This window comes from Desmodus rotundus, chromosome 10 (assembly GCF_022682495.2).
Source record: "Desmodus rotundus isolate HL8 chromosome 10, HLdesRot8A.1, whole genome shotgun sequence".
Classification (NCBI taxonomy): Eukaryota; Metazoa; Chordata; class Mammalia; order Chiroptera; family Phyllostomidae; genus Desmodus; species Desmodus rotundus.
The window spans coordinates 99,695,062-99,816,957 of NC_071396.1; the positions used below are offsets into that span (position 1 = coordinate 99,695,062).

The 121,896-nt window shown below is 39.9% G+C and overlaps 1 protein-coding gene across 1 annotated transcript; it reads left to right on the forward strand.

The window, feature by feature from the left end:
- Positions 1-63,154: 63,154 nt before the first annotated feature.
- RAB27B (RAB27B, member RAS oncogene family) lies at positions 63,155-121,648 on the forward strand. The gene is made up of 6 exons (XM_024580222.4): positions 63,155-63,415; positions 105,779-105,950; positions 107,582-107,667; positions 112,062-112,165; positions 114,798-114,921; positions 115,941-121,648. Exons 2-6 carry the CDS (start codon positions 105,798-105,800, stop codon positions 116,128-116,130), a joined length of 657 nt encoding a protein of 218 aa, XP_024435990.1. The 5' UTR covers positions 63,155-63,415; positions 105,779-105,797; the 3' UTR covers positions 116,131-121,648.
- Positions 121,649-121,896: the final 248 nt, after the last annotated feature.

Consider the following 121,896-nt stretch of genomic DNA (forward strand, 5'->3'; position numbering starts at 1 on the left):
GATTACAGGCAGCTGGAGAATTTCTTTGAAATCTAATTATGATTTTTCTCGTATTAAAGAGAATACTTAAAAGGAAGGGAAAGAGCTTGTGTTAGTGGCATGTCATGTCCACATCAGTTATAGTTGTGTGGACCAAGCGGAGTAAGTTGTGACTTTTTTTAAAGGTTGGCAAAAAGGGTAAGCTATTATTCATATAGTTTTGGGAAGAAGGTTTTTTCAAAAGCAAAGTTCTTGTTTCCAGAAATTTCATTTCAGGTATAAAGAAATAAGTTTGTAGGTAAAGCAGAAGGCTTTTAAATGTATGAGATCCAGCCATTGAGTAGAAAGGACCAATGAACGATATAAAATGTGTGCCATGCATTATCAATCAGTAGGTTTACCCGAAATGTTGTTTTCATCACCCTGCCTGGCTCACACAATTACAACTGATGTGGACACCCAAACCACGGCTATGCTTCCATTTCTTTTCACTTATGCCTTTTATTTAAGACGGAAGAAGTTAAAAACTCGAAGGAAACTGCTGATAAATATTAATCATGATTCCATAGATGTTTAACTTGCAAACAAGCTTTGCTTTGCCCCCAAATATAATGCGATCATTGGAGTTTGTACTTTGGAATCCATGTCAATTTTATGAACATAGCATTGAATATTTTGGATTATCTTTTTTAATGGGTATTAACTGATTCTTAATTGTGTGCAGGTACGGAAGTTAGACAGGAAACAAGGTACGTCCCACCCCTCATGGTCATCATCATTTGGAAGGGAACTAGACGACAAACAACTATTATAAACCAAACATGTTATTATTAAAATCCTTTTAAAGTTATTAGTTAACTTACTATAAATTAAACCAGCCAGAATGTAGTCAATAAATACTAACTTGAAAATTAGAAGAGAGTGCTATGATAAAGAATGACTTGGTGGCTTTTTTGTGATTTTCTTTTTTTTGTGTGTGAAAAAAAATAAAATGACACGCCAGGACCCCAGTCCAAGCAGCAGCTACCTGGTGAGTGGCCGTGTGCTCTGGTGGAAAGGGGAGAGACCCTGTCCTACCCGCTGCATACCAAACCCACTCGATGCCATTCCCAAACCTGGAAATCTGGAGCACTTTCTTCCCTTCACAGAGTTTTGAGAATAATGAGCTTTACAAAGTTTTGAGAAAAATAATAAATTGAGCATCCATGATGACTTATAAAGTGCTGTTGGAATTTATGACTTCGCTCCTTTGAACACTTCATCAAAGAAATGACTATTAACCCATTTTGTCATTCCTGTGCCTTTTTCCTTAATTTTTTTTTTTTTTGATGATTCCATATCATGCAGTTGGGAAAGAGAAGACAGCCACTCCCACAGACAGTCAAAAGAGAGAGAGCATTGTCCCAGAATCTTCTAAAGACCAGGTGTCCAGTAGGAGCTTTGTTCGATGTCCTCTTGGTAGATTTTTGATCACCTCCTGAGAAACCACCCACACCGTGGTTGGTGGGGGTTAGTTAAGATGCTGTTCCTCCCGGGGAATGCTGGACTGAGATGACCACCTCCAAAGGGGTTAGTTGGACCCATGTTCCCTGGCAGGACTGTGCTAACTGGGCATGGCCTGTCAAACACAGCGTCTTGAGAAGTTGGGTGAGATGAACATGCGCCTTTATGGTGTATAGCACAGGGTTTAGGCTGAGGTTGAAGCAGCAAGTTCATTGATGAAGAAGGTAGTTGAATGAGTCACATCTAAGCACTTTTCAACCCCAAAATATATACCTGCACACAAACAACAATGTGTACTCTATATATTTAAAAAACTTTTTAAGTGGAAAATTGCTAATTTTCTTCTAAGTATTTCCCCCCTATAGCTCTTGACAATACAGCTAAGTAGAATGGCAAAGTTGTTCAACAATATGTTTTCTTAGTCATTTTAAAGGAAAACATTAATCCTGGATTATCAACTAGATGCACTTGAAGCTCCTATCAGACAGAATCCAAAATAGGAAACTAAACTAAAATCAAACCATGCAAGGCACTGGCCTTGAAAAAGGGCCTGGCTATGGGAAACAACTCCCTGATCTGGCCAAGTTCCTGATTTTGTAGGAGAAGATGGAATCCTCCAGAGCGGCAGCCACAGACAAATTGGCTGACTCAGACTATAACCTGTTGTTGTGCAGGACCAGGAAACAGCAAAGGTCCTCGCTGAGGGTAAAAATCGCAGAGGAGAGGGCCAGGCTAGGAAGTAACCTTCTAGTTCGTGAGACTTTGAGTTACTAGCATTTAGATCTGTCTGCAGCTCTGTCTTGTCCATCTGTGTACTTGGAAATGTAACTTGATCTATTTAGGTCTTCGCTTCCTTATTGCAATATACTGAATTTTTGTAATAAATTAGTATCATTAAGTGAGGAATAAGTGTAATACATGAATATCTAACAGGCAGATAATTACTAAATGAAAGTTGGAGTAGCAACAATCTAGTCAGAAAATACATTTTAAAGCAGAAAGCACAGTTAGGATTTAAAAGGGTTATTAAATAATGATTAAATATATAATTCACCAGAAAGGTATATCCATCCTAAACCTGTAAGTACCTATAACATGACCTAAAATACTAAAACATATATAAAATGAAGGGAAATTGACAAGTTCACAATCATAGCAAGAAATTTTACCAAAATTCTCTTAGAAACTGGGCAAAAATGGAAAAGGATAGACAATTTGAACAATGCAATTTACAATCTCAATCTAATGGATTTATATAATAATTACAACCAATAAAATTATTCTTTTAAAGCATATATAAACATTCCTTTTATGCATAAAAGTTGACAAACACAAAATACAAAGCAAGTCTCAACAAATGATGAAAATCAATATCATAGTTAATATTATTTAATCAGAAATAGTATGTATGTAGTTCATACAGTTAATCAGTTCATGTAGTTAATCAGTATGTAGTTCAAATTAGCCATATACAGTATCAAAGGTAATATAGTCCAGGCTTGAAAATTTAGAATATAGCCTTAAAAATACTTATCAAATCTCATTTGATCCCATTAAAAAACTTTACTTTTATTCATACATCTCATGGGATTATTTCTAACCAGGCCCCTTTTCACCTTTTACCCCAGGGTACTGTGTAAGGGTTTAGATAAAACAATCAGATTTCTGAAATGGAATTTTCTCATTCAACCACATATCTGCATGACAACCAAATAAATACATTAATGGTTTATAATGAATCTCTGATTCTGATTCCGAGACCAAATTTCTACTGGGCCTACTTGGATAACTACTATGACCTGAGGGTAAAGCTTATTTTCAAGATTTGAGCGACCTCATAACTGGATTTAAGATGGTCTATATTGCAATATCCTAGATTTTCTTAATACATAAAGTATTTCAATCACTGCATAAAAGAAATAGCAACCAATTTCATTATTGCTGGAATCTCAAAATATGTATCACGAATATTATAGGTGTTATATTTTTACCTATGTTCTTTTAATTATCTTGCTTTTCACTTATTTTATTTAAAGATTTCATTTATTTATTTTTACAGAGAGGGGAAGGGAGGGAGAAAGGGGGAGAAATGTCAATGTGTGGTTGCCTTTCGTGTGCCCCCCTGCCGGGCACCTGGCCCGCAACCCAGGCATTTGCCCTGACTGGGAATTGAACTGGCAACCCTTTGGTTCCCAGGCCAGCTGGCACTCAAGCCGCTGAGCCATACCAGCCAGGGCTCACTTATTTTATAAACTATTTTTAAAACCCATAGGATAAAGAACTCTTCGTGACTCTTAACAGACCATTTCAAGGCCCTTCTTTATAAAAACCTTAAGTATTTACAATTTTCCATTTGTCTAAATTCAAAATAGGTCGGAATTCCATTTCCAATCTGTATCAACTTTGCTCTCAGTCTGGGAAGGGAGGAGAGACTTACCATCTGAGTATTGTAGAAGCACTCTGATGAAGAACGACCCCCTTTTATGCCTTGACAAGACCAAAACTCTAGGAGAGATTCGAATCATATCGTTCTGCGTGTGTGTCGAAAGTTATCTCTGAAAAGAACGAATGGCTCTGTGCAGGAGCCGTTGCTCCTGGCGAAGTGATGGCTCGGGGTTATCTGTTCCATCAGACAAAAATTATTTGCATATCTACGGGACAAAAGCCTGTAAGTAACTTCACTAAATCTAGGACTTCTAATAAACGGTCAATGGTAAGGTGAATGAGTTCTTCCCCTTAGACAATCTTTGGGTGGCCTCTGTCCCATATGCTACGGGAAGTACTTTCTTATTACCTCATTTCCATGGATTAGATCAGGGGTTGACAACTTAGTCTGTGTACCAAGTCCAGCTCATCACCTGTTTTGGGACACAGGTGTGATCTGATTATTTCCACAGGTTCCCCCAACGTGTTAATTAACCAAGGCCTCCTGGAATTTGCCTACATGCAGCATGGAGTGACCTCTAAGGCCACAAAATTTACTGTCTGAAAATTTTCATAAAGAATCTGGAGTTGGTCTTTTAAAATTCTCTTTTAATATTTCTCCTCTCCTAAGGCTCAGAAACCAACCCTCCCCAATACTCTCTCCACTAGAGCTCCCTCTTCTCTTCTAGAGCTCCCTCAAATTTGCTAAGATCCCCAGCCTGCTGGAAGTAACCTCTTTACTCCCTGAAAGAATGGGACTTTGAAGTAGGTACCAAGCAGCTTCCTAGAAAAACTCCGTGGGTGTCCACCCAACCTCCGTTCCTCAATGATGAGCTGCCATACTTGATTAAATAAGAATCCATCTGAAATATGACACTCCAGGCACAGACTTTTTTACAACATTGATTTGTGCATTTATATCCTAGTAAATATAGGGGCAGTTCCTTATTGCTTCTATGCAAGTCACCTATTGCCATGGGGTGTAAAAAGACTCCGTAAAAATATTTTCTTCAGAATTCCAAGTGGGTCCGTGAGACTCACGCACAATTTAGAACATGTAATTCAGTTTACAGAGAAGCATAGCCTTCTGAGGTTAGAATTAGATACAGATTAAGAAGAAAGAGAAAGGTTTTTCTTCTGTATTTATTAAACAGTGGAGAGTTAAAATAATACTAACCATACTTCAGGCAAATAACCACAGTGAAATATTCCTCGTGAACTCATTTAGCCCTGGTAAACATTCCTCGTGGCCTTGAAGTTAGGGCCAGCAGTCCGCTTACACGCAGACTGGCTCTGGACTGGAAGCGCCAGGCAATCCTGACTCTTTCCAGCAGCACAGGCTGAAAGCTGTCGTAGCCATGGGGGTGGAGGGCAGAGGTCTGTTCTTTGAAGAGTTCATGGCACCATTCTTTCTATGAGGTTCTGGGACTGTCCTTTGTTGAGTTCACCAAGTCTAGCCTGTAGTCTGTAGCAGAGCATCAAAAACGGAGAGAGGTTTGATGACAGAATGGTGTGGTCAGTTTATGATGATGACCGGGGATGTCAGGAGAGAGTAAAATTCTCTAATTCATTCCCTTAATTGCTTGGCCAGCATTTTTTTCTGAGGGTGAGAGCATAGAACGGAAAGCAGTAAAAATCTCCAGGGCCTTCCAAAGAAAGTGTGTATCTAACTGGCCACCGTGAAGCTGCTAAACAAGCCCAGTTATTTCTAGCATCTTCTTTCTTTTTTATCACTTTTAACCCAAAATAAGAATACTTTATGATTTCTCAGATGCTATCTGTGAAATCTCAAAAGTAGTTTTATGAGTGAATTTTAGGAGCTTTTGGGGGGTGACCTCCCAGACTGCCAAAGTCTAATTTTAAAATCATGACTCTCTGGCTGATATAAAATGATCATATGTAAACAATTTCATGTAACTTAGTAATTAATAAGGGAGCCAGATGTTATGATTGCTTCAGGGAAAATATGAGAAATTATATGTATATAGGTAATTCAATGATATGCTAGAATAACATTACTGAGTTAAATTTTAAAACTCACTTATATCAAACAGACAATTTTTGGAGTCACTTGCTCACTGAGCAAAAAGTACTTGCATATCTAATGTACAAAATTCTACAGATTAACAAGCAACGTAATAAGTCTCAGATCTCTAATAACAAAACAGAGACAAACTAAGTAGTACATCCCTCTGGACCTGTGTTCTCCAATAAGGTAGCCATTAAATATGGCTACTCAAATTAACTAAAATTCAATATAATAAAGCATTTAGTCCCTCAGTCACACTCTTCACAAGCTCAGCGTCCACACTGGCCTAGTGGCGACCATACTGGGCAGCGTTTTTAGCCTCACAGGAAGTGCTCTGGGTCAGTGCTGGGCCTACCTGCACCATCCTCAGGGGGCCACAGACCCTGCACAACATTAAAAGGGTATGTTGCCCACCTTCCTGCCTTATTTCCAAGTTCCAGAGAATTTTTCTGACAGTTTTAATCGTGATATAATTTATAACCACCCCAAAGTAAAATTAGGTAGTGAATCCTGGTATCTGAACAGATTAATATGCATCACGATTATGCCAAAGCAGGATAGGTCTACCAGAAAACCCAATGACGCATGATATGTGTTGATAGTGGTATATGAATGACTTTAGAACGATGCACACTGTAAAAGAACATAATACTGCCAAAATACATAATTGTATTATTAGGTTTACTCAAGATACTTCAATCAACCCTCTCCCCAAATCAAAGAGGTGAGGCATTGGGAAGGGCTCTGGTAAGCCGGAGTGGGTCAAACAGAGCAGATGCGAGTCAGGGCAACCAGAGTATCTGAGGAAACTTGTATAACCTCTTGCTTAACATAGAATTTTATTTTTCTGAGCTCAACTATGCTAAACTGGAATTACACTTATTGCCACAAATGTAACTTTTAGATTTTGTAATAACATTCGATAATGCAGGAAGGAAATAGAACATTATAATAGACAACTACCTTACCTTGGATTTCTCATGAACAAAATAAAAGCATTATTTCTCTGAGTTTCATTGCTCTTTATAAATTTCTATCATTTATTAAACAAATAGCTATTAAATGCCTATAATACAAACAAGATAGAAACAGCGTCTACCCATATGGGGGGGTACAGACTGGTAAGAAAGACAAAAATAAACAAATAACTACTTAATAACAAATGTCACTGTTATGACAAAGTACTACAAGAGAGCATATGAGAGGAATGCTTTCCCACTGTGTCGGGATGGGGGCTAGGTGCGCATTTGGAAGGATATAGTGCAGAAAAGCAGCTCCAAGGAAGTGACATTTAAATTAGGGCTGGAGGGCAATGAGGGCTTCCTAGGCAAAGGAGAGCTGTGGAGAGTGTGAGGTAGGGAAGGTCCTTGGCTGGGAAGGGCCATGAGCACCTCGGTTTTTGACTGGATGGTGCCTTAATGACTCCGAAGAACTGTTTTTAATTGTTACCTTATTTTTCGGACTATAAGACGCACCCCCCAAATTTGGGAGGAAAATGGGGGTGCACCTTATAGTCCTAATGTAGCTTACCTGGCTCACTGAGGTGGAAGGCGGAGGTAGAGTGGGGTTTTTCCCCCCTATTTTCCTCCTCTAAAACCTAGATGCTGTCTTATGGTCCGAAAAAAATAAGGTACTTGTTTTTGGGGGAAAAGAAAGGGTAGATCGGTGCAGAATACTTTCTTACATCAAATTGCAATTAAGGAAATATATAAGTAGACAAAGCCCTGGTGACCATATTTTCATTCAAAATGCCAAAAATGTTTACCTCTGTGGAAGATACCTGCCATCTTGAAGTCACCTTGACCTTCCAATAAAGTCAGGTCTGAGTTGGAAAGTTTGGCTCTGAATCTTATCCTAATTTACCAGTTCCCTGTTAACTTTCTGGGCTGTCAAAGTTTCTTTCTTGTAAGTAAGAGTCAAACCTTGGCTGGAGGCCTAGCTGCAGGTGCCTAAGTAATCAGAGAAAGAGAGTTACTACTCTCCTTGCCTGAAAAAATAACCACACTTTTAGTGCTTGAATAATTCAACCTTTATTTATAGTATCAATTATAGATAATCTACATTCAGATATCTAAATGATAAGTTTGATTGCAGGATTTTAGATTGGCTAATGAATAGATTGAAATTTTATATTTGAACCTTACCTGAAACATTATCTTGGTGTTATCTTTCTCCCTCTCCACACGTACCTCTCATGATATATTTATCCCACTATTACAAATTTGTTGCTGTGTTTGACAAGCTTTTTAGAGGGTGAGCACATCATCCTCTCTTTATTTCCAGCATTGAACACGCTGCCTGGCAAAAAGAGATGTTCGATATATGTTTATTGAGAGACTATACAAGTGAATGTGCAGGATTCTAGATTTATGAGGATATTAAGGGAAAGAAAAAAACCTTAAATTACCTGGCTAAATCTCTTAAATAAAAATTTTCATTTTCTATGAAAGTGACAATAATATCTGTTATTTGACTACATACTATTGACGAGGCAAGAGATTTTCAAAAATGAGAATAGAAATATCGTCAATAATATGTTCAACTTTTATTGAATGCCTGAAAGAGAGGCATTACACATAGTTCTTGCCTTCTAGAAATTATGACAAGGTTAAAAAACAAGCATGTGCTTAAAACTGTGATGACTAATACAGGAAATTTATACTAATGCCAACTGAGTACAATAAAAAGAGAGGCACCAGAATTAGGAAGATTAACAGTAAGGACATTCTAAAGCGCAGATCATTTCATAAATCACGAAGAAGGAAAGAGCTTTCATATAATCCAGACTCCTTTACTTATTCTCAGATGACTAACCATTGATTCATAATCTTGTCCTTTTGCATATAGTTTCCATTAATTTATAGCTGACTGCCTTTGATGATATTAACTAATATTTTCCACATAAGAACAACTGGAAAGAAAAAAAATGAAATTAAAATGTGTTGACCCCTTATCCTATCTCAGACATTGTAAGCAAATTTTTACATAATGTATCTCTACCTTAAGCCACCTTTTAGAACACAAACATATTCATAGGAATTTTAGAATATGATGTATGTCTTTTGCCAACTGTAGGGCAGAACCTGACTTGGACGAGAACACTTTTTTTTTCATAAAACAACTTTATTGTGTTGTACTTTACATTAAATAAACTACACCTTTTTTAAGCATACAACTGAATGCATCTTGAAAAGTGTATCTTTCTCTATAACCATGAGCACAATCAAGACGGAGAATGTTATCATCACCGCAAAGTCCCCTGATGTGCCTTTGCGGTCAACCCCAGACATGGGCTGTCTCCTGACGTGCTATTTGTCACTATAAACTCATTTGTCTTATCTGGAATTATATATAAATGGAATCATGCAGTATGTACACCTCTATGTACAGCTTCTTTCACTCAGTGGAATGTTTTTGAAATTCACTGATGTCCTTGCATATGTCAGTAGTTTAAGATTTAAAAAATTCTGAATAGCATTTAATCTTACGGTTATACTGCAATTTGTTTATCCATTCTCCTATTAATGGACATTTAGGTAGTTGCCACTTTTTGGTTACTATGAATAAAGTTGCTATGAACCTTCATTTTCAAGTCTTCGTGTAGAAATAAGTTTTTGTTTTTACTGGTGGTACCTAAGAGCGGAATTGCTGAGCCGTATGATAAGTGTACATTTACCTTTGTAAGAAGCTGCCAAATTCTTTCCAAAGTATTTGTTGCATTTTACTTTTCCAGCAAAAATGATGAGAATTCTATTTTTCTCCACATCCTCACCAGCACTTGGTGTTCATGCTTTTGTGTTTAGGCCTTCTAGTGGGCGTGTAGTGGTATCTCGTTGTGACTTTACTGTACACTTCTCTGGTAGACAAATGATGTTGATCATCTTTAGTTAGCTTTATTATACATTTTTGTCTTCTTTTGAGAAGTATCTCTTCAGATCTTTTAACCACTTTGTATTGAGTTGTTTATCAGAGAGTTGTAAGATTGTGTTGTGTATTCTGGATACAAATTTTTAGTAAGATATTATGTTTTGCAAATACATTCTTTCAATCTGCGGCCTGTCTCTTTAAAAAGATTTTATTTGCTTTTTGAACAGTTTAAAGTGTACAGTAAAATTGGAAGGAAGGTGCACAGATTTCCATATAGCGCTTGTCCCCACGGGTGCATGGATTCCTCAATTATCAACATTCCTTGACCAAAAGAATCCTTTCCAAGTGATGAACCTATGCGGACACGTCATAGTCACTCAAGTCCACAGTTCACTTTCAGGCTCTCTCTTGGTGTTGCATGTTCTATGGATTTGTCCAAATGTCCATAATGACGTGTATCCACCATTAGAGTATCATACGCAGTATTTTCACTGCCTTAAAAATCCTCTGTGCTCAGCCTACTTATCCCTCCCCTGGGAACCATTGGTCTTTTTAGTGTTTCCATAGCTTTGTCTTTTCGAGAATGTCAGTTAGTTGGAAACAGACAGTACAGAGGCCTTCCCAATTAGCTGCTTTCATCTGGTAATTTAGGATTTCTTTGTGTTTTTTCTGGGTTGATAGCTCATTTGTTTTAGCACTGAATAATATTCCATCGTCTGGATGTGTTAGAGTTTATTCATTCATTTACTTAGGAAAGGACATCTCGGTGGCTTCTGGGTGTGGGCAGTTGTGACTAGAGCTGCGTAAACATCCTGGTGCAGGTTTGCACGGCACGTACATTTTCAGTCCACGTGGGTAAATACCCAAAAGCCTGAGAGCGGGATTGTGCGGTAACAGCGTGATGAGTTTTGTTTGCCTTTTCACTTTTTTAAAAAACAGTTTTCTTTACTAAGAGCAATAAGTTTTAAATTGGATATAGCTCATTTACCTTTTTTTTTTTTGTCTTTTATGGATTATGCATGGCCTGGTGATAAGTTCACAGGACTAGAGAAGGAATTCATCCAGTGGCTATTATGAAACTTTAATTACTTAATGGACTCTATGTGAGGCAGTAATATTAAGGATCTCTGTACAAGGGTGATTTTATCTTATACTTTTTATTAACTAGTCCCCTGGAGAATTCAACGATTCATAAACATTTTCCTTCTAACTCCTTTGATGTCTAAATAGAAAGAATTATAGAGCTTCAGGGTTTGGAAGGAAATGATAAGTCATTTTTCCATTCATTGGGTAAACACTTTAGCAGTCAGACCATTTTTCTAACCCACATTTCCGGAACATGTTTTCATTATGGGCAGCAAGGTAGCATCACTCATTGGAATGTTTGGACAGGGAAGGAAATAAGGAATTGTCTCTCCAATGTTTCATGTATAGGAGGCCTGCCCCAGTTCCACAGCTTAGAAATGTAACATCTCCAATCAATGTACTGCTTTCAAGAAGCGTCCTGCCTTGGGAATTGCTAGACTCCCTTGGTCCTATGAGCAGAACGAGAGCTTTCTAATCAGGCAGAGCTAGTCACGTGTGCTGTGTTAGCAACATCAACAAGTCCCTTAAATGGCCTGCGTCACAATTTCTGCCATCTGTAAAATGTAAAGAGTAGGATTTATGAGGAGACCCCAGAATAAAGTAGGCTCTTACTAGATGGTCATTTTTTATTGATTGGTGATATAAATAATGCAATGGAGAGAGAAAAATTTTACGTCTCATGCATTTTTATTAATAGAAGATAAAGAGCTGAGAAATTCATTAGGAAAACAGATGACAAGATTAAAAATTTGGTCTATATTGTCAGTAAATCTCACCTGGGTTTTTGGCCATGATAACAATGTGATTGTGGTCTACTTTCACAAGAAGCTTTTTGTAGAGGTAATGGATATTGAATAATATCCTTGGCATACAACACCAAAGAGCCAAGGGTATCACAATTATTTTCAAAGATAAGACAAAATTAAATGTTATTATTAAGGGAGGCCATATCTCTCTATGGGACCTTTACAATTTTTGAATAAGTAATAAATTGTCATAGTTCAAAACTCAAACAGTAAGCCTACACCAACAAGACTCACCTTCATGGCTCTCCCCACCCATCAAGTCCCCACCTCTGGTCCCTAAAGCTCATTGTTTTGTTACGTCTTCACTCTTTCTTTATGCCAATGCAGAGAAATATGAATATATAGCCTTACTTGCCTTTTTGTTCCACAGAAGTTAGTATACTACTTACACCTATTACAAGATTGTACATCTAGCTTATAAAAAATAAATAGCTGTAGGGGAAGCGTTACGAATTAGCATGTCACCCTACAGAGTGACCAGGTGAAAGCTTCTATGTCGCATTCCAACCTTATTGACTTTGCGGCAGAAACAGAAACCGTGTGAGTCCTTTTGCTAAATAAAGAATCTCAGCCTTGATGGCTGGGCTCCCCTCCTGCCTAGAGGCAGGAAGTGGCAGTAGGTAGGAACACAATGGCGGTGTAATTTTTGAAGACCTCTTTTAGAGTTTAACTACCCACCCAAACAGGCTCTGGGCATTCTGACATTCTTCATTCTGGCAAAATTAGTCTTAAGGGGTTTGTTTCAGCCCGAAGGCTCATGCTACAAATAAAAGTGTGTTGCAGCATCAAAGTTAATGCAGCTTTTCATTGTAGAGTGAATGTTTTCACATGTAAAGCTGGAAAAGGAATCCAAAATTGCCTTATTGTCTGATTGGGGCAAATAGCTGGGAGGAGAGTTTTTAAGGCAATTGCTTTGTGAAGGTGACTTAATTCTAGTGCCGGCAGAAGCTGTAAGCCTCTTGGAAGACACTGTCTCCCAAGAATGTACGCGAGAGGCCCTTCTCTGAGTCGCAGTAGGAGGTAGAGCATAGTGTTGGAGTTCCCGTCATTAATGCAGTTTATTTTGTAGCTAAGATTTCTGGATGCATTTCATCTTTCTGAGTTTATAAGCATCCTAGCTTGTTCAAAAACCAAAAACTAAAAACACATGTATACAGTTCCCTGAATTTATATATAATAATGGAAGGCAGGAAGCAGTTAGGATCAAAAAAACAAACATTAAAAAATATGTTTGCTTACATCATTCATAATTTATTTACTAAGAATTCATTAGCTATTTCTGCAATAGATTTACATTCATTTCTGTATTTTGCTTCTGCTAATAATCAAGCTTGTTTGCATTTTCTGAGAACAAAGCAGGTAATTATAAGAGCAGGTGCCCTGAGGATAACTAAGTGCTAAGTGTAAGACAACGTGGCTTCCACAGATTCCGGGTTTCTCTGTTGTAAGAGAGAACACAGCCAATCTTTGGAGTCAAGTCATAAGCAGAAGACTGCCAACTTGAATTCAAGACCCAAGGCTCCCAGCTGTATCACAGTCTGGCTTCCTCTGGTGGCCATATCCCAGGACATCAGTGCTAGGTCTCATCTCCTCAAAAGTTTGTAAGACAATCCTGTGAAGTTTGCATCCCTGACAACTCCTGAACTTCTGGCTGGATGCTCAGACCTGTACTACTTCTGGAAGCCTGACTATCCTCAAAAGTGTGTCTTCCCATTCGGGACGGGATTTTTAGTCACCTAAGTAGAAACAGAATCATTCTTTCCTAGACCTGTACCACATAATCTCAAACATGCAAGGACATCAAATTTATTGTCTATGCCAATTCTGGCATATCTGGCCATTTCATTCAGGTATCCTGCTATTTAGCTTTTCTGTGCTGCTGTTTATGATTTTTTATGTCCTCTTAACGTAACTGAGTTGTAAGCTTTATTAGAATAAGTAGAAGGAGAGAAGCAGAAAGACCAGTCCCAAGGTTGTCAAAATAGGACAGATGAAAGATAATAATGGCAAAAACCAATGGCTAGAGGAGTAATTGATATCTAGTATACATTTCTTGAGAGAATTTGTGCCAAGCCATGTGACTGAATCTGTCCTCTTAACCATCGCACTACCTCTTTTAAAATACAATAGTGGATAAATGTTATACTAATAAAATAAATTGATTTCATTCATTTGACAGTCTTTGAGCCGTGGCTGCATGTACATCTCTTAGGCAGCTCATGTTGGACCCAGAGAAGATTAGCAGACAGAGATCTTTAATATTCCTTTTACCTGTCCTACCTGACTTTAGGACAAGGCTTTTAGTTAGTTATTTTATTTCAAAAGTGTGATAAAAACATCTTCAAAGAGAAGATTAAAACCCTTTTTCCTTTACGATTTGGACTATATTGACAACACTAGAATTGTGAGACCCAGATCAGAGGTGGCCCTGTATCTCCTCACCCACTTCCTAGACCCATTAGCTTGTTTCTCTTTATAGGAGGAATAAAGAATGTCGGGACCCATGCCATCTGAGGAGAAGGAGTCATTGGAAGCTCATTCAGTCAGTCAGTTTATAAATATTTATGGAGACATGGCACTGAGCTGGCCACCATGCAGGCCCTCGTAGACACAAAGATGGATATTGCAGTTTGGTTGGTGAAATGGTGCGTAAGCCACAGCTGTATAGAAGCGTGATGCACCAGCCACAAGAAGTCTGTGCAGAAGGCACTGGAGTAGATAGAGGGACGCATCTCGTTGTGTGTGGGAGAGGAGTGTCAGATGTTGGTGCGTGAGATCCATCTAGAAAAAGACTGCCAGGCGGACATGGAAGCCCATTAACTAGGTTTTGTCCTCATCTGAGAAGAGTGAGATTTGTCAGCTCCCCTTGTAAGAAAAGAAGTTGTCTCCAACCAGGGAAAAATTTGAAGAAAGATTATACCAGTGTTATTAGATGGCAAGAATATATCCTGTGCTTAAGTCCCAGGTTTGAGGTAAGACTCTTAGTTGGCAATTAGGTGGGATAAAAACCAGGGGTTGACTTTGGTTTCTAAATGGCAAAAAGATTATTGGGTTTGCTAAAAACCGTGTTTAGCCTTTTCCGTAAAATAAAAGACACATTTTTTTCATTTTCACAATAACTTTATTGATTTGGATATTTTGAGTATGTTGGTTTTCTCCTGTGTGGTGTAACACTGATTCCCCTCAATCAATGTCTCAATTCGATCGCCATCAACTTCAACTGGTCTATCCACCCACGGAGCATCGTCCAGTGAGAAATCTCCAGCGTGAAACTTCACAAACCACTATTGACACATTCAGTCAGTCACAGCACCTTCTCCATAACATTGGACAAATCTTTTTTTGCGTTTCAGTTGCATTTTTACCTTTCTTGAAATAATAAAGCATAATATGCCCAAAATGTCACTTATTTTCTTCTATCTTCAATATTAAAATTGCTGCACAAAAATTCACCAATTTTGATGTTTTTTTAAATGCATGCTGATACTACAGCTGTCGCAATACAGTCTAACACAAGTGTTTCAAATGAAGTTAAAGACAACTAAGTGCTACAAGCACCATCTTATGGAAGAAAAATAAATGAACTTTTTGGCCAACTCAATATTCGATATAGCTGCTATTGGGAAGATCCCTGATAGGTAGAAACCCTTTGTGATGTGCATTTTTAAAGATCTGTCTTGCAGCTTTTCCACATGGGACATATATTAATCTATGAAAGCATTCCTGATTTGTGAGGAGGTTTAAAAATAAATTTGACCTTATTTTATAGAGATCACAGGAGTACATAGGTAAAGGCATGTTACATGTAATGCTTTTTATGCAGTGACACGTGTTTAGTTTTTGGAGGTATCAAGCTTGCAGTGAAGACAGAGGGTGCTGAGACTGTGCTGCCTGTGAGGGATGAGAGCTTGAGCTAGGGCAGGGGCAGGAGTGTGGGAGAAAATGGTAGGAAAACCATGGAGGAAGTCAAGTCAGCCATGCCTAGTGATGGATTGATAGGGGAAGGGAGGATGAAGGGAACAATCAGGAATGGCACCCAGAGGTCTAGCTGGGCTGACTGGATGGATGGGGACACTTCTGATAGAGAATTCAGGGGAGAAATAGGAGTGAAGAGGAAGATAATCAGTTTGGCTCTGGAAGCAGTGAGCTGGAGGTGTCTGGTCATTCTTGCGGGGGGTGGGCATCACAGGTAATTAGATATTTGAATGTGAAAGTCAATTTAAGCAGCTCCTGGCCAGGTAGCTCAGTTGGTTAGAGCATCGTCCCGACACACCAAGGTTGCGGGTTCGAACCCTCTCTCTCTATTTCTCTTTCCCCCTCTGTAAAAAAATCAGTAAATAAAAAAGAAAGTTGACCTAAGCAGACATGTTGATTTGGGCCTCAAAAGATTATGGGATAGTTGAAAAAATCGGAGCTCAGCCTTGGGCACGATGAAGGCTAAGACCCATCAGAATGTGGCGATGCAGGTCTGAACACGCAGAAATGAGGTTGAATGAGACACAGCTTCAGCTTCGAGTGTGTGGATTCTATTTCTCTCGATGACACAAACTATTATTAATGAGGTGGTTAAATATGCCCAGGTGCTGGAGGGGAGACGTAAAAGATGAAGGGAAATTAACAAAACAGAATAAAAAAGACCCATAAAAACTGAGTATTACACGTATTTAGGTTGTAAGAAAGCAGCTGGGGAAGTGAAACAGTAATTAGAGAAAGGGCTGAGCTGGGAAAATAGTTCCTGAGATTAAAATTTCTCTGATTGTTACTTTTCTGGGGCTGCTGAAGTAACAGTTCATACTAGTCAGGGGTTCTTTGTCCCCATTGGCCTCATCTGGTTCACATCCTGGGACCCAAATTGTGAGGTTAGGATGAGAACACGGTTCTTTAAAGAAGTTATTATGGCTTGAAACGATTCAATTTAACACTTCATAACACACCGGGGTATATTTTTCAGTGCTTCATTCACTTGTAAATTGAGGCCAGGGAACATTGTGGGTGGCTGGCCCACTTCTGACACCATCAGCTTAAGCCACCAGCCTCTGTTTATTCAGGTTGAAGGGCAGCGGCTCAGCCCTGGCTGCCCACTGGAATCGTCTGGGGAGCTTTTATAAAGTACAGGCATTGACCTGCTCCCCCCGAGAGGATGACTTAATTGCTGTGGGGTGGAGCTCAGGCACTCACGTGTTCTCCGAGTCCCCCGGGTGACGGTGATGAGCACACAGGACGGAGAGCACAGGCAGCACACACTGCATTAGCGTGTACCAGACAGTGAGCCGCACACGAGTGTTTACGTCCTGAGTAAACACTCAGGAAGCGAAATGGCTTCTCAAATTTCCCGTCCACTCTTCAGATCCTATATTTGGAAGACCACCCCCGAATGTCAGCACTGGGAGTAAACTCGGAGATATTCTTGTAGACTCATTTCCTCTTAGTAGACAAAGGAGTTGAGACTCATAGAGAGGCTGAGTAACTTCCTGAAACCCACGCAGGCAGTAGGAAGAAGCACTAAGGCTTCCAGCATCCAATACACTCTTTTTCCTTGCAACATAAAGCATCTTAAAAAAAAATTACTATGGAAGAGATCAGCAAAGAAAGGAAAAAAGATGTGTAGACAACTAATGCCTCTTAAGCTGTCCCAATTCCTAATTAGGAATAATCATAATAACAATAAATAAACGAAAGGAAACCCTGGTGACATTTATTGATAACCCTGCTCGTTTGTGGTTATGAGTCCATTTTGAGGAAAGTTGTCAGCAGGAAAAATGTTGAATAAGGTGTAGTTGTCATGTGTCATTTTCAAATCTGGTGATTATTACGAAGAACTGTACATGTTACCAATTATTGAAATGTCTAATTAAGGGCGATTATTTCGACTATTCATATGAGTGCACCGTCATCAAAAGAAGAAGAGGTTGAGAATCACCGCTGTCAAATAACAAAACACCTGCTTTGTCAACTCAGAGTAGCGGGGAAGAAATCAAACAAGATAAACACTGTGTGTGCAAATATAAGCAAATGGTAAGAGGATCGTGGAAGAGGCATGGAATAGCAAGGTCCAAAGAAAGCAGCAAGAAAGAGGTCTTTGTTTGGTTTTTCTGTTTGTTGTTTTTAATCTGAAAATGCACCTATGCCGGGGTAGACACCTGACTCGGGCTGTGGGCTGAAGTCCCTGAGCTTTTCCCAGCGGCCAGCGGTCTATAACAGCCCTCCTGTGACTCGCACCAAAGGAGCAGCTGTGCCAGCTATCCATTCATAATTGCTGCCTATCATTGTGCCTTTTTGCTGTTTGCTAAGCTATCCACTTGCCTCTCCACTTTATCTATCTCCAGGCAGCAAGCACCTTCCTAGACTTGCATTCTAATGTGGAGGCTTTGGCTACTTAATAACTGTTTGACCTTGAGCGAACTATTTCAATTGCTGTAGCCTCCATCTCTTTGTTTGTACCCAAGTTGGCTGTGAAATTTAAAGCAGGGAATACATCTAAGGAGCTTGGCCTGGTGCTAGACAGATTGTAAGCCACAAGGCACCGTAGCTCTATCCATTATTTGTAATTTATTTTACTGTTTATTTATCTTTTCTTCCACTTAGATCTGTCCCTAAAACAAAAACAGTTTATAAGCTTTCACAGGTGTTTTTGATGTAAAGAGCAACAAAGGAATAAGACAGGTGATATACCTGTGTGAGTTAATTGACAATTTGTACATAATTGATTTCACTGCATAATTTATTTCAGTTATTCACATCCAAAGTTTGGCTATTTTATAAAGAAATAAGTTAATTCCCAAACTTCCAACCTCTTATAGGCTCCCACACTTGGTGTTCAGAAGAAATATTTGTAACAGCAGGCCCTACTGTTTTTGTAGATTCTCTACTGCTACTTACAGAGGTTAGAGAAAAAAAAATAGTGCGTGTTTACAGAGTGATGGCTGAATGAGACATTTTGTTACCAGTGAGTTTGGGTTCTCATGTCCTGACATAAAAGAACTTAGACCAGGGACACTGATAAGGCGCTGGCAGATTTAATTGAGGCTCTGCAGGGGGTGAGACATGGAGGCAGGGCCTCAGGTTCTGCGCCTGGGGGTGTGGGACTTGGGGGTTTTTATTCATTGGGAACATGGAAGTTGCTGGGGTTAACCAGTCAGGGGGAAGGTTGGCTGGCTTTTTCCTTCTTGGGAACACTGGGGTCCTGCTGACGTGTGGGTACGCACCAGAAAAGTGAGGCGTTCTGGGATCGAGCAAGACTTATGGCGGGATGCAGGGAGGGACTTTCCCAACCAGGGACTGAGCTGGTCTCTGTGGTTGGTGGCTGGGCTGTAGACCTGAAAAAACAAACTTAAAAGAAGTCGGCGTAGTTCCTGGACCCTTGTTTGAGGAGGACGGAGTGATAACGGCTGCAGTCCTTGCAGGCTTCACTCCCTTCACTCGATGGAGCAATTTGTTCTCTTGGGGCTTGCCTTGACGGAGCAATTTTAGAGAGCATTTTATTCTACCTGTTTCAATTCCTCTTTGGATGTGGACCCTTGTTTCACAACTGCTGCGTAAACTGCATTTGCTCCGTGAATATCGGTTATTGTTATTGCCGTGTTATTGTGAGGTATTGACTGCTGTGAAAAAGAAATGTTGGAAATGGAACATTTGCTGAACAGGGCCTATTGCTCTGTTGACGCTTTGGAAATGCTTGTTTCCTTGCTTTGAAAATAACCGCTTGAAAGCTTTCATCGAAAAGAGGGGTTTTGGATCCACTAATAGTTTCTCTGTGGCCTCATGTATGGTTGGCTCATGAGAGTCGCTAGGGCGCTTCCCCATGTGACAGTGCAATCCCTACAACTGCAGACCACGTTCGGTGACAAGCGGGTGGCTTCTCCTTAGAGACACTGTGGCGTTTAACCCTCTGCAGATCTCAGAAGAGCCCAAATAAACCAGGCCGACAGTGTGGACCACCACCCAGCAGCAGTGGTACCCTGCCAAGGCCTGCTCTGACCTCAGACCCCATCTTTATTAACAGGAACGTTCCTGGGAGGGAGAGTCGGTAACCGCAAATGACCCTGTTCTAGCACAGCCATCAGGGCCCCATCAGCCCGACTGATCTGTCAGAAGGCAGTAATCTCGATATCCGTGGGCAGTGATCGTGAAAAAACATTTCACCAAAAGCAGATAACTGTCACCGCAGTCTGTTTTTGTTCCAAGCCCGGCATGACATAAAACATAATTAACCCGTGGAGGCCTCAGTCCGTCAATAGTAACTCTGCTTGGATAGGTCGTTTCATGAGGGATCTGAGTGGTATGTTCTGTCTGCAGATTATTTGTGTCTCTATCCAAAACTGGAAACACCTTCCACTGAGTAACACAAAATGATAACCGAGTAGTGTCATCATCTATTGAAAAAAGTATAGGAAGATGATTGACCTGTCAGCCAGGTAATTCTATTAAACAGAACCCACACTAAATGGAAATCAACAGGAACGACTGAGGAATCACCCGAAACCTTGGCTATTCGCCCCCAGTGATACTTGCCTTATGTGACAGAATGACGACGTGAAGGCACCACTTCACATTTTCTTGGGACAATTATCACCATTTCTGCCTTTCCTTGATGCCTACAACCTGCTTCTCTTTCGCCTGGAAGCCTTTCCTTTCGATTCAGTAGTGCGCCTAACTAATACATTCATTCCGAACCCTAAATGTTGGTTCAATTTTTCCAGACCCTAAAATACTGCATTTCTAGCATATGGTTTGTCTCAGCCTCCTCCTCCAGCCCCTGGGAACCAGCCATACTTTTTAAAAATTGGTTTTGAGAGAGAGAGAGAGATTTATTTATTGATGCATTCATTGGTTGATCCTTACATGTGCCCTGACTAGGGATCGAACCCACAATCTTGGAGTATCAGGGAGATGCTCTAACCAACTGAGCTACCTGGCCAGGGAACCAACCACACTTTTATTGAGAAACTTCCTGTTCAATGTAGTGAATAAGGGAATACTAAAACTAAGGCTGTTCACCCCAGGAATATTGTTGAACGGAAACATACTCGGCTGCACGGTGGGCGGAGTGTATCTATGAGTCTGGAAAAGCCTCGCCCCAGGCCAAACTGTGGTGTAAATTGTCTAGCTTCCCTTAGCAGTTTGCCAGATATTCATGTTAAATGAATGGATGACTGAATGAAGAATGAAGGTGATAGACACAGGAATAAATTACTAAGGTCAGCAGAAAAACTTCATTTTGCTTAAAACATGATTATTTCCTGTATCTATCACCTTAATTTTCAGCAAGGTCTTTATTTCTTACTGAAGTTTCATATTTAATCTAAGTGGATCCTTTTTAGGGCAATCCTCAATGAGACTGTTCAACCCACAGGGCCCACAAGTGGTAAGGACTTCAGATAGGGTGATCCCTAAAGTAGCCGCTAGAGGTCAGGATAGAGCCAAGAACCTGGTGGGCAGAGGGCTCGTAGGCTCAAAGCAACAAGTTGTGGAGAGGTGATTCTGGGGCAATCTTGGTTTAAGAGCAGAAAAGGCAAAATCTCATCTAGGAGCCATTTGCAAACATCGATACATGAAGCATGCGCAGAATAGTAAAGTGGACAGGTCACAAGTGTTAAAAGGACTCCATAGTCAGAACAGAACAGGGGACCTGGATACCCTTGGATACACAAGCCAACATCAGGGAAAGTCAGAACCAGCATTTGAAGGTAGAATTAGAACTTTTGGTGGGGCAGGAAAGGAGCTCTAGCAACATCTGCGGAGGTTCCAAACACTACTGCTTATCTATTGGATTTCAATGTAAAATCTGTTTACTTGCAATGGGTTATATCGTTGACTGTAAACTTTTTCATCTTAATTTGAGAGACAATGAGGGATGGCACAGTAATCAAAAAGATGGTAGGAAATCTTTCCTGAGAAAGCTGTCGAGTATCTGATTTTATCACTTACCATATCTTATGTTGTATATACAACAAAGCCTTATGTATCCACTAAAAACCAAAGATGAACAGATTGTATAAATTGTAGCAAGGACAATATAATTTATCTGTAAGGAGGAATGCTTTGACAGAATACAGACCAAAAACAGTTACTGATTTTTCTTTGTAAATATTTAAGAACAAGATCGTTCTTGTTGAAATCATGCTATTAAAAAAGGAAAATAATAGATTTTTAAGGGGCTCACAGCTTATAGTATTTGGAGGAGCCTCTTTGATTTGATTATACATCAACTAATTATGAATACGAATGAGGTATGGCAGTAAATAATTGTTTGAAATGAGCAAAACAATCACAAGAAATTAAATTCTTCTTAAAATTGGAAAATATAAGAAACACGACATCTGGAAAAATTTTTATTGATGAATTGTTTGTCACACTTCTATAACATCTTGTTTTATGTTACTTTTGCCTACATGTTACTTACATAATAGAGAGTACGATCATCTTTTAGAGATAGACCAGAAGGGTAATTCGGTCTCTCTGTTAGCATAACTGATCAGCAGCTGTGTGTGCGGGCTCATGTGTATTTATGTGTTTAATTTGTTGATTGAGTAGAAAAGATTATTTAATTTTATACCTTTCTTTAATAGTATCACACGTGTTCACAGAATTGTAGACAAATTTGGTACATTTTATCAGATTTCTCCCCTATATGAGCGGTAGGTTTTAAAGACACTTCAGGCTTCCTCACGCAGTGTCTAATTGTAAGAGCTGTTTAAATTGGTGACACATATCTATCAGTTTGCCATCGGTGGCCTGTTGTAATAGCATATTTTGAATTTTGTGTTATGCTTACTAGAATCCATATTTTGTGTGAAATCCAAAAGAAATTTCAATCTTTTTCCACTCAGTATAGACTTGCTCCCCTTCATTAATTACATTTTAAACTATAAGAGAGGGTCAATCATTACATCTCTTTAAAATGTATTTCCTTCTGTTAGTCAATTATTGCTTTTGGCAGATATTTTTTTTTATCTGATGGTTTTGTTCCAATCCTCTTCGTGACATTAGGCTGATTTCATCACTGATCATTTACCACTCTTGTTTAATTTTCAGTTAAGTTTTAAAAAGATTTTACTTATGTGTTTTTAGAGAGAGGGGAAGGAAGGGAGAAAGCCAGGGAGAGAAACATCAGTGTGAGAGAGAAACATGGATTAGCTGCCTCTTGTACATGCTCCTACATCCGGGGACTGAACTCACAACCCAGACATGTGCCCTGACTGGAAACGGAACCAGTGACCTTTTGCTTTGCAGGACAACACCCAACCAACTGAACCACATTAGTCACGGCTTAGTTAATTTTTTATTTGAATTTTCTTTCAATCCTTTATTGAATGCCGTTAAAGATATAAAAGAAGCTACTTTTCATGTATATTCAATCAGGAGTTTGTAAATTCTGACACTGTTTAATTTGCAATTAAAATGGTTGATTTTCAACTAAACATTCCCTTAGCCACATGCCCAAGATACTAGTGGCCACTTATATATATAGCTGATATGAGAGGAGATGCAACAGAGGAAAAGTCAGAATAGAAATGGACTTAAAATATCTTATTTTTGTAAAGGCAACGAAAATATGTGACCTTTTGATTATTTTATGCAAGTGAGGGGAATCTTCTTATAGGGGACCCTTAACATATACCTATATAATTTGTCTGCATATGAAAGCATAAAATATGACCCAATTATTTACAATGTAATCTTCATGGCAGCAGCTAATATAAAAAACTTACAATTTCCAGCTGAGGCAGACATGATCTTTAAAGTTCTTTGAAAAACAATTACTTTTTATTAGTGTCTGTTTGTAAATACATGCATGCAAGAGGCACTAAAAAAACAGTGACATAAAAGCTGTGTGTGCACGCAGAGAATGGCAAGGATTCTTTTTAGATCCAAATAGTGTGATCTGTTTTCAAAACTCGATGAGAGAGATACCAGCTAATCGTAATTTGACCTCCCTAACCCCCAAATTCAGCATTTCCCTAAACCGTGTCAGGCATGCTTGCCATGTAATACTGGAAGGTCCACTCTCCCGTGGGGGATGAATCAGAAAGAAGGTATGATTCTCCTTTGAGCTCCATCATTGGTAAATAGCTCTCCAGATTATACCCTGAGCAGAGCAGAATCCTAACAAACTTTTGCTGATCTTAACTGAATTACGACTGTATTCAAGCACCATCCCCTTATGTTTAAGTGCGGCAAGTGTATCACTGTTTAGGAATCTGACTTGGAATCTCATTTTCTCCCAAGTTTGTGTACATGCACTTGACCCCTACCACCAAGCTCTCAGAAGCTCAGTCCTTGTTCTTTCTCCACGTCTTCCAACTGCACAGCCTTGCTTCCCGTTACATGAAGTCAATGGAAGTGGTTATTAACATCACATAAAGTATAAATCACATCTCAACCAAGAATGAATTCTTTTTTATAAAGTCCAGTAGATTAAAAGCTGATGAATGTTATAGTCAAATTTTTGTATCTGCCAGAGATAAAGTTAGATTTTCTGTTAACTCAAATTCTTCGCCGCCCCTCCCCCAGTAAAGGCAAAACTCTGAATTTCTACATGTGGCTTACTTGTTGAGTAATTTGATCCAAGTGAAAATTTAGTTTCTAAAAGCTCCCGTTATTATTCTAATTGTATCTTGCCCTAACACATTCAGCGGGCTTATGGAATTCTCTTCCCAGAGTGTTCATTTGAGTTATTTACTGGTTGTTCCCATTACCCCAAACCCCACCACAGAGAAATAACGCTCTCTTCCTGCGAAAGGACGGCAGGCTGGAGGTGACCCGCTACAAACCTAGAACTGCACTTTATGGCACTAATCTTGTCACTTCTTTGGAACAGAGAGACATTCTTTTGTGAAACCAGTTGGGACTCACTGAGAGGGGTTGGTTTCTTTCCTTTCTGTGGGGAATAAGAGGGTTTGGGATTAACACTAAAGAACTGTTTTTAAATAGTCTGATAAATATTAGGTATAAGGTCAATGCTGTGTTTGGTAACTTAGGTTTTCTTCCTGTGTTGTCCTCGTTTAAAATAATAACCAAGTTGTCTTAAACGTATTTGTGGTTGAAAGCTGGACAGTGAAGGTGGGTGTCAATTCCTAGCCTTTTGGTTCAGAAACTACCTTCACAGTCATTTACAGAACAAGCACAATAGGTGGTAATTTCTCATTAGTTTCATTCCGTTTACCAAGTGCCTATAAAAGCCGTTGGGCTCACGGCATTGTGACAAGAAAAGAGAGCATAAAAGTTTTACCTTCATGGAACTGACAACTCAGTGAAAGAAATTAACTGGGCATCCACGTAAATGTAGCATAACATTTAATAAGAGAAATACCCCCAATATGTTATAAACAAAGTGTTAAGAGTCAACACTAACTGAGATGGGTCTCAACTACTTGCAAATAACCAAAATGGAACAAAAAGCAGAGGTACGAGAATGGAGATAAGAGACCCTGCTGGATGTAACAGTAATGTTTGCGATGAGTTCACACTCTGTCACTCTGGATAAACCAATTATTCTTATTTATTTTTTCCCTAAAACAAAGATGTCGGACTGATGACTCTGCAATGTGCTGAAGCAGCACCAGATATCAGAGTAGCAAACAGGGGACTGGGGAGCTTGTCCCTGAGTGGTCACTAAATTAGCTTTGTGGTACTTAACCTACTTAGGCCTTGATGCCTCCTTTTAAAATGAGCTTACAGGCTCAGAAGACTAATACTTATATAGCTCTGGAATTACATAATTAAACAGAAACCAAGTACCCATTTCTATTGCATATTCTTACCAGAAGCAAAGAAATCCTTTTCTTTTGTAAATTGTGGAGTCTGGCAGTGAGCAGCACTGATTTTTGCACACAGGTGTTGATCAGTGAGTACAAGCTTAATCACCCATGGTGGCAAGAAATACAGCAAGTCACTAACTGGTGCTGAGAAGGTGGACACAGTACTTTGCAAGATGCCATGTATTCAAAAGGATGTAAATGCAAACATAACTAGGAATGCTGGGTAAAATATAATACATATCAGTCAGACTAGAGGTAGACAAAGTAACATATTCATTAATTAAACAAGCATTAATTAGTCACTACTCTGTTGAGGTTGACCTCCAAGACATTGAAGACAGTCTTGACAACTCAGCTATGACCCCTTATCTGCACAGAATTGAATTGCATAATCACTCAAGCCTACGTTGTAGGCTGTGAAAAGTGCTGTAAAAAAATATAATATGGTGTAATGAGTGGAAAAAAGCAGGGTACCTGGTCTCATGGAATGGAGAAACACTTCTGAGAATGTGGTGACTGAGCTAAGATCTAAAGGGTAAGAGAGTGAAGCTGGGAAAGGGAATTATTGTTTCAGGTCAGAGGAGGTTGGTGTGAGCAGACACACAGGAGACCAGGCCAAGAGTGGATGTCTCGTGTTGCAGGTGGAGATGGGCTGTGGCTGAGAGAGAGAACTTGGCGTTTCACTGTCTATGGGTTGGAAAACACTCAAAGGAATTTGAGGAAGGAATAATGTTAGTTAACTTACATTTTGAAAACATCATTTGGCTACTATGTGGGAATTGACTATAGGAGTCAAGGATAGAAACAAGGGGCCAGCTAGGAGGCAATTGCACTAGTCCAGGCCAGAGATGACGACTTGACCTTGGCCATGGCAGGATATGAACAGTTTAGTAAAAGGAGATATTTTTGGTGTGTGAATGGAGGCCCCAGGATAAGGTATCATAGAGGAAGTGAGACTCAGACTGGATCATGAAAACCAGGACTTTGAGTGAGAGGGAGGGTGGCCTCTTCAGGCAGAGCAGGAGGACAGTCACGAAAACACCATATTTGGAAGGACATTGAGTGGCATTAACCAGAACCCTGAGTTCTCTTGTGGAAGGAGAAGGAAGCATGAGAGTTAGTTGAGAGGACTTTGAATGCCTATCTTAAAAATGGGAGACTATTCCTTAGGTACTATTGATAAATAATGGAATAATTGTTGAATCACTGGGAAGAGACAGGGAGAGGCAGTTGTTAAATGAGGGGTGTGCTTGGTCTTTCTTTTGAACTGAATACCAAGAAATTTGCCTGAGGATCTGACATCGCAATGAGGATAATTTATTGTTTCTCATTTCCTTTACTCTCCCTGCATGTCCTGTCTCCCTGAGGTTATAACTTGGGAAGTAAATCAAGATTTCAGCGGAAACTGTTACCCAAGCACTCAAAAGTTCATATTGATTCTCTATTATTTTTCCAGCTGAGCTCAACTCCGAAGGTTCCTTAAGGCAAGTCTTTGCTTTCTTCTTAGATGAGTGAGATGGGTTTCCTTCCCTAAAGAGAAATATTTCCATTCAAACAGATACAGTGAGGCCCTTGCCAGGGAGCTCAGTTGGTCAGAGCATCGTCTGATATGCCAGGGTTGTGCGTTTGATACTCAGGGTATATACCAGAATCAACCAATTAATACATCAGTAAGTGGAACAACAAATTAATCTTTCTCTCCCCCAACTCTCTCTCTCCTCTCTCTCTCTCTCTCTGTGTCTCTCCCTTCCTCTTTCTCTAAAAATCAATCAATAAGTAAAAGAAATAGATACAGTGTATCTAAATCAGCATATAGAGTTGTTTTGGTTCTAGGGTTTGCATAAAATATGTAATACGCTCTTCATCCCTGCCTTGGAAATGTATTTCCTGTCCCCAGAACAACTTATTTTTCTTTACAATTTTGCTCTATTGCAGTTGCAATAAAATGTGTTGTCATAGGCGTACTTAATAAGGAACACCAAATATTAAAACTGGAAAAGGCTCCTACTTCCCCTGCTTACATTGTTTGTAAACCATCATTCAGGTTTATTCTCTATGCACAGACCACTCAGGCAGGTGGTAACAACTACCAGCAGCCACATAACCCCTACTAGGCCAAACGCCAATGCTTTCTCTTACGTATAAAGCAGTGAAGAAGGAAAACCCAGTAAGTGAATAGTCCTATGTGTCAGTAAAGCCCAGTGACTCTATAAAAATAGATCTGACAGCACCTCCACTGTTGCCGATTCAAACCACGTGACCCCACAGGTGGATTATGGACAGTTGCACGGCCTCCTAGCTGCTCTCAAATCTTCACCCTTGCTCCCTGGAGGGGGTTGCATAGTGTCTTCCCACAAGTCATGCCCGCCAGGAATCTCAGTGTATGACCTTATTGGGAATAAGGTCTTTGCAGATGTACTTGGGGCAAGGATACAGATGTGACCCCACTGGAGGACAGTGGGCCCTAAATCCCATGAGCATGGCCTGGTAAGAGACAGAAAAGAAGGCACAGAGACACAGCAAAGGAGATGTGAAAACAGAGGTAAATATCGGGGTGATGCACCTACAAGCCAAAGAGCACCAGGAATTGCCAGCAACCACCAGGAGCTGGGGGACACCTATGGCACAGCGTCTCCCTCAGAGTCCCCAGAGGGAGCCAACCCTGTCTACACCTTGATTTGGGGCTTCTGATAAATTTCTGTCGTTCTGAGCCACCCAGTTGTGATCATTAGTGATGGCCGCCCCAAGGCACTACAACAACCCCCTTGCAGGCCTTCTCTCCCTTCTACTCTCCCCTTGCTCCAGGCACGTCGGCCTTTCTGCTGCTCCTTGAACAACCAAAACACACTCCTGCCTCGACCCTTCACTTTTGCTATCATCTCTAAGGAACAGTCTTCCCTCCGATACATGTGCGGCGGCTTACCCTGACCCCTCCACAATGCTTTGCTCAGACTACTTCCTTCCTCCTCCAGGTCTTCTCTGGTTACCCACTTAAAATAACACATCCCCCACCCCACTCCTTATCTTTCTCCTCTGCCTGGTTGTTGTTCCTAGCACTTAACACTCTTTGGCCAATATTTTACTCCTTTATTTGCAAATTATATGACTCCTCCATCTAGTCTGTGAGCATTGTGGGTGGGGAGTTTTATTCTTTCTCTCACACCTGCCTGTATTCTCAGCATCTCTCACACTGTACATCCCAGCATACCCAGGCATAGAGGAATAAATATTAAACTAAAGAAAGTTATTTTACTTCACACGTATTTGCCTAATTAATTTACCCATCCATTAAATATTTATTGGGTCTCTAAGCTCAAGGCTTTGAAGAATATTTTGATGTATAAAACTTAGTCCTTGCCAGCATGGAACTTAAAACTTAAAAGAGTGAATAATATATACAAAAAATAAAGGAAAAAGAGTAAGTGAGGGCACTATGGTTCACATACTGTGCCGTTGTTTTGGGTGTTTAAAATATTTTAATTAATTCACATTTTTACAGATGATATTCTTTGAAAAGTCACATTACAGACCAGTGAGTGACAGGCTCCTTCCAAAAACACAAAGTGCCAAAGAGCTCAGGAAGGGAGAGGCCACCTCAGGCAAAGTTGTCCAGAGAAGGCTGCCTGGCTGAGGTGGTATCTGAGCATGCTATGAACCTATGCAAAATTTTGGCAGGTGGAGGGTTTCAGAATGTGCTCCAAGGGCAGCAAATAATACCACTGATCCACCAGATATGTGGAGTCCAGTTTTAGTGGTAGAGAAGCCTATACTGGTGGGTGATAGACTGAAATATCCTGCGTGTGGTACTATTTTTACTTGATTTCTCTGATTCTGTTTGAGGGAGAGAGAACCAGGCAGCGTGAATCTCTGTCATTCAGATATATTTAAAAAAACTTTATGATTCAGGGTTTCCCCTAAATCCCTAGGCATCATTTGTTTCTTTTCCTTTGACCCCAACTATTTTGAGTACTGAAGCTCCATACTCAATCCAAGGCTTGAGCAAGAATCTGGTCTTAGTAGAAACTGGCAAATTGAATGAAAGAGAGGTATTAATTGAACCTGTTTTTCATTCTTGGTTTGCCCAAAGGGGAGAAGTATTGAAAAGAGACATTTTTTCTAAGTTCTTACTCCCTAGTTGTGGCATCTCTCATCTCTCATCGAACCATCCCTCTTTGCCATCCCTGCGTCTGAAACATTGTACTTTGTCATTTGCACATTCTTTTTCAGATCACCATGCCATGTCCTGCTCACAGGAGGGTACTGGGCACTCAGAAAACAATAGTTAACTTGATCTTCATTTAACTTGGCTTGTTTACTGAGTCCTCCGTCTTCCTCTTAGCTTTCCCTGGATGTCAGTTCTTGACCCTGTGCTGACCTGTCTTCCCATTCCCTCATCAGGACCACAGGACCGAGCAGGCAGCAGGCACCCAGTTAAAGCTCATCAAACTGAACTCAGTTCTCAAGGAATAGACACGTTTTCTCTACTCCAACTCTCCTTACTACTGGAGTAAATTTCACATCTCTATCTCTGACCAGGCATTGTCTTTCAATCCTATTTCCCCTGAAATGTCGTATCATGAAAGTGCACTGAATACAACATTAGGAGCTAGGAATTAAAATGTTAGCTATGCTCCCAGCTGACTGTGTGCATGCAGAGCCACGCCTGATATTTCTGCTACTCATTTTCCTCATCCACAAAGTGGGGTGATAATAGTCATACTTACATATCATTTGGAAAATAAGCGAGGATGGTTGTGAACATGCTTTGCAAGCGGTTGCGCTGTCCCATGTCACCATTATGCTGACAGAACGTCTCCCGTTGAACATTTGCCATCATGCCTCAATCCTCAATCTTCCCGTAAGTTTTCTCCCTCTTTGGAATTTTCCTTTGTCTGTTGATGACAGTAGCACTCTCTTCAGTGTCAAGTTAGTGGCTATCTTGCACTGACCCCTTTTTATTTTCTTTATTTAGCTGCTTTTTGAGCTTATTGCCTTTTCTTTCAAAGTGTATTTTACGTTTGTCCACTGCAGAGAGGTGTGTCCTACACTCCTGCCTTTGCCTTCTAACTGATTTCTGCTGTCTATGGTGTTGTACCACCCCACGCCACTTCTGAGGCTGCTTCTGTCATCTTACTTTCCAAACGGAACCCCCCAGGTTTTCTCCATTGTACTTCCTCTAGTCATGCTCATTCATTTGTTCTTTTGATGAACTAACATCCTTTAAATACCTGTTTAATGCTCAGGCTATGTGTAAGAGGCTATGGGCGAAAAAGAACAGACCCACAACTTTAGGAAGACTCTTGAATCCTCATCAGTATAAATACGTTTAAATTCTGCATATAACCTTCCGCTCTGATCTTAATTTCCTCTCCCTCCAGCTCAGTCCCACTGCAGGCAGCCTAGATTCTGCCCCCTCCGTGACTAACAGGCTGCATTCAGTTGGACTGCAGATACTGTCATGCTGCTCCCCAGCCCAAATGGCCTTCATTTGTTAGGCAAACATCTATTGATCAATGTGTGCAAAGCACCATCCTTTCTACTTGTGCTTCAGGGCCTGATGTAAATGTCCTTTGTCTCAGTGGAACCCAAACCTAAAACCCGAATGCCTTTATCTGCATCTTAATGGGATATTGGATGCCGACTTACTCCTAGTCTCTGGACTTTGCTTACTTGTGCTTATCTTGCTTATTCACAATGAGATTATAAACCCAAGAGTCTAAAGTTATTAACTTCCTGTATCTCTTTTTCCCTCTCCTCTCCCTGTACCCACCCCCACGTTACAATGAGCTGCCTGAAATGAACCTTTTGCAGATACTTTACAATAAAATGAGGCATGGAAAGGTGGGAGACTGGCCCACACCCCGTTACTCACTGTGATAAGGCAACTTACTAATGTTTGTTCTAAGGAAGATTAGTTCCCTCAGAAACTGGTGTTACCAAGAGCTTCCCTATTTCCCTATTCAAATACAATTGAGAAGGAATGGGTTAAATAATGTTCAACCAGTTTACTTACAGCAGGATTTCTCAGATCCTTTAAAATGCTGATAAACATTGAGTTCTGTCGGGAACTGTAGTTTCACCAACTTCCTTAACTCCAAGACACAACTGTTTTGTTGTGGCACGTTTTTAGAACTGGTGCTCAACAATCACACCTCCAGGGCTGCCAGGGTCAGACCTCAGGGAACCTTAGAAATCCTGGGGTTCAGCTCCAGGTTCGTGATAACGACATGAAGTAACGCATCGCTCCTTGGCTACTCTATCATCTTCGCGGTAGGCCCTCCAGGGATTATCAAAACCAGTAAAAAATAAAAACAAACATAAAGCACTGTAAGTAAACATAGAACATTATAAATGGGGTCATTATTGATGAGTAAAAGGGCAGTGATGACCCTACAGATTTAGTTCAAAGAGGTTGCTTAGCAGGTTGAGTAGAAGCAGGCAGGTATATGCAAAGAGCACCAGGTGAGGATTTAGAAGACTTGGGTTCCATTCCTGGCTTTGCCCTCAACTGCCCTATTATTTGAGCAGGTAGCTTAGTGTGTTCAGGTCCTGTTTTGTCTTTTTCCTATTTATAAAATGAAGGTTAGACTCAGTACGTGCTAAAATCCGATCCAGGTTCATGTGTCTGTGTTTCTGTAGTGTGGGTTCTTTACATTTTAGGTGGAGTTTTGCCTCTGCTACAGAGCCCTGAACTATGCCAGGAGACACAGACATAGCGCAGGAAGCACTGGAACGCTGTACCAGGGTATGTGGAGGTCACTGGCTTATGTTTCATGTTCCCTCTGGTAGTTTGTGCCCTGGTTCCCCGGAGATAATAAACTGAGTTGGTTAGTTTTGAAATGTCATTTCAGTTACTCATTCTGAAGTGCAAAAGCCACCACTGCCTCGGGAATTTGTAATGGGAATCATGGAGGTAAATCATCCCTAATGTATTGTAGTGTGACTTTCCTAATGGCTTCTTTACATGGTGTTACTGGTTAATTTTGGGCTCTTCCTTTAATTGTGCCAAAGGACAAGCATGTAGGCATTTGGCCACAACAGACTAGGAATTTTTGAAGACTTTCTAGTTCACTTAACTTGTGAATGAATACAACTTTGAATTCTAGATTCAAACAGAGAAAGGTGGAAGAACTTGAGTTAGTTACAAAGGTTTTTCCCATCCTGGAAACAAATATTTTTGTTTCATTTATCCTGCACTTTTATCATATTGCCTAAAGGAAATGAAGCACTGAACTACTTTCTCCATTCTTGCTCTGAAATGTTTGCTACCCAAGCAGGTTTTTCCGATGGAAAAAAAACCTCCAAGAGGAAATAATTCCACACACAACCCAGGTTTACCTGGCAGCTCACACTGGTGTGTGGAGGGTAGTAGTGATTTTTCATGAGTTGCCCGGCTATTCTGACTAAATGCTTAGAGGTCAAAGGATAGTTCTCCGGTAAGATCATGATTGTGAGGGTGTTTCATTGCTACAGTTATTTAGCTCTTTGCATTTTTTTTGAGACCCACCAATCATATGGTGGCTGATTAATGGTCTTTGTTTAAAACCAAATACAACTAAAAATAATATAGGTAGGAACTGTGTGTTCACAAACACAGGTAGGCAATCACTTTACTTTTGTATTTTAGATAATGACCCTGCATACTATGAACTCAGTGAATGTTGTTTATCTTCCACTTACTTGTTTAATGTACACTCATTTCATTCTGTCTTGCCCGTCCTCCAGCAGCCGGAGTCAGACCGTGGTTCTTTTGCCTGTTTCCCAGCAGTCCCACCAGAGGGAAACACTAGATAAGCCCAAGCACCACCCTCTCTGCACATGGGATGTGCTGCTGTTGTGTGATCGAGCTTCACTCATTGCGTAGACACAAGGAGCTCAGCCTTACCTGCAATGAAGCAGTCAGGCTGTAAAGGAATGTTGAGCTCTGTAAAAGGGGCCTAGAATAATTTTAGGGAACGTCTGTGTTGGGGGAGCTGGTGGCAAGACTAAATGACTCAGGGATGTAATGGGAGGAAAAAAAAGGTGGTCCTTTTCTTCCAAGAATCTTGAGCCAATAAAGACTTGCAGTAGAAAGATGGGCCAAAGAACAACCACAGGCCTGTCTGGTAGTGGCCCTTGTGGAGGGGGGCCAGCAGGTGCAGAGGGGCCGAATGGGTGCCCTGGAGGAGAGGAAACTTGAGCTCACAGTTGAGGGATGAGGAGGAATTCATTAGCTAGTTGAAGAGGAAATACTTATAGCAGAAAATCCAAAGAAAATGTAGAATCCAAGAAGGGGCATGTTGTGGGAATGAAAACCTGTTCCCCTGGGATAAAGCACGAAGGAATTTGTACAAATGGACCAACAGGCAAAGGCTGTGTGGTGGCGGCTCTTGGATGGCAAACAAATTCAAACATTTATTAAATTATTGCCTGAAGCCAATAAAGAGCCATTGATAACTTTTACATTACCTTTCCTACAGTCAAAATATATGTAATCGTTATATATAAAAGTGAACACATGCAGGCTTTCCATGTTGGATTTCACACTCGCTTCTTGTCTCCTGCATCCTCATTACCGAACTGCCCACTCCAGGTAACCAACGTTAACAATCTAGTCTCAACTTTATGTTTTCCCCATTTTTACATCCTCACATACCAATATGTAAAAGCATACAGACATATATACATGGGGTTGTCATTGTTTTACAAGAAATTGTTTATATTATATATATTTTCTACCTCTTGCTTTTCTCACTGAATGCCTCTTAGAAATTGCTCCAAATCAACTTATATTTTTAAGATACTGTAAAATGTAAATGTGCCATATTTTTCATATTTTATTTAATAATTCACCTATTCATTTTTGATGTGGTATTTCTTTGTTTCCAATTTCTGCATATACACACACACGTACATATATATTCTTACAAACTGGTGTTGATATGCTAGGGTAAAGATTTAATTTTAATAAATTGCCTGAAGGCTGCAGTGACACACACTTCTGCCAGTAGCACGTGAGAGTTGTCTTTATTGCCCAGCCCGCGCCGGGTGAGAGTGCTCTTCTATTTTGGCCAGGCTGCTGAGTATCCAATGCCATCTTACTGTTTCCTGAGATCTTCTTTTCTTACATTTCTTCACCATTTGAATTGTATCTTTTGGAAATAGGCTTTTCCTTTTTTTTTTTGCCATATTTTGTTGTTTTTATTTTTCCTTGTTAATTTTTGGGAGTTCTTTGTCTATTTTCTGTAATAGTAATATTTATTCAAAATCTATCAATTGTCTAATAGCTTTGTTAATAGTGTATTTTGCATAAGAAATTTAATATTTATATGGTATTTTTTTCATTTATAGTACTAGGATTTCTGGTTGTGGTTTAGAAGGTCTTCCTTTCTCCTACATTGCACATGAATTTACTGAGATATTCTTTCAAGATTTTGTGATTACAATTAAGTCTCTAATACATGTGGCATTTATTTTAGCATATAATGTACATCGGGGTCCAATTTAATATTCTTCTAGTTAAATAGCCCATTGAGTCAACAGTATTTATTAAATAAACTACCTTTCCCCCCTGCATTGAAAATATTACCTTTCTTATATACCAAGTTCTTCTATTTTCTGGGATCTATTTTTAGGTTCTCAATTCTATTTCATTAATTTATTTCTCCATTCCTGCCCCAATACTGTGTTTTGTAATAGCAGCTTTATCATACTTTCTAGCATCTAGTAAGGTGTATTTATCCCCAAACACTCTATTTCAAAAACTTCTTCAGAACTTATTACTTCATATCAATGTTAGCATCCTTTGATCCAATCAAATAATCTTATTGGAGTTCTAATTGCACTAAATTTATATATTACTTTTCAGAGCAAAGATACTATAGTTTTCCTCATCTAGATTTTGTCCCTTTCTTGTTAAACTGAAAGATTTTCAGCGGTGGCTAGACATGAGCCGATGTCTGTTCGGAAGGTGCAGAGTGGCATCAGAATGGGGAGCATGGATTGCATTGTGGTGAGACTGGACGGGGAGGACCATTGTGTGGCTACTGCCACCCTCCGGGAAAGGCCGAGTGCAGCCAGGCTAAGGAGTGACAGGTTGCTGAAGAGGGGGCTGAAAAAAGGAGTACTTTTGCCGCTACGGTCAACATCAGTGCTTAGTAAAAGAGAAGTCAGGGTAAGGTAGTTCCGGGAGTAGGCAGACAGTAAGCTCAATGTTGAACACATTTCATTTTTAAGTGCCTCATGATAGATATGAATTTGGAGCTGCAGTGAAAGATCTGGTTAGAAGCACAGGGAGTAGCATAGTGGGGGAGCTGATTGTCAAGGAGTGTGTAATGTGTGCATTTGGGTGTGTGCGTGCGTGTGCAGGGGGTGAGGTTGCCTGAAAAGACCATGCAAAGTAAGAAGATAAATGTTCATTAAAGGAATTCTTCCACTCTCACTTTAAAACATCCCGTTTGACTTTAAGCTTGGCAAAGTGACCAAGGATATTTCCACTTGGAAAGAAGGCAGGCTGAGGAGAAATCTTTGCTCAGTTTTCCCAAAATACTTAGAAGGAAGAGCTAAAAACCCAAGCAGCCGTGGATACTGTGACCTGAAGACTGCTGGCAAGAGTAAATATTTGTTTAATTTATGGAGTTGGGGAAGGCTAGTCACTAGTTTAGGCAGTTAGGAGAAAAAATATCACTTGATGGAATAAAGACTTCCACATTTGCACACATTCACTAACACACATGCAAACCCTCAAACACAGTGGTTTATTCAAAAGCTCCTCTTCAATTTCCTTGTATTGCTTTTGCTTTTTGCTTTTCCCTGCCATGTTTATTTCTAATGATGACTTTCTTCAGGGAATGTGTCTCTTCACCTCCAGGGATGATATCACCAGTATAGTCACATAGAGGTCCTGGATGAGGATGCTTTGTTAAATGACATTTGGCAACTGGCTGAAGAGGTGGAGCCAATAGCCATGCCAGATACTTAGCAACATAATGTGTCACGGGTTGGATGCCAATGGTTCTTGGACCACTTCCTCTCTGTGCTTACGTGCTGTGGACCCAGGGGGTGAATAACAAAGTGGCATGCTTTATTCATCTGTGAATAGCACCATGTGCAAATAAAGCCTGGGAATGAGCTCTCTTCTTCCTCTGCTGGGGAAGAGGGACTGTTTTGGTGGCTCATCCTGAATTCTGCCTTGGCCTCTGGGCTTATCTGTATTGATTGGGCCTTCATTTCCATGCAGCAATTTGAATTAAAAATGTGAGAACTTTCATTTTAATAGTTGTATGCATCCAAACTTCAAGTAGACATCCAGTTGAGAATCAGAGAGGTTTCACATTAAACTAAGTACTTGAATTAGGACAGTTAAAATCCTTACTCTAAACCTAGTCTTCTTTATGATTTATTGACACATAATGATACTATATGTTATCCTTAATTTGTTGCATGTTTAATTTTGCAAGCCATTCCTCTTATTCATTCACTTATTTAACAAGCTTTCATTAAGGACATGCTACATACCATCACCAGGCTAGATGTCTCTCCTTCTCTGCTTTATCACATTTGCTTCTCACTGCTTTTGTTTCCTCATTTCTTCAAAAAACTTCCCCTGTGCTGACTGGAAGAATAATGCCAGTTTCCTTCACAATTTAATTTCATGTTCTTCTCATGCATTTTGTACTTGATTACTTTATTTGCCTGCAATTTCAAATCCAATACATTTTTGGAATTTTTTTTAAAAACTGTAGACTAATTGTCATGCCTGTATTTCCTTTACCTTCACCGATTATCTTTGGTTCATTTGGCTGAGATCATCTCTTATTTTGTTGTGAATTTAATTGAACTGAGCGACCATTGGCTTGAAATTTCATTTTCTAAAACACAAAAGAAGAAGAATGTTTTTATTATTCAAGTAAACAGAGCGATCAATATTTTCCTGTTCCTAAGGCCATGATTTGATGTAGCAATGTCCAACCTCATCAAGGAAGCTCCAGAATGGACCTTCTAAATGGAAGCTCAGCACCCATCGCATATTTCCCTGGGGAGTGGCTGAAGAGGCAGAGGAGGGGACTGCACCAGTGGTGGCGATGACTGTGGCCTGATTCTTCCAATAGGACAAAGCCCCTTGAGGCTCTACAGAGGGGAGGGAAGGGGGTGTTGCCAAGGTGGCGAACCCCATTCCTTTCTGTACAATGTGGCTTAGTGTGACAGCCTCTGCTCTGTCACTGTGGTTATTGTTTATGTATTCCTTTCCATTCAGGCTCCTCAGGTTGATTTAACCTTGTCTTTCAGGCACTGAACTCTCCAGGCACTATGTTAGCTGTTGCAAATACTCCCCAATAAGGAAGATTTCCTAACATGTGGATGCACACTCTCACAAAGGATACACACACACTAAGCAGGATATATGCTACTCCTAAGGCCAGAATGTGCCAATGCATTTGAGTTTTGAATAGTAGGATATACACCTTCTAGTTTTTAAACATCATTGCCTTCAAAGAGTAGCAAGAGGAGAGGTGTCTTTAAGAAACCGTAAGTGAATTAATAGGTAGGACACACACACGGTGTCACTGCCAATTTGTTCTAAATTCTATTCTCCTCTTCTCAAAAAAAAGTGGTGCTACAAAAAAGAATCATTACTATTCAAAAACAATTATAATTCTGGAGGGCTGATTTTCATGCAGGGAAAATCTTTCTTGAAGAGGTTACCATATTCATAGATAACTTATATTGAGCATCTATTTTATATGATGGGTACAGAGCTAAGCACTTCATATGTACTTTCTCAATAATCCTTTCAACAGCTTAACAAGAAAGGTGCTATTCTGACTCCATTCACAGACAGGAAAACAGACACAGAGAGATAAAGGAACTGACTAAGGCCATGTGGATTTTAAGGAGCAGAACCAAACTTGAACACAGGAAGTCTGACAGACTTCTAGGTTCTAAGAGAACTTAGCTACTGTAATGGTCTCACTCTTGGTAATAATGTAAGCTACCGGTTACTACTTGCTCTGTTCCAGGGAGGTGGCAAAGTCTTTCCTGAGTACATTGGATTTAATTCTCGTTACAATCTGGGCAATTTGAAAGGATTCATTGCTATTTTCATTTCCATTTTACAACAAAGAAACATTGTTTGATAATTGTTCAAACCTCAAAATAGCACCTTTTCCCTGTTGTTCTTTATCTCCTTATCCTGCCTTTTTTTTCCCAAAGCACTTACTTCCATCTGACAGCTTTGTATTCATTTGTGGGTTGTCGGTGTCCCCTCACTCTATCAGAGGTTCCTTGCATTTCGTCCAGAGCCGAAAACTGGGCCTTAGCCACACCATGCACATAACAAATATCTGCTCAGTGGTTGAATGAACAAACACAAGAGAGGCCTATGTGTTTGGGGCAACCGGTCCCTGCTCCAGCATCCTCAAGATGGGAGGACCTTGGCCTCAATCCTTTTCACTGCTTCTTCCAAAGGCCTGGACTTGGAGCAGGCAATTCAGCTTCTCGCCGAGGCTCAACTAGAGAGTGTGTTCGCCATTTTCCTTTGGCTTGATCCCTGCCTAGAGGAGGCGATAATCACAGTGTCAGCATAAAGCAGCTCTGAAATCATGTGAAGCCCAGAAACGATGTCTGGCAAATCCTCAAGCTCCCATTAGCTAAATGATGGAATATAGCAGTTGCACTTTAGACCTTTTCCTTGAGTCAGGAACGGATGCCAAATCAACAGTATTCCATTCATTACTCTTCCAGAGAACAGGCTGAATTACTTGGCCTAATTTTTGTCCTCTTGGTATCATTCTGCCAAGGGAAACGTGTCTAGGGACTTGTCTCCAAAAAAACCTGCTGCCCCAGGCAATAATAATGTGGTCCTTTCAGCATCTGGGAACTCTTCCCATCTCTCTTCAACTGCCAAGCTGTGCATGCTGGCCTTTGGGATACTGCTAATGTGTGTGGACCACATGGAGTCTGACCCCAGAATAACTGCCAGTGAATTGAATCTGACACACAGCGTACCCTGCAATCAGCCCTGGTCTCTTTCTTCATCTTCACCTCCCATGGCAGCCATGCTGCCTCCACTCACGGCATTTGCTCCTGCTGTCCCTTCTTCCTGAATGGCCCCATATTACCCCTCCTCTTTGTGACCTGGACCATGTCCTCCTCTTCTCCATCCTCCTCCCTGCTCACCCACCACCCACAGAGACACGATCGGCCTTGGTGCCTCCGCCCACCATCATATGCCTGTTGAGCATCTTATAGCGGGTCGGATGCCAAGGAGCATAGTGAGGCTGTAAAGTAACAACAGGAAAGGCTAAGACCCTCTGGCATGTCCACAGATGGTTTCTTGTGGAAAAGGTACCAGAGTTAATAGACTATCATCACAGCTCTTAAGTAACTTACTCCAAGATTTAGCTGCTGCTTACTCAGAACACAGGCCACATGTGACACACAGAACTGACGCCTATTGTTTGCAAAGCCTTTGGTATGAACGTTATTTCTTTGCAAATTGAACTTGTTTACCACAGCTTTCTAAGAGAACAGAGAGGAACTGGCCCTTCAATGTTTCCAATGAGTAAAGAAAGTTGCCTATACTCAGCTCTGAGGGAAGGAAGGCCTCCCCTCCTCAGCATGGCTTCCTGCTCAGACAGGCAAGGCTGGGCTGCAGGCACAGCCCACACACGAGTCCCTACACACCTTTGTATTTTACCCCACAGCCAAGGGAGCTGCTCCCAGGCCTCAGTCATTCATAAAATCAGGCCCCTTGACTTGAGAAAGAGAGCACGGGGCCAGCCTGAGCCAGGCAACAGGATCCAGTAAGCTCAAGCAGCCCATCTCTGTCTCTTGATTTTCTGAAACCTCCATCCTCTATGGTTGAATGAATCATAGCAAGGGCAACCCAAAAGAGAGGCGGCATCGCTTGTTTTGGAAGACTGCAATGCCAGCAGTGAATGAGACAGACCTTTCCGGAGGATCGATGCTTGGGGATGTGGCCATGACGCCCTGTGCAGATTTCTTGGAGGGCCCTTGAATGCTGTTCCACTGCTGTCAGCCTCTGTGCTGTCTCCTGTGCTGTGAAAATCACTGGAGTCTCATCTCTGTGTCCGCAGTGCCTAGAATAACTCCTGGCCCCAATCACTCGCACAGGATGAATGAATGAGCAAGGGTGAGTGGGGGGAAAGGAGAAGAGAGAACTTGCCATGCTCACAGGTCAGTTGGAGATGGGGACGGGTTGGGGCAGGGGCTGAACAAGAAAATGCTACCAGGAATGCTTTGACACGAGAACTGATTTTTACAGCGTTAGAAAGGAGGGCAGTGTGTCTGCAGCCCTCGTTTCTGTGCAGACTGTGTTCAGCCTCCACTGACATCTGGGGGAAAGTGCTCACATGAAAACTGGAAGGATTTGGGAGAAATTTAGAAAGCAACGTGTAGATAACTTATGTTTTATTTCAGTAATTAGAAAAAAGAACACAGCGATAGTTTGTGTACACAAGAAGTATATTATGTGCTCTTGGCTCTAGTTCTTCAGGGTGAGTACATTTCACATTAGCTATTAACTTCAGTTTGTTTGCCATTTGTCTTAATTTTCCCCCTTTACCTACTTAAAGATAGATTTAAAAAGCAAACTATGTTTCCTTATTTCCTTCATGATATAATCAAAAATAAGGTTGCTCACAAATTTAATTAAAAATAGACTATTTGGCTTTTAAGGTTTTCTTTGGCTATAACAGGCCATTCTCTCTCTCCCTCTTCCTCTTCCTTTCCTTCCCTTCTTTCTTTTTTAAAGATTTTATTTATTGAATTTTAGAGACAGGGGAAGAGATGGAGAAAGGCAGGAAGAGAAACATCAATGAGAGGAAGAAACATCGATCTGCTGCCTCTTACATGCCCCCAATAAGGAGGGAGCTTACTCACAGGCATTTGCCCTGACCGGGATTCGAACCAGAAACCTTGTGGGACGACACCCAACCCCCTGAGCAGCACCTGTCAGGGCCTTTCTTTCTTTTTTTTTGCTCTCAGTCTAGCTCTCACTCTCACTTATTGACTCTGGTAAAGTTATGAAACAACAAGAATGTGTCAGACAAGGAAAAATTTAAAAGCCAACTTACTTCAGAAGTCAACATGCAAGTGAAGAAGTCCCTTCCTTGCCTATGTGCTATAACAGTTTGTAAGTTTGGGGAACAGTAAATGTATGTGTAGGTTTTCTCCAAGGAATCTTCAGCCTAATGCTGAAAGCCCCAGTAGATTTCCTCGGGCCGATAAGTCCCATGCTCTTTCTCTGAATGCCTCCTGAATTCCATCATTGCCATTCCTTTCTCTCAGGTGCTCCCTGAGCGTGCATTTGGGCATTCTGCCCTCACTTCCCACTAAATACCCTGAAAGCCATATTTTCTCCAAAGTGGCCACTTTGTCTGATCCTCAATTTCTCCTGCTCAAAATTCACCACTTTTCCCCCATTTTCTGCAGCTCACTAATGAACTCCTTAGCTCAGAGAGCACAGCATTGATCTGCCTGTGACATTTGGGCAAGTCAGTTAACCTCGGAGAGCCTGTACGGGAGGTAACGACACCTGTATAAACCAACTAAGTAGCATAAGACATTTTATTCCTTCATTCAACCTATTTTTATTGAGCACCTGCTTTGTACCAGTGTACTCGGTTCTCATGATAAAAGACTCTGTCCTGTCGTTTATAGTATAGCATTTAGTAAATGCTCAACAAATGGAAGTTATGGGCCATAAATAATTATTATCTAGTATCCAAGGATATCCCATTCTTGTTTAACTCAGCTTCATACCCTAATTTCTCTCCTCCCTGTGCTCCCAGGAAGGCCCATCTGTGCCTGCTCCATGGATATACCTTGTCCTCTTTTGTCTCCCTGCTGTGTTCACCTTGGCTTTTACCTACCTGGAGGTCTTTCTCATTCCTTTCTCTATGTGCAAATACTTTTAACCTTTTAAGAATTATCTTTTTTCCCTTAAAGTTATTCTAGCTTCATTTAGGCAGCAATTCTCTCTTCCTCCTCTAAAGTTTTGTAGTGATGGTCTTCACCATTTAGCCGGAGAAAAATCACCCAGGGATCTTGTTGATGGCACGATCCCCACACACTAAGTTGTCCTCCAGACTTCGTAGAGTTGAGGTAAAACGATGGGCTTTGGACACATGCAGAGTAATACCATGGGAGAACATAATCTCTATTCTCCCATTGAGAATTCCAGGTCCAGGGACTTAAGGGGAGCTGGTCATATCCACCAAGACTGCTTAGTGGGTGACTGCACAGGCAGAATCCTAACATTATGGCCTCATGCTATGAGGATATAGTCAAGGCCAAGTTCAGCCCAGCCAGGGAGGACCCTATACAGAAAAGTACAAGGGTCCAGAACTGAGGAGCCATCCTATCAGCTGGGAAGACTGGATAAGTGGCCTCCAAAGTATGGTTCTTGAAACAAGCAAATCGTCATCACTGGGAATTGGTTAATGTACACGTGAAACCTATATAACCGTATGAACCAATGTCATTCCAATAGATTTATAAAGAAAAAGGTCACTCCTGAGTCCCACTCAGACCTACCGTGTTAGTTTGCTAGGGCTGACACAACAAAACCACAGCCTGGGGAGCTGAAACACCAGGCATTTATGTAGTGTCAGCGCTGGAAACCAGGCGGCCAGATGCCACGTCAGCAGGCTGGATTCTTCTGCTGGCGCTCCCCTGAGCTTGCAGGCGGCCACCATTCCACTGCTGTTTTCAGTGAGTCTTTGGCAGTTCATTAGAAAGAATTCAGACATTAAAAAAAATCTCCACTGTCATGGACTTAAATTAGGTTTTCAGTGCTGGTATAAGCTAAATCAAAATAAATAAATAACCAATAGCATATGAATATTTTTTCACTCATTATCCATACTGACAACGCAAATACAAATTTGGTCTAAATGTACAGACTCCCAAGTGACCATGTACACAGACTTTCTCATCCCCCATGCTAAGAACATGCTTTTTGCAGCAACAGTTTAGTGTGTTTTAAATACTCTAAGAACCTTCTCCCCCTTCCCTTGTCCCTTCCTATTTCTCTTGTATGCAGCAACACTAAGCTAAGACTGTGACTATTCTCATGTATTTTTGACAGTGATTGTCATGTAAATCCCAACAAAACCTCTGTCCTGATTTTCACAATTGTTATTAAAACTAAAGTGATTCTTTAAATTGATTGTGAAGCAGACTATTCATATGTTTTCTGAATAGGGGTGATGTTGGATGTAGTGCAACTTCAGGAAACCACAGTAACAAATCAGGGACTAATCACGAGGGCAACATGTTTTGTTTTTTTAACTGGAAATATACTATGCGGTACTTACTCTGTGCTACTGATGAGATCAAGTTCAGAATTCTGTATGAAAACCAGAACCATTTAACTGTGCCACGGACACCTTGTCAGGGTCCTTATGGGTTCCGTAAGATAACGTTGACAAGATGCTTAGAAAACACTTTAAATAGTTTTGGGGAGCACACCAGGCTGATGACTACCACTATCACAACCCTTTCAGAGTGGGAAGAATGTGTTTTATCACCTCCCTGCTGCGATTTTTGCATCTCTGATATCCATTTCGAAAAAGCATTTTGAATGTGGTGGCTGAATTAGTAAATATTTTGCTTTCAGCTTTACAGTGATAACCATGGAGCCAGTGGAAATGTGTATGTGTATACACTTATATACATTTACACACATTTATATATTTACATATAAGCTTATATGTATATATGTGTACACAGTGATTATTGCACTTTTCGATCCACTTGTTATACCAGGTGTGACTAACTCTAGCTCACAGTCAGAAGAAAAAGACCAGTTTATTGTGGGGATTCAAGGGTGTCTAACAGAAACCAAGGACTGGCCCGGAAGCGTCTGTCTGATCTCTCCCAGATCTCTCATCCCCTCGCTTCCCTCTGGTCATGAGCTTTATTCTTCTCTTTCTCTCCAAACCAAGTTCTTCCACTTCCATCGCCATGGCGAAAACGGATGCCAATTGCATGTTCCAACCTTCCACCTCCACTCTTCAAGAGAACATCAGACTCTGTTTACACTCTCAGAATGAAAAATACCCTGGGAAGTAGCCCATTGCCCCAGCTCGGGTCATATGCCTGGCCCTGAAACAGTCACTTGTAACAAAGGCAGGGTTATGTTACCCAAATATATTTGCCTAAATGAAAATATGAGACCAAAAAAAAGGGGGGGCAAGGGTGAACAGTTCCCAGAAATAAAGGTATCGGAGAGTTATCTATAAGGAGTCTACCATTAGTTATGCTAATTTGGTTACTTCCAGAGAATAATTTCTAAGGTATGGCTTAGGTATAAGTGGGAGGAACACAGGAAGAGATACACCAAAAATACAGATGTGCATAACGGCTGTAGCAACACACTCAAGGTCGGTCTCTTCATGAGTCCCAGGGTCATGAAGTGACTTCTGGATGACAACTAGGGGCCATGTAGATTCGGTTATTTTTTGTTGAATACTGCTTGAATGGAATCTTTTACTGGAACTTTAGACCAGAGCTTTTTAAAAATGCAAAAACATTAATTCCTTTCTTCTTTATTTGGAATAGTTGAGCATAAGTTAAAGCCTTTCTCATTTATGATGACAGATTAAATAAACAGTTATCTGTCTCTATTTTCCAGTGGCCTAAGTTTGGAATCCAATAAGGATTAAATATTACAATATTACACAGTGCATTATGCGCCAGTGGTTCTCAACCGCGGCTGCCCCACTGACTCATTAAAACAGTGATTTATGGTTTCTTTATAAATCAAGAAGAGTTAACATTTTTAGGCTTGTAAGTATTTTTTAAAAGTCTCCACTTGCATAAGAATATTCCTGAATTAATTTCTTCTCTTTCTCAAATGAGACTCTCGCCATCATCTTGTCTTGTGATTCCCAATACTGTCTGCAAGAGAAGTACCTGGGAGTCTTACATTCTTTCCTTGTTTAACTACCAGTGTTGGCCCTGCCCTGAAAGGTTCTGAGTATTTTGCTCAAAATTCCCCATGTGGCTCTAATGTAAGAGTCATCGATCTGTTCTGTGACTTAACAACCACCTTCTCTTCCCATTTCTCTCTTCTTTCTGCTTTTCTTTCCCATTAGTGTTTCATATTGAGGGCTGATTTTCCTTCCCTATTGTTTAGCAATTTATTTCCTGTTCTCTGAGAATATCAAAGGCCTCGCAGACAACTGTCCACCACAGAGCAAGCTAAACACATGGACAATCCCCCTCAAAGGAGAGCTGCTAAGAGAAGACCCCAAGGGACCCAGGATTACAGCTTATTCCTGTGTCTGCTCATAGAATCATCAAAAGGGGTTAGAGCTTAAAGGGACCTTAGCTACCATTGCTTTATACATATGGATATCCCATTCTCTTTAGCTGCTATATAACACCCCATTGTGTGGTTATTAGTATAATTTATTTAATCAGACCTTTAGGAATGGACATTTGGGTTACTTCCAATTATTTGCTATAATAAACTATATTAGAATGAACAGAATTGTATGTGTATCTGGATCCACCTATGTGATTTTTTCCTTAAAGACAATTTCCTCGATGTGGGTTGTGCATGAATATATGAGTACATTTTCAATTTGATACAAATTGTAGATTTCAGAGAAAGTTTCCATTCTCCAAGAGTACGTTAGCATACCTCTCTTTCTCTCCCCATTGCTTAGCAACAGTGGGCACTATTTTCTTTTTAATCTCATTGATGGAAAACATCTCATTTCAATTTGTATGCATTTGATCTTCATTGCAACTGAGGATCTCTTGAAACTGCTTGCAATTTTTTCCTTTAAGATTTACCTGTTTTTATTATTTTTTTGCCAACCCTGCTACTTGCTTATTCTTTGTATCATCTATTTTAAATAGTGTTCGAGTTTACAGATATTAAGACTTCGGACTCCACCTACTTCTTCAGCATCATCTGCAGTTGTATCAAGTATATGATATAATTTAGCTTTTGTTTATATTAACATCTTTTAGTGGTACACATTTTCTGTGGTTATTGCTCAGCTTAATGCCCACTTTTAAACTGTTGTCTGTCCTCCCAGGTGCTCAGACTTAATTGTGTTATTATAGTCAGCTCATCTGTGATACATAAGATACTGAATCAGCAACGAAACCAGCAACCCATGGGCCAGGTCCAGACCACTGACGTGTTATTCTTTTTGGTTCATGGAATGCCTTTATTTTTTAATTTGTTTTGTTTCTGTATTTTAATTTGGATTGGTTTACCACATTATAAAACTGATTTCCACATTAATAAAAAACCATGGTGAAATTGGTCTGCAACAATATAAATTACTCATTAAAACCCCAAATGCCTTCCCTCTCTTCAAAAATGAGAAAACTTGTCATCAAGGGGCCCACATTGCTGTGTCTCGGCTCACCCCATCCCCATGATGGCCCTGCATTTCACTGCCAGCTCCACACTTACAGTGGCCCATCTGGACCCAACCCATTGCCCTACCAGCAGGATTCCTAAACCTCAGAACTATTGGTTTTGTGAGCCAAAACTTTTTTTGCTGGGGACTGGGGGACTATCCAGTGATTTTAGAATGATCAGCAGCATCCTTGACTTTCATTTGCTAGATGATAATAGCACACTCTCTACCACCAGTGTGACGACCGGAAATGGCTGTATCCCTTGCCAGAGCTCCTCTGTGAGAGCCACGGCTGTAGGACCTCGATCTAGATATTGTTCAAACCTGTAGAAAATCAGGGCTCAGTCGGTGATGGTGAAGGTTGCTTTGTGCTGCCCCTGTGAACTATCCCTCCCGTTTGTGTGTCTGTGTGGAGAACATATGCAGAGAATTGGGAGCAAGCTCGAAACTGGGGCCTGTGAGTAGAAGGAGATGGAGCAGCGGATGGACTTTCCTTCTGAATTCACAGCCCAGGAGCCATCACCAATTAGGGGTCCGGGCACCTTTGCCTGTCCCCTTGAGTAAGATCTGACTGTGGGGTTCTCTGAACAGCAGAGCCTCCGTTTCTGTCTCCGGGACAACCACAAGGAATAAAGCCAGGAATCAAAGTTATTGAAGGCCCATGGCAAGGTGCACAGGATTTTTAGTTCCAGCTGCTTCTGACGGTGTCACGGGAGGATTTGTTTTTCTTTCCTTCAGGAAGGGCCAGTGGGAGGTAGGGAAGAAGTCCTTAGGAGGGAGACTGCAGAGGTGACACTCCTGGGCTGAGCTGAGCTTCGCCCTTCATTTCTTTGCTTTACAAGTTAGCTGGCACCAGGGGCTCCGTCACTGTTCCCTGAATCTTTGTATTGGCCTTCACCCACGGGCTCAGTGCCTGTCTTGTTTCTGATATGTGGTGATTCACGATTCAGCTTTTTTCCCCTGCAACTTGTTGGGGGAAACCTCTTCATTTATGGCCAAGGTGGGTCCTTTATTTTCTTGACTGGTCAGCATGGATCAGATTTCTCTCAGGCCAAATCCATCATCTTTATATTCTGGCATTTTTCCAGTTTCTTGCTGAGAGATTTTACTATCCTTTCCTGTTTTTCTAATCTGCAGCTGATATTTTCTTACTTCAAAATTCTTGAGTTATTTCAATGGCCTGTGGGACAAAGGGAGGTCAGAGGTGTACGCTCATTTGCCATCTTGACACCATAAGTCAGCAGAAAGCCCCTGGGTGGAATGGGGGATATTGGGATGCCTTCTCTGAGGATTATAAAGTCTAAATGGGCTGGTGTCATCCTGCAAGGCTTGAAGTAAGCTCCTGGGCATAGCAAGAGGAGTGGTCCAAAGGCTGCATATAACTCAGTGTCATTCCGGTCTACCATCGATGTTCATGGGGCCTGTTCAGATTTGGCAAGGTTTGGACTTCAGGATGTTACTAAATTAAATCGGCTTGCTGGCTGGAGGATTAGTCCTGATGAAGGGAGAGGTGGGTAAACAGTCCTAACTGCATTCTCCTCTTCTTGATTGATACCTTATGAGCTCTTCCTAATCAAAGTGTGGTCAGATCAGCAATGGCCTTGGGGCTTGTTAGAAATGCAGAACCACGGCTTGCACCATAGTCCTATTAATCAGAGTTTGCATTTCTTCAAGATACTCTTGAGATTCCCACGCACGTTCAAGTAGGAAAGCGTAACTGATTCTAACTGTGAGGACACGTCAAGCAAATCCAAACTGAGAGACATTTTACAGAATAACTCATCTGTAACCTTCAAAAACGTCAAAGTCACAAAGGCTCAAGGAGGACCATGGAGCTGTTCTTGATGAAAGAAAAATGAAGTGAGGTGGTAACCAAGTGCAACATGTGGTCCTGAATTGGAGCTGGATTCTTTTGTTTTAAATGATATACTCAGGACAGCTGGCCAAACTCAAATGGGGTCTGTGGACAAAGGGTATATGGGGGTTTCTTACTGTGTGGTCACTTTTTAATATTTGTTTGAAGGTTTGATTTTTGCTTCTATTTTGTTTCATAGTGTTGACTGCTAGGGGCCCTTTGCAGGCAGCGATGTCTTGCTCCCTATACTTAGAGAATCCACGGGCAGGTTGGTCTTTTTCCTAACATGGTTGAAGAATTTCCTCTCTGAAAAGACAGAACAATCTAGGTAATTTGTGGGTTCTGAGATCATGTGCTGTCATGCCCTGAAAAACCAAGGGCAGGTAATTCTTAGAAAATACTAAGAGAGTTGAATGGAATGTCCAAGTTAACTCACCATTCACCAAGCAGGTACCTGTAGTTGTCATCTGAAACTTAAGTTCCTAAATCAAACATCAGGTTTCAAGAGACTGGATTTCCTGTTGAGTAATAAAAATGCTTCAGAAATGCATTTACTTTCTTTGTCCGTTGAAAAATGTAATCCAAGTCTCCAGAGCATGGATTCAGTAAGTATATACTGCTTGCTCAAAATCATGCATTTATTACTAGTAAGTTGGGACAAACACATTTCATAGGAAATCATGTGCGCCTTTTTCCCATGTAGCTCTGTTGTAGAGCATCCGATTCAGCTGCTCCATCACGACCTATTGGGATAAAAGTAAATGATACAATATCCAGCCCACTGGACTTGCTTGTAAGCTGTGGGGTTTCCGTCAGAGATATGAAACACTGATGCCGCTTCCTTTTTTCCAAAATGCTCACATCTTGCTCCGTGAAGAGTCTCGGTGTTTAAAATCTGTGGACAGATAAGCAGTGAACTTGGCCTTATGTCAAGGACTGGGGATTGTGGCTGGTGTCTGAATCATCTGCTTGACTCAGAAGCCTCCTCTTCCTCAGGAGATGGAGCCTGGGCCGACCTGGAGATTTGGGTATTGCCTTGTGGGGGGCATGTGAGACACTGTGTAGAGGAACAGTCTCTCCTTTTCCATCCTCTTGGCATTAGTCATTTTGGTTGCAAGTGTATAAAAGCGTCGGGTATTCAAATGAAACCTGAAATCTAACAGCCTTCCCAACGCTCTTGAACACTCATTCCTTTCCCATTCACAGTTTTAAGAGCTCAAATTTAGGCCTCACTTAAAAGTTATTATTGCAGGAATTATCATAATGAAATCATCATAATAATGATTCTTTAGTTCAGGCTCTTCTTTCCCCATTAGATCCATTTAACAATGGACATGTTAAAAAAAAAACAAAAACAAAAACATGCTTTCTTTTCATCAGTCACTTGCAATGTTCTAGCTTCCAGGGTGACCCAGACATGGAGAACGTGTTAGGGGTAACCTCGCCTTCACCTGCATGGGCCTTAATTAAAATAAACACTAAGCTAAGACTTCCAGCCAAGAGGGGAGAAGTTATGAGGGACTGAAGCGGTGGTCGATGGGCCTGTTTTTATCAGCACCGGGGCAATCTCTGCTTATTTAATGTACACTTGACCCTTGGAAAACATAGGAGTTAGGCAGACTGACCCCCCAGGCAATTAAAAATTCACATATAACTTTTGACTTCCTGAAAACTTAACAACTAATATCCTAGTTGAGTGGAAGCCTTAAGATAACATAAATGGTCACAAACACAAATTTTGCATGTTACACATATTGTATATTTTATTCTTACAATAAAGTAAGCTAGAAAAAAAACGTGTCTAAGAAATCACGAGGAAGATAAAAATACATTTATAGTACCGTATGTATTTATTGAAAAAAAGTCCACGCATAAGTGGACCCGCACAGTTCAAACCCGTGTTGTGCAGAGGCCAACTGTACGTGGAAAAATATTTGAAGTTTGTTCACCCTCTGTGTTTCTAAAATTGCTTACTTAATGAAATAGTAAAAAGAGCACTGGTTGGGCCTATTTTTAGGGCATAGATTTTCTATGGAATTAAAGGCATTAAAAATACTGTAATTTAAAAATCTGTGGCTCTTTAAAATTGATTAATATGACTGCTAATACTAATGTAAAGTAGCTGCAGACTGACACTCTTACAGTAAAAAGTGGGGGCCTCTCGCACAGCCGTGTCCACGTACTACATTGTGGGGAACCTTGGCTCTCAGCCCAAATACGAGTTGAAATGGGAATGAATGTTGACCGGAGCAAGTAGGAGTAACAATTGTTAAAATTTAATGCCTCGACATATTAATTAAAATCCTTTAGATTTCAAACCTGTCAAAGAAGGTAATGCACATGGAATATAACTACACATCTGAGGACTACATACATGTAATTTTATAACATCTTTTAGCTATAAATAGCATAGATTAGCTTTCGGGATGTTTTGCTAGTTACTATGGAGCTGCGATGGTTAAGCGGATAAAAGGCATGAGTCATGAACACCATGTTTAAACTAGCCAAAGTAACCTTAAAAATGTAAAGAATTACTTCGGTACCAGCCTGCACAACCTCAGAAACAAACATTCTAAATCTCTTGAAAGCAAACATGAGTAGGTTTAAGCAAAGTGAATTTACTAGAAGATACTAAGCTCATTCTGAAGTGCTGGGCTATTCTTTGAGGTTTAGTTAAATTAACTGCCATTTAGTTTTAATTTAACTTTTCTTTTCTTGCTCTGAGAAAGCGCCTGTTATGTGCATTGTCTCTGAAAATAAAAAGTCCCTGAATGTTCAGAAAAAAATGTCTCTATGTTTCTGAACGTTTTTATGGGCACTGACTTTGAGGTTGAATCTCTTCCTTCAGGAGTTGGCAACAGGCCGAAGAGGTGGGCGGGCTTTGTAGCCATCCGCACGTTTTTGCCCGAAGAACATAACCTCCTCAGGAACCTGGAGCTTTACCGGGGCGATCACAATCATTTCCCCGCCCTCTGAGTCCCCAGCCTTTGACAAAACTAGCTAATTTCTTAACTCTATCAACATGTATATCATTAGTCTGCTAGCTATAGAAACAAACCTATTATTACATTACCATTACTATATTAATGGAGAGTGTGTATTAGTAGCAATACTTTCATGGGCTTTAAGTACCCCCTATAATGTCTTGTTAGTGGTGTTGCAATAGTTTTGTTCTCAGACACTCGGTGAGAAAAGGATCAAGTTTACCAAGCCCTTCATCTACACTTGCACTCACAGGTGAGTCCTGAAAATGGGATGCCTCTGTGCTCGGGCCGGGGGTGGGGGAAGGGGTACATTGTGGAAACTGCTCATATCTGAGCTAGAGGGAAAAAGAGTTCCAAAAAGAAGTGAGACCTTAAAATTTGCCTTATTCATTCTCTACCACAGGGAAATCATCTGTCTCTGAGCACAGGGGTACATGCCGGTGGTCTTGGTCTTTTCTAACTGATTCTTGGCTCCAGTCTATTTGTATCTTTAAAAATAAGAGTTAATTTTACACTAATTATGTACTTAGCATTGATTTAAAAAATAACCAAAAGCCAGAGAAGTTTCCATCATAATAAAAGTAAGACACCCTGTAAACAAACAAAATTGTTAAATGTTATGTGATTATAAATATTTCAATGTTGTTCATTGTTTACTAATTAAGACACCATCCGCACTTTGAACTCAGCCAAGAAGCTCGGAAGTGCTGTGGTAATAACCAGCAGCCGTGTCCGAGCAGTTTGTTTCTTATTCACAAATAGTCCAGGCGGCTCTGCGGGGCTGTAGCCTCCACGTGTTGGGCCAGCAGTCCAAGGCCACGTGTCCGCCTGTTCAAACCAAGCCAATACTCTGGTTAACATACTTTAAAATATATTACTTTGTGATGGATCATGTAGTTCTTTCCTGGGCAATCTAAATCGATGCACTCTTTCCCACCTGTAGTCAGAAATGTAAAAACATCACCGTGTATACAAACACATATACTTCTACCTTAAAAAGTTTCCGATTTTCAAGATGATGCACTGAATACACAATTAAATAACCCCACCTCAGTAACATAACAGAATTAATGTGAAACATTCATCAAAATAACAGCAGCTATGAAAATAGTCAATTAATATCTAGCTGTAATAACAAAATAGAATAGCCTTTAATAGACTAGGAACTAAGAGAAAGTGCCAAGATGGCGCCAGAGTGAAAAGATGCAACTGAGGGTCCACAGAAGGGCTTTTCCTATGGAAAGACAATTATTAGAAAAATCAGCACCTGATAAAATCTATTGAGTGAGATTTTCCCATTTAGAGAAAAGCATTGGCTTAAGCCACGGAGGTTTGGAGTGATTGATTACAGTACATTGTTGCAATAAAAGCTTAACTCGTACAAAAGTCAAAACCGAGTGCTTGGGGGCAAAAAAACACTAAGAAATGTATCAGTAGAGTAGATGCTGTAGATTATAAGATAATTATTCACTTCAATACAATTCCACATTTATTGAATACCAACATGCCATATAAAACACTACTCAAAAATGAAGTATTGTATAAATATTATTAAATGGGTCCTGCAGGAAGATTAATTTCTTGGAAAACTCATCCATCTTTTAGAAATTCCTTTGAAGAGTACATTCATGCCCATTCATGTACAGATAATGATTTTTTGGAGTATACTGATTTTTAAAAAGCTTACGAAGTTAGGTTTCACTATTAAGAATCTAAGACATCATCATTTCATTCTTCTAACGCTCCAGCTTTTCAGCACTGGTATAAAGTGAAGTTTTGAAAACAGTTATCTGAAAATACTATTGAAAATAGACCACGTGAAAACTAGCAAACAGCTTCAAAATATAAAACAGAAGACTAAGTGCTCACATGTGCCCCAGGTTGAGGAGGTGAGAGCTGAAGGGGGAGGAGTTAAATGAAATACGATGGTGTCTCCTTCATGGGTGGATCTTCAAACCTAGTTTCATGTTTGTTCCTGTTCTTAAAGACAACTTTAACTGAAGTACAATCGATATACAGTAACGTGCACATAGTTAATGTGTCCAGTTTGATACATTTTGACACATGAACACACTCATAAAGCCATCGCAACAGTGAGGATGAGAACCTCCATCATCTCCACCGCTTCCTTCTGCCCACCTGTAATCCCTTGGCAATCCTTGTTCACTCCTGGAAAAGTTAAACTTCAGGTCGATTGTCAGGCCTGTCACTTAGGAGGCTCCCGATAAATTTGGCTGAACAAACCTAATTCTACGGAATACTGTGCTTTCTTACTTGTATCTTTATCAGAACTACCTATCCAAGTGTGTTACTGGCATGCAAGTAGTTACTATTACAATAGTTTTATTATTATCTCTTTTATATAAAAGGGGAAACAAGGGATTAGAGATATTATGGAAATTACCCAAACTATATTATTCTGAAATTCAAATCCAGGACCTCATAAAAGTTTGAAGCTGTTTATGAAATACCCGTTGAATGAATGAATGGCCGAAAGGGTGGGAAAACCTTTGTGGGCCCTGCCCTCCAATCCTACACAGCTGTAAACTCTTTAAGACCAGGAGTCATGGTTTTCATATAAATTTTACTGTGAAACAACCTTTCTAAAAAATAGGAATAAAAAAGTAATCTTTGTGTCCCCAGAATTTAGTCCATTATTTTTATATAGTCAGTACTCAATAAGTGTTACCTGAAACTAATGCAATTCCTATGAAAGAAGTAAAAGGTCATAAAAATCTAGATTGTTTAAATACATTGAGTTCAGTTTCTTGTGCTTCCTCAACCAGCTGAGTCGCTCAGAAATATTTATTTCCTTTTATTTTTATTGAATTTATTGGGATGACATTGGGTAATAAAACCATACTGGTTTCAGGTGTAGTCTTCCATAACACAGCATCTGCACATGGCGTGGTGGGCTCACCACCCCCAGTCAAGTCTCTCTCTGCCACTGTTATCCCCCCCATGACCTCTTCCACCTCCCCCCACACCCCTTTCTCTCTGGCAATCACCACTCTGTTGTCTGTGTGTGTAAATTTTTTTTTTGCTTAATCCTTTCATCTTTTTCACCCAACGGCCTCCCAACCTCCCCTCCCCTATGACAACGGTCAGTCTGTGTTGTGAATCTATTTCTATTTTGTTAGTTTATTTTGTTCATTAGGTTCCATGTAGAAGTGCAATCATGTGGTATTTGTCTATCTCTGTCTGGCGTATTTCACTTATCATAATACTCTCCAGGTCCATCCACATTGTCACATAAGATTTCCATCCTTTTTATGACTGAGTAGTATTCCATTGTGTAAATGTCCACAACCTTTTTATCCACTCATCTGCTGATGAGCACTTGGGCTGATACAAATCTTGACTATTGTAAATAATGCTGCAATGAACATAGGGGTGCATATATTCTTTTGAATTAATGTTTTGGGTTTCTTTGGATATATTATTCCCAGAAGTGGAATCACCGGGTCATAAGCCAGTTTCATTTCTAATTTTTGGAGGAAACTCCATACTGTTTTCCACAATGGCTGCCCCAATCTGCATTCCCACGAACAGTGCACAAGGGTTCCCTTTCTCCACATCCTTGCCAACTTATTTGTTGATGATAGCCATTCTGACAGGTGTGAATTGAATCTCATTTTGGTTTTAATTTGCATTTCTCTGATGATTAGTGATGTTGAATATCTTTTCATATGTTTACTAGCCCTCTGTATGTCCTCTTTGGAGAAGTGTCTGTTCAGGTCCTTTGCCCATTTTTTGGTGTTGAGTTGTATAAGTTCTTTATAAATTTTGGAAATTAACCCCTTATCAGATATATCAGCAGATATGTTCTCCCATTCCGTGGGTTGTCTTCATTTGTTGATCATTTCCTTTCTTAAACTTTGGGTGGGAGAGGGGGTGCTCTGCATAGAGATGTTCCCTCACTCCTTATATTTCAGCTTCCTACCCACTCAGCACTTTTCATAGCACCTCGTGTCCCCAGAGAACAGTCACTGTGCTCTGCGTCCCTGTGCAGGGACTCTGCTCCACTTTGAGACGGCAGTTAGCACACTTTCTCCTTGCTAACCTCAAAATATCTATGGTGCCTTTCCCTTGCTATTGTCCTTATGGGTTAATGCCTTTCTAATTCCTTCAAGATATTTATTGGAACAGACCCACAAACAGGGAAGGGATTTGAATGCCTAATACCAAGCAGATGACTAATATTTACCACATTTTACAGGTGGAGAAATGCAAGGAAATGAGCTCTTATTAATTGTGGTATCTTCATTCTGATCATGTATTATTTTATCAGTTCTTTTAAAACATTTCCTCTCTCAAGACTCCCACCAAATACATGACTATAAAAATAAGTTGTTTTTAATTTACATAAGATAAGCTGGGTAGTTTTTTAAAAAGCACATATTTTATATAAAGTGTGTGGGGATAGATTTTCTTCTGTTCACCCAATCTCTGGTAGTAAGAAAGCTGTAGCTAAAAATTCCACAAAACAGGAAGCTACTTAGTGGTTACGGCATTGATGCATTTCAGGAGGAATCACATGGCTATGGTACTCAGAATTTTCATGTCATTTTGGAAAGAGAGCATTTAAATACATACTAGAAATATACTAAAACTTCATTATGGGCTTACAAACTTTTACCGTATTGATGATAAAAACATATTAGATCATGTTTCATGTATAATTAGATCATGTAATTGTAATGTAAGATTATTTCTTTTTTTAAAGATTTTATTTATTTACTTATTTTTTAGAGAGAGAGGGAAAGAGGGAGGAAGAAAGAGAGGGAGAGAAACATCAATGTGTGGTTGTCTCTTGAGCACCCCCTACCGGGGACCTGGCCTGCAACCCAGGCATGTGCCCTTGCTGGGAATTGAATGGTGACACTTTGCTTCTCAGTCCTGCGCTCAGTCCACTGAGCCACACCAGCCAGGGCATGTAAGATTATTTCTTAAGACAGCATTATTTATGAAAATATATTTTAAAAAAAGTAATCATTTGGCATGGAATTCTTTGCTATCACTAAATCTTCATTTAGTAATTGTTATTTTTGAAAATTACATTTTAACATTATATATGGTCAAATATATGGCAACATCATCTCCCAAATTATACCTTAAAAACGGTGTTTATCTTATATTTGTATCATTATAGATTTCTTATCATGGAACAGTCATAAAATCACTTTAATTTGATCAAAACGTATTTTGGGGAAAGACATATTTGCCTGAAATTATATCAATCCAGCTGAATTTGAATGCTTGAGAAATGGCCTGAAACTGGTCACAGGCAGGCAAAAGAGTGTTCAAAAGAATTATCCCTATGACAGGACAGTTTGAAGTGTCTGCAGTTAAAAGGTAACAGAAGTTGTGAACAAGAACACTGTTTTTTGCTAACATATTTTGGGAAAATGAAGGAATCACCATATATTCATTTATTTTTACATGGTAGGCATATATGACATTTTATTTTGTAGCTCACTATAAAGCTAACATTAAGCAAATATGTGTACATACATGTGCTTGAATATGGCTATACTTAGGTTTGCAAATAGTTATATATGTTGATGTGACTGTATTTATGTGTATGTATTTTATTACATTCTTTCCTCTCTGCTCAGTTTTAATGATTTTATTTCTCCTTAATCAACTTGATATATTGATTAAACAATTTTGTAATTGTAATTATGTCTATAATTATACTTATGGCATTTTTATCGTTATTCATAAAGGGGTCTAACACTTCATGGACAGAATAATGACTTACCCTCTACTCTGGCTTCTTTGCAAGTCAGGGCTTGCATAAAATAAAGGCTATACACAAACATTATTCATGAAATGATCTGTTCCTTTCCCATAGAATAGCTTTTTAACTTGGAAAGCAAAAATTAGACTTAGTTACAATAATTTCCATTTGAGGTGACAGTTTGATTTCATTTCACATTCTAAGAAACTGAGGCAAAATGATGGTAGAAGTTGGAGGATAAGACCTCATCACAGAGCAGGTGCTCTACGTACAATTACGTGAACAAGTCTACTCTGCTGCCGAGAGTAGGTCTTGACGTGTTACCCATTGAAAGTAAGTTGCTGGCATAAATTCACTTAAGCCTATATATTTCTTGAAGTAACATCTTTAAAAGTAGTTACTAAAACCAGCATGACTTGGAAGCCCAGTCCTGTGACTTTGAGTCATGCTGTGGGGTTTCCTCAAACCGGGGAGGGGTTGATTGTTACTTGTGATTACAGGAACTTCCTATGAACTGAAAATCAGCTGTGGGTGGAGGCACACCCCTGCATAACTACCTGACCAAGCCTTCGCTGCCATCCCAGGAGAGTTAGGAAACCTCTGATCTCATCAGTGTGAGTTTCAAGCAGGGAGACCAGATGGCAATTTTGAAGAGTATTTTGAAGGATGAGAAGCAATTAAGTCCGTGGCACATGTCACAAAGGGCAGGAGAGAAGACACCAAATCGATGTGTTGTTTAAAGCTTTAGCATGCTCATTTTCCCTTAGAGCACCTTATGGCTTTCCTTCGTGGTCTCTGCTTTACCTGCCGTGATCCTAGCACAGTATCAGGCATGTGCCACTCAATGAATGCTTGCTGGGTAAGCAAACAAGTGTGCAAACCTCTTATATCTGTCTTTAGTCTACACCCCAAATTCACATTTTCACCGCTGATAGGCTATTATGCAAAAAATATATGCAAGTACTTCAATAAATTGTAATGTTTTCACTATTGGAGAAATACCTTTTGTTTTTCTATGTATATTTTAAAGCTACTTTAATATTAGTTTTATTTTTTAAGGTAATACATGTCATAGTTTTTATAATGGTGTTAAATTTCTAATAAACTGGCACAGATTTCCACCTCAATCCCAATCCCCACAGAAAAACATTTGACTTTTTTAGTGTTTTTCTACAGTACTTATTTACATATTTATAAACGGTTTGCTTATCCTATTTCTTTATTTAGCAATTTTAAACATTATTTGTTGATTCTATGTTATAATAGTTGAGGATTTAGTTGTGTTACACACACACACTCGTGTATGCAGACTGTCCTTTTTCTTTAAAGGATTTTTTTAATTGATTTGAGATAGAGAGAAAGAAACATCAATTTTTGTTGTTCTACTTATTTATGCATTCATTGTTTGATTCTTGTATATGCCTGAACCGGGGATCAAACCTGTAACCCTGGCATATGGGAACAACGCTCTCACCAACTGAGCTACTGGGCCAGGGCCTGTCTTTCCTTATCTCCACCCTGTATATATTGTTATATCATAGTTCATGGTTATTCTCCTGTCAGTGTCCCCATTAGTCTGATTATGTCCACATCTTAGCAACATGGTGTGTTATTGTCACGTTTCTTTTCTTTCATAGCCTTTTGTTTTTCCTGGAGTTAGTACAATAACCCCCCCCCCCCCCACCGAGTTCAGTACCCTCTGTACCTACTGTAAATTACTCACAAAGGCCCCCAAATGATATTTCAAGTTGTACCAGTCCGAATAGTGTAACTGCTGTAACAAACAACCCAGAAAGTCTCAATGAGTGTATGTGGTGTAGTTTGTTTCTTGTTCATGTCACAGTCGAGCGTGCGGCAGCTAGGGTTTGTGTGCCCACAATCACTCAGCGGCACAGACTTCTTTCCTCTGTGGCTGTCACGCCGTCTAGGGCCTCAGAGCTCCTCAGTGAGTCTGTGTGTCTGGATTTTAATAAGAAAAGAGGAAAAGCATGGAGGATCTCATACGTCATTTTATGGGAATGGCCTGGAAGTGGGGTCCAGCACTGTGACTCACACGCTACTAACCAGCACTCAGTTACACGCCTTCCTACATGCAAGGGCTAAGAAATGAAATTCAGTGGGGTACTTAGGAAAAGGAGAACATCGAACCAGATGAGCACTGCCGGTCTCCACTGCACACGCGTGTATTGGTTAGTCAAATGGACGTGTACATCAAATAATTACTTTCTTTCCTGGAGGCTTTCCTACTATAATTCGTCCTTCTGTTTCTCTGTAGGCCTGCTTCACAGTTGTTGCTCTGGAGGATTCACTTTATTGCCTTCTCTGTTGGTTCTGCACTTCCTGAGTTCCCTCTTTTCTTCTTTCTTGATTTAAAGCTTGTTTTGGGTATCCTTCTTTAAAAAATGGTACAGGAAGTGTATGTTTGAATCCTTATGTGTCTGAACATATCTTTTATCACACTTGGCTAACATTTGGTCTGGGTATACAATTCGAAGTTCAAAGTAATTTTATTTTTAAAATGTGAAGACATTAAAGAATCTTCTCAATCCATTATTGCTCTTGAGAAATCTAACACAATTTTCATTCTTTTCCTTTACATGTGATCTGCTCTATGTTTCTGGAAGATGTTTTAGATTATTCTCTTTATTCCTGGGCTTCTAATATTTCAGAATGATTTATCTTGGTGTGTTTAATTAATTAATTAATTAATTAAAAAGTGATATTCTCCTGGACTTTTAGTGGAACTTTTGATCCCAAAGAGTCAAAGATCCTTCACTTCTGGAATGGATTTTGCATTATTTATTTAACTATTTTTTTCATTCATTTCTGGATAAAAATGGAAAGTTTCTCTTTTAGAATTCTCTGGAATTTCCATTAGTTAGAAAAATTTTCCTTCTTCCCCCCAATTTTTATGTCTGTATATTTTTGTTCTATTTTCCTGGAGATGTTTTCAACTTAATCTTACAACCCATCTGTCAATTATTCAATATTTAAAATGGTGAGAATATTTTCAATTTCAAGAGTTTTTTTTGTCTTACATATAAATTTCTTTTTAATTCATTTTCTGGAGAAGCAGAGTAAAAATGCATGTGTTCCATTCATCCTGTTAAACCACAAATTCACCTAGTTTATTTTCTGGAGAAAATAAACCTCCGGTCTCCTGGAGGCTGGGGTGAGCAGATGGGCGACGTTATGGTTGCTTGACTGCACAGTCGTGGGGAAGGAAACTTTGGGTCCCAGCGTTCTGTACGCAGACATCTAACCAAGCCCCTGTGTTCACCCTGCCCGCTGGCCTACTTTGGTGGTGCCTCTCAGCACTAAGCAGGGAGAAATGTCGTGCGTCTTATCCAAAACCCTTCCTGCAGGTTTGCAGCGGATCAACCTCCATCTGGCTTAGGTTCCTCCCACCATCTACCGCAGTTTATTTTGTCATTTCACTTCTCCTCTCCCATTTATTTGTCTTTCTGATTCAATGACATTTCAAATACTCATTTATTCTCGTGTTAGAGGAGTTTAGGGAAGGGGACCTGAAACATAGGCGATCCATTTGCCATTTTTTCACTAGAAACCTCCTATTTACATGTATCTGTTGACCTCAGTGTTATATGTATTGAATGATAAACCTATTGACAAAAATTGTATCTGTTTAATGTGTGCTACATAAACTCCAGGTACAGGAAGGCATTTATTTTTTATTGTGTCACACATGATGCTGTCACCGAGTTTTCACTGGTTTTCCAGGGCTTTTCCTCTGCTCGGCCTCTGTTCCAAGGGGCCTCCATGACATGGCCCCAAATCATTGCCTGGTGCCCTCCCGCTGCCCTTTCCTCCTCGGCACCCCTCTTCCTGGGGGAAGGACAGGCTTCCCGCTCTGCAGTAGCTCTGTAACATCACTGTGTAATGCCAGGGCCTCTGAGCCTCAGAACCTGAAAGGCAGGACTTACATGACAAGTGACTGCAGGAGAGTTGTCCCTGCAAGAGTTGACCCTGTGAGGCAGCTGACTCACTTATATCTAGGGGAGGGAGACAAGGAGAGCAGGCCCAGAATGTGCTAGACTTTCTCCCAGCAGGAAGGTTTCCTAGGGAAAGCGGGGAGGCAGCACTGTGCTGCGACCACCACAAGCCTGGCCGTCAGGACCCAGCAGACCCGAGCTCTCGGTTTATGATCCTTCCTGATTCTGGGCACTTTTGTTGGGACTGTCCCAGCCTCAGTTTCTTCATTCTGAAAATGGGGACAATAAACGTAATAGGTGCCTTGCGTGTTTCAAAGTGATGTTGTGAAAGTCAAATGAAATGATATATGGGAAAGAGTGTTAGAAACTGCACTGCGGACAGGAAATACTAGCTATTCTTATTAATGCGAGTAAACACATGACCTAGGTGAAGAATACAGATTATTATTGTGTAGCACAGAGGATCATTTTAAATTAATGTGCTATGTGAGGTGGAATAAATTCAAGTTTGTTATGTTCAGTCTTTTATGTCTTCCCAGGCTTGTAGACTCACACTTGTTATATGCTTAGAGATTGCTGATGGATGCGGAATAGGCTTACCACAAATAGAGACCCCAGCATGTCTGTTTTGAAAATCTACCACCTGAGCATCTTATATTTTAACCTGGTAGACCAGAATAATTTCTAAGAAGTGGACCTTGCTTTGGGAGAATGAAGTAGATAAGTGTTCCCCCCAAAATAAATGTAGCCAACACACAGAATCACTATGCGCAGTCACTGATATAAACCCATTTACCCACAATAACTCTAGGAAGGCATTTTATTATCCCCATTTTCAAGATACAAACTTTGACACACAGAATATAGAACTTCTTCCATATTTTCCTAATAGAATAGACATTCCTGTGGGATGGAATGTTTTCTCCAGCACTCCCCTTCTGCCCTATTTTGCTACTATTTGTGTTTCATTTTGGTTTGGGGGTCTTCTCCTACCCCCTTCCCGCAGCACTTCTCCCTGAGATGCTTCCTAGCTGATTCTCTGAGGCACCCTGTCAAACAATTAAAATTTAAGCAGTTATTTTTCATTGCTTACCGACATGGGCGCAAGCAACAGGTTTGGAACTTAAATTTCTTCACAGAGGACTAATCCAGCTGCTACTAAGTGCAGACAGCCTTGGATTCTTAGGGATCTCAGTCTGTCTGAAACACGACCTCGAGAGAGCAAGCCAGGGTCTCTCTTGTGGACGAATCCCAAGTGTCTAGAACAGGGTCTGACACATAGTACGCTCTTAATATTTGTTTGGGGAAGCATGTCCTCCTGATTTTGTTTGATCTGACAGGACCTCTATTTACTAACCTACTGGTCTCCGGAGTGACTAGGAGGCAAAGTCAGCATGGTGCGTGCTGATTAATGTATTCATATTTACAGATGCTAACTTTTAAAACGAATTTGGAACTGCCCTTCCATTTCCCGAGGCCTTTTTCACTTCTCCCGGGGCAATTCCTCCCTGTCTGTAGTTAATGAGACTGGCCAGGAGAGAATGCAAAACATTGGAAGCAGTTCTCACAGTGCCCTGGGCTCTTTCAGTAGGAGATATCAAAGAAAACATGGAGAAAGAAAGGAATAAAAATGAGCTGCTGCCAGGGCTTGAAGCTCCGCAGAGGAGACTTTAACCGGGAGCCCAGTGCGTTTGAGTCACCGGCGACAGTGGCCCGAGGTGAGCTCCGCACAACACATCCGCGTTGGGGCTGGGGACACGCCTTCTTCTCACACCAACGCTGCAGATCCAGGCGGCCCTGCGCGCCCAGGGGTGGTGCTCCAGTCCTGCCACTCTCCGTCTCGACAGGCAGGGCCCGGGAGCGAGCCAGAGCCACAGGTTGGAAAAATAAGGAGCTGTCCCCGTGATGGTGGCCCTGTAGAGCAGATCCCGTGTCCCTGCTGGCGTGGGAGCTCAGGAGTTCCAGGGCTTGGGGACAGGGAAGGCAGCCTCTGAAACCTGACACCCAGCCCTCGCGCAAAGGAAACTTCGCAGGCTGGTGAGTTGGGGAAGCCGGGTTGTTATTGCTGGAGTATGTTCCCACCCACTCAGGGCATTCTCGGCGGCTGGCCTTGGGAAAGGAAGTGAGACGTGGACAGCAGCGGCAGGCCCGTAGAGGCGAGGCGAGCCCGGCTGCGTGTGTGAGCGTCTCAGAGCCGCAGCTCCAGCCCAAATCCTGCTCGGAGCCTCCTCTGCGCGCGGGTGGCATCCGCGGGCTAGCCGGCTGCCTTTTAGTATTGGCATTTCAAACAGCTGGTTGGGATAAAAAACTGGGCACTGGGAGAGCAATTTCCTTCCATTGGTATCTTAAACAACCACCAAATAATAACAATGATCATGATAACAAGATGCTGAGAGTTTCATTTAAGCAGAAGTAATTTACTGAGGCACGCCAGGCAAGTGATAGGACATTCCTTTGCACTTCCTCAGGTGAAAGAGCTGCAGAGAAATCAAAAGTAATTTGTGTCTTCCAATGCTTTGCTCCGTTTTTTCTCCCCCAAATTCTGATTCAAGTGTTGCAGCTAGTAGAGGGTGAGCGAGTGAGTTCCTTCAAGTGGCAACAAGGTATTAATTAGCTTCCCACCCAATACAACATTAACTAACGACTATTGAAGCAGGTGAAATGTAGTTAGCTAGCTACAGCTAGAGGCTGCCTCCCTAGGAAAAATGTATGTTTGGTTACAGTCACACACCTGTGACATGTTTACTACTAAGTTTTAATTTCAAGATCTAAGTTTAAGGGTGTAAGATTCCAGTTGTTTAAATGGTTAAATTAAGCCAAAATTAATATCATATAGTTTTGGGATTAGCAACAAAATTATTATTTGACATAATATAATAGCTATGAATTTTGATGTCATTATGTGTAAAAGCAAAATGTGTGCTGGTTTTAATATTTAGTTACATCGATGCATATTTGAATATATAGATCATGGTTGCCTAGTTCTAAATCTGAAAAGTTAACAGAAAGGTAGACTTCAGCATTATACCCTCAGGTATTTAAGCTTATTGACTTTTTAAGTTGCTAACAAGTCCAAATTGTACTATGACATGAGATCCATTCCCCGTAAATATTTGTCATAGTTTCATAGCGTAATCCTCTACCCAGATGGGATCAGTCCTTCCTGAAGATAAGAGGGGATTCTTATGGATGACCAAAACAGGGTATTCTTGACAGATAGTTTGCTATTAATCAGGCTTTTCTGCTTAAGAACTAACTATGGCCTCCCATAAAAAGTTATCATTATGGTTTTCAAAATGAAAATAAAACATTGCAGATGAAACTGGATGAGCCTGTTCTCACAGTTGCCAAGGAGTTATAAGGGGAATCTGTCAGATGTAAGCCAACCACAGCTCTCTCATAGGCCACTTCTGGCACAGAATTCTGTATTTGACCTGATAGGGAAGGTACCCCTAGGATAATTGATCATCTCAGCTCCTCAGCACACCAGCTTATACTAAAACTATCCACTGGTGTCTGACTTGCTTTTCATGGATGTAACTACTCTTCCGGAAAAGTGGAACTCATCCAAAGCCCCAGGTGTTTCAGAACAGAAATCTGTTCTTTTCCCACCTCTGGGAAATTTGGGCTAGTTTTTTTTTTTTTTTTCAGATCAGCAGAGCATGAAACATAGAGCAACTATTCACATAAAACTCAGCTCACAGTGACTCTAGTACCTTGAGTTGATTCACCAAGGCAGGTTAACCAATAGTTCATCTCTTGAGTACGTAATTGTAATGTTGAGATGCGGGAAAACAATTATAGTAAAAACAGGACAAACAAGTTGTTTTCCATGATGAATATGTCACTTTCTAAAGATGGCAGCTAAAAGGAAATTATTTTTTACTCATTGTTAGGTGTATATACAGCTGAGGTTTATTATATAGTTGTCGGAAGTAGGAATATCACTAAGGGCAATAAAACCCTGTTGTGAACCTCACAAATGGAGTTGAGGATATTACTTTGGTACATGTACTTTGCAATCATTACCCATGTTCCCTGAATATTAAGCTTTTCTCATAGGCCCTCCTTACATGAAGAAAACTTGTCCAGAGTGCTGATAATGAGAATAAAACACTGTTTAGCACATAGCTAAAAGGTATCTCCAATTAAGCACCCAAATCAATCAGTAAATGAGTAATTATGCAAGCTTCAGTGCGATCAAAAATATTTAAAGTGTAATCAGGAGCATGACCTGGGATGGGGAGGGAGGCTCTGGGATTCAGTGGTCAGGGAGAGCCTCCGGGAAGCCCATCTGTGTAACAGCCCCGTGGCCTCATTGAAGAGAAGGTATAATAAGGCGAGCAGAGTAGACCAGAGACCAGTTAGGAGGCTACTGCCGTAGACCAGGGATGACAGGTGGAAAGTGTGCTCTTAGAGGGAAGTAGAGAGTCAGGCAGTATTTGAAGGCAGAGCTAACAGGACTCGCTGACTGACTGGATAAGGGGTAGAGATGAAGGAAAGAAAGAACCAAAACTATCATCAGGTTTTTTACTGAAGATACTGGGTAGGTGGTAAAGCCATTTCCTAAGATGGATAAAGCTAGCAGAAAAGTGGCTTTTGAAAGGAAAATGAAGAATTTATTTCCAGCCCTTTGAGGTATTTTTAGGTATCCAAGTGGAAAGGTCAAATTGGGCTTTGGGATGTAATAATCTGGAGTACTTGGAAGAAGTCACTGGCGTAGAGACAGTTGGGAGTCAAGTGTCCATGGATGCCATTCAGAGCCATGGCCTTGAGGACATCACCTAGCGAGATAGTAGAGAGAGGGGGCGGGGGGAAAGGAGAGCCCTAAGGGCCAAGCTCCAGCTTCTCTAACACTGAGAGATTTTGCATGGAAGGAGCCAGTAAAACGTCAGCCAGCATAGTGGGAGGTAAACCAGGAGAAAGTGTCACAGAGTCCAAGCCAGGAAGCACTTCAAAAAAAAAAGTAGTTCCTGAAAACCCCTCTCCCCACTATCCCCTCCTCACTCCCCTCTGGCTATTGTTAGATTGCTCTTAACTTCAATGTCTCTGGTTATATTTTGTTTGCTTTTTTCTGTTGTTGATTATGTTCCAGTTAAAGGTGAGATTATATGGTATTTGTCCCTCACCGCCTGGCTTATTTCACTTAGCATAATGCTCTCCAGTTCCATCCATGCTGTTGCAAAGTGTATAAGCTCCTTCTTTCTCTCTGCTACTGGAGGCAGGGGAGGAGGTGGGTTTGGTTGGGGTGGGGAGAAAATGCAGACAGCTGTAATTGAACAACAATTAAAAAAGATTAAAAAAAACAAGAAAGAAAAAGAAAAAAAGAGAAAGGGCAGTTGTGTCAGAAGTTGCTAGGATGGTGAGTGAGATGAAGACCAGAAGTGATATTGCAGGTGGCAGTTTGGAATCGTTGGCAGCTTTGATAGGAGATGGAGTTCTTAAAAATAAGGAGTTCAGGTAAACTGATTAAAAAATTTGGAGATAGCATTTCATGTTATCCCAAGAGAGGTACCATTATAGAAATTTATGATACTAGATAGGGACTTCAATAAATTCATTTTTTAAAATGGCTTGTGGAATGAATGAACAAAGGAATGCATAATTAGAAATACTTACAAAGGTGTTAGATGAGCTGTGAGTATAGAGTGAGGGAGACTAAAACCCAGAGTGGGCTGAAACTTGGAAAAATGCAAAGGAGAGCCAAAAATTCTTCTAGTGTTGTTTAGAGCAAAGCAGTGAATAAGGAAGTTAGTGGATGTGAGAGAAAGTGTTATTACTCAGTGTCTATTGCTTCCTTCTTCTTTCTAATGAAAAGAAATAGTGTTCGAAACCGGGAAGGATAAGACAACAGTGAAAGAAAGTTAACATCAAAGAAAGAAGAGAAGTTACTGTGAGTGGGAGCAACTTCTTTAAATGGAAACCAAGAGTGGCAGGGGAAATGAAGAGGCCCTGTCTGAGGAGACGGTGTCTTAGCTAAGACCTGAAGGCTGTCTGGGGGACAGTCAGGTGGACAGTTGGGAGAGAACAATCCAGACAGAGCAAAAGCATCTGCCAAGTTCCTGACCTGGGAAAGAGCTTGGTGCGCTCTGCGAGCTGGCAGAAGAGTTCAAAGAGTGGAAGGCAGGCTGGAGAGGGGCCGGAGGTGAGGCCACAGAGACCATGTGGGAAGTCATTGCAGGGACTGGGTGAGACCACAGCCAACCAAGTGCAGTGCCCTGGGCTGCCGCAGTTGTAGGGATGACTGGTACTGGGAAGTTGCTCTAAATGCCCTGCAAGCTGTCTTCCAAAACTGCGATCCTGCAAATATAAGCATGCAATTTGTTTGATGTTTGATGGGTATTCTGGATCACAAATTAAGACATAGTAGTAAAAGTGTAGTTAATATAGTTGTAAAAAATAACAGATCAAAGTAAATTAAGTTGTAGCTGCCACATAAACCAAATGTCTAATATACAGAAATTCAGGAAGAAACTACTTTTTTTAGTAGGTGAAACTATAATCAAGGATATTAAGACTCACCCACCTAATTTTGGGAATAATTTCAGAGAAGGTGGATTAGATGTCATAAATTAGTGAGTTTTACCTCAAAACATTAAGAAGTCCAATGCTAATATAATACTGTTAGTGCTGAGTAATGGAGTTGTGAGTATAGCATTCTTTCTTCTTTTTCTTTGTATCTTTCCTCTCTTCCTTCCCTTTACATACCGATTTACCCATTTAGGTCAGTAAGGAGAGAGATATGTAGATAGAGAGATATCTATGGTATTGATGTGTGCATATATACACACACACACACATATGTACACACTCACAAGGAAAAAAGAGAGATATACAAGTACTATGTAGATGGTAAAAGAGGAACATTTTTATTTTAAATGGCTTAGGGAAAAAGTAAAAGGTTTTAGTCTTCTTTCTCTAACACACACATTTATTTTTATAGTGATTTTGGGGTTAACCCAGTATACTTTCTTGTTGCTTCTCTCTTTAACTTGCTCAGAAAAATAAAACTGGATCCTCAGTCTGGCCTGAGAGATACACCAGAACAAAATTAATTAGAAAAACCAAAATTTGCTTTGTATTCTATTTGTCCAATCTAACTTAGGCAAGGACCTTCCAGCCTGAGCTTTGTTAAAGAGGTTATTCAGTTCTTGTGGTCTATTATTCAAAATATGCTTTTTTCATAAACAAATGTACTGTTGATAAATGTTTTTTAACATGTCAAAATATTTAAAATATAGGACAAAATTAGATTTTCAAGGAGGAAAAGAAAAACTAGGAATCTCTTAGTACTTAAAAAAAAATGGAAACCTTTTCCAAGATCAAGAGCTTCTGAATATTGACTCAGGTGTCTCCTTGGACCGGCTTGAGCCTGTGAAAGTTTTCTCGCAAATGCTGGGAAATGCAGGAACATTTGCTCATTGCTTAATTTCTTGGTGAACCTGTTTGCTCATTTCTTATTTCCTTGAGTAAAATAAAGCTAGTTACCACAACTAACTATGTAGAACCTATTATTCCTAGCCTCTGTTCCTACCCTGCCCCAATTCAATCTTTGACTTTATTTTTTCTAAGGTCAGCAATACCTGTTATCAAGTGCTGCCTTTCGGGGTTGAGAGGTAAAAGCTTCTATTAGAAACAATACAGAAAACAACACCGTAACAATACCTTAGAAAAAAATACCTGAATGAAAATATTCTAACATCTATAACTAAGGGTTAATCCATAAGGAAACAGGCATAAGTAAATAGAATATCATGTGAGAAAGATCTATTCTTTAATCTTCAGCTGGAAATGGGTGCTAGTAGACGAAGACCGCATGGTAGGAATCTAATGGAATGAACAACCTGGATTTTGCTTTTCTCTCTGACCGCACTAGATTGTCATCAGGTGCTAGTTGTTTTGAAATGGACCTACAAGATCTCCCCATATCTCCCTTATTAGATTTTAATTTTTCACTCACCTCCTGGAAAAACCAAGCAAACAAAGTAGAGGGCATAACTCAGTTGTACTGCTCCTGGACACCTCCTTAATGGAGATGCGCTCTGCGCTCCCCAGCAATTCCCATGCTTGATGAGAATTTGTTCCACTTGAGATTACAAAGGGTATCCCTGGATAAAGGTGAGGGCCTGACAACACATGAAGGCTAAGGACCCCTGTCTCTTTTTTCCCCTCTAATAGCAGAAGTTAACACCAACCTGCGGGCTTGGTATCCTCTGCAGACTCGGAGAAAGCCTGGTAGTCACATGTTCCGTGGCCAGCTGTAAGAATGTCTTTGAGTCTAAGTTGTGGTTTTTCTCTGCGAAACAACTATAGGATAATGACTAAGTTGCTGTGAAGATGAATTTTCCTTGAATTATAATGTTCTTCTTCCTGGTGCCCCACAGTTTTTGTAATCAAGTGTGGTTTTCATGGTTCTGACCACCCATGGTTTTTCACTCTCTTAAAGAATAATTTGAATTTTCAAGTAGACTTAGGATAGGAACCAGACGCGAGATTCCTGTCCGTTAGTTCATGGAAAGTGTTGGCTTAGGGTGAAAGTAAAATAGAGCCTCGAGGTAAGGTGTAATTAATCTCGAGTAGTAATGTTGATTCTTAAAACCACTATAGCAAATATTTACAAACCTACAGGGATAGGCATCCAACTAACTCAAAAGAGAAAAGGAATAATTCAAAATCATAAATGTCAACCCTATATTTAAAGAAAGATGAAGTGTTTGTATCATCATATTTTATAACCAGGACTAACATGTTTTATTTATCTTATTCTTCAGGAACCAAGTTTTCTAAAATTGTGTAGAACTTGGAATAGGAGGGTTAAAGAAATAGTTCAAAACTGTCTTTCCTACCATTGACATGTTATTCTGCATGGTCTCTTGATCCAAAAGATAAAAATAAGAAATCCAAGATTTATTGAAATCCTTTGAAGAGCACAAATTCTACCTGGATAGCATCAAATTTAGAGAAAATGTCAAGTTATGTGGAAGTTGACAGTGTTATTTAATCACGATAAAAGATCTGCTCACCATATTAAAACTGATAATAGCAATGCAGTCTCTGGTATAATGTTATATAGCTGAATTTTTTATTAAAAAGTCTTAAAGTACCTTTTACGTGTCAGCATCATAGTTGGTACTTGGATTCTGTAGATGAATAAGACATAGTTCCTGATTTCAGAGGACCTAACACCTGGTATGGCAGAGAGAATACATAAGCAGATAATTTTAGTGAAAACTGGTAAAATGGGTGGTTTGGATGCTGTATGGTGATAATAAAGAGGAAGATAAATTTAAGAGGGTTACAGCTGTAGAGAAATCAGGAGTGGATAATAAAAAAGGTCTGAAATTAGGTCACTGATTATAAGGTTAGAGGAGAAAAGTCAGATTAGAGAAATTGATGAGTGACATTGACCAGCTATTAGGAGAAATGTTTATAAAGTCTCAATTGTTAGTTTAAGGAGGCAATAGATGGTGAATGGTGGTCCCTCAAATTGAAATGAGGTATGACAATGCTGAAGCATGTTGAGGGGGAAGACATACCGCATTTGGGGTACCTGTGGTCATTCAGTTGGATTTGTGCAGAAAAATGGCTTCTACCATCTACACCTCCTAAGAGAGGTCAGGCTGGTAATAGTGATGGGGTTGCTGGAATGAAGGTCATCACTGAAGTTCACAAGAACTAAAGCCATCTCTGGGGAACCCTGGGAAGAGGGAGGAATATAGCCATAACATAGTAGGCCTCATTATTTTTTCTTTTCTGTAAGCGCTGATTTGCTTTCGCTAATAATGACATTTGAGTTCTGGAAGGACTTAGGAGAAATGTAAGGTTATATCTAATTATAGTCATCATTATTATTGTTAAATTGAGAGGGTATATTAAATATGTCTGTAGCTCTTAGTTTGTGAGTATGACATCATTGATCACTTTTTCCTGGGGCATTTTAAGTAACAGTTTCTTTCTCTGCAACTCTGTTCACCCATATTCTCTCCCAGCCGCACTATGAAAGATGAGAAGTCCTATCTCTGCTGGGAATGAGTTCTAATTCTGGGGAATGGAAAACCTAACAGATGCCTAAAGTGATTGAATGTAATGATTTGGGCTCATTAATATCATGGTTTAATAACTGTCACCCAGTTCATAGTAACTTAAGAACAGACTAACTCCCACTCTCTTCATTTTGCACAGTAGCTTTTCTATGACTGAATTTATGACACTTTCAACCTCAAGAGCTACTTACCAAAGCATAACAAAATGTATTGCAGTGTTCGAAAAGAATTGAAGAATAACTCCTTTGTAACCATTGTTTTTGCAATTTCCTATACTATGTAAAATATTGTCAAATGATTGACTTCTAAGTCTACGCCAAAGGACTAAGTTTATGGAAAGTTATTCTCTCTTCTCTCTGCGTCCTACCCCTTTGTCTCCATGATAATATGCCTGTCCGCTCACTTTGAAAGTTGGCGATACTTTATTGCACTGGCAAACATTCATTATACAACCATCTTCTGCCTTCAGTCTCCACCTCAAGTCGCCTGATTATTACGTAGTCAGTATGAGCACTCTGCATGCCCACTTGTCCAACCGAGCTGTTCTCTCTGTTCCTTCTGGATGGATTCCAGGTGTGTAAGGCATTCTTTGTTGTCGATGCATCATTTCAGACGTCTAGTTCTGAGCAAATGTGTTTGTCATGAAAGCTTCTTGTAATAAGCCAATAGCCCAGTTATTTGTGTTTTGACTATTATACATGGAGAAGCAAAATCCTAAAGAACTTTTAATAACTCATCTATGAGTTAGGCACATAATTCATGTCTAGAAATACTCCAGTCAGGATTTCTAATTAGAATCATGTTGTACTTTTTTTTCAAGCATTTGCATACTTATGTCATGCACTAAGTTATTGATATTATCTAACTATGATTCTTCTAGATTACCCCCTCTGTAAATCCATCAGTATTTCATATTCTCGTGATAAATATCAGCGTGTTTTTTTTTCTTCTTTGAAGGTTGAGGAAAGGAAAGTTAATATTCTGAGCACAGATCTCGTCTTGTTTTGCAGAGTATTTGGACTTGTGTGGGATAATAATAATAATAAATAATAGTAATAATAATAAAGGCACAAATATCATTTTTTCGCACTTAAAAATCCTCCTATAGCTTAGGATAAGCATTTGCGGATCACTACGAATTATGGCTGTTTGACATGGTTGTCAAGGGTGAAAATCGGCATTGGTAATGAGACCTTGATTAAAAAGTGCCATCATTTTCAGCTTTAAAATACTATCAGGAAAAGAATATATTTCATTGAAGGCACTAAGGTTCAGGTCTAGGCAACTGTGTAAGAAAATCGAAAGTTTGGCCACTTTCCCTTTAATGGGACAAGTTTCACAAATTCTGCTTTTACTTATAACTGCTTCCTGTTTGGAATACTTCTTTTTACATGTAACTTGTAAAGACTTCAGAACATTCATATGGTGTATATATATATATATATATATATATATATATATATATGCTAGGGTAGGAAAAAGAGGAAAAGTTAAAAACAAAAATCTCTCCCGTTCTAGCCACAATCTTTATAAGTTCAGTTTCTTTTAACACAATTACCAGAATTGGCCAATGGAACAATTCCAAGGCAATATTAAACTTCATGATCCAGGCAACAATAAAATCTTCTCCAAGCCACAGAATTCTAAGGAAAAGGGTAAGTGAAGGCAGAAGTTAAAGTTTTTATCTATTTGGGGCCTTCCTCTTGGCCTAATGTATTATATTACCTAGTGCCCCAAGACACTAAGAGCATATATCTAATCCAGCACTAACAAGACACGTCTAAGGAGTGGATAAGATCTTGAATAATATCTTTAGTTTTTTAAGCAGCAAATACTACTTAATTCCCATTACTTTAAAATTACCCTGTTTAACTGGATCTAAAATGAATTGATACTAGAAGTAAAGAGGACAGGGAATATTTTTGTGGTATTTATTTCAGTGGTGTTTAACTGGGTCTAAAATGAATTGATACTAGAATCAAAGAGAGAAGGGGATATTTTTATGATATGCATTTCAGTGGTGAGTTTCCAGACCTAAATTTATACCTTGATAATTGTGTCTATAAGTAAATCCATGTAATTATTAAGATAGTTGCTTTTTGTCATGAAGCTTGATTAAGAAAACAACAGAAGATGCTCTTTTGGAGACTTTTTAGAGAAATTATATATCCTCCACTTCTATGTAATTGGAAATATGAAGCTTTTCTATAAGGCGAAACACTTCCTGGGGCCCTAAACTCCTGCCTAGACAAATAACTTTATTACATGTCTGTTTTATCATGGAGGTAAGCTTATCTCCTTGCGTCTTCTTTGGCTTTGACATTTATTTATTGGCAGTCAAGCAAACAACTTTCCTTTTAGTATAGGTCATGGGTAAAATTGATTTTTTCCCAGTACTTTATCTCAGAGCCCACTTTTCTTTCAATATTTTTTTACAGTGCTTGGTACCAATCTGTTGCCCCCAAACTGGAAAACCAATGACTTGTTGATCAGTCTTCCTGATAAATTAATTTCTGCTAACGAAAACAGCTAATAAATTACTCTTCCCAGTAAGCATATTGCTTTGTAACGTGTAGCAAAGATCCAAAGGCCTGCCTAATATTAGAAGTTCTAGACTTAAGAGCAGATTTCTAGAGAGGAACAATTTGGGGCAAAAAGAACTTTATCAGTTAAAGCTAATGTTGTGGATGGTGGGGCTAATGCCTGGAATTTCTGGAGCAGCCACCAGGTAATATGTCCCATTGCCAGAGCAGAGTCTGGGTTAGATAAGGATTCAAATCCCTACTTCTGAAGATATGGTCACACTCACTTATAGACCTTTCTCAGTCTCTTACGGCCATCCTCCGAAAGGGCCTTGCACTGAGTTTGAGGCTTGATCATCAATACTGTCCACAACCCTTGCCCGTGTGTCCTTGAACTCTGATGTTCTCCGTTTCCTGTGTCGTGGGTGAACGTTACAAGTATCTGTAAATAGACTCCGCTGATAAGCGGGCAGACACTGTGGTTAGTCCACAGACTACAGTAATAGTAATTGACCAAAATGCCTGAGCATCATTCCATCAGCAATGGTGGCATTTTTCATAGCTAACTTCAGCCAATTGCTAGTGTCAGAGGTGGGCTTATAAACAGCTGTAGTTTCTCTAAACAGGTTTGGATTCACAACTGCAAACTGAATGGACAACTTCATAGATACATGATATCAAAAGATCACTTGGTTATTTGCATCTTGGTAATTTTAGAGCCACTGTTAACAGCATTACTGTCCCTTGAGTTTTTACCTTTAGAAATAGACACCAGTATACATCAGTCCAATTTCCAGCCTGCCAGCCTAGGAAAACCTACTTATTACACAGAATAAAATGGCTCCCAACTGAGGATTTAGACAATTCATAGGAATCACAAAGAGATAACTGTTTGACTTAGAGACAAAATCATACCTTATTGATTACAGTAAGCGAAATGGAGCTCAGCCTTTGCTGTTTAAGCCTAGGTGGATGTGTTGCGGAGTACCAAGGTAGGTCACATGTCTGGTGGTGGAAGACTGCTCTGTAAGAGAGAGTCCTAGAGGAAAATGAACGAGTCCATCATGGGAAAATTTAGTCCTGGTTTCCTGTCTGTACTTGGCTTATGTCCAAACAATACTTCATTTCAAGTCAGTGAGACTTAGAACACTGACATTGAAGTGACCAGCACACTTGTTTGTAAGAAGGGATGTGTAAGCACTTTCTTGTTTATTCTATCATAACTACTGAAACTTTTTAACAATATTTTTATGGGTTTTTCTTTGCAGAAGTACTAGAACACAATGAAATAAACTGAGATCCTTTCTGGTCTCTCTTCCATGACCTGAGGTTTTTGAACTATTTTTCAGAAAAAGATTTCTGTAAAGCTTTATGTATAAAAGGAAATGTTGATTTATATTTTCAACTAATTTTAAGCATAGTATGGTTTATCAGGACATTGTCAAATCCTTCAAAGCTTAGATGATGATATTGAAAAAGACAAAGAAAATGATCATTGGGAAGATATCAATAGGGTAAGAAAAATTACTCTCTTCTCTTGGTCAAAGCAGAATTCAAAATATTGACTGCAATATCTTTTAAGATGCCCATTTCATTAGTTTTACTTTTAAGGACAAAATGCCTATTTAAAAATATTCTTAGTTTGGTGGTCTGCTGCAACTAACAATTTCCCCTTAGATTTGCTAGTTTCAGAGAAAAATATTTGTTGTATTCAAATGTATGAATATTTGAATTCTTGCAATTGTGTTATTTTTTTAATGAGGAGAAACTGTAAACCTCTATGAAGGTCAATCGCTGTTCTTCAAATTAATTGTACCATTGTCACTGGGAATTATTTTGTAAGCAAGTGACATAACCAGACTGAAGTTTCTGGTAAAACTTTCTGATGATTGAGGTTTTGGAAGGCACTAAAATAAATTAGCACCCCGTACAGTGGCTATTTCCTTAAAGCTTTGTGGTAATCGCACGTCTATACTCTTACATTTTCAATACAGCTCGTTCATTGTTTTAGCACTGGTGAGCTATGCTGTATGAAGAAGATGCTTCTGACTCACTGTACCAAGAACTTGCACTTGAACTGGTTTTAAAAATAGGTCAGGGATGTATTTGCACTAACTCTTCTGTTTTCTTTCCTGTTGCTCCAAGAACCCAAGGTGATAGTAAACATACTGAATAGCATCTCACCTGCTGACCAAGAAGAAAATCAGGGACATTTAAGCCACAATGGATTGCACCTGCTGCATATCAGCTGGGTCAGACAACCAATGTCAAACTGTTACAAAATAAATCAGAGTAAACTGGGTTATTTGGAAATCGGACACATTTTAACCTTCAACTCAATTCACTCGATTATAACACTTTAACATCTAAACAGATAATAACAGGAGGATTATTTCTATTCTTCTCAGATATAAAATGTGAATGACAAAGTCTTCTTTGAAATAGTTTTCCAAATTTTATAAACTTTGGCCAAACCGGAGCTTTGTATTTTTCTTTCTTTTCAGATAATCAAGATTAAAATACTTTTTAAAAACCATGCATATTAGAGCAACCATCCCTCATATGTTGGAATCTCTATGCCAGATGCTCATCCAAATAGGTTTAGGACCAGAATCCAAATAAAGGCCAGGAAGTAGAAGTGCCACAGAACTGGAGAGAAGTCATTTCATAACCCGAGACGGCTTCAGCCAAGGGGGAGGAGCAGCATGGCGATTAGGGTGGCGTCTGTAATAACCAGGGTGTGACTTCAGGAACCAAGCCTCGTTCCTGAATGACACACCACATACAATTATGTTTTATCTATATATCAATATCCTCTACAGGAAATAACTGTGTGGAAAGAGACATTGAATTAGCCATCAACCATGACAAACAGCCTTGAGTTAAAACACCTTCAGAGCTCCATGGTGTTAACAACTCCCATAATTTTCAGTGAAGAAAAGATCTAAGAGGGTTAATTACTGTTGGTAATAAGCCAAGTATGGACAGAAAACCAGACTGAATTTTCACTTTATGAGCTAATTAGTTATCATTTAGAGCTGCTTCTTAAATAGCTGATCCCTAGAGGACCTACTACGTGCAACATCCTAATTGAATGGACTGATCTGCTTTAATACTAGTGCTACAAAATTCACATGTATCTTTCCCACCCTGCTTTCTACCACTTTTTTTTTTGGCCTATTGCGTGTCTTTATGTTGGTTTTACTATGAATATGATGGTGTGGGGGAGAGAGAGAGGAGTGGCCATTCCAGATTTAATAATGTTTTCATTGTCAACATTAGAAAGAGGAGCCTCCCCTCAGAACCTGCTGTTACAACTTCTGCTAACAATTTAGCCAAAATTAACTCATTATGTATTAGGCTATTTTTCCCTCAGATGTATTAGTATTACAATACTTGGGCCTATAGACTGATGTATTTTTTATAAGTTTAGGGTAGAAATTTATTGGGAAAGAAAAAAGTCCCCCTGAATTACCCTAGTTAAGCAATAATGGATATAATAGAAGGGTTAACACAATAAGGAAAAAGTAAAATGTTGAGATAGGTTAATGTGGTCTCCTTTTGGGGCTCATCTGTCCCTCCTCTCCTTCCCTCAGGGGCCTGGATCCCCTGTGGGACAGCTCCTGTGGGGTCGGCCCCTCCTGGCTGTGCTTTGACCTTTCCCCATGCCCTCAGGGCCTGCCCTTCTACCCCATAATCTCGTATTCCAAATGTTGCTAATGTGCTAACTGGCTAACAGGAAATAGTGTTAATTTGGGGAAGCCCTACAATCAATCCTCATGATTTGGTGATCGCATATCTGTGAATTTGCCTACTGGGTAAAATTCATTGGCACCCACCAAATCAATACCCTGGTGCATTTGCCATCTATCACAGACATGCGTGGAAGTGGGGAAAATTCTGAGTTTCCCAGCTGAGTTTGAACAAGCTGACACCCTACCTTCTTATTTCAGCTCATACAGTAAACAAGTGTTCTTTTCACGGTTTATTTAGTGCCACATTTCTTACATTTGTGGGCTTTTACATGGAAGGTTTTTTTTTCTGTTTAAAATGGTCCCCAACGGCGGCCCTGAAGTGCTGTGCAGTGTTTATAAGCGCAGGAAGGCCGCGGAGGGCCTCATGGAGAAAATATGCGTGTGTTCCATAAGCTCATTCAGGCATGGGTTGTATGCTGTTGGCCATGAGCTCAGTGTTTATGAGTCAGCCACGTACAGTAAGTATGTGCCTCTAAACAGAAAGCACAGAAGACCAGGTTTGTATTGTTCCGGTGGCGAAAACGCTGTGACCAGGGGCCCGCAGGGACTTCATTCACCCTCTGTTTCCGCAGGAGCACAGCATCCCCTGCTTCAGTGTTTGCAGCGACTGCAAAATAAAAGCACTGTGACTGACGAGAATCCACTGTGAATGGTTTAGAAATAAAAATGTAGTCAGGTAACTAAAGGAAGAATAATAAGCAAGCAAACATGGAATCATGTTGTCCAGAAGTAGACAAGGTCAAGTTCTTTAACCAGAGAACGGTGGGTGCCTATTACATTTACGCAGACCTGTGAGTTCTGACCTTTCAGGTAGCAAAGGCAAAGACAAACAAACAAACAAGTAATATAGCTTTTTGTATTGGATTAAAAATAGTGTATCAATATATTGGGAGAGACATTTTTTCTATCATTCTAAGAGTAACTTTATAGCATGAAGGACATGATATAATATATAATGTTTCTAATTATAGCTTTAGCGATGATGGAGAAGTGGATCTTACGTGACTGCCTTTACATTGAGAATAACAAAGCCCAAGGCACTCGTAGTATCTCTGTGATGTTCTATGAGGATTTCTACAGGGATCTGAAGCCTGTGTGTTGCTGGAACACCCACAGGAAATGCAGCGCTCTCACGCTATGCACACATTCCCATTCCCAAAGGGCTTCAGATGAAATTATTCTAATGGTGGAATTACCCGGTCCTCCGGTAAATTGGACAGGGAGATACATCTGATCAGGCTGCTGTTTGGGTGACTCTAAAATCGCTGCAGAGAGGACGTCTGCCTTTGCCTGTGGGTCAGACAGTCAACATGGGGCAGCCCAGACAAATGAGGAAGACTGTAGCTTCCTGTGCACACCTGATGGCTCTAACTAATTGACAGACCTGAAACCGCCCCCCTCAAGCCTTCGCCCTTTTAAATGTCCGTGCTCATTTTCAGTTATTAACTCATTCTCCCACTGGGACTAAGAATATTCTGATGAGATTTGGAGGAAGGTATAAAGTATAGGTTCAAATACTGTAGTGAATAAAGAAATGGTAAGAAAAAACCCCAAAAAGATTCAGCAAAACTTATAAACTCCTTCACACTTTCCCACATTATGGGTTGATTGTTAATGACCAAATTCTTGAGCTTAATTTGTCCCAATTTTTTTAATTGCTTTGATTTTTAATCCAACTCTTGTCGGATTTTATAAAAATAAGTGTGGCTGTTTTGTAAACCTGCATTATCAGCAATTTTTGTACAGAGATTTTCATATTGAGTCTGGGGCCTTCATATTGGTAAAATATTAAATGGGAAAAATCATGGAACTTATGAATAAATAAATGTACATGTATTTCTACAGGCTCTAGATAAGGAAACATTTAAGTTAGAACAGGCTGCCAACCTACAGAGGAAAAAGTGAGGTCTTGAGAAGACAGAAAATTTTTTTTAACCATTAGAGTTTATAAAAGATATAAACAATTCAATTTCTGTAATTTTAAATGAAGAGAAAACAAAAAACAAATACAATTAAATGGAGATGCAATTTGATTTGTTGGAAACAATATGAGTTTTATGCAGATTACTAGCAGTAACTTACCAGAATGTGGTACATTCTAGAAAATATCTTTTGTATCAAGTATATATAAAAATAGAAGTAAATAAATTTTATGGCATGGTGTGGGGTGGGGACGTGGAGGGAGCTGAACGTAGTATAAGTCCTCAATTACTCATAGCTTTTCAGACATAATCTTTGATGGTGTAGAGGTAGTATTTTATACACATTCTTTAATTTTGTTCTTTAAAAGAAAACGCTCCCTTTTATAAGGAATAGGGAAGAAGATAAATGGAATATTTAGATGATGGTACAAACTCTGCTATGCAAAGCTGGCAATAGTGACAAATGGGGCTGTAGCCTGGCCGACAGCATCTCCGGGGCCCTGTTTTCAACATTCACTCCTGAGTTGATTTATGGCAAGTGTGAATTTGGACTTGTAGTAACTGGCTGCTCAGAGGGTTTGATGTGTGATGGGAGAAAGCACAGATTTGAACCCGAGGAGGTCAGGGCTTGCCTTGACACATGGGCAGGGGAGGGCGCTCCCTGCCTTCCCGCCAACTCCCGTCCCAACGGGACCGTCTCCCAGGGTCTGACAGAGACCCTGCCCCCTGTGCAGGGAGGCTGAGGCTCTCTTCTCAATGGGAAGACAGCTTTTGGTCCACTGGTTTACAATTACTAATTTTAAAGACTCTCGAAGTATTAGCTTTCTATTGTCACGTCCAACAGAGAATCAATCCCCTGTCCTCCCACTCCCTGCCCCCTGCAAAATGAAGAAGGATCCCTGGGAATGTGTAGAATGGCTAGGCCAAAATAAGTTTGGAGAAATCTTTTAAAAACCATTCATAAAAGAAAACTCAATGGCCCTCTAACATATTCCTGTCTCTGATAAGCTATGAAAATAGTACTGGTTTGATCAGTTAAGTGACATTCTGCTTCTCCCTGGCAAATGTTTACTCATACTTTTTCAATAATAAGTTGACTAAAGGTAGACTCAAGCTAGAAACTTAACTAGTTCAATCCTTTGTGATTTAGCAGAGTCTTCTTCATACCTAGGCCATCACTCGTGTATTCTATTAAGACCCTCAACTCCAAAGGGCAGTTCGCAAACTCCTAGGTTGTCTCATTTTGTACTCTGGCCAACAACAATGGATAGAGGTCAGTCATATTACAAAATATCTTCTCTTCTAAAGCAGCATTCGATGGTTCGTTTTATAAGAAGAGCCCCAGTTTATTCTAAATACGTGTACATCTGTGCAAGTGTCATTTATGAACAACAGACCCGGAACACAAGTGCTGCATAAAGTGAGCATATCTGGTTACCTACTTAAAAACAAAGACGGCGCTCACCAGTGTGTTGTGGTTCACAGCTCGGTTACTGATGTCCGTGTAGAGAAGTGCTTCCTCACGGCTCCCGTTTTTGGCGTTGATTTCCATGCCCGAACACAAATGTTCTGACTTCAGACATGCATATTCTGAAAGACACGACAGCCGTGTCTTCTGTTTAAAAGCAACAGGCCGTGGACTCTGACAGACCTGCATTCAAACTCTGGGCCGGCCACTGGTTAGCTGCGTGGTTCTTGGCAAGTTAACTAACCTTTCGGTGCTTCAGTCTTTTCATCTGCAAAACCCCCAAAGATTTTTGTGAAAATGAAATTAACTAACATATGTAAAGGGCTTGGCATAGTGATTTTCAACCTTTTTCATCTCATGACACACATAAACTAATTACTAAAATTCTGCAGCACACCAAAAAATAAATATTTTGCCGATCTGACAAAAATAGGTAGAATTTTGATTCATTCACACCAGATGGCTATTGTGTTTGCTGTTATTTATTTATTACAATTTAACAATCTAAGGGAGAAGAGGTCAGTGCCCCTGACTAAATAGGCAGGCATTGCGGGTTTTAAAAATTCTGCGGCATACCAGTTGCAAATTGCTGGCTCAGCATAATAGCAATGCGACAGGAGGTTGTTAACAGTAATTTCAGTTACAGTCTGGCAATTCAACAAGTGGTTGTTAATATTCTCCTTGCATCTGACTACACTAAAAAACCAGAGTGCAATAGCGTCAAGTATTTCGGCAAATTCCTATCAGCTTTGTTTTCTAAGTGAACCATATGTGTCAGTTTTGTCTCCCTATGGTGATTCTTCACTCCTATCTGAAATGATTTATTTTTAAATTTTATAGTTGTTTGAAAATACGTAATACATTTATGGGGTTCAAAATGCAAAAGGCTCAAAAGTATACAGTGAAAAGTATTCTTCTTTCCTTGCTTCCAATCTATCTGCCCTCCCCAGAAGCAAATCTTTAAAATCTAATGTATACATATATAAATACACAGACGATACACATAGTCTTGTTTCTCTCCTCTTTAGCACAAAAGGTAGCATACTATTTAGGGTTGTCAAATGAAAGACATGATGTTAAGTTAAATGCACAATATTTGGGACTCACACTAAGAATTTAATGGGTGTTGAATCTGAACTTCAAGTTTGACTGAGTATCCTGAATTTTATTTGCTAATTCTGGCATCCCTAAATTACCCTCCCACTGCTTGGCATCTTGTTTGTCTGCTTTTGTTTTCTGATTTTTTAATATTAGAATCACCTGGGATGCTTTCAAAACTCCTCTGCCCAAGCCACTCACTGCAGACCAGCTCCATCAGAATGTCTAGGGATTCCCCTTGGGCAACAGTATTTTTTTCCTGCGATTTTCTTTCAGTGATTTAATGGAGGAATAATTTACATGCTAAAAATCACACCATTTTAAGTGTATATAGTCCAATGCTCTTTGAAAATTGCATACACCTGTTTTTACTTAATGATATATTTTGGCCATATTTAGACTACTTTCATTTGAATTTTTTTGACAGCATTTTGCTTGTGGCTTCTGGAATCAAGTAATGCAAATATGTCTTTGTAAATTCTAGCTGAACAATTTGTTATTTCCCCTTTGCTCCTTACCAAAAAACATTTCTTAAAGTATAAACCCTTTAAAGTAAGCATTATGTTCCATGCCACTTTTCTTCATAGGACTTGAGCCGTTTTGTAAGTATTTCAGATAAATACAGGTTGAGTAGAAACAGAGTCATTTATTGCAGTCATTATTTAGGTTTAATGTACAAATTGAGAAATGTTACTAATGAGTGTTTGCAGTTCCGGCACTAATTAAAAAGAAATTCGGAGATTGCAAAGACATTGTTGCCAACAGTGCTTTACACCAAGAGATTATCTGCAGGTGTGCATGCGTTGGCTGATGGTAAACTAGGTTCTTTACACATATAAAGCGTATGACCTGTTTACCCAAGAGGGATCTGGGACCAACGTTAAATAAATTTTTCAGGCCACATAGCTGGAAATTAGAGGTCCTGGGATTCAAACCATGTCTGACCCTAAGTCTAGCTAGGGTTACATCCCAACCTGGCCTAATTTTAAGATTGCACCTTTCACAACAAGATTCAGAAACTCTATTTTTACTTTTGAAAGAGATTCAGAACAGCTGTTTCTGTTTCTCAGTGGACCACTTTCTCAGCCAAAATGCCTCGTAGAGAGAACCAGCGAGAGAAACCAAACAGGTAAGAATCCTTTGGGCTCAAGTTTCTTTCATCTCTATGAAGCCCTTACAAGATAGTTCTGGGTTTTGTATTTGTTCACTTGTCTTGGATCACCTGAGCAAGAAGGGCTTATGAAGAAAGTTGAGCGGACCTAATTTCGAGTTGCAATTTAGGAGGAAGGGAAGCAGTGTCTTTTGCTAATTACCGTTATCTTTCTGCTCAAGTCATGTGTATCTCTCATACCCATGTCTTGATGTGTGACTAAGAGAAGGAAGGAACTGAATTAGAACAGTAGGGGTGGATATCTTCTTCCTGCATGTGCCAAATATTTCCTTTCTCTTTCTCTATGGACATGTTCTATGAAATGCATGATTTAGAGACAGACCAGAAAACCATTCTAGTTTCTTCAGCAGAGAAAACGATGTGAGTATCTGTTTTAAGGTGATTTCCTGGTAATGATATCTTCCAGTAAATCTGAAGCAGATTCACAAAGTAGAAACCGAATTCTGTCCTTGGCTTAGCTTCTTTCTTCTGTCTCCATACTTATAAGACTTATAAGAATTTCTTCCATATAGTTAACCTTCAGTAAATGTTTGTTGAACTGTATGAATGTTCTCTTTTAAAACTGAGGATGTACTGTGTTCTGGGTAGTTTGGAGAAGTGGTGTATCCATGGGGCTGAATCTGCCAGCACAGTCACATGAATTCAGAGACCACAGAGCTGCAATGAAATCTTAAATTCTTTTAACCCTGACAATTTCAATTCATCTAGCAGCATCCTTAGAGGATTCACTAACCTGACACCCACACATTTAGTAAAAAGTTGACGAGAAAGAACTTTCTTAGGTCCAGTGACTTTCAGAGACAGCTTCATGCTTGGCAGTCCAAGGCATGTGAACTCACTTAAAAAAAAAAAAAAAAAGACATCCATGAAACCACAATTTGAGTGATCCCAGTAGTTTGGAATTGGGTTTTGGCCCAGAATTCAAAGAATAATGCTGTGATAGCAACAAAGAAATTGTTAGTTTTCTCTAAAGACTCTGAAAGAAGAAAAAGAAATGGGAACCAGGTCAACTTCTTAATGTTTTATTAATTCTCTTAATGTTTTTGCTTAAGTCTGTGAATTGGCCTGAAGTGTTTCGATTCTACCTTTTTCCAAAGTATCACAACCATGCTTGTTGGACCATACTGAGGCTTCTCTTCATGTGTGTTACTGCGAGCACCTTATCTGGGTTGCAGGACTAGCCTTTATAAGCTCAGAATGATACATAGTTCTTGTCAGGAGTCTATAAAATTCCCCTGTATCCTGCCCAGGTTTTTCATTATCTCTTAATATTTTCGCCTCATTTCATCTTTCTTTAGACCCCTTTCATTTGCATTTTTTTGGCAGCTTTTTGCCTGTGGCTTCTTTTACTTCTGGAATCAAGTGGTGCAAATATGTCTTTGTAAATTCTAGCTGAACAATTTGCTATTTCCCTTTTACTCCTCACCAATTTACTGCATCTTGTTTCAACAGGAAGCTCTAGACTTTGTGTTTTAGCAAACGTGCAGATTGTAATATATTCAATTAAATGCCACTGGTAAAGGGCAGAGTGGTTTGCCCAAGTTAATTATTCACAATAGCCTTTAGAATCTCAAGAGCTCGACAAGTGTGGGCTGAGACCAGTCATGATATGGATGTTTAGACTGTGTTATGACATCTTGGGATGGGGGCTTGACTTTGGACATCCGCCTCCCCCTTTCTCAGTGTCCCTCCCTCTGCCCTTTGACCTTATTTTATGAAGTTTCTTCACTCTTTTCCCATTCAGGAATGTCATTAATACAAATATGCCTTGTTGTAATCTTTGCCTGTTTTTCATAATCCAGTCAACAAAATATGCTGTCTTTTTTCAAACCAGCTGCTTTGCTAGTGAAAACTTGCCTTGGAACACCTAGTGTTAGGTGACTGGGAGGTAATGAGTTTGTAAGTCTTTCCCTAATGCAGTTAACATTTCTCCTATTCACTAGACCCATAAGGAATGTCTGTTGCGTGAGGCTTTCATGCAGACTTCAGGCCTTGTGGCCGAGCAGGTGCTGGGATCCAAAAAGTCTTTCTGTGTACTCAACACCCCCCCCAAAAAAAACAAACCAAAAAAACTGTCTGTGCCCCGACTGGTGTGGCTCAGTAGGTTGGGCATCAGCCCACAAACCAAAAGGTCACTGGTGTGATTCCCGGTCAGGACACATGCCTGGGTTGTGGGCCAGGTCCCCAGTTAGTGGCATTTGAGAGAGGCAACTGATCGATGTTTCTCTCGAACACTGTTTTTTCTCTCCCACTCTTTCGCCCTCCCTCCCCCTCTCTCTGAAAATAAATAAAATCGTTCAAAAAACTGTCTACAGGGTCCACTTTTACAGAACAATTATGGGGGAAAATACAGGGAAAAACAAAAGGTTTTCTGGAAGTTTGTGTCACACAGGGTAAGATCAACTATAACTATTTAAAAAATGTATAGAGGTTGAAAAATAAAGCAAATAAATTAAAAAATTTTCTAATCCTCCATAAGATCTCTATAAAACAGGTTCTGAGAATTCACCTTAGCTGAAATTTGTCCCCAGGCAGACTTGCCTCCAGAGTCCCGTGTCTGAGCAATTAATTACCCTCTGTCCAGGGGTCAAGTCCAAGATGAAAACAGGGGATCCGTAGCAAACTTCATCCATCAATTTACAGAGAATGTGAATTTTATTTGCATCCCATGGTGATGACGTTTTCTGGAATTTTCCTAAAACATGCAATTTTTTATGCATTTCAAAATAGGATTCTTGATTTTACCAGAAGCACAGGTTATTTATAGTATGTATCCTCCAGAGTTGATGTCCAAAAGAATGGGTTGCTCCATTAAGAGCCTTGCACATAGAATCATAGAAATGAGGGTTTGAGCCAATGATTCTCCTGCATGAGATTCTGTGATGTTGCAAGGAGACAACAAGAAGACAAACATCAGCTGGGTTAGAAGGGCGATACAAAAAATTAAAGCAGGGTGATGCCATCGGAAGTGAGTAGTTTTCTTTAGGTTTGGGGCCATACAAGATCTGTCTGATGAAGGGACATTTAAACTCAGAACTGAATGATAGCAAGGAGACAGCTTGTGAAAACTGGGGAGGAGGAAAGGTGATAGACAGGGACCAGCCAGTGCAAAGGCCCCGAGACAGGATGAAACACGGCTTCTTCCAGGAACAGAGAATTAGTAAAGAACTGTCAGCCAGGTCACACACTTTGTAAAGTAGAAGAAGGACTTCGGGTTTTATTCAGTTTGATGAGATGCCATTGGAAAATATTAAGCAGAACGGTGATGTGGTCTAACTTACATTTTAAAAAGATACCTCTGTCTGTTATGTGGGGAATGGATGGAGGAAAGGCAAAACTGGAGGCACGAAGACAAGTTAGGAGGCTCTTACGAACTGCGGTGACCATACATACAGTTTGTTCAATTCAGGACCCTTCTGGGAGTGGAAGGAGACGCTATCTACAGAATAGGAGGCAAAAACTGGGCCTGTGGTGAGCATATCAGGGTTGCTTTGGCCATTGCAGTTGTCGGTAGGGTATTGGAACCTTTTATGCCATTTAATTTAACCTGCAGTAAACCCTACATGCCCAGTGCATAGTACACACCTGATAAATGTTTGCTGGGTGAGTGAATAGACGAGTGAGCCCCGGGGGAGATTAGCATCCTTGCTTTCTCAATGGAGCTGTGCTGCAAGTATAGTGTGGGGTCTAATTTTGATTATAAAACTCATACTCTTGCTCAAATTTCCTACCTAATACTTCATTATCTTTGCTTTTAAATGTTTCTAAACTGCCCCTTATGTATTTCCATTTTCTTCCTTCATTTCCTCCTCTCTCCTGGGTTTAGTGTTCTACATACAGAGGTTCTGTAAATGTGTTTGCTGTACTAGTTTTTATCAAAAGCAAAAATCGGAGAGGGCATTGACAGTGTAGAGTCCCCAGGGAACTTTTTGATCTTTCCTTTGAAGCACCCTGTGCCACATTTAATGCCCAACTTCAGAAGGCCTCCACCTGGGCCGTCTGTCAGCGTTCATTTAACAAGGTGGATGCTATGTGGTGCGCTAAATGTACCACTCACTTCTTACACAAAGACTTTATTCTGTATCCTCTTGTGCCCATCCAGGAAATTAGGGCCACTGTACTCCCAGGGAAAGGGAGCTGGTAGCATTTCTGAAGGGCCCCACCCCACTCTCTACAGGTTAGAGGAGCTTTAGCATGTTGGAAAACTTGCACCCAATTCTCAACAGAAAAAGAGAATCTCACTCTCCTACTTTGAATTATGGGCATAGACAAATTCAAAAGTGTATATTTTATGAAATTTATACTATGTTATATGTATTTCTGGCTTACTCCATAAGCATTCAAGTAGACTTATCTACTGACGAGATCGGGTTAAATAAAAGACTGGCTTTAGGGAGTGGATGCACAGCCTAAAGACCTCTACATGCTTGATGTACCTGCACGCATGTGTGCATGTGTGTGCACACATGAGTGGGTGCACGTGCACACACATGACTATGCCTGTGTGCTCACTATGACCTTCTTGTACTCCTATGACTGGGGGACATCAGGCACTGATCGCAACCGCATTCTTTTACTCCTTCCTCATTTTTATCCTACTTATCTGTGTTGCTCAAGAAAATGTAAGCCTATCCACCGTGAGAAACGGTATGTCTGCTGACATTTGTAAAATTATTCAGTTATCCAACAAGGACACCTTACTGTAGTTGGATTTATAAGGCTAGTTTCTGTTTTAGATCCTAGGGAGAGTCAGCTCTTCCAGATGTTGGAAGATTTTCAGGTGTGTAATATCATAGTCCCACCCTCTGCTGAATTAGGGGAAATAAAATGGACTTAATATTAGCCTGTGTTTGTCATTGTATAAACACAAACTAGAAGATTAACTGCTGATAGTATCAGAGGGCAGAGCCAATTTATTCAGAAGTATAAACTCCCTAATAGTCAAAGGTATATGTACTTTAATGTATTTAACTGAAATATGTAGACAGAACAAATGTGAAACTTCTATATCGTTTATCTGTGTCACTAGAATTTATACTCCTAAGAGTTAATATGTGAGCATTTAGCTTTCACACCTTTGCCTCTCATTGTAATAAAACTTACTCAGGTGTCAGCCGGAAAACCTTCAGTCTGGCCACAGGAAACTCTGTCTTGCATTTAGTTAAGGTCACTAGAACATTAGGAAACACGACAGTGAAAGGTATCTAGATTTTACTTTTTAAAAATGGATGAGAACGATCTAGGAAGAGCATTCTTTGGTGTCCAAGAAATAGAATGATCCCAAGAATATCAGTGAGATCTTAATGAAGTGAAAAGTGCCAGGTGTAGCGAATGTATTCTTTGTGGCAGACACCTTGTTGTGATTCTTTTCCCACCAAGGTGTTAGCATTTCCTCTCAGTGTTTTAATGTAATAAATTCTGATTTCTGTCCTCTCGTTCCAAAACACCAGGTGGTAGAATGTAAATCTTTAATGGAAAATGTGCTGTTTTTCCGTGGGCAGGAACACGGTGCAGGAGGTGTTCTTGCAGAGACGAGACGCAGTATAGCCCAATCTGGGTTTAACAGCGAGTCGCAAGCTTTCCTCTCAGTTTAGATCAACTCTGGAAAACGCAGACGAAGCTCATTTCATAAGAACTTTCATATAATGAATCTTAGTTTACAAGAACCCCAAGTCTTGGCATTTATTTCTTTGCTGAAATCATGATTCTTTCTCGGTGAGAACAGTCACTGTGGGCTGGAGCAGTCAAGAGAGTATGTTTCCATGTGGAAGTCCCTTTTACAAGGTAAGGAAAAGTTGGACAAAAGCATAATGCATGGTTCTGAGTAGCGGCCTTAGTTAAGTGTCATTTCTGTAAACTAGGCACACTTTTGCACATTTCATGGCTTTCTCAGACCCACATTGTTATTAACCAAACACTGTTTGCCAGCTCCTCAGTTAAGCAATACCATAGCAGGGAAAACCACACTGCTGTATGCGAGGGCTGTGTCCATTATCAGAACCTTAGCGGGCTCCTCGTGAGGCACCAAGAAGCTGCCTTCTGCCCTGTTCTGATTAGACTTTAAAATGGACCGAACAGCAGGGAAGGGTGGGCATAGCTGTAGATGTCTTTGTGCTAATGATGACTTTTCCTTTCTCCCCAGTAACAGCTGGGGGTGAAAGTTGTCAAAGACAAAGTTATAAATATTTTATATTGGAAAATGCTAGGTGAATTTAAGACACGGTCGATTTATTAGGTTACTGCCAAGAAGTAAACAGTAGACTCATTAAAGCTGTAATTAGTCATTGTTGACACATTTTATTTTTAATCAGGGCTCCTGGAGGGGACAAAAGTGACTGAAATAATCTAATGCTTCGTTATGTAGAAGTAAAACCAGCTTTTTAAAATGTGGCCATTCCTTTTCCTTTGGATTTTTATACTACCTTTTTATTTTCTGAGAAATGTGGTGACTTCATTTTAGGCTATGAAGTAACCTATGTTAATTGATTAATTATTTTGTGTTTTTGTTACATTGCATCATTAATTTTTTTAATGTTTCCCTATTTCTTGGCAAGTCAAGAGTGGAGGGGGAACCCCTGGTGATAGAGTGCATTGAGCCAGGTATTTCATGTACCTACAATGACAGATAAAGACCCCAAGAATCAAGGGTTAAGTAATTTGCCCATGGCCTTGTGTTGGGTAAATGACTAAAGATGAATGTCTAAACCCAGGGCTATGGACTCCAACAGCTGCCTCTTACCATTACACCATGGCCAACCCTTGTTCCTGCAAATCCACCCTCAGCTGCTAAGGCCTTCCAGAATGTGGCTCTGCTTCCATCTAAGCCAAGTTTCCTATAGCCAATGACACTGCTCTGCTCCTCCCAGTTTCTCCTTTCCCCTTTCCCCATCATGTTCCAGCTCTCATCTCACCTCCTCCATGAAGCCTTCCTAATTACTTCTGCTCCCACTTGCTCATCCTTTATAAGTTTTTTTTTCTCCTCTAAACACCTTTTAGACATAAAGCCCTAGATTTTCTGGTGTAGAGCTCATTTTAAATAACTGATTAAAATAACTTAACATTTGTTTATATTCCACCCAACCACAGAAGGCTTTAGAAGCATTTGTAATAGCCTTCCTTATTTTTCATTCCGCCTCAATCATATGTATTACAGAAATACAATTCTAATTTAGAAATTTCAACTAACATAAGTATCTACATAATGTAGAAAGAACCCTTGTGAGACAAATAAACACTTCCTTTGGACTAATTCCATTTTTTTGTAGATATAATCTCTCTTATCCAGCATTTGCTAAGCTCATAAAATTCTTCAAAAGTTAACTCTCAGCTAAAACAGTGACCAGCCAAGATTCTTTTCCCAAGAAGATATTGGATTTCTTATCTTTCTTTTTCTTAGAGTTATGTAAAATTATGTTTAACTGAGAAAATTGTAATAGTATGGCACTCATCTTATTTTCATAGACATGTGCCTATGAATCAACCCATAGAAGCTGTCTAACTTGGCTTCCGTACATCTCAGAGAGGCAGACTTTGTGGGCAGATATTTGGATCCGCGTGTCCTTCCTCAGATAGTGAAGCAAAGCAGTAGAAGTTGGCATGAGTTCCTCAAAGCAGCAGCCAGCGGGAGCACGAACCCAGTTAGCAAGATGATTAGACCAACGTCTGAAAATGTAGCAAAACATCTTTTAAACAAGCATCTCTTTAACTGAAAACATTTTTTTTCTGCATGGAAACATTGTTTAAGAGTCGATGCTTCCATTTTCATATATACACTTAATGTCCTTGCATATATCACATAACTCTACAGAGAAAAGATGGGATGGCTGGAAAGGACCTGTCCAGGAACTTGTGCTGGTTGACCCATTGAGGCAGGTGCCTATGGTCAGAAAAAAACCCATCTTCCCAACCTGCCACTGTCTTAGGAGAAGATATGTCTTCATGAATGTGGCCTATTCTTCGCTCCCATTAGTTATAGTGTGAAAATGACATTACCTCCAGCTGTTCGAATTAGGGTCATCATTAGCAGTGAGGGTTCTCTGGGCTAGGAGGTAGGGCCATGATTCTCAAACTCGGTTGCATATTGGAATCACCTGGAGAGTGTCAGCAACTACTCGCGCTTTTGCCTCACCCAGAATTCAGCTGTACTTGGTTAGAGGTGTGGCCTGGGCATTAGGGAGGTTTTTTTTAAAAAATTTTTAAATTATTTTATTGTTGTTCAATTAGAGTTGTCTGCATTTTCTCCCCACCTCTCTATCCCACCCCAGCCAAACCCACCTCCCTCCCCTGCTTCCACCCTCCCCCTTGGTTTTGCCCATGTGTCCTTTATAGTAGTTCCTAAAAACCCTTCTCCCTACTATCCCTTCCCCACTCCCCTCTGGCTATTGTTAGATTGTTCTTAACTTCAATGTCTCTGGTTATATTTTGTTTGCTTTTTTCTTCTGTTGATTATGTTCCAGTTAAAGGTGAGATCATATGGTATTTGTCCCTCACTGCCTGGCTTATTGCACTTAGCATAATGCTCTCCAGTTCCATCCATGCTGTTGCAAAACGTATAAGCTCCTTCTTTCTCCCTGCTGCATAGAATTCCATTGTGTAAATATACCATAGTTTTTTGATCCACTCATTTGCTGATGGGCACTTAGGTTGCTTCCAGTACTTGGCTATTGTAAATTGTGCTGCTATGAACATTGGGGTGCATAGGTTCTTTTGGATTGGTGTTTCAGGGCTCTTAGGGTATAATCCCAGCAGCAGAATTGCTGGGTCAAAAGGCAGTTCCATTTTTAGTTTTCTAAAGAAATTCCATACTGTTTTCCACAGTGGCCGTACCAGTCTGCATTCCCACCAATGATGTAGTAGGGAGTTTTAAAATCATCCAATTTGTAGAAATACTAAGCTGAAAAACCCATTTTCTATTCTTAACTGATTGATCTCAGGAAGGCATTGGCCTTTTTGTAGAGACTTCCTAAATCTGCTTTATTCCATCACAAGATTTTCCAGCCTTGAAAAGATATGATTTGTATCAAAGATTCTTTCAGTATAAGGCTTTGCAGAAATTCAAGGATTCTACATTTCTTTTTCTTGTTCCCTAGCTAAAGTTCTGGCTAAAAGGACCTAGGAAAACATTTTAAAAAAATAAAAAGTAAGTCGTGCAGCCCCCTTATAAAAACAAGCAGAAAAGCTTTTCAGGTCAAATACTAAATCCTTTAAAATATTCTTCAAACTTAATTTATCGAATCCATCCATTCATGAAACATCTTTGTGCATGTGTTTAGAGTAAAACAACATTTTTGGGAGCTACTAATTGTCAGGGGAACAAAATGTATAGTATGTGAGGGAATGAAAGTTCTGTGTAGCTGGGAAGGCACATTAAGTGCATTGTTGTAACGGGTTTCAGCAGAATGAACCCACAAGCTGTGTGCCAAGCTTGGCTGGTGGCGATGAGCAAGAGGAAATTGTTCGGAACCCACGATTCTCTACCTTTTCCATCTCCTGGCCCCTGTAATCTAGTGACTAAAACTCTGCAGTGCACCCAAAAATATATGCTTTGCCGATCTGGCACACAGGAAAAAAAAATAGGTATAACTGATCCATTTACACTGGCTGCCTGATGTGTTGGCTGCTGTCCTGTTTTTATTTGACATTCTCGGGGGAAAAGAGCGCAGCGCCCCTGGCGAAAAAGTCAGGTGTTTCAGGTTTCAACAATTCTTGCAGCACACTGGTTGGAAATTGCTGCTCTTAACTGTAACAAGATCAAGTAACATAAACTATCTCCTTTCTTGACTGGTGGGTCTTTCTGCCCTAGAATGAGTTGGGTTGCTGGAGGGGGGTACAAGTCTCAAACTTCTGGAAGACAGGCCACGAGGTAAAGAATGATGATGGAGAAAGTAGTTCACAAACCCAGCTGCTCTTCTGTTGTCACTTAGTGGAATATTTAAGCACCTAGTTCCAGTGCCTGCCCGTAGAGATTCTATAGGCTATTCTGGAGAGGCCCTAGAATTTGTATGGGTAGCCCCTCAACAGGGAACACTGCTGGTCAGCCAGGGTTGGGCCCCCGGGACAATGTGTGTGGTCAAGTTTCACTCCAGTGCCATTTCACAGGGTCCTGGTTACCGCGCTGCCCTGCTGCTTCTCAAAGACTTTTCAGTTACTCCGTCCTGATTTGTGAGCACATTTGCTCAGTACGTCGGCTCTCAGGACCCTGTTCAATAATAAATGTTTTTACAAATAATAAATTACTTTATTTGTGGTGCTTGGGCTCAGAGTATATTCTGCACGTTTTTCCCGCTGGTTTCAGGTGCATTTGCATACAGAGGACGACACTAGTAAGAGGCTTCATTGTGAAGAAGTATGAATTCACACCTCTCTACGCCAAATCAATTATTTTAAAAATAAACTATGGTATTCTTACATTGTTGAGCTTTAAAAACAATAGCTTTATTGAGATTTAATTCACATACCATGAAACCCACCATTGTAAAGTATATATAACTCAGTGGTTTTCAGTATATTTACAAAAATAAGTTACCATTACTATCTGAATCCAGAACATTTTCATAATCCTTCTAAAAAAGAACTTCATATGCATTAATAGTCACTTCCTACTCCTCTTCACATTCCCTGGAAAACACTAATTTGCATTCTTTCTCTATGAATTTGCCTACTCTGGACATTTCATATAAATAGAAAAACAAAATATGTAGCCTTTTGCTTCTGGCTTCTTTCATTTAGTATGTTTCCAAGGATCATCCATGTTATAGCATGTATCCATACATGATTCTGTTGTGTGGATATGCTATGTATCAATGGATGAATGCGTGTTTGTTTACGTATTCATCTATTAACATTTGGATGATTTCCATAGTGGGGCTATTATAAGCATTTGTGGACATATGTTTTCACTTCTTTTGAATATAGAGAAAGAAGTAGATTTGCTGGGTCATAGGGTCACTCTGTGTTTAACTTTTTGAGAAAGTTCCAAACCGTTTTCCAAAATGACTGTACCGTTCTACATCCCCTCGGTGACAGAGGACGGCGCCGTTTCTCCGCACCTCTGCCAGCAGTCGCTTTGTTCACACTTTTATTACAGCCATCCTGGCGGGTGTGAAGTGGTATTTCGTTGTGGTTTTGATTTGTACTCTTCTGATGACTAATGCTGTCTTCGAATCTTTTCACGTGTTCATTGGCTATTTGTATATCATCTTTGGAGAAATATACTCAAATCCTTTGTCCATTTTTTAGTTTGGTTATTTGTCTTCTTATTTTTGAGTTGTAAGAATTCTTTATGTAATTTGTCCTCAAGTCCCTTGTCAGATATATCACTCACAAATACTTTTGCTTAGTCTGGGGGTATATTTCCACTTACCATATTTTGCCATGTATGATGTGCACCCATGTTATTGGCCCAAACTTTCAGGAAAACAAATCTTCTGTTTTAATTTTTTAACTCAATTTTTAATTTATTTATATTAGAAACAAAACCAATTATCATATTCCAGGGTAGTATTTTGCATACAGATACCATTATTGCTTTCTAGAGTTATACTTTTAATGCATAAACATAAATAAAAGAATTAAAAATATTTATATAGATATGGAATTAGTACTGCCCATGTATGATACACTTTCTTATATTTCCCTCAAAAATTTGGGCAAAAAAGTGCACATTGTACATGGCAAAACATGGTATTGGATATGTCTTTTTAAGCACAAAAGTTTTCCACTGTGGTGAAATGTGTTTATCTATTTTTTCTTTTGTCACTGGTTTGTTGGGTGTTACATTTAAGAAACCATCATACAATCTAAGGTTATGGATATTTACTATTTCTTCTAAGAGTTTCATAGTCTTAGCTCTCCCATTTACGTCTGTAATCCATGTTTCATTAATTTTTATATTTGGTGTAAGACGGCAGCCTAAAGTCATTTTTTTTAACGTGGCTATCCAGTTGCCACAAAAGCATTTATTGAAAAGACTATTCTTACCCACTGAATTGTCTTGCTGTGCTTGTCATAATTGACCATCAATGTCAGAGTTACTTTCTAGGCTCTCAGTTTGATTCCGTTGATCTGCATGGTTACTGTTAGGCCAGCGACGTGCTGTATTGGTCGCTGTCATTGTAGTAAGTTTTGAAATTGAGAAGCATGAGTCCTCCAAGTTTTTTCTTCTTTGCTCAAGATTATGGTGGCTAGTGTGTGTTATGTGCATTTACATAAGAATTTTAGGGTCCACTTATAATTTCTGCCCAATGGCAGCTAGATTTTGATAGAGATTGAGATGAACCTAGTTTTTGTTGGACTGTTTTAAAGATTAAGTGCATTAGTCTTTAGTGCTGAGTGCTTAGAACAGCTGCTGATATATAATAAGGCAATGTGAGTGCTATTAGCTATCATTCTGTTCTATAAGTTGTCTCAAACATGCCTTCCTAATAATTTGATACTTTTGTCATTTTTAACTGAGTTTTCTTGTGTGTGACATGTTTCCTTTCATAATCGTAGAGTTTTTTCCTTTGGTAAAGGTTGTTATATTTATATGAAAATTCTGTTAATTGGTACATTCTATTACAAGAGCCTGAGTATAATTCTTACCTCTCTGAAGAAGCAGTTGTGAAATCCTAGATTGTAACATCGTATAGAAGCATCTGTGAAGTTTCTAGTTACTGTTTCTGAATTTTATGAGTACTCTCTAGAGATGTTCTTATTCCAAGCCATAAAAAATTATTCTCCTATTGGGTGAATGCACTATAAATTGGGCTAAAAGCCAACTATTTCCCTATAAACCATCCATGGGAGCTGAAGGTTGATGTGTACATTTAAAGTGAAAGTTGTTTGATTCACTTGCTCATTGGTTGTAGAGACATGTCAGCATCCACTGAGCTTCTTTTGGAGATTTGGGAGGGATATGCCAAAATTGTGCCTTCGAGATAAGTAGTGAATGTTCATTGCTTGAAACCATCTTGCAGTAGATGTGGAAATACTTCAATGGAACCTACACATACACTTCAGCGATAGGCCAGTTCACGGTAAGATCCTCTTAGCTGGCTCTCAGGATATCTAAGCAATCCTCCATGTGTGTATTGTGTGGCTCTCTTTCAAAACTGGAATTTAGAGTTGAATTAAGTCATATAGGAAATTTGCTATGAAATAGGTATCTTTTTCATGTCTGTATCTTAGCTATAATAATGTCTATTATTTAATTTTCTAAACATTAAAAAATAAAGGCATGCCCTGAAGTGGGATTCTTAACATTCTAGCATGTTATGTCAGTAAAGTTAATAAAAAAAAAAAAATGAGAATCCCTTTGTGTTACAGAACATGAGATGTACAGGGATGAAGACAAAGTAGGTATGGGAAATAACACAATAATCAATAAATGATACTACAAGAATAAACTTTGCGTTTTATATACTCGTCACTGTAAACCTACTTTTGCCCACCCCTGTATTACTCTCATAGAATTTCATGCAGCTGTGGGAGCTGGCTACGCAATCTGTGCAAGCCTGTTGCTCTTCTGTTGGACAGAGGCCTGGAACTTGCCTAGGTCTCTCACCACCTCTGACTCAGTGCGAATGACCTGTCGAAGGGGCTGTGCCTTCACCATGCAGCTGCACACTCACCTACCTAGGATTCGGAGAAGCTAAACTGGGAGATCTTGTGGGAGCTAGAGAAGCTGCACATCCGTTGTTTCTTCCTGTGCCAGCAAGGCGAGCTGATAGATCAACTTAGTGAGCTCTGAGGCCTGTGCCCCCAGCATAACCCTCCTGGATATACTTTGGGATTGGACACATTTAAGTTTCCAAGAAGGCGGTGAAATGCATTTAAAGAGGTATTTCAGTGTACAAGCATTTAGGAATACTTCTCAATTACCTTTAATCTACAAGCACAAGCCTTCAGGGAGGTTTTTCTGAATCTGAAACAGCTACTTAATTTGGTTCCTACTGGTCATTCACTCATCTGAAGCCCAAAGCCTGCATTTTTACACTAACCCTGAGATTTGGGGCATGTCTGCTAAACATTGTTGTTCAGCACATCTCAGGGGCTTGCTTTCTATCCAGGGGTTCAGCCGAGCTTCAGGGATAATGCTAGGCCGTTGCTCTCCTGTTCTTCTCAGCGAGATTCCCTTTAGAGCACCTGCCAATGTTGTTACAACTAGAGACAAATAGTTTTGTGCTTCGCTGGCTGCTGCTGAGTTGTAATGATCTAATAGTGGGGAAACGCATGAATGGATCCAATGGATCGATGTTAGTAAACCGGGTAATTTGAAAGGTCTGCCTGTTCAGGTAAAAATGTCTTGGGTCAGGAAGTAGCCCTTTCCTGACCCTGATTATGAGGATTATCGTCAAGCTGCAGGGTTGTCAGTATTCTCAGTAAGAATACTCCTTGGGTACATTTGGGTTTTAGCAACTTCAAGTTCAGAATCCCAAGGTCTTCTAGAACTTGATTCTACAGCACTCTGTCCCTCATGGGTGTATAGAAACTGGAGTAAAACTGGTGAAGAATTCATGAATAAGGATGTTGTGGATCGGATAGAATTCAGAAGATAAAGAGTAGGGGTAGAGGACATTCCGAGGGGAAAATGAATTATAATAGAAAATAGTATTACTGGCCTGTGGGCTACAGTATGAAAATCAAAATAAACTCTTGGGGTAACGAGACTGGTATGCTCATTCATTTTCTAAAACCTTCTACAAATAAGTACAAATACACAGAATTAGAAATATCAAGTAGAAGAATAGGTATCAAAGCAGAAGGAATCTAAACATTTATATAAAAGCAGATTATACAATTCCAAAAAGTGCCTTTGAATTCCCAGATGAAATGATTAATGTTCTAGAAAAGTATAGGTTTGCAGGATTGATCCTAGTGAAGACGAGATTAAATGGACCAATTACCAAAGAAGAAACAGAGAAACATAATTTAAAAAACACCCCCACACAAAACCACCGGGACAAGGCTTCACACAGAAATTCTTCCCACCTTTAAACATAAGTAATCTTAATAATACTTAAACTACTCTACAGCATGGAAAAATAAGAAAATCTTTTATATTCTTCCAATGAAATGAATATAATGTAAAGCTCAAAACCAAAGATTGTTTCAACAAGACAAATCTTATTTAACTGATAAAAAAAATTAACCCTATTTTGGTGTGTATCATGCACACTTTTTTGCCCACATTTTTGAGAGAAAAATAGGGATGCACATTATACATGGGTATAATGATTACATGCCATGAGTATAATAATGGTTATAATAATCCCATGTATAATGCACACAAAAACCATGGGGAAAATGCAGTAAATAAAATACCTGAAACAGAACCCAGAAGCACATTAAAAGATAATACATTATCCACAAGTGAATTTTATTTTGTAAATGTGAAGAGGCTGCTACATGAGGAAATCTATTAATGAAGTCAAGCTAAGGAGGGAAAGCAGAAGGTCATCTCAGTAGAAGAAAGGGTAATTGGCAAGTTCAGTGTCCACTAATGTCAAAGGCAGCCGGCATCTTGCTTAGCGGGAAAACAGTAGAGAATTTACAACTAAAATCAGAAACAAGGGTACTCACTATCTCGATGGCTCCTGAATTTTATAGTGGAGTATTAGATAGCGAAAATACACAAGAGAAGAGGAATAGAAGCATCAAAATTTGAAAGGAAGAATTAATGTCATACCTATTAATTAACAATGATTGTACACTCAAAACATTTGAAATAATGAATTGATAAACCACTATAATAAGAGGATTTAGCAGTGCTGGGTAATAAAATAAGTACCCCAAAGTTAATAATCTTCACACAAACAATAAAATAATGGCAAATAGTAGATGACAGATGAATCCCAAGTAACAAAAGCAAATGAAGAAAATTGCAAAAACTTAGGTAAACTTAATACAAATATCTAAAACCTGTATGAGAAAAAGCTTAAAGTTATCCTGAAAGTCACAAGAGATGACTTGACCACATGGAAGGCATATGTTTTTGGATAGCAAAATCAATATCATAAAAATGTTAAGAAAAGGAGCATAATGAGGAGGTGATAAGCCTTCCAGATGTTAAATATTTTATGTATAATCATATTTAACATGGTGCTGCATAAAAAGCTCAACGGAACAGAGAAAAATCCAGAGGAAGTAGGCCTAATTCTATATGGAATTTTACTGTATGACAAAGGTGGCATCTGAAATCAGTGATGAAAAAGATGAATTTGTATGTAAGTTGTATTGGGATAGATTTAAAAAGATAAGTTTGAATCCATAATTCATAATGCGCACTATGATAAATTCCAGTTGAGTGAGATGTTTAAATGTAAAACTGAAACCATGTAGGTACCAGAAGAACACATGAATGAACTCCACTCTAACCTGGGGTAGGAAAACCTTCCAAACTGTGACTCAGGATCTGATTTCTTCTTCCCCAAAACAGCATCAAGAACAACCATAAGTCTTCTGGGTGGTATAAACACCACAAGCTAAGTAAAGAGCAAATGAGAAAATAGATTTGCAACTTACATAACCAAGTTTTAATATTTCTACTACACAAATGACTCCTAAAAATAGAACAGATAAACCACTTTTTAATGCACAAGAGATATGAGCCTTTTGTTTGCAGAAAAAGAAATGCAAATTACCCTTAAACATAGGAAAATATGCTGGATCTTAATCAGTGTAAGAGAAATAGAGGCTAGAACAGTATTAATATATGATTTCTGACCTATCAAATACCCAAAGAGTGAGGTGTTTGACCACCTTCTCTATAGGAAGGCACAATGTCAATGGAGCTAAACTGAATAATCTCTAAAGACATGTATCGAATTATTTATGAAAAAAAGTTGCTTCAAAATAATCTGGTAGAGGGAGAGTTTTGGTTACTTGAAATACGATTGGCCCTACATTAGTAATTTAGAAGCTGGGTGAGCAGTATATGAGGGTGCACTACTATTCCCTCAAGTATTGTATATGTTTGAAATTTCTTGTAATTCACTGTAAAGGAAAAAAAGGAAGAAAATTCATATAGTTTCAAAAGATACCATATAATTAAGCCAAAAAATTTAGAAAAAATTTTTTTGAGAAATAAACATTTATTGGCTTAGAATTTCACATGTGAGTATGCTATATCAATGGAGACAAGTCATTTAAAAAATGACCTGTGTTAGATTTTTTATCCTTTATTTTTGGAGTGAGTAAGCTGAAATTTAGCTCAATAAATTCTTGGTTTATCTCTATGTTATTAGATTCCTTGATCACAGACTGAAACAAAGTGGACACTTTTATTTTTCTAAATATATTTGATTGTCTCAGTAGACACATTAAGCATTGTCAGAGCTTAAATAAAAGTTGTTCGATTAACTTGATGTTGACTTATACGTGCAATTTAGTTTAAATCTTCCATATAGGCCCAGATCCATTAATCTTACATAGCATTTGAGAAGAATCAAAATAAAAAATTATCTTCAATAAACCTTTCTAACAGAACAAAATGCTAAAGAATACACTAAAATATTCTTTTAAAAAATTATCCGTCCAGAAAATGCCTTTTGTTCTACTAACGTACAGCCTACAAGTCCCTAGAGGACTTCAGCCGTCTATAATTTAACTCCAACCTTCAGAACACGAATGTGGTTTTGGAAGCAGGCAGTGTTTGAAGGTCAGGAAATGAGAACCACGCTCAGGCTGTCACTCAGGCAATCGAAGTGTTTACTGTGAGAACCCCAGACTTCCAAATGTGCTTACTGGAGCCCAACACCAACCAGTCAAAGATAAGTGAGGGCATACTAAACTTCTGCCCATTTCACACCTTTCAGCTTTTACGTTATTGAAAGCATTTACACTGAGTACAAGATAATATCACTGATATTTTGTCCACTACTTTAAACTTTCCAGAGTGCCTTAAGAAGGTTAACTTGGCTTTTAATAATTTAGTGAGTTCAAGTCACCAGGTCATAGCTGGTCACGGTGTTCTTAAGATTGGTACTGGAGACTAGCAGAGAGCACCGGTTTGGTGGGTCAGTCCGTCTGTGCAATAGTCATCCGTATGTATCTGTAGCATTTGTTAAGCTTCCCACTAGCGAAAGCAGAGTGTATCCTCAGAACCGTGCAAAATATCGTGCAAAATAAGAGGTGCCCATGAGTGGGTGTCAGATGGGCGAATGGAGGCTTTCATGGAGGACCTCCATTTTCTGAGCCCTGACCTGCTCAACTACAAGTTTATCAATTCTGTCAGCACAATCTCACTGTCAAAAATCATAGTTCCCTGTGCTTTATCTTTTCTCAATTTATTTGGAATAGCTCCTCTGAAGACAGAAATAAATATTCTGTTTGAGAGGCTGTTTTGTACTCTTATGCAACCTGAAATTGAAAAATGAGCTCAGGAAGCCAGGCCTGGAAAGTACCAAGTAATCACGTAATCTAAACATTCACTTCAAAGATGAGGAAGGAAGGAGAATACAAGTCTTGAACGTGGAGGGACACCCCTCCCACCAGCTGCTCTGGGATGAATTGATTAGTCATGGCATTTGCACAGCTCTGAGAAGCCTAAATATATTTGTACACTCGGTACATAAGTATTACATTCTGACTGTGCGCCAGCCACTGTCCTGGGCTCTGTAGATACAGCAGTGGACAGAGGATATGAAGTTTCTAAACTGATGGAATTTACATTGAACAAGAATGAAGCATAGGAGGGGGGCAAATGGAGAGAAACTACTAACAACCTTGAGATATTTTAATAATGAAAATCATGTTCCTGTTAATACCCAGATAAGATTTTCTTTCCCCCACAGAATAGACTATTTCTAGTTCCTACCTATCTAACCCACTTCTCATTTCAAATTATAATGACCAATAGTCTTGGGTATCTCTTCGTTAGAAACTGTCACCCCACAAATCACATGTCTTATCGGCAAACTGAAGGTTAGCCCACATGATGTACTTAGATTTCCCTCTGCCTTTAAGACTCTTCATTAAACAGAGCCTTGTGGGTGTATTGAATATCTTCCCTACTCTTCCCAGCCCCATAACCACCCTGTACCTTCTCAGGAAGGGCTGTAAGGATGACGCTTCAGTTTCTGTATCTAAAAGACCTCCTGGCTTGTGTGGTACAGCCTGTGACACAGTGATAGTGGGGGAAGAGTCCGACACACTTCCTGAAACACAGTGGTCTTCTGGCTCTTCCCTCCCTTTTACATCCATGGAACAAGAGCTGTCAAGAGCATCAGCCATTGTGCAGGAATAAGCAACGCTGCTGAACTTGTCAGCTTTCTGATCCTTCCCAGATGGATTTTTTAGTCCAGTTGCTGAAAGACGGAGTCTTGCCCAGACTTTTATTTTTCTTTGTGGTATTGTATTTGCTGTGTTAAGAATAGAATAGTGTGATCATATGATGTTAGGACTCAGAAAACCACAGGGTGATAAAAAGGGAACCGAACTAAATTCAAAAGAATTATATATAGATAGATAGAGATATAAGTTGTCATAGAAAATGAAAAATAAAATTTGTTTCCAAAGAAACTTTGAGACAAATTATCTCATGTGCCAATTTCTTTAGTCCACTGGAGACACTAAATAAAGGTTTTCCACAGTGCCAGGCTTTGCATTCATTTCAGGTGGAGTTTCTGTTAAGGGTTGTGTCCACAACCCTTTACTTACAGGCAAGAGCTAGTGCGGGCCACAGTGGAATTGATCCACATGAGCCAGGATTAGTCTTCCTACATTGAAGCCTGACTGGGAGGCAACTCCAGTATTGCCCAGGCAGGTTTATGTACAAACAACAGAGAACAAATTGACTCAGATCAGGAATACATGTAGTTGGCAGGTCACGCAGTTGGCAAATAATGATAGTTTCATTCTACACGTGGGAGGTAATGTCTCCTGCAATGGCCCTGTGTCTCCTCCCCTTGTACGTAATCTCTCCCTGTGCTACAATGTTCTCTTCCTCTACAACATCTCCTCCGACCACTGAGTCCATGAAGATTACCTTTTTGCTTGAAGTAAAAGCACATTTATCGATTAATCATGTCCCATCTTATAAAGTTATGTTGCTTTTTCTTGCATCCTTATTTAAGTTTTTTAATTGTATGTATGCCTTGTCTAGAACTAGATTATTAACTACCTTTTTTGAATTTTCATCTTTGAACCTGATACTATATATATTGAAGATATTTAACCAGATTTGCTCAAGATTTAGCCTTCCCTGATACAGTCACAAAAATGTTGCAAAACATCATAGTTAACTTGAAGCCCAACTTTAAAGTATGCTGACATACCTTCTTGATGACATTATTTTCACTTTCCCAGGAAGCCACAGTATCCTCCAACTTTGGCTTGTATTTAGGCAGCCAGAGACTTCCATTTCTTCCTCAGATTATTAATGTTTGTGTCCAGGGAAAAACTGGCTCTGGTCACTTATATCTTAGAGTAAATGTCAATCTCTATTCTCCCACGAGAATTAGCAGTTTCACCCAGTCCCACCAGTGCAACGACAGACTCTATTGCTCCTTGAAGGAGCTTTCCACGAGCGAGTCTGGGGGACGGGGCCGACCGTAGAGTGGAGGGGGTGCTGTCACGACTCTGGCAGCAACCCCCTCTACCACCCACGTGACACAAAGACTAGAAGCAGCTGCATCTTCAACTGAAGCCCTGGGAAGGTATTTAGAACCACCCAAGCTCAGAACTACTTGCTGCCAGGCAGTCAATCAGTGCAGGTGTTTTCAAAGCAGAATTTCATGTCAGTAGTTGAGACACCTGTTTTCTCTTATTAAAGCAGGCTGCTTGTGGATGGCCTCTCCTCATGAGCAATGATTATGCTTTGTGTAGATAGTAGAAAAGAAAAAGTAAACATTCGTGGTCAGTAAACATCCACGCTGAGAGACCTAACTCAGTGAAGAAGGTGTATTGTGGTGAAGGAAAGCTTTAGTGCAAAACTGTGTATTGGCAGCTCATAAAACACCATTGCTCAAAAACCATTCATTGATTAAAGAAACATAAATCCATATCGAATGTAGTAGTATTTAGCAGCATTATAGTTCAAATTTTAGAAAATGCTAATGTAAAAAATTGCAAATCTTTCAAATGATATAATGGTACTGACTTGCTAAGTACCTGGTTATCATCTTTATCATTATTTATCCAAAGACAAAAAATGTTTCAGTTTTGACTACTAACTAAAGTGACAACATAAAAAAAATTGTTTGAATTGATGAACATGTGTATCATGTTCTTACATGTAGAAAATTTTTAGAAATGTCTAACTATTTTTAGAATGTCCATAGAATAGCTTGCTATTGAAATTTAATAAATTCAATTTTAACCACTTCAGAACTCCTGAAGAGCTTAATGACTTTGGGATTGCAGAGGTGGGAAAATATTCCTTCTTCTCACACAGTGAAGGAAGAAATACTCCCATGCTAGCAAAACCTTTACAGGCCTTCCTCTATACAAGCTCGTGGCAAAACCACGACCATAACCCATCGGTCAGAAAGTTGTGCCAAATAGCAAAGCATTTTCCCAAACTCAAGGTTGGAAACTTCACCAAGTGTTCAATAAGTGATGGTGCATGTGGCAGTAATCTCGGTGTTACCAGAGCAGCTGCGGTTGGCTTTGGCCTTTGGCTCATAGTCCCTGTAACAACAAAAAATACATAACATTGAGGCAGGAGAGGTTAGAGCTCTGAAAGAAATGGTAAGTGACATTGTTCCTTCCTTCAGGAAAAGTATGAGCAGAATTACCATAATTATGCCTCTTAATATCTATTCCTCTTTTTTAAGACCTGGAAAATATTTAGCTGACCTGCCAAACATAGCAGTTTTGCTGTTGGAGAACAAAGGCTTTGGTATTCCAAAACAGGAGATTTTTAAACATAGCTTTTAAAATGACTTAAAATCAATGTTTTTAAAGGTTATCATACCAGTTGTTAATTTTTTAAATGAAGGAGGAATATTTTGTTTGCTCATGATAGAAAACTCATTTTGTGTGACTGGATGCAGAACAGCCCTGTTGGCTTTTCTCTGCCACTACGCAGGTGCAAATTCAGTCTCCCTCTAGCACACCTGTACTGTCTTGGTTGGGTTACTCTGTTCCCTCTGTGACTCTCTCCTCTTCCCAGCACCATCCTGCTGACCACCAGGGACACTGGCTGTAAAACAAAAAGTTATGACTCTCTAAGTTCAACTATTGTTGGGGCCATGGCTAGTGTGGACATCGTATAGCTCTTGCTCCATATCAATGGGTCTGATGTAAAAAGATTTGTCCTGAGTGAAATGATACATGTGTCCTAACCCCTAAAGTGGCTTAGAACAGGTTCATTGAGAATTTGGCAGAATGAGCCCATTTAATTTTTTTTAACCTTAAAACCTAAATTTATGTTGTGTTTTGAAGGAATACAAAGGAAACCCAACTTTCATCGTAACAACTCTTCTTCCTCTTCTCCACAGGCCCAACAAGACCATCACTATGACCGATGGGGACTATGATTATCTGATCAAACTCCTGGCCCTTGGAGACTCAGGGGTGGGGAAGACAACATTTCTTTATCGATATACAGACAATAAATTCAATCCCAAGTTCATCACAACAGTAGGAATAGACTTTCGGGAAAAACGTGTGGTGAGTTCTTACCCATACTGTTAAACTTATTGCTGATCCACCCCCCCACCCCCGGATAAAATAAGAATTAAGAGGCTATGTTTATTGCATTTGAGTCATCTGTCTTTTATCACACGAAATTTATAACCTGTCATATTACTTTTTACTTGCTCAACTGTAAATAACATTTTGCATAGAAAAATGTTGAGTGACATTATTGCTTGTCTCCAAAAGCATACAGGGCAACCAAAATAAATAATTTATGGGTTCATATAGTGTGTTTTCTATGAATTCTTAAGGAATCTTTTAAAACTTGAATTATTCAGGATCTAAAAACATTAATTCTTAATCTGAGTTAAGTTTCTCAGTAAGAACAAGTGTTCATTTCCTACTCCTAAGAAAGATGTTGAAAGAGTGATTGGCAAATAACTGGAACATGAGCTTCGTAAGTTCTTGCTGCATTTTTATTTATGTGTAGACTCAGCCATCAATCACTCGCTGATTATGAGCAGAATGTGAGACCAATCCGTGCTATTTTCCAAGATAAGGGAGTTTAAGTGCGAATCACAGCCACTTCCTCCTCCCATGCTAGACGCTAATGACAGGAATGGAGATATTGTGACATGTGAGACGGGTAGCATAGGCACATAAGCTTCGCCAGATTTACTGCCACCCACCCAGGTGTTCTTGATTGTCAACACGGCTGTGGCTCCCAGTCGATGTCACAAATCTATTCATTCCTTGAGAACTGAGGAAAAAACAACAAAGAAAATGATGGTTGGGAGGTTAAACCATGGTTTGTCATTCTGTCCTGTCCCTTACCTGGAAGTCGATAAACTGTAATGCCGTCTTAGCAGACTTGCTTCGGCCCCTACTGGATTATTTTTGTACCACCTTCCCCCACCACCAGCACCCAGAGCCTCTACTGATCTAGGTATAAGCCCTTGCCATGTTCCCTTTAAAACATTTTCACTGAGCCGTGCATAAGGGAGCTGATGAAATATGAAAATCGTTATGCTTTGCTTAATAAACAGTCAAAAGACCACAATTTTTAAAATGTAAGCTTTTCCTAAAAAGCCTTGGAAGGAATGACTAATAAAGGAAGACTTAAAATAGCCTGTGTAAACTTACTAAAAAATTTTGTGCATATTTCATGGCTAAGTCGTTTTGAAAGTCCACGGCACAGTTAAATATATGCAGGTATTTGTAAATCATTGTACTGTTTTAAAAATGCCTTCACATTTGCTGTTTCACTTAAGTTTGCAGTAACTCTGTAAAGCAGGGAGAACGTATGGGTCTCAATTTTCAGGTAGGAAAACAGGGTTTGGAGAGGTTAAATGAAGAGTTGATACTTGAACCTAGAACTTGGGTCCTAAGTCTAGTGTTTGCTGCCTCTCTGAGGAAATGACAGAAGGTGTCTAATTTAAGTTCACAGCATGCCTAAATTGTGTTGAAAATCATACTTGTACTTGACATTTAAAAGTGAGAGTATATGTGATACTGCTGGGAAAAAACCAGAGCAAATATTTATCCTGCACTATGAACTTTGATTATAGGAATTGAGAAAAAAAAAACATGTTGAGTGAACCCAGAGAATCTGAATGTTGACAAAATCCATGGCACTGTAAACTGCTGAAAATCGTCTCTTTCAGGTTTACAACACGCAGGGGCCCAACGACTCGTCGGGGAAAACGTTTAAGGTGCACCTTCAGCTCTGGGACACCGCAGGGCAGGAGCGGTAATGTACATTTCTTTGTTTCTAGTTACAAATAGCTCAGAAAAACTGGTTTTATTTTTTATTTATTTGTATTTAGTTACAGTTTACTTTCATCATTTCGCATTGGTTTCAGGTATACAGGGAAGAACTGAACCACATTATATGCGACTGACTCTTCCCCTGGTTTCAAAATAGACATTTGTATCTAGAAGTAAAAATAAATTGTTTGTAGTTAACTAACCATAACTAGCATGTTGGGTTTTTGTCTAGATTTCAAAAATTAGATTTTCAAAAATCTCTATGAAGATTCTTGTTTTACGTTGTCATTGTACTTCATGGGAGGGGGAAAAAAAACCTTCTCCAGAACTGAATTAAATTAAGGTGAGAAATTAATACTGCTACGAGTGCTCCTCAAAGAAAGAATTGAAGGAAGTGGTGTTTAGATCTTTCTCGTCTCTTTCCGTTCTTCTGCACAGCCTCTCTGTCCTGCGCCATTTGACTAACTTTGCTCCCTCAGACCTTGGACACAGCATTGCCCTCCAGCAGGGATGTCCCACCCCTGTCCCGCCTCCCTGACCCTGTCCTTCACCAGCCTGGCTCATACTCCACCTCCCTGGGGCTTTCTGAACACCCCAGCATCAATAAGCTGCCTCTTCCTTCTGGAATCCTACCACACCTCCTCTACCATCCCTTAAGTTAATTAACTTTTACCACCTGTAATAAAGCAGATCGTTTATTTTTGTCTCTATCTGCTGTTCTTTGGTTCACCTGTGGCCTTGTTACCCCAACAAAACTGTCAGATTTATACAGGCTGAGACTGTTGTTGGGTTCGTGTCATATCTGGTAGAGTGCACAAGGTAAGCAATGCTCAGTAGACGATAGTGTCGCTTGCTGAGAGTTGGAGGTGCTATTTTATTTGATGAAAATATATTTCTTTGAGATGCAAGATTGCAAAGTGCTAAAGACCCCAAGCTAATGAAGCTCTTCAATATTAGATTAAGTAAAAATTGGCAATAGATTGACAAGATAAGATATTTAGAAGGCACATACCTCCAAATCCTACATCGCATGTCTTTGAATGTTTATGCTTGTAAACACTGCGGTTTTTGAAATGCGTCCAAAGTGTTCTCGCTTTCAGGGAGTGGGAACGCCGGGAGAGGTGCCGGGCCGTCTCCGTTAGCTTTTTGACTGTGAATCCCATTTACACACATCCTTCAACACGGCTTGCGGGTGCTGCCACAGTCATTCCTCACACGAGTCTCTGCTCATATGTCAGTTTAGTTGTCACAAAGATGTATGTTTTATAGACCAGTTTGATTCATATTTGAAGAAGTATTATGAGAAAATGTGGTTCCCATATGTCTTCGCACATGATATGTCAGCCTCACATGATGGCAGGCTTCTCTCGTCTGTCCCCTTCCGACAGCTGCTCTCTGAGGGAAATGGGGAAGACTGGGGACAGTCTTGGTAACAATGGGGTTATTCATCCCTTGAGAATTTTGCCTTCTGCAAAGGTAAGGTGTAGCTAAGCCACAAGATAAACAATCCCTCATACCTCCACCCTGTTCAAGGACACCTGGAGGCATGGCCCTTATAAGATAATGGTTATTGATAAAAGCGATATGATGGAAAGGAGGTGAAAACAACATCCCTTATGTAAGCCTAAAGGATACAGGGCACAGCCTTAGTTCCCAGGGAGGGAGAACGAGGCACAATGTGCCCCTGGGATCTTTTGGTTTGTATTGGGGTCTCAGCTCTCTCCGTTCTGTGGACAGAATGAGATTGATGGGTGAAGCTGGAAATCAGTTGCCTTCCCTCTGGAATAAGTCCTGGAAAGAATGGAGGAAAGCAAGGGTACCGGGGAAGAATGGTCGAGGGGAAGAGCCATCTGCAGACTAAGAGTATGTTATCCTCATTGGCGTGGATGCAGAAGGACCTGCCCCAATCAGCTCCATACAGCAAGCATGTTTTTAAGTAGCTCTGTCATGTGCTGTGGGCAACGGGAGGGGAATGTGGCAAAGTCTTATTTTCAAATAACACACACACACATACACACACACACAGCAAGAGAGCAGGCTGTTGTGGTTGAGTTAGCCATGCTATTGTGGTTGAGTAGGAGGCAATTTTGTGAGTACAGCTTGTCCCTAAAAAGAGGGATTCATTCAATGAAAGCACTATAATCTCTGTGAGCTTTCCAGTGAGTGGTAGGAATAAATCCACAAGAAAAAAATGAGTACAATTTTTGTTATTTCATAATTATCATGATTATGTTGATTATAATCATCAAAAATATACTCATTTGGAAATAAATGGTCATTACAATATCTCTTCTCCTTGCTTTAGTATTAAAAGTTTTGTTCTTCATTGAAGTCATGGAAATCTTTGCTAGTTTTATATTCTTGGCTATGCTCTTTATTTCTTTCTCTGAATTTGACGTAGATTTAGTAAGGAATTACTGTGTTCAGGGCCATGAAAAGTAATGCATAGCAAGTTAGAAACACAGTTTCTTTGCTCTTGAAAACTTAGGACAGAAACGGGAAAACGAAGGGTGATGGGCAGGTGCACCAAAAGGGGCCCATAATCCAGATGCGGCTGTTGGGAAGACTGCTAGGGGAGGAGATATTTCCTCTGATGTCATTATATATATATAAATATAAATACATGCACATACACAATGTATGAGTGAGTCTTTTTCAGGCTAAAAGGTTTGGAGGTGAAGGAAGCAGTAAGGTGAGGTCACCCCCAGAAAGCACAGCATGTGTGAAGGCCCCGGGGAGAGAGTGAACTTTGTAAGAACTAAAAGGCGATCAGCATGCCTGTGGGTCGTCCAGAGACGCACCTGGCTAGATGAGCAAGAGTTGGTTCATGCAGAGCCTTGACAGCTTATTAAAGAGTTCGATCATTATCTTAAGAGCAATGCATCATAATTGTGTTTTTAGTGGAGGATTTTTGTAATCAGTGGGAAGAAACCAGGGAAGGGGAGGGTCCCAGACAAAACTAGAGACAGGAAGCCGATTGAGAAGGCTGTTGAAGTTACCCAGGTGAAAGGTAATGGGTCTGACACTGGAGTAGTGACAGGGTAGAGGGACGCAAATGCTAGGGTCAGGAGGTGGCTGTTGACTGTGTACAGCCAGTGAAGGAGAAAGAGGGGTGGCAACCGGGAGTTGGTGAAACCACTGTCAGAAAAGGAAGTCAAGGGGAGAGGCCGGTTTGGTTTTAGACGAGTGTGCTTGCAGGTGTATGTTTCCTCCAAGTGGAAATATCCAGCAACTAACTGGGTACTCAGTGTGAGGCAGGAAAGATCTCTGTCTATAAATTCGGGGTTCAACATACTGGTGATAATGGAGCCAAGAAGTGGATGAGATTACCCAGTGGACGTGCATAGAGTAAGATGGGGTCGAGAGTAGAACCATGAGGAATCCAAAGAATCTACTAATAGGCTAAAACAGGGGACCAGAAATTAGGGCATTTAGGAAAGGAAGTAATATTCTTCTTAATTTCAAAGTTACGTGCCTTTCTATAAATCCATTGCCAAAGGCCCTTCTGTATTGGTATAGCCCAACCTTCTCTGGTCTGTAAGTTTGGTCTCTGATTTCGCCCACTCCTGACATTGAAGTGGGTCTCAGCACATCTTCAAATTCACTGAGGATGTTGAGGTGGAGGGGGTAGGAGCAGGGGAGAGACAGTCTTTATACTGCCCGTGACAGAGTGAATTCTTCAAAACCCTCCAATAGATGAGTGGTCTTGCTTTCTCTCTCCAACGGCCGAGTCTCTCTCACCTTCTCTCGGTTCCCATAGTCATTTCCTCTTCCTCCCTTCTTCGCTGTCTTCCCTCTTCCTCAGGACACAAGGATGCTGCTCTTTCACTCCCAAGAGTGCTTGTCAAAGAGTGTTCTCGCCAACTTTGTTTCTCCCTACAAAAGAACTCTCGTTCCAGCTGCCGCCAAGTTGCGGTTTTCAGCACATGATCCTGAGTACTCATTTTCCGGCTACCATGTGCCAAACTTTCTTCTGGGCACAGATGAGAATGTCTGAAAAGTATAAGTTAAAGTTCCAATATTCTACAGTGGCTTACATTTTAATTACGGACCAGGGGAGGTTTGATTACAGACCACGGGAGGCCCATGAGCCAATGTGCCCCAGGGGCAGTGTAAGCAAGCATGCGACTGAATGCGAGTAAGAATTTGCTATGGAGCAAAAAGCCAGGCCATGGGCTTAAGATGCATCTACCACCAGATGCGCGCCCGTGGCCCTGCAGCCGTGGTGCTGAGTAGTCCCCGTTCTGTGGGGTGAACCATGAGGAACACCACAGAGATTTCATACTTGAAAGGGAAATATTACAATGTGGTTTGTATCGTCACCATAACCCCTGTGTGGACTAACTTTCACATCCACCCACTGTGCTTTCTCGGCAGATTCCGGAGCCTCACGACCGCATTCTTCAGAGATGCCATGGGTTTCTTATTAATGTTTGACCTCACCAGTCAGCAGAGCTTCTTAAATGTCAGAAACTGGATGAGTAAGTGGGACCAAGTAATCTGTGTTGACCGCTTTGGGGCCCAACAGCTCTGTGTGCGTGTTTGCCTCACAAGAGGGAACCAGGTTGGGCATTGCAGGCGAGCCTTGGGAAGTCATGAGTTCAGTGTTTCCTCTGTCACCTTCCGAGTGGTGGCCTTTCTGTGTATCACCCAAGGTGGCTTGGAATTGTATTTTCCTTTGACTATATGGCTTCTGATCCATCTGTATTTAAGGTCTTTATTTTTGCAATTGTAAAGCCATTGATTCCACTTGTCCAGTTCGCCTTGAAGGACTTAGAATAGTGTGAGCTTCTACACCTACTAAAAACACAGAGGGGACCCAGAGAAAAAGAGCTGCATTTTCTGAGAGGGCACACTGGTGCCTCCTGTGTGTTCCTGTGAAGTCGGGTTAACCAGTGGGTTAATTAACTACCAGGTGAATTAGGTGAGGAACGGCTCCAGAGCAACCAGCCGCCACGTGAGGATCAGGTGCAGTGTATCAGTCAATCAGCTCACAGTGAAGTTGCACTTTTTTTTTTTACAGAAAAAATATTCAAATGTGAGGGAGCCTTATATAGAAAAATGTATACAATTTAATGGCATGAAGTTAAAAGTCACCTATTCAGTCATTAAAGCTAGAATAATGTATATCAGCACAAAAGAATATCTGATTTTCTAATTGATACAGCAATAAAGAGAATATTTTATTTGCATTTTTATTACAAATGTACACTTTGATTCTTGTGGGATATACATGTAATCCTATGGGGCTGGTGATAGTCTTGTCATTTCTAAATATGTCAGGCTGTCTGTGGCCGGAGTGATATTTTTTGTTGAATTAGGTCATGTTATTCCCCTGCTCAAAGTCTTTCTTTCTGGGACTTCCCATTTCACTTGGAATAAACCCCAGAATTCTTCACCCACCTGCAAGGCCCTGGTGACCAGGCCTCAGATTCCTCTCGAATTCACTCTTGCTCTGTCCCCCCAGCTCACAGGCCTCCAGACAGACAACTCTGCTGCTGTTTGAAGGAGGGGACAGAAGCCCTGTCCTGCCTTGGGGCCTTTGCACTTCCGGTTCCCTGGGCCTGGATTCCTCTTCTTCCTTGCCAGAGTGTGCAAGCTCTTTCGTCTCCTTCAAGGTTTCGTTCAAATCCTGTTTATCTGCTGCGAGAAGCCTTTCCTGACCATCTCACCTAAAATACTACTCTGTGTTACTTTGTATCCCCCTGATACACTTTATGTTGCCTTCTGTCACTTACACCACCTGACATTATGTTATATTATGCATTTCTTTGTTTACGGTGTTGACGGTCCACCACTAACACGTGAGCTCCCACTGCAACAGCCCAAAGCCTGGGCGAGTGTCTGGCACAGAGAAGATGTTCTCTCTGTGTTCTTATATATTCTTGTTATTCTTTGTATAGTTATTATTATGTATTATTTATAACTACTTATATAACTTGAAATGTGAGTTCAGTGACATAGTTGCTACCACAGGGAAAAATATTGCTTCTCCTGATGAGTGTTTATCCTAGGAACTGTCTCTATTTCCTTTTATTATGATATTTCCATATTTAAATTTTGGTGTTATTATTAGATTCTGAGGAGATAAAGAGATAAGATTATTGGATATCTTCAGAGAATTATTTCTTCATACTTTATGAAGGCAGATGAGCCTCTCCCTTGTTTTTTAAAAAAATTTCAGAAGGATGCTATTGGGATTTAATTAATTATTATATCTAATAATACTTTAATTTCTCAGTCCTGAATAATTGGTGTTCTAGGGTAAGCCTTTGTCTCCTTCCTTGGCAAAACTGCATGCAGCATGCGTTGAGATAACATCAGAGTAATCCCTGTAACCTTGAAAACTCGGGTTGACAGATTTCTTATCATCTCCTTCCTCCCTTCCTCCCTTCCTTCCTTCCTTCCTTCCTTCCTTCCTTCCTCCCTCCCTCCCTCCCTCCCTCCCTTCCTTCCTTCCTTCCTTCCTTCCTTCCTTCCTTCTTCCTTCCTTCCTTCCTTCTTCCCTGCCTCCCTCTCTCCCTTTCTCCTTCCCTCCTTTATTCTCCTCCTCCTCCTCTTCCCCCTTCTTCTTCTTCTCCTTCTTCTTCTTATTCCTCCTCCTCCTCCTCTCTCTCTCAGTATTTCCTGGAGAAAAGAGAAAACCATGTTTCCTGCCTTAAAATTGTTTGTGCATGAATTTGTGGTGGTTCAAAAGTGTTCTGCTCTCATAGATCATCACCTTGGGCTCCCAGGGGCTGGAACTGTAGCAGTCTCCTAAAGGAAGGAGCAGACTTCTGTGCTTCACAGTCACTTCTCTTTTCTCCACCTAGGTGTGAGAAAGCAGTGGTATGAAGCAGTGTGTCCGTCTGGAGGGCACTCCCCAGGTGGAGCACTACCAGGTGTTCACACGGGCGCTGCATGTAAACTGTCATTAATCCTGACAACGTGCAATTTGTGAGGCATTATCTCCGTTTTACAGATGAGAAACTGCAGCTGAGAAGAGTTCAGTAACCCGGCTAATACATATAGAAAGCTGGAGATGGGCAATCAGATTAGGAATCTGATACGAGCAGTCATTCGACATCACTTGTTTGTAACTAACTTGCTGGTTCCATCTGCTTTCTTTCTAAGGCCAACTGCAAGCAAACGCTTATTGTGAAAATCCAGACATAGTATTAATTGGCAACAAGGCAGACCTGCCAGACCAAAGGGAAGTCAACGAACGGCAAGCCCGGGAAATGGCTGACAAATACGGGTAAGTCAGTTACATGGTGATGTCATCTGACCTTTTACCCTGCTGCTTACTGATGGGGCAGGGACTCAGGGCTGACGCTAGGAGGAATCTCCTTGAATGAAGAATGGCACATAAGTGGAGGAAATCTTCCAGAGGCATGGGTGCGATATTTTAAATCAATTAGTAATACTAGCAGCTGATACTTACTGAGTACTTACCATGTGCTAGCAACTGTTCCTAGACTTTAACTCATTTAATCCCTCATAACCGTGTGTAGGAGATCTAGAGTCATCCCATTTCACAGGTGAAGAATTGAGGCATAGAGAGATTAAAGGCTGATGGGCCACCATATAGCTGGTGAGTGGCAGAGCTTGAATTCAACCCGGGCAGTCTGAGGTCTGACCTCATGTTCTTCCACACGACACTCGACTGCCTCTCAGTAAGGGGCTGCAAACCTATACAGGTGACACCTGATATGGACACAATATTGCAGTCATTAGCCTCGGTGAGTTTAAATGGCAGGTTAAAAAATTAAAAACACTTTGTACAGTGATAAATTGACTTCCCAAGCACCACATTGCTAATTTTTTGACTCTCCTTGAGAGCATTAAAAATATACATGTATTCTTGAAAGTTTTGATTCCAAATAAATATAGACTGTTCACAGGAATATCCTTTTCAGCACCTACCTAATTTCTAAATCAGATTTCCAGAGAATTGATTGGAAGGGAAATCATATTGATCACCTCTATAGGCATTTTTACCCACTTATAATTTTAAAAATAGTTACAGTGCCTTGACTTCAAATTTATGAGTATCTTCTGTATTACCCATGGTATTGGTTACGCTCACACTAATGAGCAACCCACCAGTTTTTACTCACTGAGAAAAAATAAGGATGCTTTGCAATTCAGCCAGGAAAACCATAATTATTAGGCAAGCTCTGTCAGCCACATCTTTGTGTGTATGATTCCCCTGCACACCTCGTATGTTTGCTGATTTCTCCCTGTCAAAAACATTTGTCTTCTCTTCCATGCTAGCATACCATATTTTGAAACAAGCGCAGCGACTGGCCAGAATGTTGAAAAAGCCGTGGAAACTCTTCTGGACTTAATCATGAAGCGAATGGAACAGTGTGTGGAGAAGACACAAGTCCCTGACGCCGTCAACGGTGGAAATTCTGGGAAGCTGGACGGGGAAAAAGTGGCAGAGAAGAGATGTGCCTGCTAGACTCTACACAGGACTTCATCACCAAGAGCCCCAACCTAGTGTTACTTCCCGATCAGTGACAAACCACAAAATTGTTGCCATGCATAGTGGCATGTCTGTCTTTTCCTGCCAGAATATCTATTTTAAGAAACCAAAATAGTCAACAGTATTCAAAAGAACCAACCAGTTGTTTCTGAGACCCCTTCAAACAAAATCAAAGATTTCCTAGTGTGCCCTCACCAACCAACATGGGTGCCCAGTTCATTTTTCTTAAAAAGAAGACAAGTGTGCAAGAGAGTACACACGATGAAATAAGAGGGAGTTTTAAATCAGAGCCAGACTTACCCTGTCACATCGGAGACAGGGATAGGCTACCAAAGGGAGAACATAGGAAGATGATTGTTTTTCTGAAAGACTGAGTTTACTTCTTATGTAGAATATGATTATTACTTTTAGGTTTGCATTGGGGAAACATATTAGTTAAAGTGGATACACAATAAAGAATTCTAAATGGATCGTGAAGAATGATATTGCCCAATAAGCTGTACTAGAAAGAATAATTTAGTGATGAGGCTGTGGGAGGGTGAATGTCAGACTTCTGCTAAAATGTGGGCAATTGTGTAATAATGCCATTTTTATGTTCTTAATAGATGTCAGGCAGACAGGAACAAGATTGCGAGTGACAAAGTACAAGGGAAATGCCCTGGGAGAAAAGTGAACGTGGGGGAGCACGGCATTTGGGCAAACGAAATGCAATGTGTCTGTTACAGATGTCTGGTAGAGGTACTAGCCAGCTTTCACTCCGGCCGAGCAGAAGCTGACATTATCAGTTGGGATTAAGAGAAGATCCAGAGGTTTCCATTTCAGACAAAATTTTAGAAATAAGTTCAGGGTTCAGCTTCACATTTCGTTTTTTTCTAAGTACATGGTGATAGTCACAAAGACAAAGATTGCTATGTATTAAATACCTTTCTTTAAAGACAGTAAAAAAAAACCCCTATTTCACCTTAATTTCTTTTAGGTGAATGTGCTGGTAATGTGAAGCAAAAGGTGACTGTTGATTGTGGCTTTCTTTTCAATTGGCAAAAGCACTGGAATCTCTGAATCACATTTCTCCCTGCTAACCCGCACCTACCCCTGGCTTTGAATCACTTTTAAAAACACAGGTGTGTTACTTTGTAGACCAACAACTTCAGAATAATGATGGATTGATCAATTTTAATGGTAACTCTGAATTTGCATGTCATTAATCACATAAAAATTGATGGTAACTCATGCCATATTATAATATATTTAGCATTTGTTTTTATTTTGCCCAAGGCAAACGGCCCACAGTTGACCAATATTTGGGGATTGGGCAGGAATGGAACTGTATCTTATCTCACCAAAAATTGGTAAATCACTTAATTTTTTTCACAAGAAGCTGCTTTTCCTTTAAAAGATGGTCCCAAAAGTATTTTTCATTGGTCTATTCTTATCTTGTGTCTAAATTATCAATCAACTCCTATTAAACCATTATTTAAATACTTCAGCGAATTTTATCAATAACAAAGTCATTACACTTTAAGTTTTCTCTTTTTATTAGGAGTTATATGATTTTTCAACAGAATGGTTCCTCTTATTATAGCATTTTGTCAATTAAACTTCATTTTTTCCAACTTGGTGCCAATTTTGTTAAGTTACAAATGCCGGAAGCCCTAAACTCAGCTCCCCGTCCCCAATCTCTGCCTGCCAACCTCTATCTGGTATCAAATCATTTTTAGATACAAGGGAATGTCCATAGACATACTGATCTTAGTGTGGGCTGGGCTCAGAAATGTGCCATGAATGAAAGCGATCTGGAAGCTTTGATGAGTTCGCCTTCCATGAATTTCCTGGCACTATTGCCCACCTCCTCTGACTTCTGCTGGGCAGTGCCAGCTCCTAAGATGGACCACGCGTGGGTGTTGCCTGCAAAGGTGTTTTCCTCCATGATTCTCTTCATGACCTCAGCACCTGTGCCGTGAGGATGGAAAGCTGTTGTTAGCTAACATGAAACATGTTTCTTTTGAGAAAGGGAAATTATGATTTCCCCTGCACTTCCATAATATGGAATGTTTAGCCTTTATAAAATTCTAAAGGTATTCTATTTGGGGTATGTCTTTCTATTTCTTTTACTTTTCCAGTTATATGATTGATTTACTTATGCCAAGATTCTGTCATTGTCAGTTTATTTAACAAGCATTTGTTCAGGGTCTATTTTAAGATTGTCACTTGATAGTTGCAGCATGAAGCAGAGGGTGATGATGTCCATAATTATAGAACTATGCCTGTGAAAAGAACAATTATTGGGTAATAATCTCAAGAACAACAAGACTTAAAACAGACATGAAAAGTAATTTATACTAGTATTCTACTTATAAAAACTTGATCTAAAACATATTTTTCTCTGTGAAGTTTGACATCTGACCCCAAATTCTATGTAGACATTAATATAAATTCTTCCTCTCATTATCACATAATTAATATTCTGTATTATTTATTTTACCACCTCATTGATTTGGGGCCACAAAATATGCAGACTGCCTTGGAGAATTGCATAGTCCCTCTAACCCACAACAGCATGTATTTTTAGCCAAAATGAGTCCTATTACTAATTATCTCCCAAAGGCTCTAGTAAACCAAATTGCATTTTGGGAAACTATGTAAAGTGTACGTGAAATTCTTTTCTGGTGTAGAAACCATTTCTGGGGCGTGTACTCCGCTTTGATGTTTACATTGCTCTAACCCAGTGCCTCGGATACCTCTGTGACCAAATCTGTCTCTAACCACACAGCTCACCCTATAATCTATTCCAGGGAGGCCTCCCAGAGACACTAGTGCAGCTAAAGGTCTTTGATGTCTTCCGCAAAGGGTTCAAGGACGTCATCAGAATCTGGAGGTCATTACCACCATCTCCTGGTCTCCTAGCTCACTTCTCATGGAGTGAGCATTACTTGAGACTTAACCGATTAGGTACAAAGTTACCGTTAAGTGTAAAGAAAAAAAATCCTTTGAAAAATGTATCAAAATAGTTGAGGGAACACAATGTTTGTCTTGATATGATGATGGCGACAGGCCACGAATCGGCAGAGAAGATACTAAATTCTGCGAGTCGAGCTGGTGGGTCTCTACATAAGAGTTTAAAATTCTTTCAAGTCACACTCCAGCCAGTTTGCTGCCACTTCCATATTATCAGCTACCACACTGCAAAAAATTCAAAGCCAGCATTTTCTAAAGTAAATATTTTATCTCGTTTTTAATCAGATGGGCCACACTATGTATTGGGGGCTGTCTTTCTTAGGCTTCTGGTGTAAGGTGTTCTCTACCCATCAGTACAGGTCAGGTGAATTGGGTAAGAGTTTTAATCAGCCTTTAGGAGAGAGAGAGAAGCTTGACCACAGAGAAGGACATGACTATATTTAAAAAATAACTTAATAATAGTCAAATAGTCCTTAAACTGCAAATTGAGTCTGCTGGAAATCACCAAATTTAATGAAGCTCATTTTCATCAGTAGAGTGAGTACAGCAGTTAGAGAAATGATATGTGCAATAGAGAAAGTGCACAACCAGGTACAGTATATTCTCTGGAATCTTGTGTCTATGGAACAGGTTGCTCACCGCTCTGTATCTCTGTTCTCGTGGATAAAAAGATGGGGAGCACAGATGCAGTCCTCACTGTGTATCACACTAAACATTTGAGGGAAAACCCTCATCTATAACGAATTTTGGAGTTTAAAACTCAAATTGTAAAGAAATAATATTGAAGTTTGTATTTCCTAAGACACAGAATAACTCTTTAAAAAGAAGTTCTGAGAACTGATATTAACCAAAGTGATTTTTAAAAGTTCACTTTTCCTCTCTACTACCTAGCTTTAAAGCATTAAGAGAAGTCTAGAATATTTAAGTATGTTAAGGAAAGCTTTATTATTTTTTTCAAGATGCTCTCTATATTTGAAAAGGTTGTCTAAAAATCTACAAAAAAATCTATTTTGTTCTTGATTTTTGACCAAGATGATATGAACTTATTTCTGGGTAGAGTGGTGAGCTCTTAACACAGAAAGTAGATAGAGAATATTATCTGAGATGAGTGTTGTCTCAGTGCTTTATAAACCCATGAAAATGCTTGTCTCAAAGTAGAATTGATAAAAAAAATTATTGCTAGATATAGTGGGAATTTTATAAACTTGTTGCCTTACCATTCTTGGGTGGAGATCAACTATAACGACATGGTTGAGCCAGAGCTAGAAGGAGAGATAAGAGTGCAAAGTTTCTAAATAGAGTTCTTAAATGTAGCAGAATGTGGAGAAGTTTGTCCCCCAACGGTGGATTTGTAGGTAGGAAAAAGAAGAGTACTGGAAAGTTTTTGTACCTGGGTCCATGGCAAATATTTATCCTTCATTTTTATCTACCAAGTAGAGAATTATATCCTTAGAACTAAGCTAATGAAAATATTTAAGCTAAAATATTTCATTATCAGCACTGAAATTTTGGGAACAAACATTTTTATCTGAAACTCTTTTTCTGATAAATTGGAGTAGCTCCCCAAAGACGCTTTTCTGCAGAGCTGCGATGGCAGCTATGGTTGTTGAGACTCTAACTTCACATACAGAGAGAACAAACCCCTGTGCCCAGAGTGGGATTATTTTAAAGGGTGTCATTTAAAAAAAAACAAACCAAAAACCACAAATGAATCACCTTTGGAGTGAATCATTTCAATGTTTTCCGGTTCTCTTTCTCACAGACTGTGAAATTCATGACTAACATCCCTCAGCTGGCCTAGTCTTTAAGGATCTTTAACAAATTGTGTAGGAGCTGGTTTGTCTGCCCCTAACCTAGTGGGCACCCTATTTAACCAGTGGCTGTTGTCCATGTCTGTTGACACATCAGACTAGGGTCCTAAGCAATGTGGAGTAACATACAATACTTATTCTGAACCTCCTGTTCTCCAGCTTATTGTTTCAAATGCTCTTTGAGAGGAAGCCTAGAAATAGAAAGTGTCCAGAAAGAACGAGCTGGGAACCATGTGTTTGGTATTAACTATCGCAGTGGATTCTCCTCACATGGGACTGACCAGCCCCATGGGCCTCCCAAGGTTCCCGTCAGGCTCAAGACAAGAAATTGGTTTGTAAGTTATGTTCCATTTCCTAAACAGATGCTGTTAGCACAAACTAAGAACTAATGAAAAATCAAGGTCATCATTGAAACCACTTGTGAATAGAAATGTCATAGCAGGGACACAAGTCATTGTAGTAGGTGTCTTGGAGGCCACCAATGGATAGCGAACTTGAGGTCACTGTATTTGATTGAAATGTTCAATATGTCTCAAGTTACTGAAAAAGATGTGACTTCTGTTTTGTTTTGTATGTCACCTTGCATTTCCTTCAAGGAGTCTGGTTATATTCTAGATCGTATATTATAATTTGGTCAAAGCGCTCCTTGTACAAATAGGGCTTTTGTGTCCATGGCCTTGTAAAAGATACTTGTATCCGAAATCATCTAATAAAAGTTAGTTATCCTGCTTAATGTGTCAAAAGTGGACAATGTTCTTACATAACACTGACGTACCTCACCATAGCCCAATGGTCTCTCTTCCAGTGATGTCGTCCTCGTTTTTTGGCTAAGCACGTTTGGTTTTGCCTGTCACCGACACAGAGCTCTGGTTTGCCTAGTGCTCCGACTATAAGTGAAAACTTTAAACATAGGGTTTTTCTTCTCTATGCCCCTGAATAGACTGCGGTGCCTGACAGATGCCGTTAGGTCATTATC

Excerpts from the sequence above, each read along its gene's own strand:
- RAB27B (XM_024580222.4), top strand. The coding sequence starts at position 105,798 with ATGACCGATGGGGACTATGATTATCTGATCAAACTCCTGGCCCTTGGA. Across the intron at positions 107,668-112,061 it reads GACACCGCAGGGCAGGAGCG|ATTCCGGAGCCTCACGACCG; the intron begins GTAATGTACATT and ends CTTTCTCGGCAG. Across the intron at positions 114,922-115,940 it reads GAAATGGCTGACAAATACGG|CATACCATATTTTGAAACAA; the intron begins GTAAGTCAGTTA and ends CTTCCATGCTAG.